Source organism: Martes martes (genome assembly GCF_963455335.1).
Source record: "Martes martes genome assembly, chromosome: 8".
Taxonomy (NCBI): Eukaryota; Metazoa; Chordata; class Mammalia; order Carnivora; family Mustelidae; genus Martes; species Martes martes.
The window spans coordinates 115237150-115381328 of NC_137895.1; the positions used below are offsets into that span (position 1 = coordinate 115237150).

A 144179-nucleotide genomic window follows, 5' to 3' on the forward strand; every position below is an offset into this window, starting at 1 on the left:
AATTCAGGGCCCCAAAGGCTGTAGGAACAAACCTGCTTAATTGAACCTTTATCTTCCCAGTTACCTCTTCATCATTGACCAGCCCTAGTCCAAACCCCTGTGTCTCTCAGTTCTTCCCACATCGATTGCTTCTTGGTCTAAAAGGTAGAAGAGCCATCTGCTCCAGTTGCCTCTGCTGGTCTCCATGTTCAGATAGGTTCCGACCCAAAAAAAATCAAGACGCTTTGCCGGCTTTTCTCCTGTTCATGTCTCTTTGTCAATTTCCAGACCCCACCAGGTACCTTACGAGAAGCTGAAGGAAACTGTCCTCTCTTGCAGCCCTGTGTGGGGGGAGGTGACGGGGGAGTCAGGAAAACTCATCCCATCTTCCGGACCTTGGTTAAAACTGCCCACTGCTGGGAAGCAGCACAGGGCTGTGCATGGCTGGGGGAGCCGGGGAGAGGCAGGTGGAACATTTGGAAGCTACCTGAACCCCAGCTTGAGGACTTGGCCCTACTGACGAGTTCAGGGTGTGATGATGAATATTATCATGGAAGCATCCTGAAATCAGACCTTCCTTACAGGAGGCCTCCTAATGGCTGCTCGTTGTAGTTGCTGCTGTTGGCTTAGTGACTTTTCTGAACAATTTTTGTCAAGTCTGTGTTCTTTGCTGTGTGGGGTCACTGGATCCCTATGCTCTTAACTTAGTGGTCAGACAGTGGCTGGGCAGAGAGGTCACCCATGTCTCTGAGCTATGGGCTACAGATCGGAGGTCCCCACAATCTCCTACTCAGGTTCTAATCGTCTGCTCGAGTGGCTCATGGAACTCAGGGAAACATGTTACTTACTACCTCACCAGTTCATTAAAAGGACAGCACTCACGGCCAGGCAGCTGGAAGCGATGAGCCGGCCAAGGTGTGTTGCAGGGGCTTCTCTGAGTGAAAGAGGCCTTCACCCACCTCCACTCTGACCTTCCTCTGTACTTCCTAACCGATGACCTCCCTCCTTCAGGCTCATCTCTTAACTCAAGTCAAAGACCCGGCGGGCACCAAAATGACCCCTCCAGCAATAACCACTCCCAGATGCCAGCAAGACCCGCGAGATGGACCCCAAGGCAATGACTGACCGGAACTTTAATGCTCTGTGCATGACCCACCAACCTTTGTAACGTATACTCTAATTCTACAAAGTTACAGGACAAAATATCAATGCACAAAAATCTCTCATTTGTATACACAAGCAATGAATCATCCAAAAAGGAATTTAAGAAAACAATTCCATTGTAGGGAACTCCAACATTGACAAAATACTTAAGCATAGAGGTAATCAAGGTGCAAGTCTGGAAAGTACAAAACATTGCTGAGAGAAAGTAACGGAAACCTACATCAATCTGAGGACCCCCCGCGGGGATGAAAGGACATGCTATCGGTAAGATGGCAACAGTACGTACACAACGCAATGTCGAGATTCAATGTGTTCCCAAGAAATTTCACAAAGGCCTTTGGGAAGAGATACACAAGCTAATCGTAACAGTCATATGGAATTTTCAGGGACCACAAGACAGCCGAAACAATCTTGAAAAAGAAAATCAAAGGCGAAAGATCATACTTCCAATGTTCCAATCTTAATACAAAGCAACAGTAACTAAAATATTGTGATCCTGTCATAAAGGTATGCATAGCCCTTGAAAAGAATACTACATATGTGTTAATTAATTGAATTTAAATTTTAAAAATTTTCAACAAATAAAATAAATTCTTTTTTTTTAAAGTATGCATACAGGGGCACCTGGGTGGCTCAGTGAGATAAAGCCTCTGCCTTCGGTCGGGTCATGATCCCAGGGTCCTGGGATGGAGCCCTGCATCGGGAATCTCTGCTCAGCAGGGAGCCTGCTTCTTCCTCTCTCTCTGCCTGCCTCTTCGCCTACTTGAGATCTCTGTCTGTCAAATAAATAAATAAAATCTTTATAAAAAAAAAAAAGTATGCATACAGATCAGTGGGATTTAATGGAGAGCCCAGAAATAAACCCCTTCATCTGTGGTCCTCTGAATTTTGACAAGGGTGGACAACATTGCACTGGGGGGACAGAATGGTCTTTTCAACAAAGGGTGCCAGACAATTGGCTATCCATGCACAGAGGAATGGAACTGGACCCTTACCTCACACCACATATAAACATTAACTCAAAATAAGTTAACGGCTTAAATGTAAGAGGTAAAATTATAAACTCTAGCAGAAACAAGTGGGGATAAATCTTCAACACCTCGGATTTAGCAATGCTTTTACATCTGATATCAAAGCATATAAAGGGAAAGAAAAAAACAGATAAAATAATATCCTCAAAATTAAAAATCTGTCCTGGGCACCTGGGTGGCTCAGTTGATTAACCGTCTGACTCTTCAATTTTGGCTCAGATCATGATCTCAGGGTTATGAGATCAAGCCCAGCATCAGGCTCCACACCGAGTGTGGGGCCTGCTTAAGAGTCTCTTTCCTTCTCCCTCTGACCCTGTCTACTTGCACACTCTCTCTCACTCACTTAAAAAAGAAATGGAAAAAGACAATTTTAAATCTTTGTACATCAGAAGATACTATCCAGGAAGTGAAAAGACAGCCCCCAAATGGAAGGAAATATTTGTATATTATTTATCTAATAAGAGTCTGTTGCCCAAGATATGTAAAGAGCTTTCAGAACTCTTCAACCAAAACACAACCCCATTTTTAAAATGAAGGACTTGGATAGAGCTTTCTGCAGAAAAATCATACAGATGGTGACTAGCACATGAATTGATGTTAAACATCATTAGTCTTTATGGAAATGAAGATTTAAACCACTTAGATGTCTTTTACACAAGCAGAATCACTATGATCAAGAAAACTAAAAATAACAGAAAGATGCTGAGAAACTGAAACGCTTAAACCTCGCTTGTGAAAAACGGTGTAGTCTATGTGTAAAATAGTTTGGCATTTACTCAAATAAATCAAAGCAGAATTACCGTATGGTTCAACAAGTATACTCCTAGGTATACACCCCCCAAATTGAAAACACTGGTTCAAACAAAAAAAAGTGTACAGGAACACTCATAGCAGCCATGTTCACTATGGGCAAAAACCAGAAACTATGCAATTGTCCATGGGGAACAGGATCAACAAAACGAGGAAGATCCATAAGTGGCAATCTTGTTCTGCCCTGTGAAGGACGGAGTAAAATGGTTCGTTTGTGGGGGAAAAAAAATATGGTGGCTCCTCAACATGTCAGACACAGAATTCCACTGCAGCCTATATGCCCCCCAAAATTGAAAGTACAAGTACCCATATTCAGAGCAGCATTTCTCACCACAGCCAAAAGGGGGAAGCCACCCAAGCGTCCACTGACAGATGAATGGATAAACAAAATGTGGTTTATACACGATGGAACACGACTCAGCCTTAAAAACAAAGGGTGTTCTGACACAGGCTACAAGATGGATTGAACCTGGAAGTCATTACGCTGAGTGACATCAGCCCGTCACAGAAGGACAGATACCGTATGATTCCACTTACAGGAAGTATCCAGACACTCAATGTTGAATGTGACTGTAGGGGCTGAGGGGAAAGGGGAATGGGGAGTTGGTGTTGCATGCCTACGGTCTCCCTCGGGGAGAATGAGACAGTTCTGGAGAATGATGCACAACCGTGGGAACTCAGCCAAGACCAGGTAACTGTGTATCTGAAATGTTTTAAGGGATTAACGTTATTCTGTTTAGTCACCATGAAAAAGTGAATGAAAGACTGATGCATGTCACAACGTGGATAGACACTGAAAACAGCCCCAGTGACATAAGCCACGGAGAAGTACCACTCAGATTCGAGCTGTCTGTGCTCCTTGAATCCAGCAAGGTTACCCAAATAAAGTCCTAGGAGAAGGTCCAGAAGAAGAAAACTGGATCTGAACAGAGAAGACATTTCAGACCATCGGGCAGGTGGTGACAGCTGAAGTGGGCCTGTGGTCTGGGTTCAAATGTGGAAAGTGTCATGACTTCCTCACTAGGGGTTACGTGGTGTTTCCGTGGGACAGTGTCCCTGTTTGGGGTAAACTGCACCGAAGAAGCCCCTGTAAAGTGGCAAACGTAGTAAAGAAATGGCAGCTGGGGAGATAAAGCGCATTTGTGCAGCTGTGACAAGATGACTGTACTTTGAACTCACCGCAGAGTAAATGACTCTCCCAAACATCCATGTTAGCACAAAGTCACAGAAGCAGAGAGGACATCAGACTTCGGGATGAAGGCCAAGCCCTCCCAGATCCAGTTCACCCACCGTGGAGAGGCCACTCACCCTTGGAGGAGGCCACATGTTAGCAAGAGACTCGTGGGAGGATTAAATCGGGGGCCGCCATGTCTCGGGTGCACTAGAAGCAGTGGGATTTGGAATTCCAGTTTTCCACAAGGCTCCACCACAACCGGATTAGAACTGTGAAACAGCATGAAGGGAAGTCTCAGTAAAGCGGACTGGGGACGCCAGAAGGGGAGGTTGGAAGGGGGCGCCTGCCGCCTCGTGCCCGTGACAGACCCCACATCAGAATCCCCCACAGGAGAGACTCATCCATTCCAGGCCCCAAAAGTGAAGCTGGAGGGTTCATCTCCTACAAGAAATCACCATCCCTGCAGCTCAGCTGGGGAGAATCCTCCATCACTCGGAACCCCTGCCTTTCTTCAGGGGACTTTCCTTCCAAGAACCCCTCCCAACTTCTTCCTCCTTCTCCATGACATAACTTTCCTCTCCTTTGTTTCTTGCACTTGCCCGTGATGGGACCGGAGCTTGCTCAGCCCAGACTGCCGTTCTCTGCTCTTCCCAAATAAACCCATCTGGCTGGCAAATAACTGGCAGTTTGAGTTGAAGGCGAACAGAACTCATATTTATGACACTTGCAAGGAACAAAATCAATATACACTAATCACATGCATTTCTACGTGCTCCGAAGGAACCATCAGAAAGAGACTACGGAGAACAATCTAAGACTGCATCCAAAAGACCAAGACTCCTAGGAGTCCCCTGAACCAAGGAGGTGACAGACTGTCCTCTGACAGCCATGAGACACTGATGACAGACATGGAGGGAGACACACGGAGTCGGGGAGACACTCTGTGCTCAGGGAGGAACCGACACTGCGAAAATACCTCCTCTCCCCAAAGCCGTCACAGGGTCCACGCTCTCGTTCCCACATTTCCAGACTCCGGACCAACCCTGAAGTGGGTGTGGACACGGGAAGGACCCTGCAGGGCCGAGGCGGGGGAAGCACGAACCCCAAGGTGGGTGGCTGTTCCCTGACTGCAGATGTCTGAGGAGCCCCAGGAACCAAATCTGGGTGCACACAAACACAGACGCGGGACCCAGAGCACATCCGAGCCCAGAAAGGGGAGACCCCACAGCAACCCGCACAGCACCGTGGGAGGCCGTGTCACCGCACACAAGATCATGGAAGGCCCAGTATCTACACGGCACGCCCTTCCGTGGGGTCCTGAGACCACGCACCTCCTTGCCAGTCCCCACTCTCCTCCAGCAGCTGGTCCTGAGGAGGCTGCACTGCTGTCAGTGTGGATGCAGCCGCACGGCCTCCACAGTGGGTCCTGTCAGTGTGGATGTGAACCCACATCCTCCACGGCTGGTCCTGTCAGGGTGGGAGCAGCCCCACATCCTCCAGAAGTCTCCACAGTGGGTCTTGAGGAGGCCGGCTCCTGTCCCAGGGATGGCTGCACAGGCCAGGCTCAGGGCGGGAGCTGCGGTCTGGCGCCCTCTGCAGGCGGTGGAGGGCAGTGCAGGACTAGGGGAGCTCGCCCTTCAATGGATGCACCTGCTCCCTCAGAGGGTCTAGCTGAAGCCATTTCATTCTGGAAATTCAAGCTGCATGGAGCCCAGTAGCCCCCAGCTTCTCCAAAACTTGCTCAAGAACAATGACTTGGAAACAATATGGAATGACAACAGTCCCTGACCCAAGCAGTAGCACCGAACATGACCTTGGCCCTGAAGCAGGCCCACATTCGGATCTCAACTTGCTCTCAAGCCTGGCCCTGACCCCAACCCAAGACCCTAACCCTCGCCCCCAAACCAAACAATGTGCACAAGAATCAAAAGGTAGAAACTGCAAATATCCATCAACGGCGAATGCATAAACAAAGTGTGGTGAGGGGTTTGAATTCGGGTTCAGGTTCAGGTTTCAGGCAGAGTTTCAGATCAGGGTTAGGGTTTAGGGTCGGGGTGAGGATTTAGAGTGAGGGGCAAGGGAATAGTTATGCTTTAGGGCTTTAGGCTTATGAGTTAGGTCTTAACACTCAGGGCTTAGGGGATAAAGTTCAAGGTCAAATTTGGGGTTTGGGTTCATGCTGGGACTTGGGTTCAGGGTTCATAACTCAGAGTTCTGGTTTAGGATTTAGGTTCATGGTTCAGGGCTTGGATCCAGGACTCAGGTTCAGAGTCCAGGCTTCGGGTTCAATTTTAGGTTTGGCATTCGGGTTCCTTCCAGTCTGGGCTTTAAGGCCAGCTTAGGTTTCAGCATTAAAGTTAGGGGTTAATGATAGGTTTAGGGATGACACATTTTCTTCAGTTGTTACCAAGGACACAAAAATTTCTATCTGACCTTTCTAAATCTGCAATGCATTTCATCTGGGTGTCAGGAGCTGGTTTGGAATTTAGGATCCCAGCGACCCCCTACTGACCGAATTCTGGTCTTGCAGTCTCCCAGTCACCCAGAAGCGACTTTTGTCTTGGCCAAAACATACCCTTGGGAGAGAAGGGCGAGCTGGTGCTAAAGTTAGGATGATTTCACAATGGTAGAGGTGTGAAACCTGATATCATGGAAATGGCCGTGGAAAATGAAACAGGAGACAAATAATTGGTTGACTCCTGATTCTTCCACGATAACAAAGACCAAGTTTCCAACAGAATCTGATAATGTTCCCTAGGAAGGCCTATGGTACTCAAAACTAGTACCAGAAGAGGGCCCCCTCCCCTGCTTTAAACTAAGAATCACAGCAGGATACTTCCTTCTTTGTGTCAAAAATGAAATTTTATTATTTGGCTGTTCCAGTGTACAATTTCTGGAAGCACTGACAACATTTTCCTTTCTCAAATCCTCGTTAACACACGGGAAAATGCAGGCAATGTTGTAATGCACTGCTCACTGGAACACCAAGTACAAGGAACGCTATTCGAATAAGAAAAAGAAATCAAATATGAAACTCAGGAAAAGCACCTTTCTGGGCACTTAATGAGGATCCCTAACCATAAGATCTAACATCCCATCCTATGGAATTTACCCATATAAATCATCAATAACAATAGCCTGCTCACCACTATAACCACCTCACCATTGACCTCTAGGCTTGTAATACACACTCCAACCGCTAGAGACACAATTCTCAGCAGCAGAAAGGGACTTCCCTACACGTGGTGGACCAACTTTTACAGTGATGCCAAAAAATCCCACTCCTTGGAAATCCCAGCCATTAGAACACAGTCCCAGAAAGCACACCCAGAACTCAATAAAGGACAGACATCTCATGAGGCAGATGCTGCAGATCACCCCCATCCCACGAAGTAACTCAACAGTGGACTCTAGGCCTTTCCCCTTCCCGGGATTACATGGGGGTACCGCATTCTTCCAAAACTTCATCTTTTGAACAAAACAGAGTCCTGTGTGCAGGGTCACAATGAGCCCTCGAAAGCCAGACACCTTCTTGAGACCACACAGCCTCTCATGCCTATCCTAGCAGATGGAAGGTGCTGTTCTCCCCAACTTCTGTACCAACTAGAGGTACTTGGAACAAGTCTTGCCATAGTCCATGCAAAAGACATATTCTTCATCTGCAAAAGGATGGATGGTGAAACACCATGGATTCCCCGCACCTTCTTGAACCTAGGTAAACTGGAGATATAGCTTGGCCAGAGCTATTATCCCCAATCCCCTACACACACACACACACACACACACACACACACACACACACACCCTTCCCTTGTGCACTCCAGACCAGTTTCCAACCACCTTGCTCATTCACAGCCATCGCCTCTGCAGTGCAGTACAGTAGTACTGAGGTGCTAGGATTGAGGGGCTAGGTGCTAAGCCAGCATCTTGGACCCATGTACTATCAGAAATAAATATTCATTTTATTAGCAGATGCATCCCAGAAGATCTTACCACCACAGCCATTAGAAAAGTCATTACAACAGAGGTCCTAACAACATGTGCCAGTCTCCACTGGTCCACTCCCTGGCTCCAGGGATTGGCTCATCCATGGGCATGTGACCTGGTCCCACCCAATGAGGTGGGAGGACCTCGGGTATCAGCCTGCAGAGCCAAGCATGGTGTGGACCACCCAGACCAGGGGTTTTCCATCACAACTGCAGAAGTGGCCTAGGCCAAGCACGTACCAGTGCCACCAAGGGCCCAGGAAGACAGGTGCTCCATAACATTGCTGAGAACTGATCTGGACTCATCCTGAAGCCCACACATGCTAGAACTCTGCTAACTCAGGAGAACCCTCAATGTGCTCATGGTCTTGGCCTGAACAAGATGACCATCTATGTTGTATATAACCCGCAAGATATACCCGACAGTCTATGGGGATACACTCAGCCAAGCAATACCTACATGGAATTCAAGCACAGACAAACATCTTGTGGCAAGCTCCAGGCCTACAGAGAAATGCGGGGGGATTCCTGAGGCCTTAATTGTTAGCCAATCCCACTATCATCCTTTTTTCCCTTCAAGTGGAGGGGCCGGGGTCTGGCAGGATAGATCCCAGTGTACTCCTATCTGCCATGGGAAAAGAAGAGCCCTCTCTCCCCATCATCCACCATGTTGCAAATCTGGGGTGTGGGAAACTACCTCCCAAGGGCCAAATGGGACCGCCCCCTGTATTCTGTCAATCAAGTGTGGCTGGAACATTAGCTGTGGACGGTGTGTGGCTGCTTTCAAGCCACAATACAAGAGTGGAGTCACTGTATGAGAGACCACATGGATTGCAACACCTACCAGAAAATCTTTACAGAAAACTTTATAGAAAAGTCTGTGCTGACCTCTGGTCTCAAAGATCCTAGGGTCATGTCACTTCTTTGAGTGGAACATAGCACCTTCTGGGTAAAATTGAATTTCTTCACCCCCAGAGGCAAGGACTTCCATCCTTTTAGCCAGAACTCCATCTCCATCCTCCTGCATTTATACCTTGAGTGACACGTCTACAATTCTGCAGCCAGCAGGAATTCAGTGTAGTTTACATGATGGTGATGCTCAGAAATGGAAGTGTAAGTGTGAACTTGCGAGTGTGAGATGTGTTTCCTCTTTGTTAGCCACAGTGTGCAAGGAGAACACAGTATAGTATTGTGCTTTCTGTCCCACAGGAATGGCCACGTTATGTGGTTCTGTATGATCTCAGAAGAAGGCCACCTTCACAGAACAAACTTCATCTGCGAGGACTCCCAAATCCCTCGTCCTGGACACTATGTTCCACGGAGGCTGGAGGCACAGAGAAGGACAGAGACTCTCCCTGCCCATCAGGGTTTTGAAGGATGCCTTCTGTTCCAGGACAAAAGATCCTGAAAACATTCCTCCACCTGTCATCCAGACAGGCATCTGTGAGAGAGATCTACTCCATGCAGAAAGCACAGACCGAGAGAAAATAAATGACAGTCTTGTGTGGCAGGTGCCATGACAGGGGACACTCAGGAGAACTGGGGCTATGCAGGGTTGGCCAGACCCAGGGGCAGGGGGACCCGGAATGCATTAGGAGGGTGATCACAGCTGTGTCACTACAGGGAATGCTCAGGAGGACTGGGGGTGTGCAGGGTTGGCCAGACCAGGAGGCAGGGGGACTGGGAGTGCGCCAGGAGGATGTCAGTTGTTCCCCCTGTGTGGCTACACATGTCAGTGTGACCGGCATTGTCCAGGACGGAAATGACAGGGCAGGCAAGGGACAGTGTCCCTAAACTGACTTCTGCAAGGCCAAAGTTTGGTACGAGATTTCTTTCAGCACAATTTCATTTTACATGCATCTATGAGTTCCTAAAGCTGATTGTGTAGAACATGAAGTACGTAGTTGGCCATTGCTTTCAAGTCTGAGGTGTTGAGGGTTGAGCACACTTGATAATTCTTTTTGTTGCTTTCAGAGTATGATGACTTTTCCTGCCTTCATCTCTGACCCAAGAACAGGGAACAAAGGCAACACAGATCTACGCTTTGAAAACTCGAGAGAAGTCTGCAAACCCAAGTTCTCAGAGGAGCTAAAGGTTCAGGACCAGGGTGACAGAAAGGGGAAGCAGATAGCAAGGCACCAAAAGAACATGTCATATATGTGTGAACTGGTCCACTTCTCTACCCGTCAGAAGTAAGCCATGCCTGACAGGTGGGAGTCACAACTGCACCTGGTCCGTCTGTTTGCTGCCCTTGAGCACAGCAGAGGATGTGCTGAGCTGGGTGTGGCTGTCGCAGGGAGATGAGCAGCTGGCCACAGATGCTACCTGCCAAGTACCTGTAGGACCAGCTCATGGGCCTCAGCTAAGATGAAACAATAATTATGTTTCGTTACCTACTTCCTGGGACAGGTAATGTGCTCAGTGCTTTGGTGACTATATCCTCTCTCATTTTATTTTTTAAAAACTCTTTAGGCAGGAAGATTGACATACAAAAAGCTGTCCATAGGTAATGTTTGCAACTTGACCCTGAACCTTACTCTAATATCTAGTTAAGATATACTTGATTTAGAAGATCGCTCATAAATTAGAGGATTGTTTGTAGGAGATAAGAAATTCGGGAACCAACCTTCTTCTGTCTTATTGTCCCTTGAATCTGGTAAGTTGAAACACGTTCGGCCACGTGCTATCTGGAGAGTGGCCACACGGGGGCAACAGTGAGTAAACAGTGGCAAAAACCCCAGTACAAAGCCAGTTCTTCATCCTGTCACATGTTGTCCATTCAAGGTTTACAGATCACTTTATAGATTATGAAAAGTGGGACTTTGTTGAATTCTTTAAAAACCAAACTCATTCTTTCAACCTGTTAAAAGTGGAATATGTTTGCAGAAATCTCGGAGTTGGTGAGCAGATGAAGGCCTAGGAAAAGGCTACTACTATTGAATCTATTCAGGTCTACTTAGGAAACAAGGATGACTTCTATTCAACTTCTTTTCAGGAAAAATTTGTGTCAGCTAACAGTACTGAATCAACACAAAATAGTGCAGCTCAGAGGAAAATACAGGAGAACCAACAGCCTCCAGAAGCAGAGAAAGAGCCACACCCAGGAACCAAAAAGACATACCACCGAGCCTCTGCTCAGGCCAATATGCAGTCTGCAGATCCTCTGGAGCTAGAATGCCCCCAGTGGCCCTGGGAATCGTGGGTCAGGCAGAGCACACACCCTGATGCTGCACTGTTGGAACCCGTGACTAGTCTCCTGGTCCCTTCCTCCACGAGACAGCCCCTACCCGCTGACGACTCCAGCCTGCTTCTTAGAACTCCCACCCCCCTTTCTGACCCCATCATTCACTTTTCCCATCACTGCCATAGCATAGAGTACGTTTAACTACATACTATTCTGTCATTAAATGGTTTTTGTTATGTCTGCTTTGAAACTATACTTTGCATCATCTACCCTGATGTAGAATCACTTGTTGCACTGCATCGTTTAACTGTGGACTCCTAGTGCCCTCACAGTATCATAGGGCTAGTGTCCTGGGCAAGGTCCGAACTAAGCCGGCTCAATGTTGCATTAAAGGCCTGATCCAGGTACTGCTACTCTTGTGCAAGTAAGACAGCACATGGCCAGTCAGGCAAAAACTTGGTTTTGGTTCAGAATTGCTCAAGGCCCCTCAGCTACATCGGATGGTATGGGGGCACACCCTGAAGACACTTGCTACTCCAATGTTGCCCTGGGGAATTTCCATGGAACAGCCATTGTGTCCAATGGGGGAGCTCAATAGGAGTGGGGAGGATGGGAGTCAGAACTGCTGAGATAGAATCCATCTTGGAGACTGCCTAGAACTTCCAAGTAGTTCATTCTATAGTCTTGAATGAATCAGTTAATCTAAAAATATTTCCTCATTTTAGAAATGATGAGCCTGAAACTCCTAGGAAGTGAGTCTCCTTGGTCATATTGGAAATCAGCGAAAGAGCCAGACTGAGATGTGAGATGGCCTCCAGCATGATCCCCACAGTAGCTTTAACTAGAGCCACGATCACACATTTTACTTTCTTGGACTCCCAGACTCTCATGGGTCTCTTCATGGGGCATATTCTGGGGACAAAGGTCATGTCAGTGCCACAGAATCCTCTGACACTGGTTATAACGAGATTCTGTGATGCCAATGGAGTCCCAAGCCATAGGCCATCTCAAAGTTTGTCTGCAAAGATATGGTGGGTGGGAAACCCACATGCTGACAAAGGGTAGAGGAAGGTGGGAAAAGACAGTGAAAGATGGGGTGCTCACATCACATCTGGCCCCAGATGACACGGTGGTGTCCAGCAGGCAAGTCCCCCAAATGCCCCCCAGGCCCTTCACAAAACTCACACCTAGGGTTTGAAGCTGAGCTTCATACATGGGTCATGAATGCTCCAGCTAGCTCAGGGAAGCATGACACAGGACATAATGAAGCCATAGCCTTGACAGATGTGTATTCATGGAGCAATAGATTTCTCCAAATATATTCTGAAATGGTAAAAAATTCATTAATAAAATGTGGATACCTTTGATTAAAAAGAAAGTCATACTTGTTCAATTAGTAAATATTTATGGAGTATCTACTTAGTGGAAATGTATGGATGCATCTAGTCCTACCTGGGAACTTGCAAAGAGCATGGGATATAATCAGTGGATCAACGATAGGAAGGAACGAAGGCTAAGGGCTAAGAGAGCCATCCTATTCAGAGAGACCCATTAAGGAAGCCCACTGAGAAGATGGTTTTCAGCCAAAACCAGAAAGACAGGGCCAGCAAATACATATGTGGAAAAAGTGATAAGCAACTCTATTTTCAATTATTTTGACCATTAAACATAAATGTCAAGAAATATTGTCTTAAGTGTTGCCTTGGAACATTTAGTTCTTCTCCATAACTATTTGGGTTACACGCTAACCTTTACTCACTTTAAAATACTCTAAGAAAATGTCTTATTTAAGCATGGACATCTTGAATTAAAAGGCAGTGAATTAACCCTAGCAAACCCCTATGCCTACCCCTAAACCCTACCTCTAACCCCAACCCCTTACCCTAACTTGACCCTAAACCCTGACCCTAAACCTGACCCCAACCTAACCCCAGGTTGGGCTCAGAGGGGTCTCTCCCCAGAGACCTGCCTCCAAACCCCATGAACTGGGAATATCCGAGCAATTCCAGAGGACTCCACATGCCACCCAGAAGGAAACCATGTTGTCTGAAACTCTGGAAATGATTTAGAGCAGGAGAAATCTGCATGTGCACCTAAGGCCACCCCCACATTCAGTGGCCCGCTGGACACAAGCCTGGAGCCTGACGCACACCCTCAACTCAGCGCTCTGGGAGTCCTACCATACAGCTGGCAGATTGAATCTGGCACGATCAAAGGCCCCAACCCCATGGCCAGAGGACTGGCTCCAAATCCCCAGGGAATGGGGATACCAGAACAAAGCAGAGGGCTCATCCTGCAACAAAGTCAGAAATCATGCCTTTTGGAACCCTAGAAAGGATTTGAGCAGGAAAAATCTGAATGAAATCTTGAACCATTTGTTAGAGTATTTTACAGTGAGTAAAGGTTAGCATGTAACCTAAATAGTTACGGAGAAGAACCAATTATTTATTTATACTTTCACACCATATTGAATGCAAAGCCTGAGCCTGATACTCTCCTTAACTCTAGTCCTTAATTCAAATGTCCTTGAAGGACTCCACAACTAAGCAGATCACACCTTCCATGCTTCTGGGACTACCCTTATCCAGCTTAAGGCATAGGTGTAAACATGAACACACCTTTCTACAAAAAGGACATACAAGCACCCAAGAGACACATGGAAAAGCGCTCCACATCAATAGCCATCAGGGGAATACAAATCAAAACCACAATGAGATACCACCTTACAACAGCTGGCGTGGCTAAAATTATCAAGGCAGGGAATAACAAATGTTGGCAAGGATGTGGTGAAAGGGGAACACTTACACTGCTGGTGGGAATGCAAGCTCATACAGCCACTCTGCCAAATGTTATCGAGTTTCTTCAGGAACTTAAAAATAAAGCTGCCCTATGACCCAGCAATTGCATTACTAGGTATTTACCCCAACGATACAGACTGAGTGAAAAGTAGTGGCACCTGCCCCCCAGTGTTGACTTCAGTAATATCCACTCTAGCCAAACTATGGAAAGAGCCCAGATATCCACAGACACATGAATGGATAAAGGAAGATGTGGTTCATTTCTAACACGGAATATTATTCAGTCATCTGGGAGGATGAAGACTTACCATCACATCCACCTGGATGGAACTGGAGGCTATTATGCTGAGTGAAATTAGTCTATCAGGGAAAGACAAATGGCACATGGGTTCACTCATGTGTGAAATAAGAGAAACACCATAGAGGATCAGAGGGGAAGGAAGGGAAAACTGAATGGGAAGTCACCAGAGAGGGAGAAAAACCATAAGACACTCCTCATTAGAGAAACAAACTGAGGGTTGCTGGAGGGGAGGTGGATGGGGGATGGGGTAACTGGGTGATGGGCATTAAGGAGGGCACATGGTGTAATGAACACTGGGTGTTATACACACCTGATCTATTATTGAACACTACATCTGAAATGAATGATGTGCTATAAGTTGGCTCCCTGAATTTAAGTTGAATAAAAAGAACTCAAGCAAACACTCCTAAAACTTTGTATGGAACCACCAAAGGTACTGAACAGCCAATGCAATCTTGAGAAAGAAAAACAAAGCGGGGGGAGTCACAAGTCCAGATTTCAAGTTATACTACAAAGCTGTAGTCATCCTAATGGTATGGTACTGGCACAAAAATACACACAGTGACCAAGGGAACAGGATAGAAGCTCATTTATAAACCAACAATTCTGTGGCCAATTAATCTTCCAGAAACAGGCAAGAATATTGAAAAGAAAAAGGACAGTCTCTACAACAAACGGTGTTGGGAAAACTGGACAGCTATGCACAAAAGAATGAAATTACTCTGCTTCCTTACACCATACAGACAAATGAACTCAAAAGTTTCAAGATCTCAGTGGAAGACCTGAAACCATAAAAATCTTATAAAACAGCACAGACAGTAACTTCTTGACATGGACCAAGGCAACATTTTTCTAGACTGTCTCCTGAGACAAAGGCAATAAAAGCAAAAATCAAGTACTGGGACCATATCAAAATAGTCTCTGCTCAGCAGAAGAACTATGAAGAAGTAATAATAAGACGACAAGTTACTGAAAGGGAGAAGATATTTGCAAATATTCTATGCAATAAAGGAATAATGTCCAAAATACATAGAATGGATACAACTCAACACCCAAAAAACAAACAATCTAGTTAAAAAATAGTCAGAAGACATGAACAGACATTTCTCAAAAGAAGAAATACTGATGGCCAACAGTCGCATGAAAAGATATTTACCATCATCAAACCTCAATGAATAACAAAATAAAAGAAACATGTGGACAATAATACAATAATGGTAGGGACTTTAACACACCTTTCATTGCAATGGACAGATTATCTAAGCAAATCAACAAGGAAATTAGGGTTTCGAATGACATATGGGACCAGATGGACTTCACAGATATATGCAAAACATTCCATCCCAAAGCAACAGAGTACACATTCTTCTATAGTGCACAGGGAATGTTCTCCAGAACAGATCACATACTGGGTCACAAATCAGATCTCAAACAGTACCAAAAGATGGGGGTCATTCCCTGCATATTTTCAGACTACAATGCTTTGAAAATGGAACTCAATCAGAAGAGGAAAGTTGGAAGGAACTCAAATACATGGAGGCTAAAGAGCATCCTACTAAAGAATGAATGGGTCAGCCAGTCAATTCAAGAAGAATTTTGGGCACCTGGGTGGCTCAGTAGGTTAAGCCTCTGCCTTCAGCTCAGGTCATGATCTCAGGGTCCTGGGATCGAGTCCCGCATCGGGCTCTCTGCTTGGCAGGGAATCTGCTTCCTCCTCTCTCTCTCTCTCTGCCTGCCTCTCTGCCTACTTGTGGTCTCTCTCTGTCGAATAAATAAATAAAATAGAAAAAAAAGAAGAATTTTTAAAAACTATGGAAACAAATGAGAATGAAAACACAACTGTTCAATACCTTTGGGATGCAGGAAAGGCAGCCACAAGAGGAGAATATATAGCATTACAAGTCTTTCTCAAGAAGCAACAAAGGACAAATACAAAACCTGACCCTACACCTAAAGGAACTGTAGAAAGAGCAGCATAGAAAGCCTAAACCTAGAAGGAGAAGAGAAATAATAAAGATTAGAGCAGACATCAATGAAGTAGAAACCAAGAGAATTGCAGAACAGATCAACAAAACTAGAAGCTGGTTCTTTGAAAGAATTAATAAGATTGATACATCCCTGGCCAGACTTCTCCAAAAGAAAAGAGAAAGGACCCAAATCAAAATCTTGAATGAGTAAGGAGAAATCACACCCAACACCAAAGAACTACAAACAAATAAAATAACATAGGGTGGTAAGTCTATGTCAACAAATCAGGCAGTCTTGAAGAAATGGATGCATTCCCAGAAACATAGAAATGACCAAAACTGAACTGGGAAGCACGGAAAACCTGAAGAGACCCATAATTAGCAAGGAAATTGAAGCAGTCATCAAAAATCACCCAGGAAACAAGAGCCCAGTGCCAGATGGCTTCCCAGGGGGAATTGTACCAAACATTTAAAGAAGATTTAATAGCTCTTCTTTTGAAGTGTTTCCAAAAAATGGAACTGGAAGGAAAACTTCCAAACCCTTTGGGTGAGGCCAGCATTACCTCGATCCCAAAACCAGACAAAGACCCCACCGAAAAGGAGAATTACTGACCACCATCCCTGATAAATATGGATGCAAAAATTCTCACCAGCATAATAGCCAACAGGATCCAACAGGATGAGTCACCATGACCAAATCGAATTTATTCTTGGGCTGTAAGGGTGGATCGACAACCAGAAATCAATCAATGTAATACACTACCTTAATAGAAGAAAGAACGAGAACCACAGCTTCCTCTCAATACATGCAGAAAAAGTATTTGGCAAATTACAGTATCCTTTCTTGTTCAAAACTCTTCATCATGGAGAGATAGAGGGCTCATGCATCCATATCATAAACGACATCTATGAAAAACCCACAGTGAATATCACTCCCAATGGGGAAAAACTGAGAGCTTTTCCCTTCAGGTCAGGACATGACAGGGATGCCCATTCTCATCACTGTTGTTCAACATAGTACTAGAATTCTTAGCCTCAGCATTCAGACAACAAAAAGAAATAAAAGGCATCCAGATTGGCAAGGAAGAAGTCAAACTCTCACTCTTTGAAGACAATAGGATACTTTCTGTGGAAAACTCAAAAGACTCCGCCCCCAAATTGCTAGAAATCATCCAGGAATTCTGTGAAGTGGCAGAATATAAAATCAATGCACAGGAACCATTGACATTTGTCTACAGCAACAATGCAAAGAAGAAAGAGAAATTAAAGAGTCCATCCCATGTATAACTACACCCAATACCATAAGATTCTTAGGAATCCATCTAATCAAAGAGGGAAAGTAACTGTACTCCGAAAACTAAACAACAGTCAAGAAAGAAATGGAGGAAGACACAAAGAAAGGGAAAAACATTCCATGTCATGGATTGGAAGAACAAATATTGTGAAAATGTCTATGCTCCCTAGAACAATCCACAGATTCAATACAATCCCTATCAAAACACCACCCGCATTTTTCACAGAACTAAAGAAATCATCCCCAAATCTGTATGAAAGCAGAAAAGACACAGAATAGCCAAACCAATGTTGAAAAAGAAAACCAAAGTTGGTGGCATCACAATTCCAGATTTCAAGCTCTATTACACAGCTGCAATCATCAAGACTATATGGTACTGGCACAAAAACAGACACACATATCAATGGAACAGAATAGAGAAACTAGAAATGGACCCTCAAAGCTAGGGTCAACTAATGTTCCTCAAAGTAGGTAAGACTATCCAATGGGGGAAAAGAGTGTCTTCAATAAATGGTGCTGGGAACACAGGACAGCCACATGCAGAAGAATGAAACTAGACCATTTCCTTATACTATACACAAAAAATAGACTCCGAATGGACGAAAGACATCAAAGTGAGACCGGAATTCATCCAAATCCTTGAGAAGAACACAGGCAGCAACTTCTTTGACCTCACCCAGAGAAATTTCTTGCTAGACAGTCTCCAAAGGGGAGAGAAACCAAAGCAAAAACAAAATGTTGGGATTTCATCAAGATAGAAAGCTTTTACACAACTAAGGAAACAGTCAACAAAATCAAAAGGCAACAAACACAGAAGATATTTTCAAATGACATTATCAGATAAAGGGCTAGTATCCAAAACCTAGAAAGAACTTACCAAACTCAACACCCACAAAACAAATAATCCAATCAAGACATGGGCCAAAGACATGAATGGACATTTCTCCAAAGAAGACATCTAAATGGCCAACAGACATGTAGAAAGGTGCTCAACATCCCTCCACATTAGGGAAATACAAATCAAATCCACAATGAGATACACCTTAGACCAGTCAGAATGGCTAAAATGAACAAGTCAGGAAATGACAGGTGTTGGTGAGGATGTGGAGAAAGGGGAACCCACCTACACCATTGGTGGGAATGCAAGCTGGTGAAGCCACCCTGGAAAACAGTGTGGAGGTTCCTCAGGAAGTTGAAAATAGAGCTACCCTATAACCCTGTAATTGCCCTCCTGGGTACTTACCCCAAAGATACAAATGTAGTAATCTGAAGGGGCACCTGCACCCCAATGTCTATAGAACAATGCCCACAATAGCCAAAGTACGCAAAGAACCCAGATGTCCATCGACAGATGAATGGATATATAAGGATAAGTATACCGCTGAATGTTACATGACCATCAAAAAATGAAATCTTGGAGCACCTTGGTGGCTCAGTGGGCTAAGCCTCTGCCTTTGGCTCAGGTCATGTTCTCATGATCCTGGGATTGAGCCCCACACTGGGTTCTCTGCTCGGCGGAGACCCTGCTTCCCCTTCTCCCTCTGCCTGCCTCTCTGCCTGCTTGTGATCACTCTCTCTGTGTCAAATAAATAAATAAAATCTTTTAAAAAACCGAAATCTTGCTATCTGCAATGACATCGATGGAAGTAGAGGATAATTATGGTAAGTGAAATAAGTCAATCAGAGGAGGACAATTATCCTATGATACCTCTGATATGTAGAATTTAAGAAACAAGGCAGAGGATCATAGGGGAACAGAGGAGAAAAGGAAGCAAGATGAAACCAGAGAGGGAGACAAAGCATAAGACACTTAATCTCAGGAAACAAACTGAGGGTTTCTGAAGGGGAGGTGGGTGGGAGAATGGGGTGGCTGGGGGATGGGCATTGGGGAGGGTATGTGCTGTGGTAAGCACTGTGTGTTGTGTAAAACTGAAGGACTTCAAACCTGTACCCCTGAAACAAATGTCACATTATATGATCATAATAAAAAAGAAATGAAAGAAAAATATTTAGAACGAATAAGTAAACTAAGTAAAAATAAATAAATAATCTTACTGAAGAAAGAAAGAAGACAAACAAGTGATTGAGCGACCTAGAGTCACCACACTCCAATTTCAAGCTAGATTACAAAGCTGTTGTCATCAAAACAGTATGGGACTGGCATAAAAACAGACACAAAGGTCGATGGAACACAACAGAAAGCTCAGAAACTGATAATCATAGTACTTTTGGCAAAGTTTATTCATTAGTATATTAAAAGTATATTTATATGGAGAGGGTGGTTGGATTATGGACATTGGGGAGGGTATGTGCTATGGTGAGTGCTGTGAAATGTGTAAGCCTGACGATTCATAGACCTGCACACCTGGGGCAAATAATACATTATATCTTAATAAAAATAATTAATAAAAAAAGTACATTTAAACTTAGCTGTGATAGAATTATTAACTTTGAATGGGAATTAGTAATATTTTTTTTTAAAGATTTTATTCATTTATTTGACAGACAGAGATCACAAGTAGGCAGAGAGGCAGAGAGAGGAGGAAGCAGGCTCCCCGCCGAGTGGAGAGCCCGATGCGGGGCTCAATCCCAGGACCTGGGATCATGACCCGAGCTGAAGGCAGAGGCCTTAACCCACTGAGCCACCCAGGCGCCCCGGGAATTAGTAATATTAATGTCCTATTCCAACTGTTGCCTCCAATAAATGCATTTCCTTAAAGACGTTGTTTTCTATAAATATATTATAAAATAAGGATGATTTAGAATCCACATTTTTAAGAGACATTAAATTCACTTTAGTGAACCTATCACAGAAAAGGAAATATAGATATCCATCATCACAACTGAGAACATCACAAAAGGAGACAATCAGACACAATCTGGTGTCTGATGGAAGAATAGAATACTACTTAAGTAGTTCTGCCCCCGTGTCCAACATGTCGAAAGCTATAGAGCCAGCTAGTCAGTTACAAAAACACAGACGTCAGAGAAAAGTCCTAAGAAAGAGTGTGAAGATGTCACCAATGAAGTCCACACTGCATATATTCCGACAGGAAAAATAATTTCCCGACAAATAAACTGTAAGACGAAAGAAGAAAAGAAAGGTAAAGAAAGATAGAAAGGAAGAAAGAAACCAGGAAAGAGAGAGAGAGAGAGAGAGAGAAAGAAAGAAAGAAAGAAAGATAGACAAGGCAAGAAACCTCAGAAACTAACCCACACATGTATGGTCTTAACTTATGATACAGCAGCAAAAAATATATAGTGGGGAAAGGAGTGTGTCTTCAGTAAACGGTACAGGGAAAACTGCACACTAAATGCAGGAGAATGTAACTGGATCACTGTCTTACACCACACAAAAAAATTATGAATGGATGAATGACCTGAACGTAAGAACTGAATCCATAAAGCTCCAAGAAGAAAACACAGGTAGTAAGTTTCTCCATATTGGTTTTGGTGAAGAGTCTTTTACATCAGACACCAAAAGCAAAGGCAACTAAAGCAAAAACAAACAAGTGGAAGGACATCAAACTGAAATTTCTGCATGACAAAAGAAACTGTCAAACCCTTAAAAGGCAACCTACCCAATGAGAAAAAATATCTGCAAATCCCACATATAAGAAGAGGCTAATATCCAAAATACACAAAACATTCCTTCAAACCTAAACAAAAACTGAATAAAAACTGGGGAGATATGTGAATAAATACTTTCCAAAAATGGCACACAGGTGATCAACAGACATGGAAAAAGTTGTTCAACATCACTAATTGTCGTCAGGGAAACATGAGTCAAAACCGCAATCAGCTGTCACCTCACAACTGTTGGAATGACAATCATCCCAGGGACAAACACCAGGTGTGGTCAAGAGTGTATAGACAAGGGGACCCTGTGCACTGTTGGTGGGCATGGATACTGGTGCAGCCACTGTGACAAATGTTATGGAGGTTCCGGAAAAAATTAATACAACTACCACATGACCTGGTAATTGCTCTACTGAGTATTTCCCTCGAGAACACAAAAACACTCCCTCAAAAAGAGAGATGCCTCCCATGATCACTGCAGCATTATTCACAATAACCAGGCATGGAAACATCGACCTTGGGAGCATTATGCTAAGTAACTCAGACACAGAAAGACCAACACGCAAGTCTCTCATGGACATTCCACATGGAATCAAAGAAGTACTGAACGCATACATACTGAGAACAGACTGGTGGTTGCCACATTCAGGGAAGGGGGGAAAGGGGTGAAGGTAGTCGAAGGTGCCATGTTTGAGTGATAAAATCCACAAGTCATGGAATGTTCTGTGCAGCATGGAGACTAAATTTACCCCCGCAGGATGGGGTATAGTCTCCCCTGCTATTTGAAAGTACAAGGTTCCTAGGAAACCTTTCATAGCAGAAATGGTGTAAACTGAAAAGGGAATTATCATTCATTTCTACAGAAAAATGAGTGAGCGTGCTCAGACTCCAAAAATTCCTTCTCTTTGACTCTTAGGCCTCAGCACACAACATCCTAACCTGAAATAAATGGAGATAAGGCACAACAGATGCTCACAGACCCAATTCAAAGTGCTGGTGGCTGGACGTGGAGAGCAGTGCCCAGGAAGGAGCTGGTTGGGTGCACGCCGCCTCTGTAGTGGCTCCCCACAAAACAGATGCTGAACACGATGCCCACTTTTTGATTTTTTTCATAAGAGGGAAATCCTCTTCAGGTTTCTTCCTGCTACTGGAGCTGGGGAATAACGTAGATCTTTCCAGTAAGCCCAGTATCTTACCATGAACTTTGAGAAAAGTGGGGGAGACTTGTATTTGAATGTTGTTGAGAGGATAGAGGTTCAAAGTTCTCCCAGACACAAACATCAGCAGATCCACTGTGAAAGGCACCTTCCTCAGCAGGTGGAACATGGACTACCTCCTTCCCCCCAGAAATCTCCTTCGCCTTGCTCGGGACAACCAATAAGAGCTGGGAGTTACCTCAATTCCTCCTTTCTCCTGTTCCCAATATCGAACCTATTGGCAAATCCTGTAAGCTCCATCTTCAATAGGTACCATGAATTGGACTAACCACTCCTTCCAAGGCCACCTGTCTGGTCCACACCAAAGCCCATCTCTTCCCTAAGTTCCTAGAAAACTTCATCATTGACCTCACTTGCCCATCCTCAACCTTATATCATCAGGGTCCCATGGGGTCATGGCTCTGTAATGGATTTTTGTCACCCTACTGTTACCTCCATTTGGTCATGTCCTAAGCTGTCTCCTATGGCCACAGGGCCTTCTTGCTGGTCCTGGACATACCTGGCATGCTCCTGCCCCAGGGCCTTTGAATATGCTTTCCCTTCCATTTAGAAGGCTCCTGATGGGATGTCACTCACCTTCTTTAGAACTTGACTCAAGCATCACCTTCCTAGTGACGTCTACCTGACCCCTAAGTGAATAGCAAGCAACACCTCCTCCCAGCCCTGTCTCCTTCTTTTTATTTCCAGAACAGTTATCACAGTCACCAGGCCATCTCAGCAAGGGAGAAACAAAGGCCTACTCGGATGGTTTCCTAGTCCAGAGCCCCGGGGGAAAAGGTGACCACAGCTCTTGCACAGCCAAGATGCCCGGGACAATGGGTCCCCCTACTGCACCCTGAAGACCATCAGGAAAATGAGCCATAAGAGGATCCACTTGTGCATGAAACCTGAAAGCAGATACTTTCCTCAAATCCAGGTGACTATACACACTTCCTCCCCTTGCCTGATGTGCTCATCTGAGAAAGCTGAGCAGAGAAGCATTCCAGGGTCCAAATCTCCCTCTGGCGAAAGTCCTGGAAACAGACATCTCTCCTCCCTGCATCAGCCACCTGTGATTGACATCTGGCATGCTCTTGTGCTGGGGCAGAAGGGTGCACCTGTCCCTCTTTCCTGGGACGTCATCACAAACCAGGCTTTGCTGCAGTTGTCAGGGAGGAACCAGCAGCAGGCCCCCTATGTTCAGTCTCAGTCTCGCACGTCAGGCCCACGAGGAACTAGAGCTTCAAGGACACTGGTGTGCTGTGTGGCCTTGGAACCTAATGGCAGGAGCTGAGCTTTCAGTTCCAAATGAAAACTGGCCTCCTGCACACAGCACGGGAAAGGGGAGGATTTCTCAGGGCTGTGGCTCTGGAAGAAGTGCCGCTGCTGGCTGAATTCACAGACACCAGGCAGAGGACACCTGCGGTGCCTCGTCTGAGGAAGCAAGGGGCACACTGGGCGAGAGTCCATAATGCTGCCTGTGGGCTGCTTCCCACCAAGCCACCTGCTGAGACGAGGGCCTGAGAAGCCAACAGGAAGCAAGTTTCCTATCACATCTGCAGCAGGAGGGATGGCCAGGGAGCAGAGCCCTGTCCCTGCACCAAGCTGGCCTGCCCATCACAAGCAAAGGCCCTCCGCCACAGCCTCACAGTCTCCCAGCTATCTGATCTGACCACCCTGCCAGGCTCACACCTGCTGACACTGTGACTCCTACAACCCAGAGACTGCTTTCCTCCCCAGCTCAGTGCTGCTCACAGAGAAGCCAACTCCAATCTCAGAAACGTGTTCCTTATTAGCTACGGAATTCCTTGGGTTTGCCTACACGGGCCCACGCAGGTGTCCCTTCCAGATCATTCCTCAGATACTCTAGGGTTTCAAGCTACCTTCAAGCTTCCCTTCAAAAGGCAGCAATGGGTCCGATGAGGCAGACCATGTGAGTGACTCTGGGTGCGGGAAACTCGGACAATACAACCCTGAACACCAACGCTCCCCAGTCCAAGCTTCAGACTCTCACTCACTGGGCACGGAGCACCACATCAGCATGAACCCTGCTCTTTCAAATCTCTTGTCTCCCTTTCTTCAAGTCAGAAACCAAGCTCCAGTCACCACTCTATTTTCCCTCCAGAGAAGGAAGGAAAAGGGGGGCACAGCACACTTCTATCCAAACAGAATGCCTTGTTCTTTCTCACATGGGCAACCCTGCATTGCCCGTACTAATGAGAGATCCCACAAGTTCAGCCCTCATATATATATTTTACCTCATGTTTTTCCATTTGATATTTGTATCTCAAAGTCAGTGTCTGGATTGCTTTCTTAACATCACAAGAATAATAACGACATGGTCACGTAAAGGTCTGGATCTCCATAACCAGACAACAATGGCTCTGGTTCAGATCAGGATGAAGACACAACCTCTTCCCATGAAGCAAAGCCTGGAGGAGAGCGGAGTGAGGATCCTGATACGCCTCATGGGGGATGAGTTTCTTTGCTCCATGGACTCGTCCAAGTGCAGAGGATACAGGCACCCTCTGGGTTCGTTCTGTTTTCTTCATAAATTCACAGTTCAAGTCAAAAGTGATTCAGTCAGGTTTCAGAGCCCAGGATTGGCCACCAGGTGAGCAGCAACCGGCCCCCACCCCCAAGGCCCTGCCACCAGAGAAGGCTACCAGGGGCCTGTGTTCCACTGGGAGCACAATGAGCCACTCCCAAGGCTCCTAAACAACCTACACTGCTCTTCCGTTTCTCCCTGTCACAAAGGGCACTGCACCTTGTTACACCCCTGAGGCTGTGCTTCACTTTAAAAAATAATTTCCTTTTTTTAAAAGATTTTTTAAATTAGTTTGACAGACAGAGATACAACAAGAGAGGGAATGAAGCAGGAGGAGTGAGAGAGGGAGAAGCAGGCTTCCTGCCGAGCAGGGAGCCCCCGCCTGGCTCGATCCCAGGACCCTGGGATCATGACCTGAGCCGAAGGCAGATGCTGAACGACTGAGCCACCCAGGCGCCCCTCAAAAATAATTTCCAAAATCAGAACGTGTTTCACGGAAGAGAAAAATATGGACCCCCACAAAGGATTCTTGGACTATTTCAGAAGACTGCTTTCCCATTGTTTAATTAAAACAGGAACGAAAACATAAAGATTGCCCCTTCCACTGGCAGGTCTGATTCACGTCACTGATTGAAAGAAGAGCAGGAAATAATAGAGAAACAGATGTTCTGATGACCCGTCATTTCTACCATCCAACTTTTGAAACATCACCCACATGCAAAGAATGAAGTCCAAACCAGCGTCTCGGACTGGCAATGCAGAGCGGTCTGAACTGGAGTGACAGGGTCAGATGACGAGGTCGTGTGTGTTGGGGGAGGCTGGTGGCTCAGAAGCAGGTGTTCTGCCAGCTCTCCATCTGCGCCTCACCTGTCCACAGCCAGGAACCTGCTCCCCACCCTGACCTGTCACAACTATCACACGGGGGACACGCAGCCACCCCGGGAGCTGGCCCTGCCCACACCCTCCTGCAGAATGCACTTCGCTCTCCTCCGGGACCCCTGTCCGCTCTATCCAGCCCTGGAGCTCCCCTGTCTGTCACAAAGCTCCAGGATCCCCCCCTTCCAAAATTACACTGGCCCAAGGCTTTCATGAGAAAGGCAGGAGGCTCCCTCCTGAATGGTTAACACCTCCTCTCCTCTTCTGTCGTGGTTCTCTGCACTTATCTTCCTCCCTGGGCAAACTGTAAGTCACGTATCAGTGGAACATGAACATGCTCTGAGATCTGAGTCTTTCCCTGCAGCTGTCCGAGGACTCCTTGTGCAATAAGAAACTAGCGTGTCCCACCACAGTGTGTTTGAAAACTATCATCTACAGAATAGGAGAATGAAAATCACTCCATTTTTACCTCACTCTTCATGAAGCAGAACACGGTCTTGTCTTTTCTTCATTGACTTCAATTCCAGGTAGTTTCCATGCAGCGTTCATTCCTTTGCTTCAGGGCTCGGGTTTAGTGATTCCTCACCTGCAGACAACAGCCGGTGCTCATCACAAGTGCCCTCCCTCATAGCATCGCCCCTTTGACCCTTACCCCACGCCCCTGCCCTCCAGCAACCCTCGGTTTGTGCTTCCTCATTTGCCTATCTTCCTGCCCCCACTGTGTGCATCTGTGCTCTTTCTGAAATTCCACAGGACTGAAGTCAGTGGGGATTTGTCTTCCTTACAGAGTTTGCTTAGCTTAGTCCACTCCAGATGCAACCGCATCCTTGCAGATGCTAAGATTTCATTCTTTGGGAAGGTGGGTCCTGTCCCATTGCATATCTATCTCCCCCATCTTCTCTCTCCATTCATCAGTGAATGGACACTGGGACTCCCTCCACAGTTTCGCTATTGTCAATAATGCTGCTATAAATATCACGGTGCTCTTACTCCACTGAACGTGCATTCTCGTGTCCTTTGGGTAAATACCTAGGACTGCGATTGCTGGATCCTAGGGTGGTTCGATTCTGAGCTTTTGGAGGAACCACCACACTCTGTTCCAGAGTGGCTGCAGCAGCCCGCATGTCTGCCAGCAGGGCAGGAGGTTCCGCTTTAAGCACGTTACCTGCCAGCAATTTCCTGAGGAGGAAACGGAAAACCTGTGGGATAGCCTGACTCACCCAGCGTCAGGCAAGCAGTTCCCGAAATTCACCTCAGGGTTCGTGACGCCAAGCCCCTTGAAGCCACCAGCATGGCTTCCCAAAGCATGCTTTCCCAAAGATTCTCCTTCTGACTTCACCACAAATGAAACTACAGAGAAAATATGGCATGTCCAAATGTCTAGACGATCCATTTTGTGAAACTAGAAAGTCAAGTTTAACTTTTAAATTGTAAAAGGCTCCTTGGAATCATTCAGAATTTTCCCTCTGCCCTCACTGTAACTCTTTAGATGAAAAGACTAATCAATTAGGAATCATCACCTTTGACAAATGACATCATCCAAGTCTCTACCTGACAGCAGACAGCCACCTAACTCTAGATGCCGGCCAGTCCTCCACAACCTCGGCCCAATGGAATAAACACCATTAGATGAAGGAACAAATTATATGTTAAAAACACAGAGGAAATCTCATCTTCCCTTTCTAATCAAAGTGATTGTCTATGAAAGAGATGTTCCAAATACCTTTGTAAGCCAGAAATGAACAGAAAAAAATGGGACCCCCTGCCACTTTCTCCCTGTAGGGAAACTCAGGAACTCTGGCACCCGCTCTAGATTGCTGACAGCTCCTTAGTTTGACTTTGTGGCTCCATTAGAGAAGGGAAAAGCCCAGGAGGTTTGGGGTTAAAAAAAAGTTTTACCTCCCATCCTGACATGGATGTGACATTGCACCTAATGTACCTGCCGCTTTCTCTGATCGCTGATGTCCTGTGACAAACCACAAGACTGACTCAGACGCTGAGTTCAAAACTTCGGGTCTCATGGAGCCAGAGTGGGGAAGTGTTGTCAGGTGGAGATAAGAAGGCACCTCTGACCCAACACCTGCTCCAGTTCCTGCAAGAGGGGGAGACACGTGCTTGTTTCTTAAGCAGTAATTAGCTTCATTCTAAAGTTGACCAATGCTATTTTCCTTTCTGGAAAAGTGAAGTTGCTCTTCCAAAAAAACATTCAATCTTTTCCAAATGCAACATGAGTCAGGTCTGGTTTCCTCCAGGCTCCACGCCCTCACTAAGAGGCCCACCTCCAGAATCCTGACAGCCTATTACCACCATCCCCAGGGACATGGGGCACAATGCTGAGTTGGTGGACAGCTCTAGGGGTTGTTACCACCACTCTTGAGCCTAGGGAAACAGAGACTATACAGCTCACCACTGCCTCCTGGACAAACAAGCTGCATGTGTCTCCTCTCAGGGTCTCTCACCCAGCACCTCACCATTGCCCTCAGTGCGGACAGGCTGCACTGACACATCCTCCAGCGTCTTTTGCACTGTAGCGTCTTTTGCACTTTTGCCTGCAGTGGTGTGAACCTGCATTGCTGGGCCTTCCACTGTCTTGCAATGCAGCTCACAACTGCCTCCACTGGTCTCAAGCCGCACTGGCACATCTACCATCACCCAGACGGCAATTCAACACTGCCTCCAGTGGCGGAAATCAGCACTGCCTCTCCTTTCCATGCCTTGCACTTTATCTGTCACTGCACCCATTGTCAGGAAGTTCCAGCATCTCGCCCACTGCAGCTCAGCCCTGCCTCCCTTGGTGGAAAACTGAACTGCCCCATCTTTCAGCATCTGTTGCACTGGAGTTCAGCACTGCCTCCAGTGCTGGAAAGCTGAATTATGAGAGCTGCTTGATGGCATGGCAGTGCAGAATTCTGTCACTGGAGATAGTGCTGAGCTGCATTGTGAGTGCTGCTGGGAGACATGCTAGCGCAGCTTGCATCCACTGGAGACAGTGATGAGCTCCAGTGCGAGGTGCTGGAAGAAACTGCAATGCACTTTCATGGCCACTGGATGCAGTACAGAGCTTCAGTGCAAGATGCTGGAAGGAGTGGCAGTGTTGGTTCCCGACACTGGCAGTATGAGATCTCAGTCCAAATCTCATGAGAACTCAGGTAGTTCTCATGAGATTTTTACCCAAATATCGTCAGAACTCATTCCACATACCATGAGATGAGAACTTATTCCAAATCCCGAGACATCTAATGCAAAATTGCCAGAGAGCTCAGTCTAAGTCTTATGAGAACTCGGGCACTTCTCACGAGATTTGTATTCAAATCTCGAGAGAGCTTATTCCAAACCTCATAAGATCTCAATCCATATCTTGTGAGATCTCAGTCCAAATCTTGTGACACCTCTGTCCAAATCTCCAGAGAGCTTAGTCCAAATCTTGTGAGAACTTGGTCCAAATCTCATGAGAGTTCAGTCAAAACCCATGAGATCTCAGTCCAGATCTCAAGAGATGTTGGTGTAAATCTCATGAGAACTTATTCTAAACCTCAAGAGAGCTCAGTCTAAAACTCCTGGGAACTCGGGCAATTCTCATGAGATTTCTACCCAAATCTAGAAATCTCCTGAAAACTCATATATTGTGTGAACTTATTCCAAATCTTGAGAGATCTCAATCCAAATCTCCTGGAAACTTGGGCGGTTCTCAATGAGATTTCTACCCAACTGAATCTCAGCTCTCAGTTATCTTACAAACTGGAACATCACACAACAATGTCTAAAGGGCTGGAAAGATACAGACCTAGCCAGTTGCTCATACCCAAGACAGGATCGTCTGGCCAGATGCCAGAGTGGCTGCCCTGCAGACATGCCCTCAAAGCTATCAGGGCGAGCCCCCATAAATGTTGTAAGCTTTCTGGAAGTTGATTTAGCAACATTTAGGGAAAAGGCAGAGCCAGTGTGTGGTCCCAAAACTCCCTTCCAGAGGCCCCTGGAGAGAGAATTTATGGTCTACTGCATCTCCAGTCCCATCCTTGACATTTATTGGCTTTTTGATGAATGTGACAGCAATTTTTCTGTCAAGAGGTTCTCATTAGGGGCCTGGCAATGTTCTTTCCGACCATTATTTTACTCAGTATCATGCCTGGTCACTGGGAGGAGAAGAGGTTCCATTTCGCATCAGTCTTTGTGGCAGCTGAGAGCTGGGGCAGGTTGGGGGACTGGGCAGATCACACCGACACTCCCCTGTGCTAACAGTCACCCAGCGGGCATGCAGAGAATTGGGACAAATGGCCAGTCTTTAATGAACGGCCCCTTCCCTGGCACCATGCCTCTCCATTCCTTTAAGGGCATATTTTAGGTTTGATTCTGTTTCTTTTTGAAATAAATTATGGGGGGGCACCTGGGTGGCTCAGTGGGTTAAAGCCTCTGCCTTCAGCTCAGGTCATGATCCCAGGGTCCTGGGATCAAGCCCCGCATCAGGCTCTCTGTTCAGCAGAGAGCCTGCTTCCTCCTCTCTCTCTCTGTCTACTTCTCTGTGATCTCCATCTGTCAAATAAATAAATGAAATCTTTAAAAAATAAATAAATAAAATAAAATAAAAAAATAAATAAAATATGGGGCTTCTGGGTGGCTCAGTCATTAAGTATCTGCCTTCGTCTTAGGTCATGATCCCAGGGTCCTGGAATCCAGCTCTGCATCGGGCTCCCTGCTCAGCAGGAAGCCTGATTTCCCTCTCCCACTTCCCCTGTTTGTGGTCCCTCTCTCACTGTGTCTCTCTCTGTCCAATAAATAAATAAAATCTTTAAAAATAAATAAAAATAAAATAAATTATGGAGAAATTATTGGTGAAATAATTGCTAGGACTTACTTCTGGGAGGTGACAAATTCTCACCACGAATGACAAGTCTGCCTTGGCAAAGTCTGGAACTCGCAGGCATTGAAAGAAGGCATTCTGTTTCCTTCACAGACAGTTTATTTCACCCCTCAAATGCACTATCTTAACGAGACACGATGGTACAGGAAAGCACATGGAGGCATCTCCCCTTCTCATCGCTTGTCAGCAACCATGTCAAACCTCCACCTGCCCACTCTAGCTTCCCTGCCCCCCAGATAGGCAAGTCTAACCCAGAAGGGCACCTTTTTTTAAAAAAGGCTTTTAATTATGAACAATTTCAAACACACGGAAAAGTTGAGAGAAAGTGTAATACACTACCATGTACTCAGATTTTCTCTTTTTTAAAAGATTTTATTTATTTTGAGAGAGAGCACAAACGAGGTGGAAGGGCAGAGGGAGAGGAAGAAGCAGGCTCCCCGGTGAGCAGGGAGACTGACAGACAGATGTTGGGCTCTGGACAGATGTTGGGCTTGATCCCAGGACCCCAGGATCACAACCTGAACTTAAGGTGCTTCACTGACTGAGCCACCGAGGCACCCCAAGCGTGTACTCCACTTTAACAGTTAATACTCAGCTTTATAACAATTATCAATGGATAACGTACTAATTCTCATTGCCAATCTTCTCTCATCCTCCCATCCCCAGACTATTTTGAAAGGAACCCCAGAGTTGGCTCAGTAGAACAAAAGACGCTGCTATCATCTAGGAAATTCCAGGCCATTTAGGAGCTCAGTGTCAGGAACCAAGGTCAAAGACCAAATATTAGAACAAAAGATGCTCCTAGTGCTCTTACCAGGAAATCACAAGGGTCTCAGGAGCTCTGTGCCAAGAACCAGGGCAGAGACTAACACGTATGTTTTCTATGATCTGTTAGCAAAACTTATCATATACCTTCCTTCCTCTGTTTCACTCCCCTACTCCTGCTCCCTGGGATCACCTTCCAAACTAAACCACCTGTTTGTCAACTTGGGGCTTGGGTTCTGCTTTCTCCAGGAAACCCAGGCTAAGACATCAACCCAGGAGAGGGGCAAAGGGAGTTCTAAGAATGACAGCAAAGGGAAGTCCCAACATGATGTCCAGGCAGGAGGCCTGGAGAGAAAACAGCCCCAAAAGAAGGAGACTAGAAGCTTCCGGAAGGATATGTCCAAGAGATCCACCTAAAGTCCTATGTCTGACATTAGATATGACCCACATGTGGAAAGCTGTCCTGAGAGGCCAGAAAGAGGGAGTCGGAACAGCATGAACCTGTTTAGGTCATCGCTGTTGACTTTCAAAGAGCATTGCAAAGGTAAGAGAAAGTTAGTCACATTAGTCAACATCCTTAAAAAATGGCCATACTCTATACCCTTTACCCTCAGGAAAGAATCAGAAATTTAGAAGCAGCTATATTTTATTTATTTATTTATTTGAGAGAAAGAGCATGAGCAGGGGGAGAGGGTGGGGAAACAGAGGAAGAGGGAGAAGCAGGCTCCCCGCAAAGCAGAGAGCCTGATGTGGGGCTCGATTCCAGGACCCTGGGATCAAGACCTGAGCCAAAAGCGGATGCTTAACCAACTGAGCTACCCAGGTACCTGAAAAAAGGTTTTATGAAGAACTGTGAGCAAGGGTAACAGTGAGTTATAGTAACAGCATATACCACTGTTGATTTCCCAGTTGTGAACATGGCGCTCTAAGATGGTAACATTAGATGCTGGAAGAAATTACAGGAGCTCTGCACTATCCTTGAAACACATCAGTAAATCTAGAGTTATTTCAAAATAAAAAGTTCTTTTAGAAATTTTTAAAAAGATGTTATTTATTTGAGAGAGAGAGAGAGCATGAGAAGGGGGAGGGTCAGAGAGAGAAGCAGACTCCCTGCTGAGCAGAGAGCCCAATGCAGGACCGGATCCTGGGACTCCAGAATCATGACCTGAGCCAAAAGCAGTTACTTAACCAACTGAGCCATCTAGGCACCCCAAAACTTTTTTTTTTTTTTAGTGATATCCTGTGGGTCCTGGGTGGCTCAGTTGTAAACATCTACCTTCGGCTCAGGTCATGATCCCAGGGTCCTGGAATCAAGTCCCCAGTCGGGCTCCCTGCTCAGTGAGGAGTCTGCTTCTCCCTCTGTCTGCTCTTGCCCCCTTGCTCACTCTCTCTCTCAAATGGATAAAATCTTTTTTAAAAAAATAAAGGGATAGGGCGCCTGGGTGGCTCAGTGGGTTAAAGCCTCTGCCTTCAGCTCAGGTCATGTTCCCAGGGTCCTGGGATCGAGCCCCACATAGGGCTCTCTCCTCAGCAAGGAACCTGCTTCCTCCCCTCTCTGACTACTTATAATCTCTACCAAATAAATAAATAAAATCTTTAAAAAAAAAAAAGAGATATGCAGTTGTATTCGGATTCTTTGAGAACCAGAACCAACAGGACAGTGTGACAGAGATCTCTAGAAAGAGATCGATTATGCAGAATTGGCTCACACAGTTATGGAGTCTGAGTGGTCCCACCATCTGCAGTGAGCAAACTGAAGACCCAAAGAGCTAGAGCTACTGGTGACATTCAAAGGTGTAGAGCCACGTTGCAAGGCCTGAGACCCAAGCGCTCTAAGGGCAGGAGAAGACTTGATGTCCAAGGTCAGACAGGGAGTGTGGGAATCTTGCCCTCCTCCAGCTTATACAGAAGGAAGAGGAATATTTAATCATCAAATAATGTCTAAATTTTGGGGTACTATGTAAGGAAGGCGTTGATCCTATAAACCAATATAAGCCCCACCTTTTTAGGTCATCGCAAGCTCAGTAAAAACTCAGTGGCCCCAGACATTCGCTGAATTAGAACGACTGGTATCTATTTCTTATTCTCCGTACAAAGCCGCAGTTACAAACTTCTCCAGAAGAGGGCGATGGTGCCTTATCTCTAGACAGAAATCCCAGCTGCCTAACTTAAGTTACTGTGGATGGAAAAATCACGTTTGCTTCTTAGTCCTGAGAATGAATGTAACTTATTTAGCAGGTTATATAGTAAACTTAGTTAGATGTTAGATCAGGCCAGGCGGTGGAAAGGAAGAAGCTTATAAACAGATTATGTGTTGTTGTTGTTGTTGTTGAAATAATAATACAGTTGGCGACCTCATAGTGTGCTATAAAGATTGTTCCTGACTATTTATGTGGGGGTCCCCCTTAGAGGAATGGCGCCATATCAGGGTTTCTCAGGCCCGGCACAATGGACACTGCAAGCCAGCTCCTCCTTGTTTGGGGGCCCTCCTCTGCCTTGCGGGATGTTTAGCGGCACCGCAGCCTCCCCCAACTAGAGGCTGGCAGCACCCTTCCCCCACAGGTGTGACCACCAAAACTGTCTCCAGACTTTGGCAAATGTGCCTCCAAGGAGGATGAGGAGGTACAAAGTCACTTCCAGCTGAGAACCGGTGCTCTAGGTAATCATCAGTCCGTTTAACCCTCACGGTTTCTACGGTGCTAATGGGGCCCGTGAGGCGCTTTGCACCCTGTCCAGGGCCAAGGATGTGAAAAGGAATCATTGGTTTCTTGAGAGCTTTCACACATCGTAACTTGGGGCAGCTGCTTCCTCTAAACCCAACCCCACTTCAGAGCAGAACTCAGCACCTTCCACTTCCCCCAAGTGGACTGAACTCTCGGAGAGATATATGGAAAAATGGAAGGACGCGAAGGAGAGAAGCCCCTTCATAAGACTCTCCCTGTGACATTTCTGCTCCCGCCCTATGCCCCCCCACAATTTCTGAGCGGGGGCCCAGTCTGGTTTCAGCTCCAGCTCACCCTGCAGCACACTCTACCCCCAGACACTATCAAAGTATCCCAACCAATTAAGATGTCCCCCCTTCTTGTGACGCCTTCATCCACCTCAGTGTGTAGATGAGCATACCACGTGATGGTCCCCAAGCCTCCCAGTCGTGAGTGATGGGAGCAGGGCTCTGACTCCAGCCATGGAGACGGCGCCCCCGTCAAGACACAGAGGAATAGTGCCAAGAGCTCACGACACATTCACGGTTTTCATGTTCATTTCTCATGTTTTTGTGTTCATTTTTTTTTTAATCAGAAAAGGGCCACTGTAAAATAGAATTTTTTTTTCCTTTGGACAAAGGGACCTATGAAGACAAATGTACATATGGTCCCCCAAATCACCCTACAGCCCCGATGCTGTTAACATTTTTGGTGAGGGTGTCACTGGGTCCACTGATCTGTGCCCAGTCTCACTCCAACAGAAAGCTAACCTTAGCTCTGGGGGTGGGGGGGATGTAGAGGTACATATCTTCTCTATGACGGGGTCGGTGGTATCCTCTTCAAATACTCATTTATCTACTCAACAAACATTTCAAATGGCCTGCTATGAATGAAAAAAATAATAAATTTCAAAATAGTAATAAACTTGTGGTTTAAAGAATACATTAATTCCAAGTTATAAAAAATGAAATTCTACACGCAATCCTTGAGTCACCAGGATCTTACTAGCTACTTTTCCAACACTGCAGGGGGCAAGGGTGGGGGAGGGCAGGAGGAGGGTCACGTGTCATGCATTTTACTGCTGCAGTCTCTTTCCTTATTGCTGGAGTGGGGGAGCAATGGGAGTTATGTCTGTCTCAGGCCAGGCGAGATGTGGGGTGGGATTTGGCCTCTCGGTTCGGGTCTGATTGGTTTCATTTGCTTCATTCTTCTTCCCTACTCTGAGAACAAAAAGAAGTAAAGGGATTCCTGCCTAGGAAAGAAATTCTATCAAAACTGACTATGCTACTTGGCCGTTCACGGGTCTCAGGGTCTGGGTGTTTGCTGCAAGGCTGTAGTGTTCATGGGGGACTCTGACTCAGAATAGTACATTTTAAGAGAATTAGGTTTTTTTTTTTTTAAATGTGTGTAGTGGGTGCACAGAGCAGCCCTGCTAATTCTGTTTTATTCCATCTGACCTTAAGTTCACATTCCCTGAGCACATAGCCCCTCATGCCTCAGTGCCCCTCTTACCACTATTTGCATTAGCAGCTTCTTGGTACTCTGATGTTTAACATGAGACCGCCCCCCACCCATCAGCCGCCCAACCCCTCCTCACCCCACCCCAAGCCCCATCAGGCCAGCTCCCATCTTACTCTAATTCTCAGCGCCTGCAGCTTGGATTTCTTTCTTTCTTTTCCCCTCCCCCTCTTCCTTGCACATTTTCTCACACTCCAATATAAGCTGCATGAGAGCAGGGACCTTGTCTTTCTTCTTCACGTCCGTATCGCTCCTTGAGAGGACATGCCTGGCACAACATAGGCACCCAACCATTATTTGTGGAACGAACAAATGAATGAATGGAAGAATGAATGAATGAGCTCTCTGTAAAGAAGAGAAGACTTTTTATCAGCAGCTTCTGTCCTTCCCCAGAGAGCTCTTCACAGTCAGCTGGAGGACTGCAAAAGGAATAGAGGCCAATGAGAAAGAATTCTTAACACAAGAAAGAGAATAAAGAAACAGAGAAGTAAGGATTCCCCCATGATGAAAATTCAAAAACCTCTTCCATGTAGTAATTTCATCTGTTTGTGGCAAGGATTTGTATCATATATCTCCGTACACTCCCATGCCTTGCACAACTGGGTGTGTAATTAAGTGTTAGAGTGTATGGACAGAATTTACAAATCTTCAGCACTCTCAGCCACTAGGAGTGGAAGTGGGCTGCCACTGAGCTCAGGGCTGGGATTTGGCGGTTGCGGGGGGGGGGGCGGTGCTCCCCAGGACAGGCGCAAGGCCACTGAGCCTCTGAGAAGATACTCACTGCAATGATCAATCAGGGGTTCAGGCTGAGCATGAAAAGCAGAAAGTCCAGGTAGGAGCTACATGTCACGAGAAATTGGGACATTCTGGACACAGGCATTTTCTGTGAGGTCAGAGACCACTTGCATGAGGCCTGAGAACCAGCATGATGAAACCACAGGACCACAGGGAAGGGTGTGGTTGATTTGAATTCCTCAGGTGGAGAAGGTGCAGGCGATCATAAGATCCCGCTGTGAGTGGGAAGTGGGGTGGATGTGAAGGTCACTGGAGGCAGGTGGTCAGGACGGGGGTGGGGGATAGTGTACCGCTAGGCTGTCTTTGCAGACACTGCAGGACCTTGGCAGGAGCAGAAGTGGACAGGGCTCCCCCTGCAGAGACCAGCACAGGGCTTGGAGATAGAGTCTGAAGGGTAGCAGAATACACCGCCCAAAACATGGACAGGAGTTCAGGATATGCCACCCCAAAATACACCACTTTGCTCTATGGATTATTTTAAGCCATAGGCACCTGAAAAACAGCATAGGCAGGGAGAGGCTTTCTCTGAGCTCTCCTTATCTGTCCAAGAACAGATCCTCCAACAGGAAGTCTGAGTCCTTGATCCCCTCCCTCCCTGGGAGTTTCATCCATCACGAAGAGTGGCTTTCATCCCAACAGACAGCACCAGAAGTCAAAGTCACACCCAGACTTAGTCACAAACTGTCACACTCCCCTCTGTTCTTCTAGAACCCCTCATCCTTCCGGGTAATCACTTCCTTGCCCCTAAGAGGCCTACCTCCCCTTCCCCTCACCCTATTTGGATTGTATCTGAGCCCGAGTTCCATGTCACCTCAGAGGGATATTCACCTCTCCCCGGGTGTGTCCCGTGTACACCCGAGGTCTATATATTCGTAAATCTGTTTTTCTCTTGTTAATTCTTCTTTCATTACAGAGGTCTCAGCCACAAACACAGAAGGTAGGTGGGTACTTCCGCTTTTATCCGAGAACTACCAGGCCGTCACCTAGTAAAATATTTTAGAGAAAAGGCAGTACGGGAAAATAAAAAGAAGGATGCATGTGGGTCCCTGTTAATGAGTTTGCAAGAGTGGGCTTAAATGCATGGACCGCCTCCTGTCTGCACGTGCCTTGTTGGTGGTTGTCAAAATCTCCTCCTGGGTCACCATTTAGAGTCACCAGGAATGTGTCACATCAGATGTACTGACACAGAATCTCCATGTTTGGAGGAGCACAGGCATTTCCATATATATCCCTACCGCAGGAGATAAATACATATTCCTTCCATCTTGCGCTATGTAGTTCTTCATGGAGTGGCCAAGTAGAAAATTTTCCTGAGGAGCACAGTCTCCCATTAATTACCCTCCTACAGTTTCGTGTTTGCTTTCTCAAGTCCTAAAGTTGCTTTTTAATAAAGGAGTAGTAATCTTAGCCCATTGAGCTCCCATTTGTTTGTTGTTTAAATGACGTCTGGATTTCACAGTCAGGCTGTGTTTATATGGCCCTTGGTGTCCTCCCAGAGAATTTTAGTGCCAGTAAGAAAACGTGTCTTGCTTCTCTCCTTGCTTATCACTTCCACTGCTCAAGCATGATGTCTTAGGATGTCCCCAATATGAGGCATCTGAGACTAAGAGCCACAGAGAGGGGCAAAAGACCCTGGCTAGGCTTCAAGAGCAACAGAAGCGAGTCAAAAGGAAATACCAGGGAAAGAGGACCTTCCCCAAGGACAGTTTGAGGACACTGGCAGGTTGCAGAGTTTATTTCAGTAACAGTGAAAACCTAGTGTGGTTCTTTCTGAATGGCCACCATCTCCCTGCTTAAGTTCCTGGAGGGATAGGGATTTAAAATGAGGTCCCTGGAAGAACTGGAAATGCCTTGAAAATGAACGCTGTTCTTTGGAGTTGTATACAACACCCAAAATGAAATGCATGTGTAAAGCCTCACTAATATCAACAGTAAGTTTAAATTCTACTCAATTACAGTGAGTTTTGTTTTGATGTGTATGTGTCAGAAATTGGCAACCAGTCCAGTATACAGAATGCCCGACCTCCCCACAAGGGAAAGTCGACAGCAATGAAGAGCCGGAGACCCAACCCCAGTGCCATTCCAACCCACACTACTCAATGGGTCCCGAACTTCACCAAGAAGATCCACCCGCATCTGATTTATGTTGGCCTTCTACATATTATTGCAATTGCTAAAAGTATCCCTTTCCTTTAAATTTTCTATTAAATGTTTGAAAACCATTGTTCCTAAAGTATAGTATCTGAGACCAAGGAATGACCTTCCCAAGAATGAAGGAGCTCATTAATGGCAGATGTAAGATATATTCATTTCCTGTTCTGCTGTAACAAGTTACGACATCCTAGTGACTTTAAACAATTCAAATGCATTACCTCATAGTTCTAGAGGTCAGAAGTCCAAAATGAGTTCCACTGGGCTAGAATCAAGGTGTTGGCAATACTGCATTTCTTCCGAAGCTCGAGGGGAGAACCAATTGTCTTGCCTTTTCCAACTTGTGGAGGATTTTGTGACAGCAGCCACAACCACAACCCTTCAACCTCTGCTTCCTTCATCATACCTCTTCTCTGGCTCTGACCCTCCTACCTCCCCCTTATAAAGACCCTTGGGATTATACTGGGCCCACCTGGGTAATCCAGGCATCCCTTCCCATCTCACAATCCTTTACTGCATATGCAGTAAAGGAATTTTGCCTTTTGCCATGTGAAGTAACATTCACAGTTTTAGGGAACTGGATACCTTTGGGGGACCGTTCTTCTGCCTACCACATGGGACCAGAACTCTGGTCTACTGACTTCTGGCCTAGGAATCCCTACGGATCTCAGGTCCTCACTGCACCCTCCATCCTCTTGGGCTCCTCAGAGTCAAGGTCATCTCTGAGGGTCAGAGATAGCAGCTGGGTTATACAGAGCAGAGGATTTTCCTCTTGGAGTGCTGGTTTACCATTGTGCACACCCCATAAATCCCTGGTACTACATACAACCCGGCACACACACATTACCTAACTTTTTAGAAGGAAGGGGGTGCCCTGTGGATCAATTTGTATCTCGGTGGTTCAATGGAAAGGGTTAGGGGGTAGACTCCTCCTCCAGGAATGACAACAGTTTGCCTGCCTTCTGGTGTAGGTCTTAGGAGCCTGAGTACGGTGGAATGAAACACCCCAATATTAACAAGTCCCTGGGAGTGACCCAAGAGCCAGTACAAATGTGCATTGCCCATATTGATCAAAAACCAACAAACAAGGGAATCAGGAGAAGAGGAGGGAAGGAGAGGCAAGCTGCAAGGACAGCATGGGACAGTCCCTGTGAGGCCAGGACACAATAGCCAGTGCCCACAGGGATAGGGAAGGGCTGGCATCTGGCACTGCCTGACAGCTGAGCCACCTTGACCTATGACTCAGAACTCCTTAACCAAGACATCATGGCTAGAGAAGAAACAGAAGGGCCATATGACCAGAAAACACACACCAGGCATTCTGTGAGCCCCAGGGGTCTTGCCTAGGGCTCCTCTCCCCTTCCCACTGCAGGAATGAGAGAATTCCAGTGGCATTAGCCCTTTGCTCCTAGACAAGCTGTGGGCCTGAGAGAGGAGGAGCCAGTCCACAGAAGGAGACAGAGAGGCGCTGGCTATGATCAGGAATTCAAACCTCACCCCTGCCTCCCCCAGCACCAAGCCAACCAACAGGAGGAACCATGGAGCCAAAGGCCAGATTTCCCTGATAGTGTGGAGTCTTCTGAGCAACCCAGCTGATAAAGATCTAATGATAACTAAAAATGAATGATGCAGATTCTCCAAATGAAGACAAGTGATCTTCTAATCTAGGAGGGGGAGAATAATCAACAGAAAGGTCCTCCTCGTTCCCAGGGCTGGTTTCATGGACGTGTGAGGGGAGCAGTCCCCCAGGGCCCACGCTTAGAAGGACCTCACATTTGGTTTAAGGCTCCGCCATCACCCTTTTGCACTTGTTAATCATTTCTGAACAAGAGGCACTTCATTTCCGTCTTGCACTGGGCCCTGCAAATCATGTAGCAGGTCCTACAAGTATATAGTACATATGATTATGTAGGACTAAGGGTTAAGACAACAGCAAAATGCTCTGAGTCTCAACTTACACGGCAGATATCTAATCTAGACATTAAATCAGACAAAACTCGGCAGAGAATTCTCCGTCCTGTCCAGGTGGGGCCAGGCCGTCCTTTAGAGAAGCTGCAGGGTATTTCACCGCATTTCAGGGAAATAATTGAGGACTCAGCTGACAGGCTTATATGCATTTTTGACTATGGTTCAGGCAACTCAAGAGAAGAGCCAAACACCAAAAGGAGTCTGAACATTTGGCAGTTAAGTTCTTTAACAGACTCAACTGCCACCATCAGAATAAGATTTTAAAATCTAAGAGGAGGGACGCCTGGGTGGCTCAGTTGGTTAAGCGTCTGCCTCCAGCTCAGGTCATGATTCCCAGGGTCCTGGGATTGAGCCCCTAGTTGGGCTCCCTGCTCAGCGGGGAGGCTGCTTCTCCCTCTCCTTCTGCTGTGCCCCCAACTTGTGCATGCTTTCTCTGTCAAATAAATAAATAACACCCTTAAAAAAAAAGCTTAAAAAAATCAAAGAGGAAAGGCACACCACAGTACACAAGAAGGTGAAGAGAACTTTTCTCATACGGTGGCTGTCTGGGCAATGTTCAAGGAGGTTTAAATGAGGCTTCACTAAGCAGAACACCGAGGACATGGCCCACACATACTAGATGCTAAATAAATAACTGTAATCCTCCTTCTTTTCTCTTCAAAAAAACCTCTTTGTACACTCTTATCTTCTCCCAATCGTGCCAAGTAAGTCACGACTTTAAGTGACATCTGCCCTTCTGTGTACCTCAACATCCCAAATTGTTATGTTGGAGTCCTAACTCCCAGGACCTCAGAATGGGCCTGTGTTTGGAGACAGGACTTTTAAAGAGGTAATTATAATAAAATAAGGCTCTATGGTGGGTCCTCATCTGACAAGACTGGAGTTCTTACAAGAAGAGGAGATGAGGACATAGGAAAAGAGAGAAGACCAGGTCAGGACACAGGGAGAAGGCACTGTCTAAAGCCAAGGAGAAGAAGAGGCCTAAGAAGAAAGAAATGCTGTCAAACCTCGATCTTCGACTTCCAGCTCTCGGAATTGCAGGAAAATAAAATTCTGATGTTTAAGACACCCAGTGTGAGGTACTTTGCCACGGCAGCCTGAGCAGAATCATACAGCTAACATCACCAGAATTGTGGGTTTTGCACAGAGGCAAGCCTAGTCTGCTCAGAACAAGAAGATACCTGAACGAAGGTAGCACTGCTCTCCCAGAATCCGGGACCTGGACACCTCCCACAGATACTCGGCCAATGGGGATTCACTACCTCCTGGGAGACAGAAGCCACCAAACTCTGTGGAAGGAAGGAGGGTGTGTATTTGGGTATCATCAGTCACTCATGCTCGCCCCGTGTACCCAACTCTTCATGTGCTTCTGGGTCCTGTTCCAACCTCAAGAGAAGACTTTCCTTAGTTGTTTTCTTCATCTTTGCCCTGGGCAGCAAAACACACATGGAGTCAGTCTTCCACCCAATGTCCAGGCTGACTTAGCACCCAAAGTCTGAGTGAACTGCAGGCCTAATGGGTTTTACTTGCGTTCCCATAAGGAAACTACAGGCCAAGAGTTGGAGATGGAGGATGTGTGTTACGATCTGGGTATTTCTAATTCCTGGAAGAATTATGTGGGGTCATGAAATTGGAGTTCGGTGGGAATGACCAGAAGACCTTATTATACCCTTCCTAATAACATTTCCATAGAGTTCTCTCATTGCCAGCACTGTGTGATGCACATCGCAAACAATTTTTTTCCTCCTAAGACAGATTTCTATAACACAGAGGACCTAGCCTACATGGAGAAAAGCACCAGGAATCAGGGCTGTCAGGGAAAGAGCTTTCCCAGGTGATTAAATGCTTTGTCTATCACATGTCAACTGCTTCTCACTAGACAGGCACCTGTGTCCCTGGGTTGGTGGGTACAAAATAGCTCCTATCTCCTGAACCCTCTCTAACATATATTATTCAGTAATAATACAACTTTTTATTAATTTATTTACATATACCTTGTCTAATTCTGAAAAGTAGTTAAGGCAACACCTAGATGGATCTATTGTACATGGCAAAACAGCAGGCATTGACTCAATACAAACTGAGCACTTCCGATGTTCCAGGCACTGTGCCAGGTGCTGGAGAAACAGTAGGAAACGAAGACATGAAATCTTTGTATTTATCTGCACACACAATTTCTGGAGCTCCTCGTTTCTTCCTGTGTATTCAAGTTACTATTTGGTGTAATTTAATTCTAGCCTAAAGGACTTATTTTACTTATTTATATAGGGAATGTCTGCTAGAAACAAATTCTCTTGGGTTTGGGGGGGTAATATCCAAGGATTTGGGGGTAATATCCAAGGATATGTTTATCTCACCTTCTTTTTCATTAATAGTTTTGCCATACAGGGGCGCCTGGGTGGCTCAGTGGGTTAAAGCCTCTGCCTTCGGCTCAGGTCATGATCCCAGGGTCCTGGGATCGAGTCCCGCATCGGGTTCTCTGCTCTGCAGGGAACCTGCTTCCTCCTCTCTCTCTGCCTTCCTTTCTGCCTACTTGTGATCTCTGTCAAATAAATAAATAAAATCTTAAAAAGAAAAAAAGAACTGTTTAATAGTTTTGCCAGATAAAGAGATCTTGATGGGCATTTGTTTTCTATTTGAGCATTCTGAAGCTGTGATTCCAATGCCTTTGGTCTCCTTTGAATGAGAAATCAGCCATTAACAGTTTTAGAATGTATTTGATGAACTGTCTTCCTCCTGCTCTTTTCAGGATTACTTCTTTGTCATTGCCTTTTAAGCAGTTTGCTTACGGTGGATCTAGATATGGTTCTCTTTGTGTTTACTATATGGGAGTTTATTGAGCTTTTGGGCATATGGGTTAATGTTATTTATCAGATTTGGTATTTTTTTTAAAGATTTTATTTATTGTTTATTTGACAGACAGAGAGAGAGAGCACACAAGCAGGGGAAGGGGCAGAGGGAGAAGAAGCAGACTCCCCACTGAGCAGGGAGGCAAACATGGGGCTCAATCCCAGACTCGGGGATCATGACCTGAGCCAAAGGCAGACACTTAACCAATTGAACCACTCAGGTGCCCCAGATTTGGAAATTTTTCATCATTATTTATTCAGATATATTCCACTCTTTTCTCATCCCCTTCTGAGACTCCCATTACATGTATTTTGGTATGTTTAATATTATCCCACATCTCAAAAGCTCTGTGTCTCTTCAATCTTTCTTCTTAAGATTGTGTGATTTCTACTGATTTATCCAGACTGTGTAATTTCTACTGATCTATCTCATGTTCCTTGATTCTTTCTTCTGCCATCCCACATCTGCTCCTGAGCCCAACAGTGAATTTTTCATTTGATTATTGTACTTTTCAGTATTCTAGTATTTATATGTGATCCCTTTTTACAGTTTTTATTTCTCTGCTGAGATTCCATATTTATTGAGTCACCTGTATCATGTTTTCCTTTTAAGCTTTAAAAAGATTTTATTTATTTATTTATTTATTTATTTATTTATTTATTTGTGTGTGTGTGTGTGTAAGAGAGAGAGAGAAAGAGCACAAGCACAGTGGGGAGGGGCAGAAGGAGAAGCAGACTCCCCACTGAGCAGAGAGCCTAATGTGGGACTCAATCCCAGGACCCGAGGGTCATGACCGAAGCTGAAAGCAGATGCTTAACCGATTGAGCCACCCCAGTACCTCTTCCTTTAATTTTTAAAATCTGGCTTCCTTGAGTTCCTTGAAACTGTTCAAAATAGCTGTTTTGAAGCCTTTACCTCCTAAATTGAACATATGGGCCCACGCAGAGTCAATTTCTATTCACTGGGGTTTTTTTTTTCCCTGAATATGAGTCACATTTTTCTGTGTTTACATGTCTTGCTGTGCGTGTGTGTGTAGAAAACCAAATGTTTCAGGTCGTATTTGTTTCAGGTAATATTTTCGTAACTCTGCGTTTTGATTTCTCTTCCTGAGGGTCTTATTGTACATGTGTCTGCACCTGAACGGCAGAAACTCTCTTCCCCACATTTGTGTAGCTACTGCTGTCTGTGTGTAGGTTTATTTCTAATTTTATTTTTAATCTGATCTCCTAGGGGCCGCCCTCTCCCTGTGTGGCTTAATGGTCAGCCAGTGAATTTAGGCAGAGGTTTTTCTCCAACACCACAGGCCTGTAAAGCTTCCATCCCTGCACATAGATGTGTGTGAGGGGTGGGGACAGTCTCTGATGTTTAGCCAGTGCTAAGCTGCCTTGGTTTTCACTTCTACTGGGCTCTCTGGGGTGCACACACACATAGCTTCCCAGGCAGCCAGGGATGTGTGAGAGCCCATCTCAGCCCTTCCATGCTCTCCCATTCCAAGATTTTCTGTTAAATTTATGTATGGCCTGCTGCTTACCCCAACCAGAAGCACATTCTCACACCTACAGAGCTGTGAGTTTTCCCCCATTAGTTTCCAGCCAAGTTCTCTGTTACTGTCCATACTGTGGGGTTTTGCCCTCTACCCAAAATTGATTTGCTCCCTTTGGCAGCAAACTTATTTAATTTTTTTTTCTTCCTGGTCATCCCCTTGCTGATAAAGCTGGGGAAAACTGGGGACGAGGGCAGGGATGGTAGCAGACAAGAAAAAAAGACTACAGACTCCCACTGTTCTTTCCTGAAGCTCTAGCTATTTTTCATGAGTAAATGCTTCTCAATTTGTTATCTGCCTTTGGCCAATTTCCAGGGCCCAGAAATAGCTGTTTGTTTATTGTTGTTGTTGATGTTGTTGTTTTTTCTCCAGCTTTCTACATGTTCTATGGAGAGAGGATTTGCTGGACCTTTTCATGCTATGGTAACTGGAGGTTTGGCCTCTGAAGCACTTTTTTTTTTTTTTAACATTAAAGGTGATGGGGCATGAATTTCCCTGTTGTCTACCGTTTCCACCACCCCTATAGTCCTACACTTGTTTTGCCTCATTAATTTATATTATCTGCCTGACCCTGAAGGCATCTGAGCTCATGAATTATAGTGTTCAGGGGTGACACCTAGATAATGTCCTAAAAGTGTAATGGAATGTGCAAATAGTGTTAATCCTTTCACAAACATCTGCCTTATTAAAAGGCCTATGTGCAGGATGCCTGGGTGGCTCAGTTGGTTAAGCGGCTGCCTTTGGCTCAGGTCATGATCCCAGTGTCCTGGGATTGAGTCCCACATCGGGCTCCTTGGTTGGTGGGGAGCCTGCTTCTCCCTCTGCCTCTGCCTACCACTCTGTCTGCCTGTGCTCGCTCGCTCTCTCTAACAAATGAATAAATTAAAAAAAAATTTTTTTAAAGGCCTATGTGCTTTCTCTGAGATAGAAAGCATTCAATAGAAAGTCTTGTCCTCAAGGCCCCCAAAATCCTGGGAGAAATGAGGAGGACCGACACAAAGAGATAACTCCTGGAGTATACAAGACACACAGGAATGTTCTCTGTAGGCTTGGAAGGACAAGAAATGATTTCTGAAGTTAATGACATACAGACCCTTTACATGGTTCAGAAATTTTCAATTACTAAATATTACTTAGGCACTTTTACCTAGGCACTTGCACTGAAAATGCTTCAGGTGGAGAGAATAAATGGGGGCATCCTAGGGGCACCTGGGTGGCTCAGTTGTTAAGTGTCTGCCTTCGGCTCAGGTCATGATCCCAGGGTTCTGGGATTGAGCCCCACATCGGGCTCCTTGCTCAGCGGGAAGCCTGCTTCTCCCTCTCCCACTCCCCTTGCTTGTACCCCTCTCTCACTGTCTCTCTCTCTGTCAAATAAAATTTTTAAGAAAATGGGGGCATCCTAATGAAGAAAGAAGCATCTGGAGTGCTGAATATCACGGCGTGTGAGAGGTCATCCTGCTGTTGGTGATGGAGAGTGAATGGTGAATAGAATCAGGACCCAGATTCAGATTCTAGTCCTATCTCCACAACTTCTCATCTACAAGCTTCTCATCTCATAATGGGCTTCTCATCTACCATTTTAAGAAATCAGTTCCTGCATCTGTAGAAGGAGGAAGAGGTGGAGGAAAGGAAAGTTCTAGCTCAAATGTGCTATGAATCAGAGGGCACAGTGGGGAGGGGCAGAGGGAGAAGCAAACTCTTTTCCTACAGTCTCTAGAAGAAGGTCTTGTCTTTGTTTTCAGGTATGGTAAGTCACCAGATTTGCCCAAAGCAATAATCTCTAAAATGATTAAGTAGGGCTCCTGAAGCCTTTTGAATTTATTTTAGTAAATTGTTTTGAAAACCTGATGAAAGTTATGACCTCTTTATCTGGGAGTGGGGTGAGGAACATTACTCATACTATGCTCAAAATGCTACATATAATCTCAGGGAATTCCCACAGCCCTCGAAGCCCAGGTTAAGGACTCCTGAGCGAAAATAATGAAAAAGAGACCTCAATGAAAAAGAGACCTCAAAGAGCCTCAAATTCTTGGATTTGACTCTGGTTATTGTAGGATTCTCATTCTTTTTAGAACAAAGTAAAACAAAAGTGAAGGTCTGAATTAAAAACTAACCTAGAAAAATCTGCTCTAGGGCCGCCTGGGTGGCTCAGTTGGTTGAACATCTGTCTTCGGCTCAGGTCATGATCCCAGGGTCCTGGGATGGAGCCCTGCCACCCTGCTCCCTGCTCAGCGGGGAGTGTGCTTCTCCCTCTCCCTCTGCCTGCCTCTCTGCCTACTTGTGATCTCTCTCTCTGTCAAATAAATAAATAATAAATAAACAAATAAAATCTTTAAAAAAGAGAGAGAAAAATAAATCTACTCTAGGAAATGAAAATTGTTCACCGCTGAGAAAGGCACACTAGAGAATAAGAAATACTCTCTCTTAACAGACTCCCCAGGCCAAAGGAGGAATGGAAAATTAAAGGCATTAATATTTATCACAGCAAAAGAAGGAAAAAACTGCAGGAAATGATTAGTAAGATTGCAACAGCAATTAAAACCATAGACAGGAAACTGGAATGGGACGCTTATCTCATTAGTTAATTTGAATGCAAAACTACAGGGGAGTATTTGGGCTGATTACCTCAAGGGAGCCTTTAATCCTTCCATAGAAAGGGTACTCAACAGATCATCTGAAGAGTTACTAAGGCCCTGTCCCGCTTCCTCTCTTGGCCCTCTTCCTTCAGGAAAATGGAGAAAGAATTCCACTAGGTTAGGCAAGCATTTTTTGTTTGTTTGAAATCCTAGAACATTTATGTTTGGTGTTCATTTTGAAATCTACATTAGATAATGTAACAGAGAACGGGCCCAGGGACTCAGATGTAAATGTGCCTGACTGAGACCTACACTGAGAATAGAAGAGGCAGAGTTTGGTTTCATGTTCAGTGGTGCCCATGCTGCACAGAGCTGGAGGGTCAAAGGTCAGGGGCTACGAAGTACCCAGGGGAGTGGCCCTCACAGTCCCAGGTAATACTGGCATCTCCTGCCCCCAGTGCCACAGCGGCATTGACAGTTTCCCTTAGTGACTCGGCAGGGAGAACGGCATCAGATGCAGAAGGACAGAATCCACAGCACTTATGGACTTTGGGCCTATGTGTTCTTCTCTTCCAGGGCTGTGCCTCTGCTATTCAGAAGGCTGGGGAAGCAAGCCCATCTGAGCGCAGCTGGACTGGTCTAGTAGTGCGGGGGATGCCTCACAGGCATGATCCCCGAGGGTCTTCGGGTCACCTCTGCTCCGTCCCCCAATTACGTGATTTGTGGACCAGATATAGAGGATCAGTCCATTTTAGGCAGCTCACTTAGAGGTTTCAGAGCCTCCACGTGGATATTGTAGTAAAGACCACCAGCATTCCTGAAGTTTCTATCCACTTCATTTGTTTTTAGTTTTCCACCAGCCCATGATAGGATAATCCATGGAAAGCCTGGATAAAGTCTCCCTAACGCATACTTGCACATCCATCTGCCCACCTGAGCTTCACTTGAATGTCTAATCAGGCATCACATTTTTTTTTTAAAGATTTTACTTATTTCTTGTCAGAGAGAGCGCAGGCACACAAGCAGGGGAAGAGGTAAGCAGGAGAAGCAGGCTCCCTGCTGAGCAAGGAGCCTGATGTAGGACTGGATCCCAGGTCCCGGAAATCATGACCTGAGCTGAAGGCAGATGCTTCACCAACTGAGCCACCCAGGTGTCCCAGGCATCAAAAATCTTAAAAGTCCAACACAGAACTCTTGAGTCTCTTCAAGAGACTTGCTCCTCTTCCAAGTGTTCCTAAGGGAAAAACTTGGAAGCACTCTCCATTCCTCTTGTTGTCTCCCATACCACATCCCATCCACGTTCCCTGACAAGTTCTAGGCTCTATTTTGGGGGCCTGACCACATTTCACTATCTCTACTGCTATAATGAAGTCCAGGCCACTGTTTGTCTCACCTGGAATAATGTAAGGGCCTCCTAACTGGTCTCCCTGAGTCCACTTTTACTCTCCACATGCTATTCTCCACATGGCAGCAGAGATCCTTTGAATGCTAAGTCAGATCCTAACACTTCCTGTTCAAAATCTTCCAAACATATCCCATCTCTCTCTGAATGTAATCAGACCTTGCTATAACCTATGAGGCTGTGTTCCTAGCTGCCTTTCTGACACCCTCTCCCTCACCCCCTACATTGCAGGCCACCAGACTACACACTGCAGGCCACCAGACTACACACAAGCTCATCCCTACCTCAGGACCTTTGCACATACTTTTCCCCCTTTTGGAGAGCTCTTCCTAAATCCCCTCAATATCTTCAAGGCTCACCTCCTCACCTTCCTTCACATCTCTGCTCAAATGTCATCTCATCAGAGGTGCCTTCCCTGCTGTGCTGCCTAAAATGACAACACATCTTTGTCTCTCCCTTAACATTCTTTACTTTTTTCATGGGACATGAAAAAACCTAACATTCCCATATATCCTTTGTTTTAAAAAAATTTTTTTGAGCAGGAATTTTTGTCTTGTTTTCCCACTATATCTCTAGGACCAAGAATGTGTCTGGCATATCAAAGACATTCAATAAATATTTTCTGAATGGATGTTATTGGCAATTCTGCCTATATAGGTATATAATGGTAATAACTATTTTCTTTTTTTATAGTGAAATATCATACATATAAAAGTGAATACAGTGCATATGTACAATTTACTTTATTTTATTTACTTATATTTTTAAATAGGCTCCACACCCACTATGGAGCCCAATGCAGGGCTCAACCTCATGATCCTGAGATCAAGACCTGAGCTGAGATCAAGAGTCAGGCACCTAACTGACTGAGCCACACAGGTGCCCCTGCATATGTACAATTTAAAGAATAAGTAGATTCCCATGTATTACTGGGAGGTATGTCAACAGTACCTTCTGAGGTATCAAAATAGATTTTATACCAAGTCCAAGTATAAAATTCTTTCAAATTATGAATCCACTAGGATTCTCTTTGATGTAAGTGTCAGAAAAGCTAACTCAAACTGGCTTAGACAATAAGGATATTTGTCATTTAAAGTCTCACATGAGAGAAGAAAAGAAAAGAAAGGAGGGGGGAAGGGAAGGGAAGGGAGGAAGGAAGAAAGAAAAAGGAAAGGAAAGAAGAAAGAAAAAGAAATATCCAGAAGTAAGGGGAGCTTTAGGCAATGGTTAAACCAGTGCTTAGTGCTTACAAGATGTCATCACAGTGTCGTTTCAATCCTTGTCTTTATTCTATCTTCGTTGGTATCAGCCTCATCCTAAGCTAACTCACTAATGGTGACAAGATGACTGTGGACAGATCCAGCCTATATGGTTTATTCCATGTACAAGAAAAAGAAGGTACCTTTATCAAGGTATCATAAGCTAGAGATGCTGGCACTCTGATTGGACCTTCTTGAGTCCATTGCTCACCTCCAGACCAATCACATGCCTAGGGGAATGCAATGTGCTGATTGGCTTAGCTGGGCTAAAGGGTTCCAACCTTGGAGCCCCTAGTAGAAATCAGGGGCTACTGGAAAGGCAGTAATGCAAGCTGGGGTAGTATTCATGAATATCCACTGTACCACTATTCACCAGAGACCTCCTGACACCTGGAGTTCAGAGTCAATTTTATCTAGTTATAGATATATTCTAACAATCTTGGTGTCAGCTCTCCCAGGCCACAGAAAGTGGGAGAGACTGAGGTACATAGATTGACAAAAATAGGGAATGGCACCAAGTAGACACAAGATTCCTAAAAGTGTGATCATTTAACCACAAGGTGAACACACACACTCACACACACATGCACGCATGCACAGTGGTTCACTGACGACAGCACTGAATTACACCTTAGTGCAACAGTAATAGCATGAAGACCCTATATTCAGTAGACAATGACTACAAAGAGAAAAGGAAGTTTATTGGATTTGGAAGTGATTCTATCAAAACAAGAACTGTTACAAGGAGAACACTCAGAGAGATAAATTTCAGTTCTCCCAAATGAAGCTAACTAAATGAACTGCTGTCAGCTATAATTATCAAAGATTACAGTGAGATGAGAGCCATCCTTTCCACGGGTTTAGGGAATTTCTACCTATTATAGACCTGTTATTAAATGAAAATTGTAATAATTTAATGAGCAAAATGAATGGTTGGGTTGTTTTGTTTGTTCTTTCAAAAAAGCCAGAAAAAGCCCTTTTCAAACTCAAAACTTTGTTGGAGCTTAGTACTTACCCAACAGTTGCTGAGAACCTAAATTTACTGTAGCTCAAATGTCCCTGAATGCATTTTGAGCAAGGAGGCAATGGGGTAGCATGGCCCACTGGTTTGCACATGGAGAAATCAAGACACAAACTAATGAAACTTCTAGGGGTCTCTGTGTCTATTTCATAGCAGAACTTCCAGTTCTGGCCCAACTCTTAGTTAATGCTGGGTTAGTGATTTTGTTTTAAGGTACTAAAAATAAAAGAGACAGGGATGGGGACATCTGGGTGGCTCAGTCAGATAAGCACCTGACTCTTGATTTTGGCTTAAGCTCATGACATTGAGTCCTCTTGGACTCCCCAATGTGCATAGAGCCTACTTAAGATTCTCTCTCTCCTTCTTCCTCTCTTAAAAAAAAAAAAAAAGAGGGGGTGCCTGGGTGGCTCAGTGGGTTAAAGCCTCTGCCTTCAGCTCAGGTCATGATCCCAGGGTCCTGGGATCGAGCCCCACATCGGGCTCTCTGCTCAGCAGAGAGCCTGCTTCCTCCTCTCTCTCTGCCTGCCTCTCTGCCTACTTGTGATCTCTGTCTGTCAAATAAATAAATAAAATCTTTAAAAAAAAATAAAAGAGGGGCTGCCTGGGTGGCTCAGTGGGTTAAAGCCGCTGCCTTCGGCTCAGGTCATGATCCCAGGGTTCTGGGATCGAGCCCCGCATCGGGCTCTCTGCTGAGCAGTGAGCCTGCTTTCCCCCTCTCTCTCTGCCTGCCTCTCTGCCTACTTGTGATCTCTGTCAAATAAATAAATAAAATCTTAAAAAAAAAAAAAGAGGGGCACCTAGGTGGCTCAGTCATTAAGCATCTGCCTTCAGCTCAGGTCATGATCTCAGGCTCCTGTGATTGAGCCCCCTGTCAGGGTCCCTGCTCAGTGGGGAGTCTGCCCCTCCCTCTCCCTCTGTGCTCTCTCTCCCTCCACTCCTACTCTCAAATAAATAAATAAAATCTTTCAAAAAAATTTTTTAAAATAAAATAAATAAAGAGAGAGAGAGAGAGAGGAATCAAGATCTGAGACTAACGGGGAGACAGGACTCTATGTGGGGACTCCATATTGAGGATTTTTTTTCCATTTGAAATTCAGCATGGCCTCCTACAGTCCATAATCTTCTTCTTTTTTCTTTAAATCTTTTGCTTCTGGGGGAGGAGTCAAGATGGTGGAGAAGTAGCAGGCTGAGACGACATCAGGTAGCAGGAGATCAGCTAGATAGCTTACCTAAACATTGCGAACACCTACAAATCCAATGGGAAATCGAAGAAAAGAGCAACAATTCTAGAAACAGAAAATCGATCCTTTCTGAAAGGTAGGACCTGCGGAGAAGTGAGTCCGAAGCCAGGGGAAGATAGACCGCAGGGGGAGGTTCCTGGCAAGCGGTGGAGCAACGGAGCACAACATCAGGACTTTTAAAAGTCTGCTCCACCGAGGGACATCGCTGCAGAGGCTAAACCAGGGTGAAGCCCATGCGGGGTCAGCGTAACCCCAGGTCCCGCAGGATCACAGAAGGACCGGGGGTGTCTGAGTGTCGCAGAGCTCGCAGGTATTAGAGCGGGGAAGCCAGCTACAGCGACAAAGCCGAGGAGTGAGCTCTCAGCTCGGGGTTACCTTGAACTGGTCGCAGGCTGGGTGAGCTCAGAGCGCGACCAGAGGCCACAGAGAAGAAAGCAACCGAGCGCTTTTCTCCAGGCGTGAGCGACCCAGTGCTTTTCTCCAGGTGCGAGGGACCAGGCGCTTTTCTCCAAACCCGACCAGAGGCCAGGGAAACGGGAGCAATTGGGTACTTTTCTCTGAGGGCACACTGAGGAGCGGGACCCCGAGCTCTCGGCTCCTCCGGGCTGGAGATTGGGAGGCCGCCATTAGCATTCCCACCCTCCGGAACTCCAGGGAAAGCGTTCAGGGAACAAAAGCTCCGAACTCCAGGGAAAGCGTTCAGGGAACAAAAGCTCCCGAAAGCCGAAAGCCGAACCCCAGCGGATTACTTAGCCTGGCCCCTGATAAGGGCGGGGCACTTCTGCCTCAGGCAAAGACACTTGAGAATCACTACAACAGGCCCCTCCCCCAGAAGATGAACAAGAAACCCAGCCAAGACCAGCTTCACTTACCAAGGAGAACAGCGGAATTCCAGGGGAAGAGAAAGCAAAGCAAGGAATTCATGGCTTTCTCCCCATGATTCCTTAGTCTTAGAGTTAATTTTTTTTTTTTTTGCTTTTTGCTTCTGCTATTTTTTTTAACTTTTACCCTTTCCTCTTTTAACTTTTTTCTTTTTTAACTAGTTTATCTTAATACTTTACCAATAATAATAATAATAATCTTTTTTGAACCATCATTACTATAGTCATAATTTATCCTCCATTGCATCTAACTGTATTTTTTGTATATACATATATTTTCTTTTTAAAATATTTTTTCCTTATTTGTTTTCTTTTCTTTTTTTTTTTTTTTTTTCTTGTTTATCCCCTTTCTCCCTCCCACAATTTGGGGTCTCTTCTGATTTGGTTAAAGCACATTTCCCTGGGGTCTTTGCCACCCTTTTAACATTTTATTTGCTTCTTTATATATTCTTATCTGGACAAAATGACAAGGCGGAAAAACTCACCACAAAAAGAAAATCAAGAAGCAGTACCGAAGGCTAGGGACCTAATCAATATGGGCATTGTTAATACTATAGACCTAGAGTTCAGAATGACAATTCTCAAGGTTCTAGCCGGGCTCGGAAAAGGCATGGAAGATATTAGAGAAACCATCTCCGGAGAGATAAAAGCCCTTTCTGGAGAAATAAAGGAACTAAAATCTAACCAAATTGAAATCAAAAAAGCTATTAATGAGGTGCAATCAAAAATGGAAGCTCTTACTGCTAGGATAAATGAGGCAGAAGAAAGAATTAGTGACATAGAAGACCAAATGACAGAGAATAAAGAAGCTGAGCAAAAGAGAGACAAACAAATACTGGACCACGAGGAGAAATTCGAGAGATAAGCAACACCATAAGACGACACAACATTAGAATAATTGGGATTCCAGAAGAAGAAGAAAGAGGGTGGGGAGCAGAAGGTATATTGGAGAGAATTATTATAGAGAATTTCCCTAATATGGCAAAGGGAACAAACATCAAAATCCAGGAGATGCAAAGAATGCCCCTCAAAATCAATAAAAATAGGTCCACACCCCATCACCTGATAGTAAAATTTACAAGTCTTAGCGACAAAGAGAAAATCCTGAAAGCAGCCCGGGAAAAGAAGTCTGTAACATACAAGGGTAAAAACATTAGATTGGCAGCGGACCTATCCACGGAGACCTGGCAGGCCAGAAAGAACTAGCATGATATATTCAGAGCACTAAATGAGAAAAACATGCAGCCAAGAATACTATATCCAGCTAGGCTATCATTGAAAATAGAAGGAGACATAAAGAGCTTCCAGGACAAACAAAAACTGAAAGAATTTGCAAACACCAAACCAGCTCTACAGGAAATATTGAAAGGGGTCCTCTAATCAGAGAGAGACCCTAAAAGTAGTAGATCAGAAAGAAACAGAGACACTATACAGTAACAGTCACCTTACAGGCAATACAATGGCACTAAATTCATATCTCTCAATAGTTACCCTGAATGTTAATGGGCTAAATGCCCCAATCAAAAGACACAGGGTATCAGATTGGATAAAAAAATAAAACCCATCAATATGCTGCCTACAAGAAACTCATTTTAGACCCGAAGACACCTCCAGATTTAAAGTGAGGGGGTGGAAAACAATGTACCATGCTAATGGACATCAGAAGAAAGCTGGGGTGGCAATCCTTAGATCAACTAGATTTTAAGCCAAAGACTATAATAAGAGATGAGGAAGGACACTATATCATACTCAAAGGGTCTGTCCAACAAGACGACCTAACAATTTTAAATATCTATGCCCCTAACATGGGAGCAGCCAACTATATAAACCAATTAATAACAGAATCAAAGAAACACATTGACAATAATACAATAATAGTAGGGGACTTTAACACTCCCCTCACTGAAATGGATAGATCATCCAAGCAAAAGATCAACAAGGAAATAAAGGCCTTGAATGACACACTGGACCAGATGGACATCACAGATATATTCAGAACATTCCATCCCAAGGCAACAGAATACACATTCTTCTCTAGTGCACATGGAACATTCTCCAGAATAGACCACATCCTGGGTCATAAATCAGGTCTCAACCAGTATCAAAAGATTGGGATCATTCCCTGCATATTTTCAGACCACAATGCTCTGAAGCTAGAACTCAACCACAAGAGGAAATTTGGAAAGAATGCAAATACATGGAGACTAAACAGCATCCTTCTAAAAAATGAATGGGTCAACCAGGAAATTAAAGAAGAATTGAAAAAATTCATGGAAATAAATGATAATGAAAACACAATGGTTCAAAATCTGTGGGACACAACAAAGGCAGTCCTGAGAGGAAAATATATAGCGGTACAAGCCTTTCTCAAGAAACAAGAAAGGTCTCAAGTACACAACCTAACCCTACACCTAAAGGAGCTGGAGAGAGAACAACAAAGAAAGCCTAAATCCAGCAGGAGAAGAGAAATCATAAAGATCAGAGCAGAAATCAATGAAATAGAAACTAAAAAAACAATAGAACAAATCAATGAAACTAGGAGCTGGTTCTTCGAAAGAATTAATAAGATTAATAAACCCCTGGCCACACTTATCAAAAAGGAAAGAGAAAGGACCCAAATAAATAAAATGAATGAAAGAGGAGAGATCACAACCAACACCAAAGAAATACAAACAATTATAAGAACATACTATGAGCAACTCTACGCCAACAAATTCAACAATCTGGAAGAAATGGATACATTTCTAGAAACATATAAACTACCACAACTGAACCAGGAAGAAATAGAAAACCTGAACAGACCCATAACCAGTAAGGAGATTGAAACAGTCATCAAAAACCTCCAAACAAAAGCCCAGGGCCAGACGGCCTCCCAGGGGAATTCTACCAAACATTTAAAGAAGAATTAATTCCTATTCTCCTGAAACTGTTCCAAAAAATAGAAATGGAAGGAAAACTTCCAAACTCATTCTATGAGGCCAGCATCACTTTGATCCCAAAACCAGACAAGGATCCCACCAAAAAAGAGAATTACAGACCAATATCCTTGATGAACACAGATGCGAAAAGTCTCACCAAAATACTAGCCAATAGGATCCAACAGTACATTAAAAGGATTATTCACCACGACCAAGTGGGATTTATTCCAGGGCTGCAAGGTTGGTTCAACATCCGCAAATCAATCAATGTGATACAACACATTAATAAAAGAAAGAACAAGAACCATAGGATACTCTCAATAGATGCTGAAAAAGCATTTGACAAAGTGCAGCATCCCTTCCTGATTAAAACTCTTCAAAGTGTAGGGATAGAGGGCACATATCTTAATAGTATCAAAGCCATCTATGAAAAACCCACCACAAACATCATTCTCAATGGAGAAAAACTGAAAGCTTTTCCACTAAGGTCAGGAACACGGCAGGGATGTCCGTTATCACCACTGCTATTCAACATAGTACTAGAAGTCCTAGCCTCAGCAATCAGACAACAAAAAGAAATTAAAGGCATCCAAATTGGCAAAGAAGTCGTCAAACTATCACTCTTTGCAGATGATATGATACTGTATGTGGAAAACCCAAAAGACTCCACTCCAAAACTGCTAGAACTTGTACAGAAATTCAGTAAAGTGTCAGGATATAAAGTCAATGCACAGAAATCAGTTGCATTTCTTTACACTAACAACAAGACAGAAGAAAGAGAAATTAAGGAGTCAATCCCATTTACAATTGCACCCAAAATCATAAGATACCTAGGAATAAACCTAACCAAAGAGGCAAAGAATCTGTACTCAGAAAACTATAAAGTACTCATGAAAGAAATTGAGGAAGACACAAGGAAATGGAAAAATGTTCCATGCTCATGGATTGGAAGAACAAATATTGTGAAAATGTCTATTCTACCTAAAGCAATCTACACATTTAATGCAATCCCTATCAAAATCCCATCCATTTTTTTCAAAGAAATAGAACAAATAATCTTAAAATTTATATGGAACCAGAAAGATCTCAAACAGCCAAAGGAACATTGAAAAAGAAAGCCAAAGTTGGTGGCATCACAATTCCAGACTTCAAGCTCTATTACAAAGCTGTCATCATCATCAAGACAGTATGGTACTGGCACAAAAACAGACATATAGATCAATGGAACAGAACGGAGAGCCCAGAAATAGACCCTCAACTCTATGGTCAACTAATCTTCGACAAAGCAGGAAAGAATGTCCAATGGAAAAAAGACAGCCTCTTCAACAAATGGTGCTGGGAAAATCGGATAGCCACATGCAGAAAAATGGAATTGGACCACTTCCTTACACCACACATGAAAATAGACTCAAAATGGATGAAGGACCTCAATGTGAGAAAGGAATCCATCAAAATCCTTGAGGAGAATACAGGCAGCAACCTCTTTGACCTCAGCTGCAGCAACTTCTTCCTAGGAACATCGCCAAGGGCAAGGGAAGCAAAGGCAAAAATGAACTATTGGGATTTCATCAAGATCAAAAGCTTTTGCACTGCAAAGGAAACAGTCAACAAAACCAAGAGACAACTGACAGAATGGGAGAAGATATTTGCAAACGACGTATCAGATAAAAGGCTAGTATCCCAAATCTATAAAGAGCTTAGCAAACTCAACACCCAAAGAACAAATAATCCAATCAAGAAATGGGCAGAGGACATGAACAGACATTTCTGCAAAGAAGACATCCAGATGGCCAACAGACACATGAAAAAATGCTCCACATCACAAGGCATCAGGAAAATACAAATCAAAACCACAATGAGAGACCACCTCACACCAGTCAGAATGGCTAAAATTAACAAGTCAGGAAATGACAGATGCTGGCGAGGATGCGGAGAAAGGGGAACCCTCCTACACTGCTGGTGGGAATGCAAGCTAGTGCAGCCACTCTGGAAAACGGTGTGGAGGTTCCTCAAAAAACTGAAAATAGAGCTACCCTATGACCCAGCGATTGCACTACTGGGTATATATCCTAAAGATACAAACGTGGTGCTCCGAAGGGGCACATGCACCCGAATGTTTATGGCAGCAATGTCCACAATAGCCAAACTGTGGAAAGAGCCTAGATGTCCATCAACAGATGAATGGATAAAGAAGATGTGGTATATATATACAATGGAATACTCTGCAGCCATCAAAAAAATGAAATCTTGCCATTTGCGACGACGTGGATGGAACTAGAGGGTATTATGCTTAGCGAAGTGAGTCAGTCGGAGAAAGACAACTATCATATGATCTCCCTGATATAAGGAAGTGGAGATGCAACATGGGGGGTTTGGGGGGGTAGGAAAAGAAAAAATGAAAGAAGATGGGATCAGGAGGGAGACAAACCATAAAAGACTCAATCTCAAAAAACAGACTGAGGGTTGCTCGGGGGAGTGGGGACGGGATAGGGTGGTGGGGATATGGACATTGGGGAGGGTATGTGCTATGATGAGTGCTGTGAAATGTGTAAACCTGGCGAGTCATAGACCTGTACCCCTGGGGATAAAAACACATTATATGTTTATTTAAAAATTTAAAAATTAAAATTAAAAAAAAATCTTTTACTTCTTCAATGAGGCAGCCTTAATTAAGAGTAGAAACAGCAGGCTGTACCCCAAGTGATACACTCTGAGCCCCACTTAAGAAGGGCCTTTACTACTCACAATTCCCTACCACCACTGCGAAGTTCCACCAGTAGAGATTACTGGGGACAGTAATCTCTGCTCAGGGTTGGGGGGGAAGACAGGGTACTGTTCTACTTTTGAGGGTCCCCGAATAGATGGTATATATTCCCGAGAGACACACTAAGACCTTGGGCAGCGAGAAACAAGCTGGGCTGTGAAAGAAGGATGTGTGGAACCCAGGCAGAGAGAGCACAATTAGACCGGTTTGTTCCTTTTACCTTCATCCAGGCTTACAGTTATCCTTCATTCCCTACCCTTCTGAGTCTTTCTCCCTAATCTGGAACACTCCACCTAAGCCATCACTTCTGAGCAATCCTTCAGTCTCAGATCCTTCCTTCCCTTTCCCAGGCCTTGTTTCTGCTCCCCAGACGGAAGGCCTCAACAGTCTCGTATGAGTCTGCCTGGGGACCACAACAAAGTCCCACACACTGGAAAGGTGAAATCACAAACACTTATTTTCTCACTGTTCTGGAGGCTGCAAGTCTGAGATCAAGGTGTGTCTGGCATCGGTTTCTCCTGATGCTACTCTCCTCAGTTCTCCTCTGGCACCTTCTCCCTGTGTCTCTCCACACAGTGTCTCTGTGTCTGGGTCTGGATCTCTTCTAATACAGAAAGCAGTCATACTGGATTAGGGTCCATCTTAATCTTTTTTTTTTTTTTTTAAGATTTTATTTATCTGAGAGTGAGAGATAGAGTGCACAAGCTGGGGGAGAGGGAGAAGCAGGCTCCTCGCTGAGCGTGGAGCCCAATATGGGGCTCGATCCCAGAACCCCGGGATCATGACCTGAGCTGAAGGCAGATGCTTAACTGACTGAGCCACCCAGGCACCCCCACTAATGACCTCATGTTAACTTAATTACCCTGTTAAGGGCCATCTCCAAATTCAGGCACATTTTTAAGATACTGGGCATAAGAGTTTCACACAGGAATTTGGGGGAACACAAATTAGCCTTTAAAGAGTCCCCTCAAAGTCTCTCAGCTCCTCTCCTGAAATATTGCCCCCCCGAATCTGTTTCAAATTTACCGAAACAGGTTTCTCTGAGGTCCAATTTTCTAGTGTGGGCAGCCGCCCCCCAAGCCCGCCCCAAAAACATTAGGCAGAACACGGTGTGTTTAAATTTAGATGCTGACCCACAGGCCTCTTGTGGGTTTGTCTGTCATTTGTTTTGTCAGAATTACAACTGGGTTCTGTGTGGGGTGCCCCTAACTGCCCCACAGGACAATTGTCTGGACCTGGCCTCTCTGGTGATAGGCACACTAGGACTTCTGGGAAGCCACAGACTCAGGCGGGGAGCTGCCTCCCACCAACAGCAGCCAAGCAGCACAGCTGACTGGAAAGGAAAGCATTTCAGAATTAAGAGAGAAAACAGAGGCACCACCGCTGACACAAAAACAAAGGCCCTTGTTTCCTCCCCAGCTTGCATCCTGGGGATTACAGAGGTCTCCAACTGGCTGCATTAGTCCAGATCTTTGATTGAGGCTGTCCCTCCGGCTCTGGTTCGGGTTTCATCACTCAGGTTGCACACCCTTCCAAAGGAAAGGCCCTTAGTCGGGTTGGCCCTGAGGCGCTGAGCGGGGACGGGAGGTATCTGCGGTCTGGCATCGGTCCGAGGCCCGCCGGAGGAGCAGGTCCTCATCCTCTCCGCCCCCCTTTCTCAGCTTGTGTGATGACACCCTGATTCAGAGAAACAGCCCCCCAGGTCCCCAACCCCTCACCTGACCCCAGGCCTCAGCCTTCCACCCTGGCCACTGGGCTGGGTTCAGAGTCCAGAAAGTACACGGTAAGTTCTCTGCAGATGCTGTTCGTTGGGTGGGCACCGGCACCAAGGCTGTCTGTCCTCTCCTGTTTAAACTGGAGCAGTCCCACACACCGACCCTGAGTCACGGCCGCACACAACAGGGCCCAGGTGGCCTCCAGAGTTCACAGACGCACCCTTAACTAACCCCAGAAAGAAGCCTTCCCTGTGAGAGAAAGGAGTAAAATCTTTTCTAGAAACCCTAAACAGTAGCTGAGAGGCTCACTGATTGCAGCTGGAGGACATGTGACTCCCAAGTGGCCTGTCTCCCGGAGCCCGGTGTCATCCTTGGATCTGGGCCGCTACTGGGCAGTGGTGGGTCTCCACAGGGACTCCTCATCTGGACCCCGAAGCATGTCCCTCAGTCAGGGCTGCTCCGAACACTGTGACCTTTCCCCCATCAGCGCCCCGGCTGTTGGGATTTAGCTGCTCTAAGAATGGATTTTGCTTGCAGCCAGTCACCTAGGTCACATCGCATTGTCTGAGGATGCCAGGGCTCTGGCCTATTTCCCGAGTTCCTGGGGGCCCTTCCAGGGATCATACCCATCAATGACTCAGAACTCAGAGCATCCTGCTAGACTCTCCCATGGTGTCCTTCCCTTCAGCACCCATCAGACTGGCCACCTCTGATACCGATCACCATCCTGCTCCCCTGCGTTTGCCCACCAGCCTTCTGCTCCCACACTTGGCCCCCTTACTCCCTTCCACTGGGTTTCCACCTCTTCCAAATCAGTTTCAGTTTTGAAATGTGAGTTTCAGCCTCAGTTCATTCCTTGTGGAAGGTGCTAAGGGGACCGAATGCTCGGCCCTAGCTACAGAGAGCTGGGAGATCCGTGGGGGGTGCTCAGGAACAGCCCCGCCACCAGGCAGAACATCCCAGGCACTATGAAAAGAGAAAGAGGGAGAAAAGAGGAGGTAGAGCTGTTTGAGGGGACACTCAGGAAATCTCCACAGAGGAGGCCGGCGCTTAAGCTGAGGTCTTGAACAGGCCAGGATGGGGGCAATCCCTACAACGCGGGGAGCAATTCAGGCTTCAGAACAAGCTAGAGATTTGAGGGAAGAGCGGCCTTGGGGGTCAGATAGAGGAATGTGGTGCTGACGAGGCCAGCTGGACCTGGTGAGCTACTGTGTGTATGAGTAGGACCCATGGTGACAACTATTTACCAGGCAGCCATAACACCTTGTCCACTCAGGCTTCCTTCCAACTCGACTGCTTATGCATAAAAAAGGAACTGAATCATTATTATTATCTTATTACATAAGATCCCCACATCCTTTTATGTCAAGCTTCTGGGTCCTGTTCCATTCACGAAAACCAAAAAAAAAAAAAATAGAATTCAGTGGACTCATGTTCGTCCCGAGGCTCCCAAGAGAACAGCAGAAGCACAGGCCGAGTTAGCAAAGCTCAGAGACAGGGATGGGCCACCTTCCTGCCCCTCTCCCGCCCCTCTGAAAGCCAGGGGACCTTGGGCCTTCCCCCCTCAACCCTTTTCCTCATCCGTTCTGACTCTGAGGTGAAGTGGGTCATCACGTCACAACCTTGAAGCGGCTGCCAAGAAGGCTCCTCCCCCCAAGGACAGTTACCGCTGCTCCTGGAAGACAAGTGCTGGTGACGTGGAAGGCCCTGGAGATGTCCCACAGCGCCGGCAGGGGATAGCGATCAGACCCCAGGAGGCTGGTCACCCCCACACTGGTGCTGAAATGTCACACGGCCTTGGCACACGCCGACCCACCTGTTCTGGTTACTAGATACTTTTTCACTTACTTAAACATACCCAGCCAATGCCACCCTATGGGTATCTCCTCACTGGGCAAGAGGACAAAGGCTATGTATTTTTAAAACACATTTAAATAGCCTTTCCTCCAGCCCCAATCCGATGTTTAAGGCTTTTTTCAATTAATTATCTGAAATGTATTTTGCCAAAACTCATAGCCTTTCATCTTACTGCCGTGTTTTAGTAACACATTGCCTAAATTTACAGCAACTCTGCTTGTCAGGCAGTGTCCCTGAATTGGCAACGGGTTATTTTGTTTTGTTTTGTTTTTTGGAGGAAGGCTACAGATTGGGGATCAGAAACCATGTCCTTCTCCTGGTTCTCTTGGAGCTTCAGTTCTTCCGTCATCTAGTTAATGCATTAGTGTCTGAAAAACATTTTTGAGACTGAGACATAAAAACCATTCTAAGTCCAGAGCTACACAAGAAGCTCATTTTAAGCAACAGAAGTATTCTTGTGTGTAACCAGGATACTCTTTTTTTTTAAGAATTTACTTATTTATTAGGAAAAAAAAAGAATTTACTTATTTATTAGAGAGAGAGAAGGATAGTGTGCATGAGCAGATGGAGGGGCAGAGGGAGAGAGAGATAAAGCTGACTCCCCAATGAGCATGGAGCCCAACATGAGGCTCCATCCCAGGACCCTGAGATCATGACCTGAGTCAAAACTAAGACTGGGAGCCTTAACCAATGGAACCGTCCATGTAACCTGGATATTCTTAATGCACCTAAAGCCCTCATGACTTAAAGATACCTTTTTTTTTAGAGGAGGGAGGGGCAGAGAGAGAGGGAGAGAGAGAATCCTAAGCAGGCCGCACATCCAGCAAGGAGCTGGATGTGGGGCTTGATCTCATGACCCTGAGATCATGATCTAAGCAGAAATCAAGAGTCGGAGGTGCACCCAGCTGCACCCAGCACTTTTGCTGATCAAAAGTATCTTCCTGGTTTTTGAGCAAGAAGGGCAAAGAAATCTCTAAGTAAGAATGCTATATTGAAAACAAAGCAGAGTTGCACTTCATTAAAGAATGTTTTCTAGAAGTTGGGAAGTCCTAGATGATATCCCTTAAGCAATGGTCACTAACTTGTAAGACAATTTTCTTGTTCCCGTAAATAAAAAGAAGTAGTAAAGGTTCAGTAGGAGCTCCTCTGGAGAGTACTGCTGAGCAGATAAAACAGGGAGGACTAGCAAGAGAGTAAGAGTTACCATAAAACTTTTATTGATTCTGAGTTGACACACTAATGTTCTGTGGAATTCTTCTGTAATACTCCTTTATCAATGTACCAAAGTAAAAAAAAACAAACAAACAAAAAAAAAAAACACCAAAGTTTACTATCTTAACGTGGTCCCTCCCTTAAGAGAACAAAAACTGTTGCTCCCCCTTCTTGTTTATTAGTGAGTGGCTAGAGATTCAAAAACAAACTTACAATCCAAATAGAATTATTATGTGAATCCTTTCTATCAATTTTAAAACACTACATTATTTGAAATAAGCCTGTGAATGGATAGGATTTCTTTCCATCAAACATTTTAAAACTGAGCACAAGGTTCCTAAACAAGATAAAAAAAAAAAAACAATAACCCCAAAAGAAATAATAAACAATAGTTATGACAGTGAGAGTTGAAATGTGGGCTCTTCAGTTGGGCCTTTGTCAGGCCTACTATACTCAATCTCGTTATAGATGTTTATTTAAGTCCATAATTCCATAAACACTGAAAAGAACTTGGAATATGTTGTATATAAATAGTCTAGCCAGTTTTCCATAGGGAAATACATACACACACACACACACACACACACACACACACAGAGCTGATATAGACTATAAGAACTCGGGCTAAACCTAGAAGAGACCAGACAGGAACATGAGGATAGTTGCTGTTTTTAAATCAGAAGTTGAAACTAGATCTAAAGTACTAGGTTTTATGTAGTTCTTATCAACGAATAAGTCCTTACATTTAAATTATATCAGAAATATCTATCAGGCAAATGTGACATTTTGAAGAACAGTACCAAGAAAGCTATAGTTCCTGCCCTTTAGAAATAAAACACATAAAGAATATTTGGGGAAATGTTTTGACTGGAGAGAAAAAATGGGCAGGTAGGCAAGAAATATCTTACATCTTCTCATAGACTTGAGAGACCACCATTTCCACAAATTCTGTTCCCCCCTCCCCCACTATTCATTTTCTTTACTCCCGTGAGAAATAAAGTAAGCATCAGCTTGCAAAGAGAGTGCGAAGCAATCACAGGAGAATACAATCCACGCAGTATACCGGCGGCAGTTGGGGGAAGACCAGGCCAGCACAGACAACCAGATAATAAGGTGACTCTGGCCAGGCACCTCTCAGACCTTCCTCAGCTTCACTCGCAATTAAGAAACAGGGGTGATCCAGGACACAGGAACTCATCAGAAATTAGAGGAGTAAAAAAAAAAAAAAAAAAAGAGGTTTCTCTAAAGAAACCTTGTAGTAAATGCATTTATGAAATGTTAAATTGTCTGGCCCTCTTAGAAATGTTTCATGCATTTGGAATGTCTTAACACAATTTTTTTTAACAGAGAGGAAGTTAAAATGGCTTATTCTTTACCATGTCATTCCACTTATTAAATTAGATGACTCCTTCCTTACTAGTATATACTATTTAGCTCTGAAGTCAGATCTTAATTGCTTAAGCTATTCAATTTATGAATCTAACCAGGCCTGTTCCTCTTCGGGGCTCATAAGCATTTCTGCCCAGGAGAGGAAGGAGAAGGGCAAGTCAATGAAAATTAAATGACTTAATTTAACTCTTTCTAGTAAACTTGGGAAATGAGCTGATGAAAGACAAAACTCAATCCTACTGTGGAACAGTTGAAATGCCTCCATGATGAGAGGAAGTAGGTGAATGACATAGGCATTGTGACAAAGCACGAAGCTACTAGTGACCTTTTGACCCTACGTCAGAAGGAGGATCATCTGCTTTTGGACTACCCCGAGTGCGGATAAAGGAGAGGGGAGAACTATTGTAGATCCAATAGTCCTTCGATTCTCAAACAGCTGCTTGGAAGCAGGCAAATTTAAATACCCCATTGAGAATAAAGATTCTCCCACCATAATACATATTTTGCAAGGATGGTCCATCTATTCTTCCTGCGAGAGCCAGAAACAGAAGCAAACTCTGTTCTCTGGCCAGCTCTCCACATCACCTGCACTCTTCGCGTCACCCCTGCCAGTCCGGCTAAGTCCTTCCAAGTAAAACCGAAGCAACATGTGATGAAGAAGGGCAAGATGATGAAGTTGGGGCAGCATGAATTCTTAGCCTCATCTCTTTGCAGCTTCTGGGGTTTTGCCTGATTTCAGGGCTTCAGTCTGTCCTGGAAAGACGTGATGCTTTCCATATGTTAGCTCTACTCATGGAATTATTCTGCTTTAGATTTACTTGATATATGGAAGCAAAGAATCTTTTCAGAGTTATGTAATGGTACTTTGTATTTGGCATTGAGCAACTCTTTATGGAATCCTTAAGGAAAACGCTGGAATCTTTCCATCAAAATCTTAGTGGATTTTTATGCAGTTCTCATCCTTTCTTTGGCTGGGAAATGTGGTTTCTGCTTTTTTCGTCCATCTTAGTACCTCCTCAGCTGACCCCACTCAGATGAATATTGAATAAGGTAAGATTTCCAAATTTCTGATGCTTATTACTATTCCTTAAACTCTCATAAAGGTCACACTTTTCCCCAATACTAATTTGAAACCTTGAAAACAGTCAACAGCAGGAGCACAAATCCCTCAAGCGGCCTTATAGAGAGAAAATGCATCAACCAGCACTGCTCTTCCTTATGGGAAGAGCTCACGAAGGCAGCTCTCACGAAAACCAGAGTATAGCAGACAGAATTCTCACTGGGACACTTACTACATGAGTGAGTTTGAGCAAGTCACGGAACCCTGTTGAGCCTCAGATTCCTTATCTGTAAGATGGGAAGAATGATACCTTCTGAGACTATTATGAGAATTAAATGTGTGTGAATGAGTTCTGTAAACTATGAAATATGATATAAAGATATACAGCACTATTATTACTTATACCCCTGAAATGTGAGAAAGAGGGTCTCCAGGACTTATAAAGAGCTTCAGAAAGAAGATTAGGTCCGAGAGAGGACATTAGGAACCCAAGAAGAAGCCAAAAGGTGAGGGCAGCTGGTCCCAGGTGTGCTCTAGCCTCTGTGAAGAACAGGCACCTGATGCCACAGGTTGACATCCTGTTTGTGAACACTGTATAATCCAAGAATCTCCATGGCCTTCCACTTCTTAAGGTCGCTGCTTTACTTAATGTCAACATTAAAGACTTAGATTGTCATAATGGCAGAGTCTAGAACACCTCCTCTACTTCTCTAACATATTCAATGGCACAGGGCTTTGCTTTCTTACCCACACTGCAACTGACTTCCTGCTGCCCTCTGACTCCAAACCAGTACACCCGGCTATATTTCACTTCTCTTTGCTTCCCTGACAATAATGAGCTACGATCCTTTTCATTCCCCCTAAGAACCACTGGTGTTAGGAGATTTGGGAGTAGCAGAGGAAATGCCACACAATTAGTAAAAACTTCAGACTTTACTGACATCACTTTCCCAAAGTCCCATCATTCCCACATACAGAATGTTTGCTATGTCTCTCCTTAGGGCCTGCTCTTCCATCATGCCATTAGCTAGCCCTCCCTGCTTCCCACCCCTCTTGACCCTTCCATTTCCTCTTTTAGGATCCCAATCTCCTTGAGATGCCAGTGGATGACTCCCGTTTCCACATCATGTGGAATGATTTAACTGGGTGTATGTGTGTCTATACTTCTCCCAGCTCAAGCAGTCTAAGGAGGGAGGTTGGCCTTTCACAACCAAGACAGGGTGATGGTGAATGAATTTAATGAATGAGATGCCCGGCACACAGTTTAAAGCAAGGCTCCCAACTGAAACCACAGTAGCCCCTCAGCTTATTAAGTGGTATGAATAATGCCCAGAGGGGGAGGTTTTCCAGATCATCGTCATAGAATATGTGAGGTCAGGCTGATGAATGTCTTTCTTTCCCCAAGGAAAGCAGTGTGAACTCTGATGAAGACTCAACTTTGGGAAAAATACGTAGATTTAATGGGTGATCCCAACCGCCAGAGATTGAAAGCCAGGGTGGAAACCAAGAGGACACAGCTTTAGAATGGTTGTGGGATTAGAACCCAGATGGTAAAGGTTTAAGAAATGAATGGGACATTAACCGATGAAGGCCATACATATGCGTAGCCTGCTACATTCTTATGTGAATCATTTTCAAAGTTAGTACACATTTTAAGAAAAAGCCAAGGAGGAAGAAAAATATTTTTCACCTACTTCTTTGTTCCTGACTGGTTTATTCAGGAGTCTCAACATGTTGGGGCATAAGCATGAATCAGTTTTACTGCTAGCAGTATCTGCCCCCAGCTGTTCTCTGTGAAATTCCCGTTTTCCACAGACCAGCAGGACATCAGGGATCAGACTGGCCAGGTTTAATAAACTCCCTAACAGTTTTGGTTATTAAACCAGTCTCATTTTTAAGATTCAGTTCCAATTATTATAAACAACAACAAAGAGAAAACAAGGGCTGGTGAGGATGTGAAGAAACTGGAACTCACATAGGCACAGCTGGTGGGAATGTATCATGGCGCAGCCACTGTGGAAAGCAATATGGCGGTTCATCAAAATGTCAAACATGGAGTCACAGTATGATTCAGCAATTCCACTTCTGGGTGAATACACAAAACCATTCAAAGCAGAGGCTTGAACAGATACTTGTGCACCTGTGTTCACTGCAGCCTTAGTCACAATAGCCAAAAGGTGGAAGCAACCCAAGTGTTTATAGACAGATGAACAAATAAATGAAATGTGGTCTATCCATACAATGGAATATTATTCAGCCTTAAGAGGGAAGGAATTTTTAAGATTTATTTACTTATTTATTTGACAGAGAGAGATCACAGTAGACAGAGGCAGGCAGAGAGAGAGAGGGAAGCAGGCCCCCCGCCGAGCAGAGAGCCCGACGCGGGACTCGATCCCAGGACCCCGAGATCACGACCCGAGCCGAAGGCAGCAGCCCAACCCACTGAGCCACCCAGGCGCCCCGAGGGAAGGAATTTTTAATATATGTTTCAACATATATTGAAAACATATGCTAACGGAAACAAGCCAGATAAAAAAGGCAAATGTGTGATTCCCCATATATGAAGTACTTAGAACAGGCAAATTCATAGAGACAGGAAGAATGGTGATTGCCAGAGGCTGGGAGAGGGCAGAATAGGGAGTTAGTGTTTAATGGGGACAAAGTTTCAGCTTGGGAAGATGAAAAAGTCCTGAAGATAGATAGTGATGATGGTTGTACAACACTGTGAATGTACTTAACGCCACTAAGTTGTACTTTAAAAAATGATTAAACTGATACATTTAAAAATAAAATAAAATGATAAATTTTATGTTATATATATTTTACCATAATAAAAAAAATTTTTTTAAAGATTTAGTCCTAGGCATTTAGAAACTTCCATCTTAAACTCAGCTGCCTGGCTTACTGGCCCCATGGCAGGCAGCTTACTCCAAGTCTGCCTCTTAGATCATTTCTGCATTCCTTCAAGTAGAACCCCAGAAACTGAGAGGTCCTCTTCCATACACTTGGAGGGACTTGGAGATCTGGGGTGGGTGGAGCTGCCCCATCTGCCCCATCTTACTTCCAGGCTCACTGTGCTTCCCAGTCCTTCAAACACTGGTTCAGTGACCATTCTGGTGAAATCTCCAGCCTGGAAGAGGGCACAAGTCTTCCAAGTCTGTGTCCAAATCTCAGCAGGAAAGAGGTACTGTGCCATGCTCCTCACATGCTTGCTATGACCTTACCAAACTCAGCTCCTTGTGGCCTAAGGATAATGTGGGGTTTACAACATAACAAGAGTCCAAATCCCCATCTTGCTGAACTCCAATCTTTTCTTTTTTCAAGAGAGAGAGAATCTTAAGCAGGCTCCATGCTCAGTGCGGAGCCCGAGAGGTGGCTCAATCTCATGACCCTGAGCTGAAACCCAGAGTTAGACACTTAACCAACTGAGCCACCCAGGTGCTCCTTGATTCCAATCTTTATGAGTGATTGTCTTAGGATTCTCCCCAATGCTTGGCTGTGGGAATTAGAGGAAACCCATCTCCTTCGTGCTAGGCAGAATTCTAAGAAGCACCCCAAGACTCCAGCTTCCTGGTGTCCCATCCTTGCATCATTCTCTCCCCTTAAGTATCAGTGGAACCTGTAAACATGGTAGGAAGTCACTTCTGTGATTATGTCACATTATGTGGCAAAAAGGATTCTGGAGATGTGAAGTCCCTAATTAGTTGACTTGGAGATAATTAGAAGAGGGATTACCTTGGGCTGATACAAAAGAAATATATCTCCCCTCCCTGACAGAGGGCAGAGAACAGCCTCTCACCAAGAATCCTGATTGTACCCCAGCAAAGCTGAGGACCCTCAAGCCTCTTTTTAGTTTGGAAGTGGGCGTGTTGGTGGGGGGGCCAGTTTGGATTTGTGGACAGTCAGTAAATCCTGAAGAGATAGTTCCTTGTTAGTTCCTGGTGATGTCTTGAATTTGAAATGTACGAGGTGGTGAGAATTGTCAGCCCTCAGTTGCAATTTGAGGACAAAGGAAACACATCCCCCAACATATTATTACTCACGGTGAATGGTAGCGTGTGGTGCGGTTTCCCTTTTCTTTTCCTGTTGTGATTCTCCATAGGAAGAGTTGTTGTTGTTTTCAATCCTATTTAACAATCTGGAAATTGAAATAAAATATTTTAAGCTTATCAAAGGATGGCCGGTAAGATTTCCCCTATCCTCCCCTCCACCAATATTGCAGCTTGGAAATGCAATGGGGACTCAGGGCCTGAAAGCCTGGTGATGCCCAGGTCTGTAAAGCTGGTGGCCAGACCAGGACTTCGCAGCCCCACTAAGTAATCACGAATCCTGCTGGGTGATTCCTTCCTCTTCACTCTAACTGCAACACTAGTAAAGAGCTCACTCACAATTCAGGGAATTCACATCCGCAAGTTCAGGGTCAGATCAAAGAGGAAGTTCTGTTTCAGGTCACAGCGGAATTGTATTTAAAAAGCCCTCAAACTCAGAAATCTGGCATAATGAAAGATTTTGACTGAAATGGGCTTATGAAAGCTCAATGTAGCAGACGCAGAAAACTCCACACACACAGCACTCCACCCACAATACTCATCTGTCCTTCCAAAAGTGGTACTTGCTTTATCTGTGACAAAAACCAGATTGAGTCTGGCCAAGTCCTGCTCTTACCTGACACTCATCAGGCTGGTGTTGGCCCGTGTTCAACTCCTGACACCAAAAGCCCTCAGAAGGAAGCAGGGAGTTCGTGAAGGTTTGGTGGGAAGAGGGTGAGGTTTAACAGACACCTTGCCAGGGAAATCTCCTGAGACTTTTCCTTGAGAAGCCCTTCCCTCAGCAACTGCCCTACCCCCCAGTCTCCTCAGACACAAGCCATTCCCAAACGCTATCAGTGCTGTGTCCTCCACCCGTAAACTGAAAACTAGCCGGACACAGATCGGCAGCAGCAAAACAAGCTCTCCTCAGTCAAATTTTAACCACCAATTATGCCTCAGGCTTATCTCGGCGGTGGGTGTGGGGGGGAGAGACATAGTTCAGCTGGCTACTGTTTTTACTTACAGAATCACCTGTGGATTAACAGACTGTTCGTGATTAACCATTTTATCACCCGAGTCCTGTCTGTGTCTCTCCAAGTCCTCCAAGACTATAAATTCCTTGGGGGGTGGGTATTTATCTCTGCTCTTCGCTGTTGTATCTCCTAGACCTTACCACTGTGGGCTTGCCACAGAAAAGACCACGAAGAATTTTTGGATGAAGTATGGGTGGGCGCCTTACATCCTCTTTCCGTGTTTGGACCTCATTCACTGGCAGGTCCTAATGCTTGCCTGAGCAGCACTGTTGTTCACCAGGCATCTTTTGGAGACTTGCTTCTCTTTCAGAATGCTTACCATTAAAGCTTAGTAATAACTTGTTTACTGTTTGCTTCCATAATTGTTTCTTTCCCATGTTTCTCCTTCAAAATATTGCCCTGGAATATGGACATCATCTACTTGCTTTCAGGAAATGTGAAACCGTTCCACTACATCTTTTCTAGTCTTCCTCTAAATGTGTCACCAAAAAACCTCCAGGTCATAAGTTCTTCATCTGCAGAAGTAGAGTAATTATTCATTTTTTTAAAAAATATTTCTTTTTTTTGAATCGAGAAAACTTCACTAGGAAATCATACTTGAAGTACATCAATGTCCTTCTTTTCCTCCTGTCGTCTAGCAAATATTCATCGAATGTTTGATGGAAGCCAGGCTCAATGCTATGCACATTGGCATTTACTGTCTCATATAGACATATAATATCTACTAGTTTTTGTTGATGTAGTAAAGTAATAACAGAAAAAAGTCACAGAGAAAGTCACAACAGAATATTTGGAACATATACAGTACCATAAAAAAGAATCACATAATCAGAGCTAGAAACACAAACTGCCATCACTTTGACAGATTTCCTTCTAACTTTTCCATACATACATGTACTTTCTATGTATGTGGAAATATATTTCCATGAAATAACAATTTATATACAATTTTGTAATGTCCCCCCTCAACCATATATTTAGATATTTTCTTGTGGCCACTAAAAATTCCTCATTTCAAAAGCTGCACCATAGCTTATTTCTCCCTAATTTTAGATGTGTGATTGGTCCTAATTTTCTGACATTTTAAAAAGGAGACACTATATATCTTTATGCATTATTTTTGTGATCGTTTTTGACTATTTCTATAGAATCCACAGATATGGAATTATAGGATCAAAGTGTATAAACATTTTTAAAGCTGAGAAATATTCTTATAAAATTGTTTTCCAGTAAAGTTCTATCATTTTATGCTCCCACTGATAGTATATAAAATATCCCATTTCATTGCATTCTGTCAATATTGAATATTAGAATTTAAGAAAATATTTTCTACTAGATATATTAGTTATTATTTTAAATTTTTACTTTCCCATTACTAGGTAGTTCAAACACTTAAAAATACAACAAACTCAGCAAGAGAGCTAATTACCATTTTTTGAGGTAATTTTCCCACTGAGTTATTAGAGTTTTCATATCAACTTAAGGGTATTCTTGTATTGAGGATAAATTCTTGTATTAAGGATAAAATTAACTGCCAGATTTGTTCTGCACAGTACTGTAGGGTCTTTTTTTCCTTTCAAATTTTGTTCAGAATATTTTTAGTTCTCAGGATTTAAAATTTTTATGTAATCCAGTCTAATGTTCATTTCATCTATGATTTTTCCACTTTTTTTCTTCCCTCATCTTGAGGTCACATAAATGCCTAAATTTTCTCCTAGTTTTAAAATTTTTTAATGTATCTGAAATTTGTTTTAGCACATAATGGAAGGAAAGGGTTTTACATCGAATATTTTTTCAAATTACTAGTTTTCTCAAGCCTATTTATCGAGAATCCGCCCCTTTTTCATTTATTTGAGATGACTCTCTTCATCACATCTTGAAGTCTACACTATGTCAATACTATCTTTTTCTGGATTATCGATTCCATTCTATTTTCTCTATTACTCAATATCCGTTGCCATTCTATCATGATACTTTTAAATTATTATAGTCTTGTACTATGTTTCAGTTAAAAACAGTGCAATTTGCTATATTTTTCTCCATTTTCACAATTTTCTTAACTCTTCTCATCTGCTATGTATTCAGATAAACGTTAAAATAATTCCATTTTAGCCTCCAACGGTGGGTGTTAGTAGCTTCACTGTACAGATGAGGAACTGAGTCTCAAAAAGGATAAGCAGCTCAAAATCACACATCTGAGTGGAAGAGGCATAAAATAAAATAATTTCTTTTAACATCTCTTTCAGCTCTGCGATGCTACAGTTTTTTAGCAAAGAAAACGTGAAAATCATTAGCCCTTCTTTCCTGTGTGCCTCCTCTAGTGGCCAAAATAGATATTGCAGTTTCTCAAGCCAATGTTCTACAGTAACTATAAAACATTCCTGTGCATTTAGCTTAATTTTTTAAATTCACTTTAAAATTAACTTACACAAAGTTATGATATTATTTGTCTCCAATTTGGGGATCATGTAGTGCCAGGATTTTCTTAGCAAAGAGCAGCCTTTGAAGATGTTGATTAAAAACTCAAGTGAATATAAAGTAAAATTTTATAAATTCCATGGGTTTTAAAGGAATAACAATGGTAGATACAAAGACCCTCCAGATGTTTCTTTGTTTCTTTTTTCCTCCCTTGACGTCATGTAAGTACTTTCATGAATAACTATTTTTCAATTACCCCTCTAAGCCATTTCTTGTTTTCTTCCCTTCTCCTTGTTCTAGTCCCTTTGTGTTAAGCAGTGGCACAAAGGTCCCTCAACAGGGGTGCAGTGGGGACGGGAAGCCAGCCTGTGTTCAGGTAGTCACTCTGGGGCTCTGGCTAGGTCCACACCAGCCCAGAGGAAGGTCCACCTGTTTGTAATTCCCACAGAGCTCTGGGGTATGCTAACCTGGGGCTGCTTCATGGCCCCACAGCCACTTGGTTGAAACCTGTCTCACCTTCTTCCCTGTTCATTCTCTGTTATTTTGATGGTGGTATTGTTGTTTGGGATTTTTTTTCTTTTTGCCTTTTTCTTTTCTCCTTCTTCCTTCCCAATTCCATCATCCTTCAATTTCTTCTTTCTTATCTCTTCTTCACCTGTAAGAAAAGAAACATAGTAAAATTTAATGCTTACTTACTAATAAGATAATGTGTAAATCAGAAATTTTAAATAAACTTTAAAGATTAAGCCAAACATATGTTTATACATCATGAAAACCCAACCAAGCAAATAGCACAACAATAAAAAGAAAAAAAATTCTGGAAAGCACTTGACAAAATGCTTTATTTGAAATGCTAAAGAAAATGCTGAAATCCTTAAAGACAAGGGTTGTCTATTTTACCTCCCACCTGTGGGTGTTTAATAGTCTCTTTTAGTAAGCCCATTCATGCTAAATGAATTAGTATTTAACACAATGCGGGACACAATTTGGAAAAAAAAAATAAACAGCAGAAAGATTAGGCCCATTATTCATCAGGGATTAAGGACTGACAATATTGATTCTCTCCTGGATTTGGTTCAGAAAGAGGGGGGTAATAATAGTTGCCTAATTAACTAGCATGTTGGGTAGATTAAAGTGCTTTGTAAACATTAATTAAAGATGCAGGGAGTTAGATCAGTCCAGTGTGTTATTAGTGAAAAAGGTCCCTCCTTTAATCAGGTATGTCTTCCTGGGGAGGACAAAGAAATGAGCTAAGGACTAAAGTATTGGGGCTCAGCCCTGAGTGCCGCCCGTGACTCAGCCCTGCGGTGCCTCCAACCACTTCCTTCCTCAGTTTTCTGTAAAATGGGGATACGCTACACGTAGCATTTTGGAATGTAGGTTTTGTAATGTCTGCCAGCGGAGTCCCCAACAAACCCTACAATTAATAAAGCCCGTAACTCTTGCTTTCTCCCTCCCTCGGACCTGTGCCGCCCGGTGGAAACACTGGTCCCATTAGCTCTCAACAACTTGATGAAAGCCTTCCACAACCGGCAGTTAACCTCAGTCGGTATTTCCACCGCGATGGAGAAAAGAAGAAAACAGCACCCAGCAGTGGGGTCAGGAGCTCCGGGAGAAGGTTCGTCGCCTCTCTGAACCACGGGTTTCCCTCAGTGAGAAACGGGGCACAGAATCAGAGGCTAGTTCTACGGGTTACGTGAAATAATGGGTATGTTCAATGCCTTTTCCGAGGGTTATAAAAATCCTATGTTTGGGAGTTATTATCACTAAAAATAACACAACCTCTCAAAGCTGACGATGCGGCGGTGAGGGGGAACAAGCCCCGTCTCCCTCAGAGTTCCAGACGCAAACCCCAGTTGCTCTTCTCGGCGGCTGTAACTCGGGGAGGGCGCGATGGAGTCCCCAACTCAGACCTCCCGCGGAGACCGAGGACACCCCCCTCCAGAGGCGGCCTCCGGGCGGCAGCGGCGTGGGTGGGTGGGCTGTCCCTTTAAATGCCCAGGGCGCACGCCGTGCGTTTTGGGGGGCTGAGCCCTGGCGGGTAGCGCGCGGCAGGGCTGTGCAACGCGCAGAAGCGGACGCGCTGCGTGTGGGGGAGGGGGAGGGCGCGGCGGGGGTGCGGACGCCGGCGCGGTTGCGAGCGCGAGGCGGGGAGCGCGCGTCGGCTGTGCGAGTGCCGGGCAGGCTGGGAGCGCGCGGCCAGGAGTGAACGGCAGCCGTGGGAGCGCGCGGCGGGGAGCGCGCGGCGGAGCGGCCTGGGACTGTCCGCCAGGCGCGCGCGCGGGCTGACCGGAGAGCAGGCGGCGTGAGGGCTCTGGGTCGCCGTCCGGGTGGGCACCTGCGGTCCCGGGCGCGGGGGCTCCTTCCAGGTGAGTTTGAACTTTGGGATCGCGGACTGGGTCAGGGCGGCGGGCGGGCACGTCCGTGAGCGGGGCGGCGTTTAGAGTCTGTAGAGGGAGGCTTGGGCTCAGGTGGGTTTCGAATAGACAAGGGTGACCCCCTTTTCTTGTGGCCCGGCTGTGTGCACTTCCCACGCTTCCCTGCCGGCGCCCGGGTTGCGTGGATCTTTTCTCGCTCGCCAGTGTCCTCCACAACGCTCGCCCAGCCTCTTGGAAGTTAGGAAAGACGCGCAATCCGAGGTACCGTGGTCAACCTGGGGGCCTCACCTACGGGAAACCCAGTGCCTCCTTTGGGATTTCAGGGGTACGCCTGCGCCCCAGGTCGGGGAGGTAGGGAGAACGCGGAGATTTTTGGCTCCGAGGTTATTCTATTGGGGGCCGCGAGGTGGTCCGAGGCACGTGTTTAACTTGGGGGCTCAGAGCGGTTACGGGTGATCCCCACGGCCCTTCCCGCAGTCTTTCTAGACTTGTCGCCTGACTCGCTGCGGTGGCCCTCGAACTCCGGGGAGCTCTGCCTCACACTACGGAGAGGAGGGTGGGAGACGTTCATATTGACAGGAGGTAGCCAAAGCCACCTGTTAAACTTGGTGCAAAGTGACCACTAGATTTTCTACCCCACCTCCGCTCCCCAACCCCCAATCACCGGCAGGTAGCTGAATCAAGTGGGAATGTGTAGGATCAGCAGTGAATCGAGGCCGGGAGGGATTAAAAAAGAGAAGAAAATGTGACCGATGTGATGCAGTTTAACAAAAGGCAATACAATAAACTCCAGTATTTCTCCGCGGCTTTGAAAGTTTCCCAGTATTGTTTTACGGAGTCTAAATTTAAGCATCTAGCTTTTTTTTTTTTTTTTAACCGCAGGAACTAACCTCAGAAAATTCTTAACTCTTTGCGGGGCAGGATAGTTGGTACAGAGCAGAAAACTTAAACAGTGAGTAAAAGAAAGTAGTTTTTTGTGCCTCGCCCACTCCCGGCCTCCCTCCCAAAGAAAGTAAAACAAACGTTCAGGTCTGTTGCAGGGAGATTGTAGGAAGAAAGTTCCTTCTGGCTCCAATTTTAGTGGAAAACTTTTTTTTTAAATCTGCATTTCTGAAAGACACAGAAACATCAAGCCAGGTGTAAGTGTAGACTTGAGAAAGATGCTCACCAGAGAAATGTTTATTAAAGATACTTTTCTACTTTATTTTTTTTTTTAAAGCACTGAATACCTAGGGCTCTAGCATGCACTAAAAAGTTAGTCCTCAAAGTTCCATGCCTGAATGTTACAGATTGTTTTTCTAGGTGGAGGAGGTATTTCGTTCATGAGGCCAATGTGGAAATACAAACAAATGCCCTGTTTACTTGGGATTGGGTGGGAAGGACGGAAGTTGTCTAAAATCTCTCTTGCCAAACTTGACAGTGTATGTATGGAATCTTGTGTATTTTCTTGCCCAGACCAATAAGAGCCACTTTTAGCTGACTGGATAGGTTCCTTGGTAACAGCATTTCAAGTGAGCTTTTCTTTGAAAATTTTGGACGCTGATAATCTAGAAGCAACACATTTTCTCCATTTCTAAAAATCAGGAAGCCAAAAATTAGAGTAACATAGGCTAGTAATAATTTAAAGAAGATTGGAAAGATGAGAGATGCTTTTAAGAAGATTTGAGTGTGTCAGGCAGGATGACATCCTTAAGTGGTACAGACTGAGTGCTCTTTAATTCATGCAGTGATATTTGGGGATTGACCACCTACACCATGCTGAGTACTGAGTTCATCTTTGGGCACACAAGCATATCTAGATATCAGCCATATGGCCCAAACTGACTGAAATCAGATCAAGTAAGCCTTCATCAGGAGCTGAAGATAACACCTGGCCGCCGTTCCAAAGTTCTCAGACACCTAAGGAGTCTAGAGTTGGCACTCTGTGTTGATTCTAAAGATCATCTCAAGTAACTAACTGCAAGGAGTAGAAGCCTAGAGGGAGAGAGGTGAAAGGTTTTGGTGGAGCTGAGCTAAGAGCAAGGGAGCCTCTGGAACAAAAGTTCAGGTGCATCTTATCTACATGGTTGTGGGACAGCCGCCAGGGCATGGAGGCTATTCAGGGGTTGGTGCTAGGGAATCCTAGGAGCATCCCAGAACTTGAGCTCTCTGCTTTGCTGAAGGGCAGCATTGCATTTCAGTTTCCACTGGTGGTAACGCTGGTGGCTTCTGAGCTGATGGCGTACTCTGAGGAATGATGCATCCTGCCACCCTCTGATACACTGTAGCACATCAGTCCCTCTTGAATCTTGAATGATCTGCTGACCATTGCAGAGAAGCTGTCCACACTGACACAGCAGGGTCAGCATGGAATCCCTGGTAGTACTCTCTGTCTGCCGGGAGCCACAGTGATGCCCTTGTTCCCCTTCTAGACTCACAGCACTCATATTGAAACCTATTTTAAGAAAGTAAGTGCTGGTTTTATAATCCATGCGGTCAAGATTGGTGGCAAAGAAACTTGTACGGCAGAACAGTCCACTTTGTTGGAGAGAGACGGGGTAGTGCTTTATGAATGCAGAGCTTCAGACTGGATCTTTGCAAAGATCCTAGCACTCCAAAGCCTTGAATCTCTTCATTTTTGTTCTTAAATTGGAGTTAAATATATATAACATCAAATTTATCATTTTAAAGTGTACAAATCAGTAGCATTAAGTACATTCACATTGTACATGTTTGAGAATGTTTTCTTTAATTTTTTTTCTGTAGAGGTCTGCAGATATCCATTAAATGAACCTTATTAATTGAATTATTCCTCACTAAGTTTGTGTCTGCTTAAGATGTCAATAATTGAGAGAGGTACAGATGGTCCTCCACTTGACGATTTTTAAACCTTATAATGGTGCGAAAGAGTATAGATTCAGTAGAAAAAGTACTTAGGATTTTAAGTTGGATCTTGTCCTAGGCCAGCAATGTGTGGTCAGTCCTCTCTTGGATGCTGGGCAGTGAGCCGCAGCTGCCAGGCATCCAGCAATCATGAGGGCGGGTGGGCCATCCCGACAACCATTCTGCACCCATCACCACTCTGGTCTTCAGGTCTGACGTTCAGTACATTACATGGGATAATCAACACTTTATTATCGAATAGGTTTTGTGTTAGAGGATTTTGCTCAAATGTAGGCTAATGTGAGTGTTCTGAGTACATTAAAAGTAGGCTACGCTAAGCTTTGATGTTCAGTAGGTTATGTGTATGAAATGCATTTTCAACCTAACATAGATTTATCGGGATATAACCTTATCATAAGTCAAGGAAGATCTGTATATTGAAAGATAACACTGCAATGGGGGATTTGTCACTATCGCCTTGTATTTTGAGCTAGAAAGTATTCTCAGACTTTGTGCCTACATCTTTATATATGAATACCTAAAAATGCGCATCTGTAAGTTTATATTGGTAGATGCACAGTGTCTAATAGGAATTGAGCTTTTATTATTACATGATTACTCTCATCACTAATGAGGATTTTTGCCTTAAAATCTATTGTGCCTTGGGACGCCTGGGTGGCTCAGTTGGTTGGACGACTGCCTTCGGCTCAGGTCATGATCCCGCAGTCTCGGGATCGAGTCCCGCATCGGGCTCCCAGCTCCACGGGGAGTCTGCTTCTCCCTCTGACTTCTCCTCGCTCATGCTCTCTCTCACTGTCTCTCTCTCAGGTAAATAAATAAAATCTTTAAAAAAAAAAAAATCTATTGTGCCTTATGTAATACAGCCAGAAGGGATCCTCTCATTGTTGCCGTTGTGAATACTGGCTTGATGTCATCTTTTCCCATCATTTTTATTTTCTTCTAAATGTCTTTACTGAAGTATAATAGACATTCAATAAACTGCACATATTTAAAGTGTTAAAAAAGAAAAAAAGGTACATTCACCGTGTTGTGCAACCATCACCACTATCTAGTTCCAGAACTTTTTCATCACCCTGAAGGGAAACCCCATTCCCATTAAAGAGTCACTCCCCTTTTCCTCCCACTCCAGCCTCTGGCAACCACTAATCTGCTTTCTTTCTCTATGGATTTCCCTGTTCTGGCTATTTCATGTCAGTGGAATCATACAGCATGCGGTTCTTTGCAGCTGGCTTCTTCCACTTAGCAATGCTTTCAAGATTCATCCATGTGAGAGCAACCAATGTGAAAGTGTACATCAGTACTTAATCCCTTTTTTATTATTTATTTATTTTTTAAGATTTTATTTATTTATTTGAAAGAGAAAGAAAAAATGAGAGAGCACACAAACAACGAGGAGGGGCAGACAGAGGGAGAAGCAGACTCCCTGCTGAGCAAGGAGCCCAACCCAGGGCTGATCCCAGGACCCCCAGATCATGACCTGAGCCGAAGGCAGATGCTTAACTGACTGAGTCACCCAGGCGGCCCCACTTCATCCCTTTTTGAAAGGCTGAATATTTCCTCGGATAGGCCACAATTTGCTTATCCATTTATCAGTTCATATACGTTTGGGTCGTTTCCACCTTTTGGCTGTTGTGAGTAGTGCTGCTAAGAACACCCATGTACAAGTTTTTGTTTGAAAACTTGTTTTAAGTGTTTTGGGGTCTGTTCCTAAGAGTGGAATTCCTGAGTAATACGGTAATGTGGTGTGTAACCTATCAAGGAATCACCAGACTGTTTTCCTCAGCAGCTGCACCGTTTTACACATTCTCACCAGCAATGTATGAGCGCTCCAGTTTCTCCACATCCCGTCGACACTTGTGTGTGTGTGTGTTTAAATTGCCATCCTAGTGGACATGAAGTGGTATCTCACTGTGGTTTTAATTTGCAGTTCCCTAATGACTAATAGTGTTGAACATCTTTTCATGTGCTTGTTAGCCACTTAGAGGTCTTCTTTGGAGAAATAACAATTCAAGGACTCAGTTCTCTTTTGTATTTGCTTTTGTATTGCCAAAATCTTGCATGTGAGCAAGTGTAGTTATTTTTATAGGGCTTGGTTTGTCTATTGTGTTCCTTCTCAAACCTTCATTCTGTTGTTTAGGGGGTTTTCCCCCTGCTTTCTTTTTCAGACGTCAGCTGCTCCTCCTAGGAGACTAATTGTCTGACTAGTGCTTTGAAATATTTCATATTCTGCCTATTTTAGGTATTGATTGTTCCAAAGGCCTGGGTTATTCCTTTGTTCATTCAGCAATATTTGAAGATTGGCCACCAGCATTGTCCTGTGCACTGAGCTAGTCACTGGGTGTACAAACATACCAGTCTTCATGGGCTTCTCTTTTTGATTTCTGTAGATATCTTTTATTTTTTTTTTTTAACATATTAGTAGAGCCTGGCATAGGGAAAAAGAAGAGCACTCAGCTGGAGGTGAGGGAGTTTGCCTCATGTTTTGCAGGGTTCACCAGCTTGCGTTTCTGGAACTTTTCTGGTCTGTGAAATTTGGGGTAGGAAATTTGGGTATGAATTCTCAGACCCCTCTGACCTTGAAACTAATTATTGTTAAGTTAAGGATTCATAACAGTTTTCTTTTGCACACCTAATTCTGTGAGGGTACTGAAAATAGTTTATGTTGCACAGTATACTTAAAGGAACTATCTTGTGTGGGGTGGAGGGGGAAAGATGCTTGTGCTCCTGTCCACTAGATGACACAGGTGAGTTTGGTCGATTGCTTCCTTCCAAGATGGGGCAGTTGGTATTTTCTGTAAATATTCAAAGGGTTTGAAGAGCTTCAGTGAGCATTTAAGTTCCTACCATGGTAGGCACAACTGGGAATGTAGACATGGATAAGGGGTGGATCTTGCCTTTGAGAAATTCATGATCTAATAAAGGAGATAGGATAAATGTCATAGGAGTCAAATAGCAGCGACCCTCTGCTCTCTTTTGGGAGCAGAGGACATAGATATTCTTTCCTTCAGGGCATCAGAGCATCTCTTGGAGAATGTAATGTTGAAGCTGGGCCAACAACGGGAGAATACTGGAAAATCAGAGTGGTAGAATGGTGGCTTGGATTAGAAGGCAGAGGAGGTTAGTCTTGTATCTGGGGGCATTAACCATGGAAGACGGCAGGTCTTATCTTCCGGCTTCACTGTGGAGTAGACTTTTGTAAACACAGGGAGTAACTTGATGTTGAATGGGATGTTCATTGTTGAGGAGGGAAGATAGAAATATGAGATAAGATGGTACAAACAGGGGTTGGCACTGAAAATGTCAAATCTTGACTAGATGTTTCAGTGCAAGAAGTGTTTTAAAAAGCATTATTCCTGAGTGGAGAACTAAGGATCTAGACCCAGATCCTTCTGACTTGCCAAACCGACTTAAGGGCTTTGGGCCTCAGTTTCCTCACCTGCTAAGTTGCCCTCCATACACACTAGATAAACCAACGAATTTGGTGACTGAGGTCCTGCTAATACTGCAGGCAACATCACTTCATGAATCCGCTATCTTACAGTGTATCTGAGGTGAATATGTTGTGTACTGAACACTTTTTCTCTGCGGACTCCTATTGTGATTTTATTGATCTTTTTTTACCTTATTTTTTCAGGATGGGGGGGAGGGGCAGAGGGCGAGAGAGAATCTCCGGCAGACTCCATGCCTGACGCGGGGCTCAATCTCAGGACCCTAAGATCACAACCTGGCCCAAAATCAAGAGTTGGAAGCTTAGCAGACTGAGCCACCCAGACACTCCTCCTACTGTGATTTTAGAGGTGTCTTCTGAGGAAAAACATTTTTGTATCAACATGTAGTAAATCATACTTAAACCACAATTTCATTTTAAGGAATATATATATATATTTTTTTTTGAATATATATATATTCCTTAAAATGAAATATATATATATATTTGCTATGACTAATTATCAATTCTAAGAACATTAAATTAACCATATATAATTACCAATATTCTGCTATTTTCAGCCTATGCATATGACAACTTCATATGATTCAATCTAATATTAGTGGCCCGGTTGTTAGACCCTTCCCTTTCCAACCATTGTAAGAATGTAGTCAGTGAACTGGAAAATTCACAGAAAAACACAGTATATTTAAATATTGTGTTTCTTAGCTAATTCCCATTTTTTCAGGATGAAAGTTCTTACTGACAGTATTCCCAGGAGTCTAAGAAGAGTCTGGGGAGAAGAAGGGAGCCTCTGTATATACACCCACAGCAGCAGGGCTAGAAAAGAAGTCTTGGAAGGTGGGGTTAAAGGTCCATTGCAGTGGGTTGACCCAGTGGGATGTCTTGAGTGAGCTTTGCTTCCCCCTGGCTTGTAATTAAATCTGTTCAACTTGAGATAAGATATGTGAATCAGATCTCTACTTCCAATCTAACCAGGTGTTAAAATACCAATACTAGATGAACATACTCTACCTCAGCTTTATTTTCATTGTGAGGATGAAAGAAACACTCAGCTGGGGACGCCTGGGTGGCTCAGTCGTTAACCTTCAGCTCAGGTCATGATCCCAAGGTCCTGGATCAGCCCTGCAATGGGCTCCCTGTTCCACGGGAAGCCTGCTTCTCCTTCTCCCACTACCCCTGCTTGTGTTCCCTCTCTTGCTCTGTCTCTTTCTATCAAATAAATACATAAAATCTTAAAAAAAAAACCAAAACACTCAGCTAAGAACTTTGAGCTTCTCAGAAAGAAACAGTATTATACAATAATAAGGCATGATTATTCTAAGTAAAAAGTATGAATTTTATCTCACCATTTTAGCATGTAGGGGGTACTCTGTTAATATTTGCTGAATACATTCAGAGAAAGCACCCAGGCTTGTTTAACAAAAATAAAAGTTAAATGGGGATTTTCTTCTAAAAAATTTCCATAAGGGGGTACCTGGGTGTCTCAGTGGGTTAAGCCTCTGCCTTCGGCTCGGGTTATGATCCCAGGGTCCTGGGATTGAGCCCCGCACCAGGCTCTCTGCTCAGCAGGGAGCCTGCTTCCCCCCTCTCTCTGCCTGTCTCTCTGCCTACTATGTGATCTCTGTCTGTCAATTAAATAAATAAAATCTTTAAAAAAAAAATTTCCATAAGAATCCAGAAATAGGCAGTAGGCATACAGAATGTCAATTTTCTTCCTTTTGATGAGCTAAGAATTAAATTCAAAGTGTCCATCTTTGTATACATTTGTATTTCATCAGGTAGAACTGGATTTTCTCTTGTAGATGTTATTTTGTTTTTGTCATTCCTTCTTGTTACAAGGAACTCATCTGAAATCTAGTCGAGGTTGTTTTCAGGTGAGGCTTCACTTTAGGAAAATCTAATTTCCACGCCTTCTGTTCAGTGATAGGAAACGGATAACAGAAGGTTTCTTCCCTTAGGGCCTGTTAACCTAGCCTAGCTAGGTGAGGCCTCAACCCTGAACTTGTTTGCTTAAGTGTAGGCACATCAGTTACTCTCAGGTGCTGCCAGGCCCTCAGTAAATTACCATCTCCTATAAACAGCTGAAACTGTTCACAGTTGAGGCAGTCTGAAATAAATCTTGCTTTTCAACATTGTTCAGAAAGAGCTTTTCAAAAGAAAAAAAAAGTCTAAATGAAAGCATGACAATTGTTCTGGAAAAGTAAAATTACTAGCCTTTAAAATGTATAATTGTATTTAATACGCTTGAGTGCCAGTTAAGAGTTTCAGGTCCTAAATTCTTACAGCAGACATTTCGGTAGTAAGGGAAAAAACCCAACTCAGAGAAAAAGCCAAAAAATCACATGTAAGGGATGCTAAAACCGTTGGCCGCATTAACATTTTAAAATTTCACGGGCGCCTTGGGGGGCCCAGTCAGTTAAGCGTCTGCCTTCAGCCCCGGTCCTGATCCCCAGGGTCCTGGGATGGAGCCCCCATAGAGCTCCCTGCTCAGCAGGGAATCTGCTTCTCCCTCTCCCTCTGCTCCTCCCCCTGCTCATGCTTTCTCTCTCTCTTAAATAAATAAATATTTTAAAAAAAATTTTTTTTAAATTCCAGAACAAAACTAAATCTCTAACTCCTAGCACCAACCAGCTTCCATCCGAAGAGGACTTTCCTCTGATCTTCAGGGCTGGGGGCTAGTCATAGTTTGCCAGTTGACTCAGTGAATATTTTTTTGGAAGCTTTCTCGTCTTTCCAAGGTTTTTGTTTCCTTGACATTGAGAAAGAGCCCATGCCGAAAAATAGTAACTACATATTTCTTTTATTTCAGCTGTTTATTTGTCAGAGTCTTATTTTTGAAGTTGATCTTGGGTATAGATTAGCACCTATAGTTGTACACATGCCTGCATTTACGCTGATACGTATTACATGTTAACATTGGGAGTGGTACTGGTTTGTTGGACCTGGTGTATTTATTGGTGCTGACTTTTTAACAGATCATCACTCGTGAATCTAAGTGAAACGTCTCCTCTATGGCTGTAATTTGAAGTCACTTCCCCTGTGTTCTCCATTTGTCTTTGATTGAAATAGATAGGTTGAATGAAAGTAATTTCATCTAAATCTGACTGCTTTGGTCTTTCAGTATGAGAGAGGGATAAGGATGGTCATCCCAGTGAAGCTACCATGTTTGAAAGGACTCCTAAGTGTGGAAGCCTTTCACTTAGATCAAAGGTCTGTTTTAAGGATAGGACTTAAAAATAATAATAAGATGGTTTCAAAATATAAATGTTGTGAAGTACTGAATAGCAAGTCTCCATTTGGTGACACGTTTTCTGAAGTCCTGTGGCTATATTGAAAAAACAGAGCTCTTTGCCCACAATAAATTGGTTAAATCCCTAATTAATTTGACTAATAGGAAAGAGAATATCAGCGTTCAGTTTTCTTTTCACATATGGATTGGGGTAATATAAAATAATGGAAGGGGCACCCGGCTGCCTCTGTTAGGGGAATGTGTGACTCTTGATCTTGGGGTTGTGAGTTTGAGCCCCACATTGGGGGTAGAAGTGACTTAAAAATAAAATCTTTTTTTTTTTTAAGATTTTATTTATTTATTTATTTGACAGACAGAGATCACAAGTAGGCAGAGAGGCAAGCAGAGAGAGAGGAGGAAGCAGGCTCCCTGCTGAGCAGAGAGCCCCATGCGGGTCTCGATCCCAGGACCCTAAGATCATGACCTGAGCCGAAGGCAGAGGCTTTAACCCACTAAGCCACCCAGGCGCCCCTTAAAAATAAAATCTTAAAAAAGAACAAGAGTTGGTATCATTCATAACTCCATCTTCTAGTTAATTTCTTGTTATAAATAACTCATTTTTAACACACACTCTTTACATAAAAGACAGGAATCAAGACAGAACCAGACAGAAATTATAAAAGTAGGACTCCTGCCTTTTTTGTTCAAGTAAATCAACATAAAGTGCCTATCACATTCATTGGTGTTCACATGAATGAATGTTGTCAGGAGCTACTAGCATTAAGGCCAACAATGGCTATTTTGTGTTTACTTGCGAATTTCATCTAGGAGTGTGTACATTCCAGTAAAAATGGCTGTTCTCTTTATTCTCACCCACTGCTTAACCATATGAAAAAGCCCATTCATGATAATGAGCTGTGGTGACTTAGAAACCATTTCCACTGCAAAACTGCTTCGTTTTTAGTGTTCTTGAAGGTCAAAAACAAAACAAAACACCCCCCTCCCAACACACACACACGAAACCAAAATACCAACAGCCTATACCTTTGAAAGCAGCTTGGCTGTTAAATCATCATACTGGGATTTCTCAGGCTATAGCTTTAAAGGTCATTCCTTTCCTAGGATTGTTTTTCTACGTTTCAGAAAAAGTCTTCACAGAATTCCTGTGCATGGAAGCAGGAGAGACCAAGTTGATGGAGCAGGACTCGGGTGGGGAGGGATCCTGCCCGTTACTCACAGGTGCGCACACCGACCTTCCTGCACAGCCTGATGTGGGAAAGGGGCCGTTTCTAAGATGACTTGTACCCCTTTCCCAGCTCAGCTGTGCTTCTGCTGACTGCATTTTAGCACTGTTGGGTAACGGTGGTATCTGGACAATGTGTGCAGGTCTATAAAAGCAGTTTTCTTTTTGAAGTGTCCTGTCGGCACATTGAGCAAAAATTAGTTCCACATCACTTGGTTAAGGTGGATAATTTTTCCATTCATGTTCAGAATGAACAAAGGCAGTAATCACTCTCGCGATTTTGTTCAGCCTGTCTGTAGGGCATCTAAGCCTTGTAAGGTATGATTCCCTGCCCCCCACCTTGTAGGTACAAAGCCCAATAGTTGAAGGTGAAGGAACTTCATCTACTTGTTCTAGCTTAGATGCAGCAAATGGCGTTAGATCAGCCTTTCCCTGGTTAATTTCAGGCTAAACCGCAATCCAAGAAAAGTTTATCTTTGTGGTTTCTCCTTCCTTTGAAAGCACTTCCCTCCTGCATTGCCCTGGGGTTTCTAGATTACATGTCTTCTCTTCCTCCCTCATTAAGTCCGAACCCATCCCTCTGTCCTGCATCATCTCCTTCCATGCTGGACCTTGCAGACTTCTCCGGGGTGATAAAATGATCTGATACATTGTTACTCTTCAAACTTCCAGGTCATCTTCCTTTTCTGTTTCCCCAGCAGTGGGAGGTAGGTGCCCAGCAGGTGGGGCCATGTTGTACCTGCCACTGGCTTGTCCTCTGGGTATGGAGATAAAACACAGTGTTGTGCATTATATTTACATAAATGGAATTGTGCTAACAATCTGACTATAACTTTTCACTCAAAACATTTTAGGATCTATGCATGCTGTTGTCCAGTTGATTGCTTTGGACTGAGGCACAGTTTTCCATAGAAAAAGCATTTACCAGGTTTTGACTTATTCTGGGAGTTCGTAGTGGATGATGAAACTAGATTCCCACCAGCTCAACTCTGCTACAGGCAAAGTTCCCCTGTATTCCTGGAGAATTCCCACGGAGTAGACTGAGCAGTGGGATTTTTGAATCACGGGTCATAGTTTCACCATACTGCCCCATTGCTCCACGGAGAGGTGAATTTCACATCCCCAACAATGAGTGGTACATGAAGTTTCCTGTTTCCCCACATTCTTGCTGGCGTTTGTTATTTTTCAGTTGTCTAATTTGTGCCAATCCAGTAGGTATAAGCTAACGTCTTACGGTAGTTCTAGGCTTGTATTTCTTCTGTTTCCCGGTAACATTGAACATCTCTCACATACCTCTTAGACACTTGGGTTTCCTCTCTGTGAACTGCTTAATCATATTCCTTGTTTGTAATTTTTTTCTCATGAGCTTCCTGTCTTGTTCCTGTTGGTTTACAAGAATTTTTTGCATATTCTATCTATCAGTTCCTTTTATGAGACCATGCACATCTCCCACCAGCCTGCCTCTTTTCTGTTAACGTGGCCTACAGTGCCTTCCATTTTTACATATAATCATTACAATTTTCACATTAGGACTTGTGGTTTTTTGAGTCCTAATGAACAGAAATATCAATGGAGCAGAACAGGAAATTCAGAAATAGAAACTACCACATAACCATTTAGCATAAAATAACATTTAGTACTTCAAGACAGCGGAAAAGATGAGTTTTCAACACTTGGCATTTGAGTAACTGCAGAGCCATTTTAGCTTGGGGATGGGGAAATAGATCTTTCCTTCATATTTCACACTAAGACAAATTCAAGTTGGGTCAGATATTTAAATATGAAAAGTGAAACCATAAAAATGCTAAGTAGAAAATATGAGAAGTATTTTATTTATATTCTTAGAATTTTTTTATTTTTTATTTTTTTTTAGTTCAAGTCTCAACATGGGATTTGAACTCAGGACCCTGAGATCAAGACCCAAGCTGAGACCAAGTGCAAGATGCTTAACTGACTCAGCCACCTAGGTGCCCCAGGAAAGGCCTTTCTAAGTTTGCAGAACCCATAAATTATAAACCAAAAGATTGATGAAGTCAACTATATAAAAACAAATTCTCCAAGTCAGTGCACAAGTTAAGAAAACATTTTTGCAATTTATGTCAAGCAGTTTCTGGGTTTTCTAGTCTGTTCCATGGGTGTGTTTACTGATCTAGCACCAGTACCTGTGTCTGGATTACTCTTACTTTATAATGACTCTGGAAGCTTGATGAGGCCAGTTCCTCCAGCTTCTTTAGGAGCTTCCTGGTTGTTCTTGGCTCTTTGTTTTTCCCAATACAATTTTCTCCTTTTGTTAAGCCCCTAATAAGTTTAAAAACCAACCTACTGGATTTTTCCAGAAACAACCCTGTTGTGATTTTGATGGCTCTGTTGGCTGCACTGTCCAACAGAACTTTCTAGGATGATGGAAAATTTCCATTAATTAATGTTTAAAATGTGGCTAGTGCAGCTAAGGAACTGAATCTTTTAATTTAATTTTAATTAAATTTAAGTAACCACACATGGCTAGAGTTTACTGGATGTCTATTCCTTCAGAGCAATTCAATTGTAGGAGACTAGCTCATCTTGATATTGACTGTTCCAGTCCTGAATATGGTCTCTTTATTAGTTCTTTATTGACTTTCAATAACATTTTATTATTTTTTCCAAAAAACTTTGTACATTTTTGTGCAACTCTAATATAATATATATACATATGTATATGCATATATATGTTATGCTATTTTATTTATTTTTTATTTTATGCTAAATGTTTTCTTAGTTATTGTTTGTGGCTAGCCTATAGAAATTGATTTTTTTATATATTGATTTATATCCAGTGACTTTATAAAAAACACTTGTTTTTTTTAAGATTTTATTTATTTATTTGACAGAGAAAGAGAGAGAGAGAGCAAGCATGGGGAGTAGCAGGCAGAAAGAGAGAGAGAGAGAGGCAGGCTCCCAGCTGAACAGGACGCCCGATGTGGGGCTTGATTCCAGGACCCCAAGAACATGACCTGAGCTGAAGGCAGACGCTTAACCAACTGAGCCACCCAGGGGCCCCAGAAAACACTTGTTGATTCTAATAATTTATGAGATTCTTGGTGTTTTCTACAAAGACCATAATTATCTGTAAATACTGACATTTTTGTTTCTTCCTTTTCAATCCTTATACATTTTTTTTCTTGCCTTATATGTGGGGTAGGACTTAAATAAAATACAGTATAGAGGATAGCAGTGGTGGTAATGAGAATGGCTTTAATGTTTTGTCACTAAGTATGATGTTTACTGTAATTTTTTATGGATATCTTTTATTGGGTTAGAAGTTCTCCCTTCATACTTTGTGAAGTTCATAAAAAATTATGCCTAATAGTAAATTCACTCGGTGCTTCAGATATTAAATCTTCTGTTTACCCCACCCACTTGAGTTTTTAAATTGCTATTAACTTTTTTTTTTTTAAGTTCAATTTGGTTCTTTTTCAAATTACCCTGGTCATTTTTTATGATGAGATGTTTTCCTTCTGTGAGGAAGAGAGAGTCATCAGAAGTATTTTTCATATAGCATTCCTCATCTAAAACTGTCTCGATATACCTGCCAAGCTATCTTATCCACCAGACTCTGGAAATGAGGATTTCTCCATGGGGCTGTTACCTTCTCTTTTCCCCTTAGCTAATCAGTAGGCTTCTCCTCTCCTTAAAAACAAAACAAAATAGGTAAACCAAACCAGTAACTGAAAATACCTATCTCCAACCCAGTTGTCCCTGTACCTACTATCTTTAATTTTTTTAATTTTTTTTGCTTTCCCATCACATCTCAACTTTTTTTTCCAAGTTTTTATTTTATTTCATTTTTTCATTTTTTTAAATGGGCTCCATGCCCAGTGTGGAACCCAACACAGAGCTCATGACTCTGAGATCAAGACCTGAGCTGAGATCAAGAGTCAGACACTTAACTGACTCAGCCACCCAGGGCCCCTTGAGTTTTTCTTTTAATTCCAGATAGTTAATATACAGTGTTATATTAGTTTCAGGTATACAATTTAGTGATTCAGCTGTTCCATAATCACAAGTGCACTCCTTCATCCCCATTACCCATGTCACCCATTCCCCGCCCCCCAGCCGGAGAGCACACCCCCAATGACTCAGTGCACACCCCACTTCTCCCGTCCATGCCTTGGCCCACTCTCGGGGGCTTTGGATCATCTCTGCACTGCTCTCTCTTTATAAGGTCAGTGAGTTCGTTGGGCAGTTTTTAGTCCTTACTCTGTTGCACCTTTTGGCAGCCAGAGTCCCCCTCTCTTTTGTTCTGAAAATACACTCCTGCCCTGCCTGTTAGTCGTGAAAATTTCATATCCTTTCCCTCCAACGTTTTTTCCCTTCCAAACTTATGGCCACAGTACTTTCCAGGTTTTTATCATTTCTTATGTGAACTGGTAAAATAACTTGATAATGGCTTTGATTGCCCCAGAGATAGATTATTTATTGGAGAGTGAGTATGTGCAGCATTCGAAAGACAGAAAAGATCATTTGGTGAAAGCGTCATCTCTACTCTCTCCTCCTGGCCATCCCTTTCTCCCTCCTTGCAGACAGTTCCCCTGTCTATCCTTCCAGAGAAAGTTTCTGCATAAATATATTTTCTCACTGATTTCCCTATCCAGGTGGAAGTATACGCCAGGTCAGTTCTTTCCCTTGCTCTTTCCACACACAAAACGTGTCCTGGAAACCACTCAGCTGCCCCCTCTTTTTTCCCCCCAAATCTTTTATTTATTCAATTGAGAGAAGGAGTGAGACGGAGAGAGAGAGGGAAGCAGATTCCCTGCTGAGCAGGGAGCCCAACAGATGTGGGGCTCGAACTCAGGACCCTGAGATCATGACCTGAGCTGAAGGCAGACGCTTAACCGGCTGAGCCACCCAGGTGCCCTGCCCCCCGCCCCCTGCTTTTTAAACAGTGTTTGATATTCCATGATCCTCATTACCTTTAAGTTCCTCTCCCGGGCTGTCTGCCCTTCAAGGTATTCCCTGAGTTACCTGTGTGTTATGCATGGGATCGTGGCACTCCGCTGGGGCATAAGCCTCCTTGCTCCCCCTCCTCCACCTGTGAGCAAGTCACTTCAAAAGTCAGAGCCACTTTCCCTCCATCTGCACTTCTGTCTGCCTTTCCCAGCTTATTTTGTCCTATGCACTAGCCAAGCTCAGTGCTTCACCCCAGTGCCCACCACTTCCACAGACCCCGAGTGGGGCCAGGCCTTTGCTGAGTCCTTCTCTCTGCTCGGAGTGCCCATCACAGTGTGTATAACCGATAGTCTCTTATGTCTTAAACATCTCTTAGGGCTTGGCCTTGTTGTCACCGTTCTGTGAAGTCTCTGAACCCCGCTGGGCTTAATGGCACCCCTTGCCCTGTGCTCCCATTTCCCCCACAATGGCGCTGAGCGTAGCCTACACTTCCGTCTTCTGTGGGAGTCGGTGCTGCGGGGCAGAATTGTTTGCAGCACTTTTAAAAAATACATGTGCTCAGGCTTGACTTCTGTACGCACATTCAGTCTGTTTGATACCTTATGGACTTAAGAACCAGGGCCTCCGTCAAGTTCCTCTGTGGAAGAAGTGGTTTTTACTTGTCGGTTATTGCCTGGTACCTGCAGTCTGTTCAGTGTGAGATCGGAAAACAGCAAATATCTGGAGAATATGCTGGGGCTAGAAGGGAAGATAGGCCTCAGATTGAAGCATGTATTGATTGGTAGGAACTGAGACAGAGTGGGGTGATGGTGAAGGAGGGCTTTGTGCTTGATGTGTCTAGGTCATTCTATATCTTTCTGGAATGTAGGGGAAGATGAAGAAAAGGAGCTGTCTTCCTCCGTTGGCTGCAGTGCACTCACCTGAGGGCATTCACTTGCCCAACTCCCACAGACCCACCAGGTCCTTCAGCCTGGATAGCTGCTGTCCTTCCCACCTGCCATGCTTGGCGGATGTCGATTTACTAGGACTGTAGATCAGTAGTGGCCTTGTCCTCGTTCTGTCTGCTCAACCGATAAACTAGACCTTTCCAAACAAGGACACTACTAGTAAATAATGAGAAATAAACACAGGAAGTCTAAGAAAATAAACAGAAAGTGAGCACATCAGGGGCACCTGGGTGGCTGAGTTAAGTTCTGACTCTTGATTTCAGCTCAGATCATGATCTCAGGGTCATGAGATTGAGCCCCACATTGGGTTCTGCACTGATCATGGAATCCACTTGAGATTCTCTCTCTCCCTCTGCCCTTCCACCCACTCTCTCTCTTAAAAAAAATTTTTTTTAAATTAAGTTAAATTAAAGAAAAAAATTAAATTGAAGGAAAAAAAGGAAGTGAGCACAGTAGCTCAAATTTCTGCTTCTGTGGTGTTAGACTTGCTGGGACATCAGCAAGGCTGGTGGTGCTGCTCCTCTGGTAGAAATCAGCTTCTTCACCTACGGGGCTCTCTTAGTCTCATTTGTTCTAAACTATACTGTAAACCCAAAGAGTGAACCCTTGATTGGACAAGGAGACTAAATATTTTAGGGTGGTAATGACCCTCCCAGACTCATGGGACGTGGGGAGTCACTGCTGTCAAACCTGTCTGCCCTATTCCCTTCCCAGGGCAGACCAGAGAAGAAGCCTGCTTCTTTGCCCTTCCTCTTCAGAAAACTTTGCTCTCGCCACAGTGGACCACCTTGGAATTCTATATTTTTAGTTCCCAGGGAACCGGAATGAGGGAGCCCCTCATTCTTGAGGTCTTAAGAGATCGCAGAAGAGTCGCACCTTGAACTTGTGAAGGATGTTGAACCCAGGTGTTCACTTTCTCCCCAACAACTTCTGCCTTCTGGAGAATTATGGTTAGCTTCCTCATATTCTTTCAAGATAGTAATTTGTAAAAATCTAAATGTTATAGTTTTACAGTGTCAGAATAGCTGACAGGAAAAATGTGTGTTCTCAAACGATGTGGTAGGTTACTGCCCTCTGGCCATGCTGGGGATGCCTCAGAGCGCTGTTCCTACTGCACAGACTAGTTGCAAAATTCCCGGCCCTTTCCCACAGGCAAGGCACATCCGCCGGGTTCCTTCCTCATGTGGGGCTAATGAGCATCTCACTTCCCCATATTTCACCTCCTTGTGTCGGGGGAAGACTTACTGCCCCGCATCTCCCTCCTTTCCCTGGAGCAGTGCCTTACTTAGTTCAGGAATGAATTAGAGTCCATGGGTCCACCTTACCCAGGCCCCAGCTACTCACCGTCCCAGGGATGGGACATATTATTAGCTACGTAGATAGATGGTTTAGATGAAGTCTGTGCACTGTTTAGGCTTGCTTACTATTAACACAGATTTTAAAACCTATAACATTTTTGGGGGGTGCCTGAGTAGCTCAGTCGGTTAAGTGTCCAACTCTTGATTTTGATCCCATGATCCCGGGATCAAAGCCGCTCCGGGCGCCCTGCTCAGCAAGGAGTCTGCTTAGCTCACTCTCCCTTTCTCCCTGGTTGTGCTCGTGCATGCTCTCATTCCCTCTCTCTAAATAAATAAATAAATAAATAAATCTTAAAAAAAAAAAAAAAAAGACCTTTAAGATTTTTTAAAAATTTTTTTTACCATTTGGAATAATGGCGACTTCCAAAAAGTATGTATATGCTCAGAATCTTCTGCTCCCTAGCCTTGCTCTTAAAGTGCCAGTTAACATGAGCTGACTCACCTGAAAAATGAAGAGAAACCAGGTGAGAAGAGTTTCTTTTTTAAGCTGTTCTCACACCTTCAGGATTTCCCTAAGAAGATCTTACAGTAATTTTAGATGTTTTAAATGACAAAGTCCACCCAAAAGTATTCTATACTGATTGGGTCTTCTCCACAGATGGTCATGTTTCTATTAAAAATTAATGCACACATGAGTGTGCACGTGTGTGCACACACACAGTTCTGCCGATGGTTATCTGAGCTCACATGCCCCTCAGTATTCTTAAAGGGGTTCGTAAGGCCAACTGGCAGTATTTTCAGTTTAGGAATGAATGACGTGGGCTTGTATCTCTCCACTTGCCCTAAGCCTCCACAAGAGGCTTATTCCCTTATTCCCTATTAATCTTGTTTGGTCTTCTAAAAGGTTTTGTTGAACTCCATTGTCCATTGTTCAGAGACTTGAGTTGAATTTCCTGCTAAAAGAGTCAGAGTATGAAACTAAGGGGCTGGTAGGGGAAATTTTGCTATCTTTGTTCCTGAAAGTAAAGAATATGAACTTCCTTGTAGTGGTAATTTACCGTACCTTAGAATCTTATGTAGAAATTGCAAAAGCCTCCAGAGAGCCTAGAATCTTAGGCATGTCAGCTAGACTTTAATTCATGATTTACTAGCTCTTTTTACTTCACTGAACTCTGAACTGCAGTGAAGCTGGAAAAGGAGCCATAATGTTGTGGTGTCTGAGGCAGAAGAGACTAGAATCAATAAAGAGCACAAGGAAGTCCTGAATCCACGTGGAAAAGAGCATGACAGTACAGGTCCTCGGTGCAAAGGAGGGAGCCAGAACATTATCCTATTAAATTTTCAGCAACAAAGTAATTGTTAGTCCATTCATCTTTTCCTTAAAAATGATTCACATCTTCATGATGGAAAAAGATATAAAGGAGAAATGAAAATGAGCAGACACATTGACTTAAGGGCTCCTAATTCCCTTTTGTTTTGATGGTCGAGGCTACAGATGGAGATGATTCTGACCCACGCTGAGCCTTTCATTCGGGGGGCTAAGGCATTCATTTTGTGGGCTCTCTAACGCTGTCCCCCTGTGCTTGGTTTCTCCAGAGGGAATGGGACCCTGGCCCCTTCCCCACTTCCTGTGACCGGGCCAGCGGCCGAAGTGTGTATGGGGATGCCTGTGAACCGCCAGCAGTCAGACTCTTCAGAGATGGGCTCGGATGTGTCCCCCAGCTGCGGTCTCAGCGACCTGAGCGGAGGGGGCAGCCTGGACAGTCGAAGCAGCAGCTCCCGCTCCAGGAGTTTGACTTTGGTGAGTGACTGCTTTCTTTAATGCTCTGGCTCCCTGGTTTTGTGCCAGCCCCCGCACCTCTTTGAGGAGTATCTTACCTTCTTGGGTTCACGAGCTTGACGTCTCGACATACTTGCTTCATGGAGTGGCATTTTATTTGTAATCATCTTAAGATTTGCACAGATGCAAAGCGTTCCACTCAAATCAGATCTCACACTGTGGCCGGTAATCCGGCTGCTGAGACGCGGAGAGGACCGTGCCTGAAGTCCGTAACCCACCCAGCAAAGGCCCACTGCCTTTCAGCTCAAAGGGCTGAAAGGAGGGGTGCCTGGATGGCTCCATCAGTTTGATCATCCGACTCTTGATTTTGGCTCAGGTCATGGTCTCGAGGTCGTGAGATCGAGCCCCACCTCAGGCTCCAAGCTCAGTGCAAAGTCCACCTGAGATTCTCTCTCCCTCTCCCTTTGCCCCTCACCCCTGCTTATGCTCTCTCTTTCTCTCTAAATCAATCAATAAATTAAATCTTTCTTATAAAAGGGCTTGAGGGGTACCTGGGTGGCTCAGTTGATTAAGCATCTACCTTCAGCTCAAGTCCTGATCCCAGAGTCCTGGGATTGAGCCCCGGGGCGGGCTCCCTGCTCAGCCCTCCCTCTCCTCCCTGATCTCTCTCTTACTATCTCTGTGTCTATCTCTGTCTCTCTCTCAAATAAATAAATAAAAATCTTTTTAAAAAGCGAGGGGGGATGTTGGAAGGAGAGAAGCACTTCATGGGGCAAAAACAAATTCACTTTGAAACTGATTTTTACCTCCTTTGCAAATGTTAAGTGCTATTGTATCCCTTTCTCTCAGGATCCAGGCCCTTATACAGCATCAGAAAGCTTTGGCAATATTTACAGAAAGGGTCTTTCTGTTTTAAAGGTGACTCTTCTATACCGCTTGCCCCTCAAGATATTCATCTTTCAGGAGAGAGACCTTTATATTCACAGAGGGAAGGACAGGTTAACGTTGGGCCCACTGAGAACTGTTTCGGTTGTTCATCTCAGTCCCTTGGAGTGGGGGCAGAATTTCCTTCAGATACACTGAGTCCTAAAATTAACCCCAATTGTGCTGAACTTAAGACAACTATATATGGCAAAGAGGGCAGTTAATAGTAATGATAGAGCTTTATAGACTTCTACTTGGATCTTTTCTTAAACCATCACAGTAGTATGAAATAAATACTATCTAATTTGATTCATCCAAAAAAAAAAACATATATTACAAATTATTCCCTGAATATCTGGGAATCTAGAAAGCCTTAATAAAGAGGAATTTGGGCTGTTGTTTTTTTTTTAAGATTTTATTTATTATTTGACAGAGACACAGCAAGAGAGGGAACACAAGCAGGAGGAGTGGGAGAAGGAGAAGCAGGCTTCCCACTGAGCAGAGAGCCTGATGTAGGGCTTGATCCCAGGACCCTGGGATCATGACCTGAGCCGAAGGCAGACGCTTAACAACTGAGCCACCCAAATGCCCCAGGCTGCTTTTTAAATTTAAGTTTATACAAAGGACCTATTAAAAGAATATGTAGAGGGGTACCTGGGTGGCTCAGTGGGTTAAGCCTCTGCCTTTAGAAATATTAGGTTCAAAGGTGGGAGAGATTACAAATCTTTTACATTTATAAATATCAGGAGGTCAAGATGGGTAGAGTGAGAACAGCATTAGCTGTCTTTGGGGAAGGATTTCTGAGCCATCACTGTTGGTCCGCATAGGTTTTACAGTGGGTTTGAATAGGTATCAGCAGGACATTCCCCAATATACTTATAATTTCTCTGAAATCCAAAAAACCGACATTATGCATGTTTCAAGTTGCTTCCTTTTTACTAAGCAGTTTGTATTCTAAGAAACAGCTCAGCATAGTAATAAACACAGCATATTAGTGACAGGCCTGAGTTCAAATTCAAATTCATCGCCTTTGGAACCTGGGAAAGTTAATCAGTCACTGTGTTCCTTAGTTGTTTTCTTCCTGAGTTACAAACAGGGGTGCTGGGATAAGAATTCTTCCCCAGGGTGACTGTGAGGACGCGCCGGCCAGCACATAGTCCACCCTTCCTGACGGCAGCTTCCTTGGCAAGTGCCTTCTTAGCTTCCAGGCTGTGTGTGATTCTGCCTCATCCCGCCCCAGCTTCTAGTGGGATCCATGCTCCCTGAGTCATGTCTCTGTCTTACCAGTAGTCTTCTGAGTTTTTCCTTCAGCCACTAATGATGAGATGGGAAAGGGAGAACCCCTCTCCCCGCACCCAGCATCTCACACACTCCCTAATTCTGGCGATCTCACTCTGGGGCATCACTTTGGAGTGAACATCCAGAAATCCTATCCTCCGTGGTTCTTTCCTCTCTGGTACCATCCTGCAGTGGGACTGTGACATGCCTGACTCTTCTGTTCCCTGACTCTTCTGTTCCCTGGCAGCACCCAGCACTGTACCCAGTGGAGCATAATTGTGGGAACGGCATGGCAGATTCTGGTTTCAAGAAGTACACGGTGAAATTATATTCTCAGGATGCATGCATGGGTGGGTGTGACCACGTAATCCTGCCACGTGCCCCACTTGGCTCCCTGTTTCTCGCTGTCTGTAGGAGGACACATCCCAGTCTTGTTCCAGCACCTTCTATGCAGACCTCTGCTTGTGTGCAAGTGTTTTCCTTTCTGGAAGAGTCTCAAGACGACTTGAGCTGCCATCTGTGTCATCTCACAGTTGTGTGTTCTCTATAGAGAGGAGCGGCACGCTGAGAAAATTTGGCATTTTGATTAGGACTTTTTTTTTTTTAATTTTAATAAACATATAATGTATTTTTATCCCCAGGGGTACAGGTCTGTGAATCGCTAGGTTTACACATTTCACAACACTCAACGTAGCACATACCCTCCCCAATGTCCATATCCCCACCACCCTCTCCCATCCCCCCTCCCCCCGATTAGGACTTAACTTTAGTGAAGCGCTGCCTTAGCAGCCGGCCCCTTTCACCAGTGAACTAGCCACACCATTACAAAAACGTGTGAACTTTCAGGGAGTCTGAATGTGGAGAGGAGCTCTTTGTGTTTTGATTCTACATCATCAGGTCTTTTTATGACTCGTCTTTTTGGAATGAGACTCAATAATAGTTTTGCAAACCCTTGCCTCCCTGAACCCCCAGCCTCATGAAAGACTAGTCAGGGACTGTGCTTTCAGGCCTCTACACTGTTTTGTATTCCGTGCACCTCTTGGAAGGCTCTTTAAATAAGAGATCACCTAGTTCCGCCTTAGGGAAACATTTCTTTTAAGCAAGGTTATTTTTTAAAAGACGATAAAACACGAAGGCCTGGTGTTAAATGAGAGTATCCTAATGTTCTCAAACACTGGTGGAAGGGTTGCCTGGGTTGTAACAGATCTTTACACAATGGAAACTTTTCTCCTGAGCCAGTGCAAGCTAAAAATGAAAATAGATGCTTCAGTAGGCTTGTTCTGGCTGCCCACATGGCCACCATGACGACCGGGGCTGTTCCAGGAGGGCAGAGGATGTGGTCTTTATCACCGAGAGGCTGGTTGTATTTGGATATGTACTTTATTTCTCTTGTAAGGAATTCTGCCTCTGAACACGTTTTAATGAAAGGCAGAGCTAGAACGAGAACAGATTAGCCAAATCTTGAAACACTTGAGTAAGAGGATACCTTTTGAACGTGTTTTTTCTCCCCCTCTGGAACTTGAGAAGGATGGCTAAATGCAACGCAAGGCAGCACATATTCACGAAGCTGGGAGGGTGGTTCTAGAAACTTATCCTCAGTCCGTGATGCAGATTCAGGATAAAAGTTTCGAGAAGAATCTGGAGACATTCATACGTGATAGCTGTTTAAGGGGCAAAGGAAACTTTGGGTGTAGGGTTCCCTGTATTCTTAACCCCTTCAAGCTGGGATCTGGAGCACCCATCTCACGAAATGCCCAGGGAAAGATGGCTGCCCCCTGCTGGTGTGCTTGGGTGCCACTTCTGTGTGCGGCCCTGCAGCCTGCAGGCCTCCTGGGGCTTCTTCTAGAAGAGAAAGTGACCACCTGCTTGGGAAGAGTTGGAAACTCTAGCTCTGAAGGGACTTGGTAATGCACACGCTTCTTTGAGGGAGGATTAGAAGCACCTCGAATCCCCAGGCATACCTCCTATTCATTTTTATCTCTAACTTGGGGCCAAACAATGATCCAGATTCACTACCACGTGTTTGGAGATCTTCTATTCAGTGCACGGTCCTGCAACCCTCCCTTCACCCCGAGCTAACAAACGTCAGGACCCTGCAGTCACATAACAAGCCTGTGGTCAGGCAGCAGTTGTCAGCTCCTGATTACCCCCTTCCTTCTCCAGAGCCTTTGATTGCCTTTTGGCCTCACCCGTTTGTCATGGAATAAGAAGGTAGAGCAAGCAGTGGTGAGCTCTGCCTGCGTGGCTGGGTTAGGTGAAGTCCGGGTCATACACGGCAGTGGGACACATAAGCGGCCGGGTGATTGCAAGGAGAGGACACAGAACCTAGGATGGAAAGAAGAAGCAGGGGTGCCTGGCTGGCTCAGTCAGTTAAGGGTCTACCTTCCACTTGGTTCATGATACCAGGGTCCTAGGAAGGAGCCCCACATCGTGCTCCCTGCTCAGTGGGGAGTCTGCTTCTCCTTTGTCACTTCCCTTGCTCATGTGTGTACTCTCTCTCAAATAAATAAATAAAATCTTAAAAAGGACTGGTCAGCAATGAACCCATCTTCCTTTCTACACTGGCTCCACTTGCCAGTCAAAGCAGCCATTTTATGACAAAGCACAAATAGCTTTTGTAGAAGTTCAATTCAGTAAACCCCAAAGTCAGACTACCGCTATGGTAGATGATGAGCACAAGGCGGTTTTCAGCCTTGCAGGAACTTGCAGTTGGGTGGCATGGGAGGATCTGGGTCAGCACAGCGGGCTCCAGAGGGGTCTGGGGTGGGGGTGGGGTCTCGATGGCTGGCCCACGCCTGGTGGGGGTGCTTCATCTTCGCCAGGACTCCTTCCTGATACTGCTGGCGGAGGGAAGTTACAGGCCTCAGGGAGCCCAGCGGTGATCCTTGGAAGCCTTGAGTCTTCAGATCTATAATCAAAACTGGGCGCACATCTGGTCGCCCACTGGTCGGTTTGTGTCTCTTTCCGGCCAGAAGTACAGGGTTCAGTTAGCGCTGGGGAAACCTCACCGCAGGGACGCCTAGACCATAATGAAGCCCTTACCCCAGGCTGTGGGGCGAGCCATGTGCACTTCTGCTCTTGGGGTGGGGGTGGTGGGCCAAGGTCAGCACAGCACGTACAGCCGCGTGGAGTTCTGTGCGGAGGCCGAGATTGGTATGCTTCCCTCGGCCGCCGTTTCCCTTCAGCTTCGGGGGTGGGGGCATCGCTCCTCAGCTTACGGCAGTGAAGCCCTGCTCAAGTGAGGGTCATTTTGGTGTGTGAAAAAAGCAAATGCAAAGCCCCGTTTGTTAGACGTCTGCCTTCGGCTCAGTCAGGATCACAGGGTCCTGGGATCCCCCGCACTGGGCCCCCTGCTCAGTGGAAAGCTTGCTTCTCCCTCTCCCATTCCCCCTGCTTGTGTTCCCTCTCTTGATGTCTCTCTCTCTGTCAAATAAATAAATAAAATCTTTAAAAAAAGAAAAACAGAAATTGGGATTGGGGCACCTGGGTGGCTCAGCGACTAATTCTTGGTTTCTGTTCAGGTCATGACCTCAGGGTCCTGAGATTGAGCCCCGAGTCAGGCTCTATGCTCAGCACAAGGTCTGCTTCTCTCTCCTCCTACTTCCCTTCCCCCACCCCCTGCACCCATTTAAAAAATGAAACAAAGAAATTTGACTTCACTGCAGGTTAAGATAATGTGGCAACTCCTTGTGAGGGAGAAAAAAAAACCTATAGAACTCATATCTGTTCTAGACAAAAAAAAAATCATAAACAAGATTATGATGTCTAAAAATATTCTTGAGAAGTTCTCAACTGCCAGTCTCTTAGGTAGGCAGCCTATAGTATTTGTTTTGGCAGAGTGTGATTTGATGTTCATATTTGCTTTTTTTTTTTTTTTTTAGATTTTCTTTATTTATTTGTCAGAGGGAGTGAGAGAGCACATGAGAGAGACAGCATGAGCAGGTTAGGGGATGGAGAGAGGGAGAAGCAGGCTCCCCACTGAGCAGGGAGCCCAATGCGAGGCTCGATCCCAGGACCCTGATAGCATGATCTGAGTTGAAGGCAGATGCTTAATCAACTGAGCCACCCAGGTGCCCCACAACTCCAATTTCTTTGTTTAAACAAGAAACAAAACAAGGGGCTCCTGGGTGGCTCAGTCAGTTAAGCCTCCAACTCTTGGTTTTAGCTAAGGTCATGATCTCAGGGTCCTGAGATCAAGCGCCACATCGGGTTCCCTGCTGAACATGGAACCTGCTTGAGATCCTCCCTCTTCCTCTGTCCCTCTCCCCACCCACTGTTTGCACTCTCTTTCTCTCTAAAATAATAAATCTAAAAAAAAAAAGAAAGAAAAAGCTTCAAAACTTAACTAATTCAGTACTTTTTTAGGTAGGTGTTTAGCATGAGTATTTTAGGCTTCCTTGACTTTTTTGTTTAATCAAACAAAGATTTTTTGTCCTCTCTACATTTTCCCTTGAAATGAAACTCCTGTCCCAAATCTGCACTCCTATAGGCATCTCTAGGACTGTTGACAACAGTCAACTGTTGGTAACATTTGCTATAAAAGTCTGTCATCCAGGGGCACCTGGGGATGGCTCAGTGTTTGGGCTCAGATCATGGTTTTGGTGTTGTGAGTTTGAGCCCCATGTCGAGCTCCAAGCTCAATGCAGAGTTTGCTTGAGATTTTCTATTTCTCCTTCTGCACCTCCCCCCACTCATGCTCTCTCTCTCTCTCTCTCTCTCACAAATAAACAGATAAAATGTTTTTAAAAATAAAACCTTACAAGTCTGTCATCCACCTTATCAGGATATTCCTCTCAGAGCTCTGATGGGACTAGGTAGACATTTCTTCTATCATCTTCGTGTAGGAGTGGACAGACATCTGCAAGACCAGGACTTTGTCCTCCTTATGGGAGACGTATATAGTAGTATCCGTTGTGATTACTTTAGTAGATTTAGCATTTGAATTTTCTGGTTCAAATATAATAGAAATTATTTCTGCACAATTATAATATACGTAATAGGATAGAAATGTATGTATTCTCACATTCTTGAAACAAAGTGGTATTTCCCTTGGAGAACTTATAGACATTACCTGGAGTCAGCATGGCAGGGTAGAATCTGGGGGGAGGTATGGTTTTCTAAAGAGTTCTTATAGCTCTGGAGATTGGTAGCCCAAATTGGTACATTAAAAACACCATTTATAGAGGGGCACCTGGGTGGCTCAGTGGGTTAGGGCCTCTGCCTTCCGCTTGGGTCGTGATCCTGGGGTCCTAGGATCGAGCCCCACATTGGGCTCTCTGCTCATCAGGGAGCCAGCTTTCCTTCCTCTCTCTCTGCCTGCCTCTCTGCCTACTTGTGATCTCTGTCAGATAAATAAATAAAATCTTTTAAAAAATAAATAAATAAAATAAAATAGAAACACCATTTATAGAAAGGGGATTTTAAAAAAATGTTCTGCTGTCAGCCTACTTCCTTCCAAATACTAATACAGTTCCTCAATTCCCTTCTTCCAAAGAAAGCTGCTGTTTTCATTTATCTTCCTTTCCTATCTACTTAGTTCTTTGGAACTAAGTTAGCAAATGCCACTTCCAAAACCCCACGAGCAAAGCGGGGCCACCACCACCAGGGCTCCCTCCCTCCTCCACGGGGCCCACGAGGCCCCTGCCTTCCTTGTTTTCACTACATGACAGCGCTGTTGGGATAGTCACATACCAGACAGTCCACCCATTTACAGTATGCCCGTCAGTGGTTTTTAGTAGATTCCCAGAGTCGGGCAGCCATCCTCACAGTCACATTTAGAACATTTTCACTGCCCCTGAAGAAGAAACCCCATGCCCATTAGCAGTCATTTCCATTTCCCCCAGCTCCTGCAGCCCAGAGAAAACACTCACCTACTCCCTGGCTCTGTGGATTTGCCTATGCCCCCTGCTTTCCAAGCTCTGCCTCTTCCCCAAGGCCCGAGTCTTCCTCTCACATCCCTGTCTGAGGGAGGCAGCGCAGGCATCTCCTGGAACAGGAGGAGTAGATAGGAACCCTCTTGCACAAGGCCATGCGCCCCTTTTCTGGCCCTGAATGTTCCCCTGCCCGTGGCACTGGGGCTTTTCTCGGTTTCTGCCTTCTTTCCTCTCCCAGGTGTAGGCAGAGGGGGCTTCATATGGAGGGCAGTTTCTTATTTGGGGAATTAGGCAGCAGACCGAGCCCACAGCTGTTTTTGGCTCTGCCCCTGAGGTCAGCACTCAAAGCCAGGCTGAGCTCAGAGACTATGCGTGGGAATCCACACCAGCCTCCCTGCCAGCCTATACGTACTCCAGCCTCTAACTCTGGGGAGAGACCTTGGATGGGTTGGGGATGCAAAAATCTGAGTCTTCCAGGACCCAGGCTTCTGATCTTAAGTAAGTATGTGACTAAAAACAGAAATGAATAGGATAAAACAAAAAAGCAAGAACACTGAGTAGTTGTATGACCCTTGGGGTCACTTCATTGGCCCTAAGCCCAGTGTTCACATCTTCCAGTGAGGGAGGTGGGCTGATTGATCTGTGTGTTGTGTCTTTCAGCCTGTGGGTCCCACAATCTGTCCTAGAACACAGAATGGTTGTGTAGGAGCTGCCCTTTCTAAGCCCATTTTTCAAATGAAAACTTACGCTGGGATTTCTTATTCTGAGGTTATTGGGGCACCTGAGTGGCTCAGTCATTAAGTGTCTGCCTTCAGCTAAGGTCATGGTCCCAGGGTCCTGGGATCGAGCCCCGCATGGGGCTCCCTTGCTCAGCAGGGAGCCTTCATCTCCCCTTCCCTCTGCCTGCTTCTCTCTCTCTCTCTGTCAAATAAATAAATAAAATATACTCTGGTCATAGTTTACGCCCCTCGCTTAGTGTGGGAAGTTGGCATGTGTCTTAAGCTGAAGATGTAGTTTCAGGCCAGCTGCCCATTTAATTCTGCTGTCTATATGCCTAACCAACGTAGATTATCTAAAATTCTTGTGCATAACCCTCCTGAAACACTGAGTTGGGAAAGGAGAAGTAGGAGGAAGAGTGTAGAGAGCATTAATTTATTTCTGTAGACATTTTGTTTGGTTATGGCTGTTATCATCATCTCGTCATCCTAACAATATCCGTGATGGTTGTAATTATTAACTACGGAGACCTTTGTTATGCTAAAAGCCTAATGATTTTTAGATGTGGAATTTTTTTTCCCTCCAATTACTGAGCTAAACCACTCTGCATGGATAGGAGAAACATTTGAAATGTCTTCTGGTGAGTCTGGGAAAGGAGGAGAGTTAAGAGCATGTGTGCTGAATGGTTGGGGGACAGGTTGGTCTGGCAAGAATAAGGTGTGTAGAGAAAAGATGAGGCAGGAATGGCCTACACCATCCATGGTGACCCTCCAGATGATCCCACCAGTCTTCGAAAAACTCTAGAAAAATCACAAAATGAACGGCGTTGCCGATTTCATATGAAGCTTTCCTGTTCTGGTTGCCAGAGGGACAAAGTAGTCAGATGTGGTAAAGAGACAGCTGACCCTTTGTTCACAGTGACAGGATAGCCTGTAAACTCTGTGGGTGGTCCGGGGTGGGTAGGCATCAGATATATGAGGCCCCTCTTTAAGTGTGACGTCTAGTAGGGCTGGAAAGCTGGATGACGAACAACTATGGTAGAGAATTTAAATGAGGAGCTGATTCTACATTTTATATCTCTCTGAAGTCCCACCTCCTCCTTTCTCTTCCCATCACCCTTGCTCTAGTTTAGGTGACCTTGAAGTCTCGTCCAGATCACTTCCCACATCCAGTATTTCCCGCATGATAGCCAACATGATTTCTGAAACACAGATCTACCTACCCCATGTCCCTTTGTGTTTGAATCTCACCCACTTCTTTCACATTATTAGCCGATATTATTTCCTTGACAAAGTGTTCCAGGTCAGACCACTTCCCCAAACGTGTGAATTGACACCCATTTCCCTAACAGGAGAGTCACCTCATTGGAACCATTTCCAGACTCTGAAGTAACTACCTCTTTTCTTATCTAAAGCCCTCATTAGATGGTCAGGTAGACTTTTGTTATATTTACATTGCCTGATGCTTAGTAGATGCTCAAATATTTGAATGTATGATTCAGTAGATGTTATGGAGAAGGCTGGAGGTGTGGTGGCATTGGAGGTGTGGTCACCATGGAGGATAGGTAAGATGGGACTATGCAGAGACAGGCACTGCTGACATGAAAACAGGCATAGGAGATGGCAGGTGGTTTGATGTGTACACAGCAAGACTTGGCAGACCACAGCCTATAGGCCAACTCTGGCCCCCTACTTGTTTTTGTAAATAAAGATTTATTGTAACAAGGTAGGCTCTTTCATTAACACACTGCCTATAACTTACACACTACATGAACAGAGTTGAATAGTTGTCACCATAAAGTCTGCAAAGCCCCAAATATTTACTCCCTGCCCTTACAGAAAAAGTTTACCACCCCTAAATAGAGTAGAAAGGGCAGAGTGGTAGGAGATGAAATGTGAAAAGCAGGTAGGGCCAGATCCTGAAATTCTCAGAATAAAATGTAAGTTCTTTAGTCACATGTTATGTAGATGATCATATTGGGGGTTTTCTTTTTATTTTTTTAAAAGATTTTATTTATTTGTCAGAGAGAGGGAGAGAGAGAACGCATAAGCTGGGAGAATGGCAGGCAGAGGGATATGCAGTTTCCCCGCCGAGCAAGAAGCCCAACGTGGGACTCGATCCCAGAGCCCTGGGATCATGATCTGAGCCAATGGCGGACGCTTAACTGACTGAGCCACCCAGGCATCCCTGTGCTGGGTATTTAAAAACCCATTTCTCTTTCCGTTGGTCCAACGCTCAATAGAAAGTACTCAGTCAGGAACACCTGGTGCACATTTTCCCTCATGGTACCCTGCCCCTCTTCTAATGCCCCTTACGCTGACCATGTTCTTAGAGGAAATATTGAAGCTCTCAGGGAGTGTCTACTGCTAGGTATACAGACTGATAAAATTACACAGACCTAGTTAAAATGAACCTGCTCTCATTGCAGCTAGAGAAAAAGTATTCTGAAATTCTGTCCCCCCCCCAAAAAAAAAGTCTTAGGAAAGGTGGAGCAAAAAGATAAGCTAGGAACTAAAATTAAAATCTTAGGGCAGGCACATTGTTTTATAAGTTGACATTTTAAAAAGAAGGGTATACAAAACCTGATCACAAAGATAGGAAAATGACAAGCCAGTCTGTCTTGTGAATACACAGACGCCAAAATTCTAAACAAAGTATTAACAAATCAGATTCAGTGACGTATAAGAAAGATAACATCACAACCAGACAGGACTTGTTCCAAGAATGCAGGGTTGGTTTAATATTTGAAAATCAGCCGTTGTAATTCAGTTCATTAGCAGAATAAAAGAGGGAAAGCATACGCTCCTGTGTCCTCAGCCTCCTCAGCCAGATCATTCTTTCTGTGGGGAGCTGTCTGGTGCCCTGTGGGCTATTGAGCCCTCTACCTGCTAGAGACCAGTGACTCCCACCCAGTCGTGATAACCAAAAGTGTCTCCACATTGCCAAGTGCCCTGTGAAGGGTTACAGCACCCCCAGCTGAGTATCACTCTAATATGTAAAGAAAATGATTTGACAAAATTCAAAACCCATTCATTATATTAAAACCAACATGCTCAGCAAATTAGGAATGGAAGAAATCTTTCTTAATCTGATGAAAAGCATTTTTTAAAAAAAAAGTCTACAACAGGGGTGCCTGATGCTTAGTTGGTAGAGTGTGGGACTCTTCATCTCAGGGTTGTAAGTTTGAGCCCCACTTTGGGAGTCGACTTTACTTAAAAATAAGTAAACATACAAACAAACAATACAATTTAAAAAAAAGGAAAACCCTATGTCAAACATTATACTTAATGGAGAAATATTGAAAGCTTTCTCTCTGATACTGGGACCAAGACAAAGATGCCACTTGTATTCAGCCGACTTAAGAATCCAGCCAGTATGACAAGGCAAATGAAAAAAATGAACAGGACATGAGCAGAATGGAAGGAGGAAATAAAAATCTCTCATTTGCAGACACCATTGTGTGTGTAGAAAATTGAAAAGAATCTACAAATAAGTTGCCAGGATTGCACAACAAATTGGTTGAATTTATTTATTACAAGATCAGTGTACTTTATATTTCTATATACCAACAGCAATTAGAAAAAATTTTGAGTGACACCATTTAGGGGCGCCTGGCTGACTCAGTCAATGGAGCATTCAGCTCTTGATCTCCAGGTCATAAGTTTGAGCCCCACGTTGGATGTAACATTTACTTAAAAAATAAAAAATAAAAACCTAAAAATAAAAAAAAATTTTTTTTAAGTGACAGCCTTTATATTAGCATCAAAAAAAACATCAAATACCTAAGAAGACATATAATGACAACCGCATAAAATCTCAGACTGGAAACCCCAAGACATTCTTGAGGAGAGTTGAAGAACCAGATCAGTGCCTCACCAACGTTAGTGCATCAGTATTTCCCACAGTGTATGTTAATGCACAGACCCAAGACCCTTAATGCTTTAGATTCAGCCCATCTGAGGTAGGGCCCAAGAATTTGTAGTTCTAAGTGCTGTGCTGAGTTCCTACGGTTGCTGGTAAAGGCCCACAGCTCGAGAGCCACTAATTAAATAAGGGAGGATGTATACCATATTTGAGGATTCAAAAAACATTGGAAAATTCAGTTCTCCTCATTTGAGGAACTTCTATATAGTTCCAAAATCCCAACAGAGGTGTGTGTGTATCTGGGTGTATGGGAAACTGACCAGCTGAATCTAAAATTTACATGGACATAAAAAGGGCCAAACGAGCTAGCACAGACTTAGAGAAGAACAATAAACCTGGAAGGCTTTTAAACAGCCAGATAGTGAGACTTATAATTAAAACAGTGTTTAAGGCACGTCTGGGTACTCCAGTCAGTTAAGCAGCCAACTCTTAGCTCCAGCTCAGTACATGATCTCGGGATCATGAGATCGAGCCCTGTGTTGGGCCCCACACTCCGCACGGAGTCTGCTTGAGATTCTCTCCCTCTGCCCCCACCCCTGCTCTCTTTCTCCCTAAAACAAGTAAATACATCTTTAAAAGTAAATAAATAAAAATTAAAAATGGACAGTGGATTGAATAGACATTTTCTCAAAGAAGGTATCCAGATGGCCAGCAGACACGAAACAACGCTCAACATCAGTCATCATCAGGGAAATGCAAATCAGAACCACAGTGAGGTATCGCCTCACCCCTGCCAGAATGAGTAGTACCAAAAAGACCTACTTCTCCCTCTGCCTCTGCCCCCAGCTCCACCCTACCCCTGCTCACGCTGCCTCTCGCTCACTCTTTCTCTCAAATAAATAAAATCCTTAAAAAAATAGAACTGTTTAATTGGTATATGAATAGACAAGTAGGCAGGTAAGAGAATTGATAAACAGACCCAACACGTGGACTGTCACCTGACATACAACCAGGGGGACCTGTAGGGGAGAAAGGACGGTCTTTCCAAGACCTGGTGCTGAAACAATTGGGTATCAATTTAGAAAACAATGAACCTTGACCACACCATACACAGAGGTTCATTCCAGACTCATTGTAGCACTGAATCGCAGAAGCCTCGCCAACCAGAATGCCCGTCCAATTGCTAGTGAATGGCAGAAGATATTCGCAACAAATATATCCAACAAATGATGTCTGTCTAGTACTGTATTTTTTAAAAAGACAACTTGATAGAAACCGAACAGGCGGCACTTCATAAGAGAATCTCCAAACAGCCAGTGAAGTATTATGGGGAAAAACAAAAACGCAAAATTGTCTTCTTGGGAGCGGCTGGAAAATCACAATGGGATGCTGGCCCACGCCTGCTGGGGAGGGAGAGTCAGAGGCGGGAGCCCACCAGGGACGAGCTCGTGAGACAGCTGTCTGTCTGTGTCTACCAAAGCAGACGCATGTCTGTGACCCAGCCCATGCCATTCTGTCTGTCTGCCCACTGAACCCGGCTGCAGACAGTCCCCCTGCCCCGAGTCCTCCTGTCTTCAGGATTAAACTGACATAGCCAAGGCAGCTTGAGAAATTTGCATGTCTTCTTGGTTTAATCATACCAAAAACAAACAAATGCCTTAAATGGTCTCCAAATTTGTGAAGCCTGCAGGCCCTTCCATGGGCGGCCCGGAAGTCAGGGGCTTTGGGCGGGCGAGCATTTGTCATTACCTGTCAGATCCCACTGTGAAAAGCATTCTCCGGTGCCACCAGGGTCAACAATTTTTTTTTCTTTTTTCTTTTCTTTTAAACCCAACATGGGGCTTGAACTCAAAACCCTGATATCAAGACCTGAGCTGAGAGCAAGAATCAGATGCTTAACCAATGGAGCCACGCAGCCACCCCACCCTGGTCAGCTCTTAATCACATTTGCTTCTACCACTTTTTCTGTTGTTTTATCAAAGTTTGCACTCATAGAGGGTCAGGCAGTTTCATAGGGTTATGAAAACACCCTCCTCCCATTTCCTACTCACTAGAAGACGTGACTTTTTTCTTTAAGATTTGTTTATTTACTTGAGAGAGGGAGCAAGCCAGAGAGAGAGAGAGAGAGAGTGCATGAACACAAGTGGGGGCAGGGGCAGAGGGAGAAGAAGACTCCCCGTTGAGCAGGGAACAGAGGCGGAACTCCACCCCAGGACCCTGAGATCATTATCTGAGCCAAAGGCAGCCCCTTAACCCACTGAGCCACCCAGGCGCCCCTAAAGGATACAACCTTTAACACACCCTGTTTCTTTGTTACTTCCTTTATCCTCCTTCCACTGCCACTATCTACCTTTTACTATATGTCCCATCAGTATTTCTTGTGTGGGGTAAATATTAAATATGCATATATTTAAGTCAAACTGAGACAGCTCCATCTTTCTATCTGCATCTTTTTCACTTAGCTTTATATTCTTTTGAAAACACCGTTTATAACTTTCCATCTGTGAACGTGCCTCAATGTGTTTAACTGCACCCTTATTGTTGGACATTTTGTGGTTTCTTGTTTTGCTTGTTTTCTTGCTACTGTGAATACAAATATAATTTATATATCTGTGTGTATGGATGCTTGTTACTATAGACAAATGGATTCGTAGACATATGCCTTTTCTCATAACTTCAGTTTTCTGTGGTTAATAACTATCTGAGTTTTATTTGCTTGCATCTTGTTCCTCCCCCTCTGGCGTGCTCTGAACTAGACTGGTTGTTCACTGCACCACCGACATCCTGGGAATGTCACTGGCCTCCTGGGATTCCCTTTGGCTTTCTCTCATGCTCTCTTGGGCCCCAACTCCCGTGTCTTTTCTTGGTTTCCTCTCTTGTCCAGGGGAGCAGCCACACTACACCACCACCCTGAGAAAGGCATACGTGGGAGATCCATAGTGTAGTCCTCACGTGTCTTAAAAGCCTCTTTATTTTATCATCACCATAATTTGGTTAGGCATAAAATTCTAGTTCTCAGTTCACTCAGAATTTTGAAGGAATCCTGACGTTTCTTCTGGCTTCCAGTGATATCACCACTAAGAAGTCTGTTGCTATTTCAATTCTTGGTCTTTTGTTTTGTGACCTGATTTTCACTCTGGGAAGCTTTTGGGATCTTGGTCGGCAGCACCCTGAGGTTTCAGTCTGCTTCATTCTTGCTCATTAGGTTGTCCTCATGGTGACTTTCCACCATGCAAACTCTGGAAACTCAGAGCCTTCAGTTCAGTGACCTCTCTTTGAATTCTCTTACTTATTTATTTTGATACTTTCCCCTCTACTTTTCTGATTTATCTTTTCAGAGCCTCATTATTAGATGTTGGCCCTCCCATACTTATCCTCTAATTTTCTTGTCTTCCTTCTTTTTTTTTTTTTTAATGTCTATTTGTTTTACTTTACTCATTTCTCTACTTTTTCTTGTGGGCTTTGATTTCATTTTTCAGTTCTGCTGTCCTGGTGTTAATTTATAAGAGCTGCTTTTGGTCCGTTGGGTTTTTTTTTTTAAGATTTTATTTATTCATCTGACAGATAGAGATCACAAGTAGGCAGAGAGGGAGGCAGAGAGAGAGAGAGGAAGCAGGCTCCCCGCCAAGCAGAGAGTCTGATGCGGGGCTCCATCCCAGGACCCTGGGAACACAACCCGAGCTGAAGGCAGAGGCTTTAACTCACTGAGCCACCCAGGCACCCCAAGAGCATTATATTCTTGATGGATTCAGTGTCTCCTCATCTCGCTGAGGGCATTCATAGTCATTTTTTAGAAATTGTCATCAGTTCTCCATAGTTTGTTTTTGTTAAGTGTTTTCTTTTTTGTTTGTTCAGGTATGTCTTTCATGGTAGAGGTTTTTCTCAGCTTCTCGCTGATCCTTCTGCGTGTGCACATATTTAAGAGAGGTTGAGAAGCTGATTAGAAATTCTGTGTGGGGTTTGTTAACTTGTCTTCATCTGTAGGGAGATCGTGCTGAGCTGCTCTGTTGGGGAACCCGTGGGGCCGACCCCTTTGGGCCCTTGGACGTTCAGATGCCCCGGGGAAGATTTCCAGGTTTCTGTCCCTAGAGCACCTGTTTGGCTTCATTTACTCCCTGTTTCCATCACGACCAGCTCTGCTTCAAATCCCTCTCTTACCTTCTTTAAAAAAAAAACATCTAGTTTTCTGCCAGGGTGCCTCATTCCTGCTGAACCAATTCTGCTCTTTCCACCGTCCTCTTGCTGCCCCCCGCTCCCAAAACTGTTCTGCACCCCCAGTGCCTGAGCGGGGTGAGGGGGGGGTGCCTGAGGGGAGAGTCGTCCTCAGCAGGCTGGTCCCTGGCTTCCCGCAGCTGCTGGCAGAAACTCAGCTTCCCTGGGTCTTCAGAGTCGGTTACACCTGTCCTGCTGCTGCCTAACTTCCCACATTTTGTGGCTGCCGTCTCCTCTCCTACTATTTTTGTCTTTGTGATTTGTGCCTGTGCCTTTAAAACAAATAATAAATTCCATTGTTTTAGAGAGGTTTCCAGTGGAAGAGGACATAAGTACGTCCATTCATGTCACTCTCTTTGACCAGAGATGTCCCCCGCTGCTCTTGGGGAAGACATCTGAGAGCACTCCATTGAGAACACTGGTCCAAGGAGGTTTGAAGAAGAATTATTTTTCTTGTCATTGACTCATCAGGAACCATAAGGCTAGAGCTCGTAATAGGTTCTAAGATGCTTTCTTGGCTATAGCTTCTTGGCAGCGTTCTTTTTCATGCAGGTAAAATGGGGAGGGACACGTTGGTCCATGGGGCCTCCCGAATGTCAGACTCTTCCCAACAGGAACTCCGAGGGGGCTGTGGATCCTATCGGGCGCTGGGTGCAGATCCCGACTTTGTCTTGCTTTCTCTCTTGAGCGAAATGACTGTTTGTTTTTTCTCTTTTATTCCCAATCCCCACACCTGTCGTACAGGATGACGAGAGTCTGAAGTACCTGACGCACGAGGAAAAGGATGTCATCCTGTTTTTCGAAGAGACCATCGATTCCCTGGAAGACGACTTTGAGGAGCAAGTCCTGTGTGACGGCCATTCTCCGGGGTCTCTGGAGGAGCGTGCTTCCGGTCACTCAGAGCCGGGAGAGGTGATCGACTTAGTGCAGCCGGCACCAGAGGTGGGAGAACCAGAGTGCCCCCCGGCTGGGACAGCCACAGCAGGTGAGGACATCCCCTGTGTGTGGCCAGAAATGATGCTGTGGGGCTCATCTGGTTTTTGCAGGGTAGAAGCATGGTCTCGCTAGTTTGAGTGTCCAGCCAAGCAGATGCTTTCGTAGCATATTAGGAGACAGCCTCTGAAGGGAGTTTCCGAAAGGGCCAGGATAAAGAATGACACTAGCTGGCCACACGAATCAATTCTTATGTGAAGGAAGGAATGAAGGAGAGAAGGAAGGAAGGAGAAAGGAAAGGAGAGAGAAAGAAAGAAAGAAAGGAAGGAAGGGAGGGAGGGAGGGAGGGAGGGAGAGAGGGGGAGGGGAAGGGGTGAGAAATAAAACTGGAAATGAATTCCAGGTGTAACAATTCATTCTACGAAGAAAACAGACAAAGTACTTACATTTTAGCCCTTAGGTTTGATCTCAGATTTTGAGCAATCTTATACCCCTGTTTCTCTAGCATGACTTTTCAAAGTAAGAGTATTTGAACTGAGAAGTCTGCTGGTTCAGGAAAACCGGAAAAGAGCAGACAAGAGTTTGGCTCAGCATCTAGTAGGTTGTGGGTTTGTAGGTTTGCTTGATTCCGGGCGGCCTCCAAGGAGAGGCATGAATTTTGTCTTTTGAATCCTGCGAGAAGACCAGACAAGATGGACGAGGTGGGATTGTCTGGCACTATTTTTCCTGATTGGAAAAGATCCTCGAAATAAACTTCAGCAAGGAGATGAAGATTGGAAGGATGAGGGAGAAACAGAACGGAAAGTGTTTTGGCTCTTACTACAAAATACTACCATTTGCCACAAGCCTCTAGAAATATATTTTCTTCCGTGCGCGCACGTGTGTGTGCGTGCAAGCGACGTGCGCAAGGCTGGGTGTTACACCAGATTCCACAGACTGGGGTTCTCGGCTCCAGTGTGGAGCTTTGCCTGTAGCCATGTCAGCAAAGAAGAGACTGAATAAGAATTTCCCGTTTTTATCACACTTCTTTGAAGTGTACTTCCTAACGTTAACTTAAACCTGCTGATCCTTTAAAAATGCCAGATTGTATACTAGTGCCAAGGGAAACACTCACCAAGAGAAAGCCGCCCTGCCCACCCGTCTCTACCGTGACATTTTCAGGGCAGTGGCAGTTGCCTTCTCCAGCAGGCACTGTGTGAGAGTCTGAGACTAGGGGACAAATAAGATGCGGCATGCAGTTCTGCCACGAGAGACGGGTGTGTGGATGTAGGTGCCCACAGTGTTGGGTGGCCTGTGATCCATATCTGTTAAGGACATCGTAAAGGCTCAGAGGTGTATTGAGTTTGACCCAGGGCGTCTGACACAACCAGCTAGTCTTCATCTAGAAAAACCTGATGCGGGGGTGCCCCCCAACCTTTCCGCCTCCATTTCCCCTCAGCAACACCCCCTCCTGAGGTGGGTTGTTATTCCGTCCTGGTCCACACCTCCTTAGAAGCCCACATGCTCCGTGTGCATCCCAGGGGCTGAGCCTTCAGACTGGCGTCTTCTACCATCCCTGACCCATCATGCCTTCTCATCACGTGGTGGTGAGACTCACAGGGGAGGTTAGCTGACAGGATGCTGACATTATGCTGCTGAAGTTGGCTTTATGTCCCTTGGAGGCCCTCATGAATCCAGTGGGAAGGCAGTGGGATGCATTTATTTTTACCTAACATGGTACCTGATGAGGATTCTGTCTCCTTTTCAGGGACTGGCCCTGTTGGGAAGGAAGACATTCCTGTCCTTGAGGGCAGGAAACCAGAAGCTGGGGATCCTCCCTCGCCAGATCCAGCAGCTCCAGAGGCCCCTCCTGTGCCGCCCTCCCAGCCTGTGGCCACAGCAGCCGCGCCCCCTAGGAAAGAGCTGCTGGCCTCCGCTCCCCCCTCAGAGCACCCCAAACTGCCCCGCTCCGTTCCCACTCCCCTGGTAATCGCTCAGAAAATGTCTGAGAAGGTGGCAGGAAATGAAGGGCTTCTGCCTGCGTCCCCCTCCAAGGAGAGCAAGCCAGGGGACTGGAGGACACTGCCTTCGGGGGCCCCTCGGCATGGGGACCCTTTCCTGTGGCACAAACACACAGCCCAGCCCGCACCCAAGATCCACCGCTTCCCAAGCAACATCAGCGTGACCAACAGCGCAGGGAAGGAGTTCAACAAGACCATCTCCAAAGCAGCCGTCAACGTGCAGGAGCGGAAGGCCCGGGTCTTGGCCAACATCAATGGCGTCTCTTTCCTGGCCGCGGGGGAGGTGGAAGACCGGGCCCCCAGGGTTGAGGTTGCTGAGCTAGGGACGCGTGGCCAGAGCAAGCCAGGCCCCATCCACGATGCCGCGTCCACACGGGCAGGCAGCCACACCGGCACTCTGCAGTCCAGAGGCGTGCAGACAGAACAGTGCCCGCCATTGGCCAATGGCTTCCAGAGCATCCACGACGTCCTGAAGAGTGAGCCCAGTGCCTTCGTCTCGATGGGGAAAACTGTCACCTTCCGTCCAGACCCGGCACTGGCCGGCAAACTTGCACGGCAGAATGCCAGCAGGAGCCTTTACGAGCACCGGCAGCCGGACTGCAGCCAGGATGCCAGGAAGCGGTCGGGGTCACTGCCCAGGGCTGTTGGGTTCAGGCCCCAGGGTATCACTGTCCAGTTCTCTGGCCGCGGCTCCACGGAGGAGGCCCGCCGGGAGGCCCTGCGCAAGCTCGGCCTTCTGAAGGAGAACTTGTGATGGAGGGTGGGGTGGGGCTGGAGAGACAGGATGGCCAGGCCCATGTGGCCTAACACAGATGTGCCCGTGTGAGGAGCAGTGGCCACGGTCCCAGGGCTGTGCCCTGTGGAGGACAAGAGATGACAGGTGCCAGGACTCCGCGGTCCGGGCGGAGGGAGTGGGGACAGGAAGTGTGCCCGACTCCGCTGCCAAGTCCGAGCAGGGCGATCCTTCTGGGAGAGTCCGGCCTCCTATCTTGTCTTCCTTTTTCCTGGAGCTCAGAGAAGAGCCCTGAAAACCCTAAATGCCATATCTTTTTTTTTTTTTTTTTTTTTTTTGGATTTAGAAGGAAGAGGATTGGATCTGATCTGTTATTCTTCAGTCTCTCATCTAGACTCTTATCCCAAAGAGGGAACACCCAAGGCATTTAGATCTCTTACACTTAGTTATCCATGAAAGGGATTGCCTCTTCCTTTTCTGAGAAAATAAAACAGAAATGCCCGTTCAATTTTTATAACATCTCAGAGAGCATCTCCCTTGGTTTTTCTGTTTGTTTCTCAGGGGTAAATGTTGGTGTGTTGGCCCTAGATGTGCCTTTATTTCTGGATATAATTTGGCTTGCCCATGTGTTGCTTTGGGTTTTTTTAAAATTGAATATTGAAATGAACCCTTCAGAGTATGATTTACTGTAATTTTGAGTTACAGGAATGGAATGGGAAGGCTGGATTTGGAAAAGGTGGTAATTTTCAGCAAGCAAGTCCCATCAGACTATGGGGGCTTTGTCACTGGGAGATATGTGGGTGAGCATGTATGGTGTATATACCTGTCTATGGAAACTTGTGTTCACACGCACATACCTTCGTGAGTCCACATCCACAAACGTTTTAAGACCCTATCAAGTAACTACAGGATGTAAGCCCTTCCTACTCTCGCGATGGACACAGCCGTCCCAGCTACAATGGCAGACATAGAGACTGGAACATTTAAGGACACATCTCCATCATCTCCATGATCAGAATGCTTCTTACTCACCCATGGGTCGCTCTGTACCCAGGGAAGGTAATATTTCAAGTAGGCTTCCAGAGAAGCAAGATAGTTGTTGGGTTTTTTTTTTAAGTGAAGAACATTTTTAAGGATGTATCCCCTAATTTTAACCTGATTTCAATTTATCACCCAATTTTACTTGTGCATGTTGCAAGGTAGCTAGTGAACAAAAGGAAACGAAGACATTCTTGAGATCCCTCATGTTCTGTGAGCAAGATCTCAGGATTAGTTTTAAGGGGGAACAAAACCCCAGCAAGCTAGGTTCCACAGTTCTGAGTACTGCTTTTCTCCCAGACTGTGTGTTACATGCTGAGTTGTAGCCACAAGCATGTTATTATTAAAACTATTAAAGGCTGGAGTCTTAAGCCTCTAAAAATAGACTGGGAAGGGCCCCAACTGCAAGTCACGCCCTTTTGTTATTATGTCTCAGTGAGTGAGTGTCACAGACTGGGTTTCCTCCTGTTGAGTATTATTTAAATTAAAACTTTTAAATGCGCCGTAAAACACATCTTTCGTAGTATTCAATTTGCCTTGTAAGTTACATAAAATGATTGTCAGTTTTTCCTTAGGACTACGGTATTTAGTGTCTCATCCAGCCCATGTCCTCCTAAAATAATCTTACAGATTCTCGATGGTCTTAATTTAAATAGGTGCTTTGATTTTACAGGTTTTCAAAATAGTTTTTATTGTGTTCCTATTTAAGTTGGATTTTGTTTGAAGAATTCTTGAGGGCTGTATTACCCTTTCATAAAGTGAGATGCCATATACAGTGTTTAAAAGAGGGTCTTGATATGGCTAACATTTTAAATATCCTTTAAATATGAGAATTATCTCTTGTATACTATCCTATGACTTCACTGTGATTAAGGTCAACATGACTATATATTAGTATATTTGTTCTCATGATGACTGTTTTGAAAAATAAATTTAGAGATTTGTCTTAAGTATAAACAGCTTTGTTTTTGCATTTTATACTTGCACCCAATTATTTTCTTTTAAATTGTTATATCCTTCCCTTGTATTTATTCATAATTATACTGGCTATTACTCTGGCCATTTCTTGTGCCCAAAACCCTAGTAATTAAAGGCATGTGTTTTGTACAAGATTCAAATGATAGCTATTAATGCTGTTATCTGTATACCTATCATGTTAATAAAATCATCTAGTTTGGGGGCCCCTGGGTGGCTCAGTCAGTTAAGTACCTGCCTTCAGCTCAGGTCATGATCCTGAGGTCCTGGGATGAAGCCCCACATCAGTCCTCCCTACTCAGCGGGGAGTCTGTTTCTCCCTCTGCCCCTCACCCTGCTCGTGCTTTCTCTCAAATAAATAAATTAAACTAAATTAACCTCTAGTTTGCAGTGAGGCATTAGTTCCCTTGTCATAACTATGCGATAGGACATTCACAAAGGCTCATCTTCAAGGGAATGTTAAGGATCACATTTCAAAGCAAAATTGTAATGAAAAGAAAAGATTAATATCAAGTGCCCAGGGTTTTTTTTTTTTTTCTTTTCAAAGTGATACCTGTAAATCACATTCCGTTTTTATGAAACTCTTTATCTTAATACTTAAAATAGGGGGGGAAAGAATTCCTGCTTTTAGGAAGGTATGTACACATGCCACTGAAGTCTCCTCCGCACACAGTACTACTTCGCAGATACCACAGCAACAATCCACACACAGTACTACTTTGTGGATTCCAGAGTAACAATCCACACATAGTACTACTTCACAGATTCCAGAGAAACAATCCGCACACAGTACTACTTTGCAGATACCAAAGTAACAATCTGCACACAGTACTACTTCGTGGATACCAGAGTAACAATATGTACACAGTACTACTTCACAGACTCCAGAGAAACAATCTGCACATAGTACTACTTCAGTAGCAGAGTAACAATCTATACACAGCACTACTTCACAGATTCCAGAGAAACACTCCACACACAGTACTACTTCATGGATACCAGAGTAACAATCCACACACAGTACTACTTCATGGATACCAGAGTAAGACGCCACACACAGCACTACTTCCCAGATTCCAGAGTAACAATCTGCACACAGTACTATTTACCAGATTCCAGAGAAATAATCCACACACATTAATACTTCACAGCTACCAGAGTAACAATCTGCACACAGCACTACTTCATGGACTCCAGAGCAACAAACCACACACAGTACTACTTGTGGATTCCAGAGACAATCCAACACAGTACTGCTTTGCAGATACCAGAGTAACAATCTGCACACAGTGCTACTTCCCAGATACCAGAATAACAATCCGCACATAGTACTGCTTTGTGGATTCCAGAGTAACATGCACACACAGCAGTACTTCACAGATACTAGAGCAACCATGTCTGTTCCAGTCCCTCCTCCTCCCTGCTGTGTGGCTCGTCTGTGCTCCTTAATCTGCACAAACTGGGAGAAAGTCTGATCTCTGCTCTTATCCCCCAGCTGGCATTGTTCTCTTTCAAGACGCGTTGAGGAGAAAGACAGGGGGTGTCCTGAGTCTGTCGAGGTACACACGGCGGGGTTCGGGCCTGAGCCTGCTCCTGCTCTTCCTTCCCTGCGCAGCACACACGGTCATGGGCGGTATAAGATTCTTCACACAAAATTCCCTGTGGGGGGCTCCTAAAGTCAGCTCCCCATTTTCATGAAGAGGTTAGTGGAGTTGATAAGTGAGGCCTCAGGAGACCCTCAGGATTGGCCTTTTTATTTGTAAAGAAATCAGAAAGGTATTCTCTTCCTTAAATTCCCACAGCTCTGGCTATGAGGCCTTTGACCCTTCAGAGATTTGGTGGTGATGTTTTTGATACCGGTGATCTAAGAAATCAGTTCTTAATGTTTATTCAAGAGGAACGTAGAGAGAGAAATAAGATAAATATGAAAACAATACACTCTTATCGAGAAAGGCGTCCCTGCTGGGCCGGGTCCCTAATGGAGGCAGCAGAATGAGGCATTGTTTTCCCTAGGAGTGTTTTTGACCACCTGGAAAAGGTTTAATACATTTCTCTCCCTCAGCTGTCCCTTGAGATCTTAAATGTTTGTCATCAAACCCTGGTGTTCCCTGAAGGCTCGGAGCTGGTTTGCTGTGTTTTTCCTCTGATCTGGCCTGTGACCCCCCGCTGCCTGCCTGGTGGGGGAGGGGTAGGAGGAAGGGGAGGTGTGTGAGGAACGCTCACCTGTGAAAGGTGTGTTGTCATTGAAATGACAAGCCACCAAACAGGTTCTGTTTGTTCTCTTCACAGCAAGGCTTTCTCGGGCTTTCAAGTATGGGAACAAGTTGGCATATCCTTTTCTAATCTACTCGCTGGACAAGCCCTGCTTTCAGATACCTGAGAAAAGAGAAGGCAGGGCTCTAAGCCACGGAGTCCTGGGAAGATGGGGACTGGAACTGCACTGGAGGGGTTGGGGGGGGCGGGAGTGGCTGGGCCAGGAATGCAGCCACCTGCTGCCTCAACTGACCAGTCCAGTGCAGCCCCTGCTTCCCTGCCCCTTGCCAGGTTCTCCCTCTTCCCTAAGAGCAGCAGTGCTGCTAGGGGAAAAATTTATCTGTCTGCATGAGAAAAGGCAGGATAATGACCTAAAGGCACTTCCCAGCCCACGCTTTTCAGCATAAAAAGGATCAACCTCTGTGTGTGAGGTTTGTGGTCCTTCTAAAATGTCTCTTTATTTAAAAACAGATAATAAAACTCTTCCCTGCGTATTCCAAATTCATGAGACTTAAGAAATGCCAACCGCTGCCATCACCAGCAGGCTCACTCGCTGTCCTGGCTACTGTCCTTCTAGGGAGGCCACTGACGACCCCAGAAGCCAAGCAGTGCCCGCCCCATGCGATAGCAGCGGCACACCAACTGGGCCAGCACTGCTCTGTAAGGATCTCCTTTAGACCAGCTTATCATCTGAACTGCAGGAACTTTCTATTCACCAATGAGCTAAAGGCGGGGAAACCAGGGTGATTTTCAGAAACAGCCCAGAAAGCCAAAATGGCAAACACGTGTTCACTAAGCTGGGCGGGGCAAACCACAAATGGCCCTGAGTTAGGGGCAGGGTCCACCAACTACCCCCGCCTCCGAGAACGGTGCGATCCTGGGGCGCCTCCTAGTGTTGCTTTCTGCCTTCCGATTCCCCCGGTGCCCAGACGTGTCTGCCATGGGCCCCCAAGGGCCCTTCTGCTTTGGGGGCACACCAGGATCTAGAGCAAAGCCGAGTCAGAAGGAATCTCCCTGCCTCCATGGCTGAGTTCGATGTAGATTTTCCTGATTCCCACCGCATCTTCAAGACGCTTAAGCCAGCCATTTCCCCAGCTAACCGTGTTTCTGAGGTTCAGAGAATATTTCCAAAGGAGAAACCCACCCTCGTTTCGTGGAGGGCCTCGGGGGTCTACTTTCTGGGCACTGGAGCTCCTAGTGTGGCTGCCTAGGCTCGTGATTCAGCGGTCACCCCCGCCCAACACCCCCTGCCTGCACTCAAGGTGGGGGCTGGGCCGCTCCGGCCTGGGGGGCCAGAGGTAGGAATTCACATTCAGAAGCAGAGGTTAATGGAACTTAGTCCTTGATAAACATGTCACACTTCATAAACCAGCCTCTCAGTGTTTGTGGGTCAAGCACAGCTGCCAAGGGTAACAACCAAAGTTCTGGAAATAACCTTTAAGGGGTGGGGTGAGTGAGCAAGGAATCCGTGTGTCAGGTAGAGAGGCTCCCGAGCACAGGGGGCCCTGTGTGCACACACGTGTGTGTGCTGGCATGAGCATGCACACGCGCTTCTAGGCGACGCGTGAGATCTGCCCACGGGATTCGCTGATTGCCGCTGAGTGGCGTGAGCCCCTCGAGTGGGGGACATGCAGCGGGAGGCTGGCCCTTGTTACTAGAGATGCGTTCCAGTCTCCGTGGTCTGTGTACAATCACATCACACCTCATGGAACCCACACCCCGACGTTACTGGGGTGGTAACGATAGAAGGTTCTCTCCTGCTTCCAATGGGTCTTCCTGTGGTACGTGGCTTTCCAGTCCACGGGATAGGACAGAATTTATCCTGTCACTTAGACGTCCTTTGGTGTCTATGCATTTTGAAGTTGGGGGGAGATAACCTTTGCTTTGTGAAGACAATGTCAAAGAGGAGGAAGGTTCAGGAAGGGCCTCCCCGGCCGGACTTGCCATGCCAGCCGGGGAGCCTCACCTCCCTGGGGCTTGCTTTCCAAATCCAGCTTGGGGCACCTCGGCCAGGCTCTTCCCAGCTCACCGTCCCTGGGTTTGTGATATATCTTGTAATGCCCTTTATTCTCCAGCCCGATCGTAAAAACCAAAGGAACTCAACTGACGTGTCAGTCATGGACAGTAGTTGTAGTAATTCATGCAGCTTAGGAGGAGAACCAAGTGGTGCTAAATAGGACCGTGTTTGCTGATTCGTTCAGCAAGTCTTCGTGTCCCTCCCTGTGCCCCACACTGTGAGTGGTGCTAAATGTCACCACCTGTTCCTCATGACCACCTGTCAGGTGGGTGTGAGGACGGCATTCACAGATGAGAAAATGCAGACTCCTCTTCTTCACAAGGGATGCCTGGTAGGGGTGGGGGTGGGGGATTAGTGGGTCCATACCCTGGTGGCATGGCGTGCAAACTCCCTGCTTCCCGCACCTTCTGTGAAGCTGCCCGAGCCTCACCAGGCTGATGCCTTCCAGCTGTCCCTTCTCCCAAGTGTGGAGAGGGTTGACCCTCTTCATTGTCACCGAGAGGGGCCGCCATCTTGTGTCTCCTCTCCAGAGCCCTTCTTGTCTCCCATGCAGCCACTTCCTGTGGTGTTCTTTCTGCCCCCCACTCGCTAGGGCCCATCCCCAGTTTACAGCCATGCCTCAGCTTACAGGGACTGGAGGGCGGAGCATCGCTAGGGAAGGGAAGGCAGGTGAGGATTGTCATTTCCACAGTCTGGCTTGGTTGAAAGAGTGTTCCAGTGGGCGGAACAGAGCTGGAAAGAGGAAAGGGAAGCGGGTTGTGTTCCCGGGCCTGAGAAGGGCCCTTCCACGGGGGTGGGGGTTGCTTGCACTTGCTGCTGCATGCGACCTCTGCCTCGGGGGATCCAGTTCAAAGCAGATCCTTTGGCTCCATGCCTCCACTCCCTCCTTCAGGGCTTGCTCCTGGAATCCAGAATTGCCAGTCGTGGTTTCCAACACCCCGTGTGTAAGCCTCCCACGCACACACTGCACACCCAGCTAGCCAAGTTCACTGGGGACATTGCCCAGGCTGCTCCTTGGCAGTCCTTTGAAGTTGTGGTTGTTACTGGAAAGGCAGCCAGGCTTCAGTGGAAAGTCTGGGACTCAGCTGCCCCAAGCATCAGGGCTCAAAGCCGGGCAAGGCCCAGCAGAGGCCCACACCCGGCCTCAGCCTCTCCCCCTGCCCGAGGCCACCCAGCTCTGGGTGGGAACCCCTCTGGAGGCCGCCGGGGCTAGACTCGGCCTCACCATTCTAAATCTCTAGCCGTAGTCCACTCAGGACACAACTACAGCACAAACTGGTGGTCCTACCCCGATGGTGTCAGGAATTATTGCAAGTCTGCCAACATTTGTAGGTGACATTGAAGTTTTGTCCACCATTTATTGGGATGCACCAGCTCTCAGAGAACTGGGCATCTCCTTGCCTTGAAAGGCTCTACATTTCTTCTAATAATGACTGTTGCTGGTGTTTATTTTTTAAATTATTTTTAAGATTTTATTTATTTATTTGAGAGAGAGAGAGAGAACAAGCAGGCGGAACAGAGGGAGAGGGAGAAGCAGGCTCCCCACTGAGCAGGGAGCCCCACACGGGGCTCCATCCCAGGACCCTGGGATCATGACCTGAGCTGAAGACAGATGCTTAATGGACTGAGCCACCCAGATGGCCTGTTGTTGGTGTTTCAATTGTGTTTTGGTACATTTCTTCCAGGAATAACTTCTTTCAGTGCTACCAGATTTAAAAATCACTCAATTTTATCTTTAAACCAGCTTTTTTTCTCAGCTGAATCATCTACAATCACAGTGATTCCAAACAACCACTTGCTATTTCTAGAAATCAGATCCACCTTCAAAGGTATATTTTGCCCTAAGTGCACTCTGCCTGATTCCAGACTCCACACTGAAACCCAAAGGGCTTCATGAGGAGCAGAGACCACTGACAGGACCGAGCACATCCAAACCTCAGAGAGAAAAGACTTGAGAAGCAATGACAGCCACCTCCAGAGGCTTACAGGGCAGTCAGAACAGGGAATCTGAGGCAGCCACAGAGATTACACGGGGCAGATTTCAGCTCCAGACAGGAAACGTTAGGGGCTTTGAGCTAAGTGAAAGGGAGAGAACTGTTCATGGGAGTGTGAGTCCCATCTCCATGGATGTGTGTGAGTGGAGACCGTGCAAGCGCTCTGGGACAGGAAGGTGTCAGGAATTGTACTCGGTGTCGCCCCTTCCTAATCTGAGATCTCTGATGTGTTCACACAGAGCAGGCTTTGTTGCTACTCTGGCCTGACTTTGAATCCCAGCCCTATGATTGTTGGCTGTATGACTTGACTTCTCTGTGCCTCACTTTCTTCACCTGACAAAATGGGGGTGACCCATACTCCCCTCATAAGGTTGTTGTGGGACTGAATAAAATCACATATGCTAAGTGTAGGCCTGGCACACACAATCACCATCACCACCATCACTATCATAACCACCATTACCACCACCATCAGGATCACCACCATTACCACCATCACCATCCCACTGTCACCATCACAACCATCACCATTAGCATCATCATCATAACCACAACCATCATCATCATCACCACCATCATCACTACCACCATCAGCATCACCACCACCACCACCATCACTATTACCATCAGCATCACCACCATCACCACCACCACTGTCACCATCACAACCATCACCACTGTCACCATCACAATCATCACCATTAGCACCATCATCATCACCAGCACCATCAGCATCACCACCATCACCACCAACATTGTCACCATCACAACCATCACCATTACCACCATCACTACCATCATCATCATTACCATTATCTTTTTTTTTTAGGTTTTTAAAAATTTATTTTTTAAAAGTTAATATGTGCATAAAAGGAAATTGAAAAACACAAGAAGCAAAGAACAAAGTCATCCATAATCACAAGCAGTTTACAGTTTGACTTCTAGGTCCCATGTGTGTATCTACAAAAGTAAGCATTTTAATGTAATTAAGATCGTAGTTACGTATCGTGCTTTTTTACACACCATGAATATTTACCATTTCAAAGTCCCCAAACTATGAATATTTCAATAACAAGAATACACTACACCAACTCCATCTGAAAGAAAAAAGTGTAAGCGACAAAGATTTCAGAAAAGACAAAAATGGCAACAGGCCTCTAGATAAAGATACTGGCAGGGTTACCATTAAAATACTGCATTCCCTTAATGTTCAATTAAAACAGATATAAGGGGGCGCCTGGGTGGCTCAGTGGGTTAAGCCGCTGCCTTCGGCTCAGGTCATGATCTCAGGGTCCTGGGATTGAGTCCCGCATCGGGCTCTCTGTTCAGCAGGGAGCCTGCTTCCCTCTCTCTCTCTGCCTGCCTCTCTGTCTACTTGTGATCTCTCTCTGTCAAATAAATAAATAAAACAGATATAAGTAAGAGTACACAATGTATAATGTTTCTAAAAGAATTCATTATCCAATCTATACCATTACCATTATCTTGATCACTATCATCTGTACCATCTCCACTTCCATCATCATTACCACCACTAAGTCTGTGTCAGAATGCCTATAGAGTCTTCTGGAATGGCCCTGGGCAAGTCTAGCAGCAGGAAGAGTGATCAGGCACCATCCTAACAGCCTCATTCATATACCACTGCTCACCACGGTCCCATTCCTACATGTAGTCTGGTGGTTACTTCAGCAATGAAACAAGTTTTAGATTTAAATTCCACTGCCTACTGAGAAACAGAATTTTGTGACTTTCTAAAAATAAGTCTCCAGAGTTTATTTTCCTTCCCCAGAACTGGGTAGGTCTGGCTTCCTGCTTAGATACACAACATCAGAGGACTCCCTCTTCCAAGTTCACACTTTTCCATGTCTCCTTTCTTTTCCCCATGGGACTCACAGAGCTCCTCTCAGAGCTGGGCTCTCCTGCCACCTCCCAGGGCCTCCTCCCAGGGCCTCCTCCCAGATGAGGAAGTGCCCAGCCCAGCCTCGCGCCCAAAAGGCTCCAGGGAACACTGGGGGATTGTCCAGTCAGAGCCCCTTGGCCGCCTCACTGCCCAGGAGGAAATGCTTATTTTGAGCTCCTGGGCTGGCCAGACTGTGGCCGTCAGACTTTCCACCCTACACAGCACACTCCCAGCCAGTCCTGGCAGAGGGAGGTGCTAGGGCAGAATGCAAGGAGGGGGTGCCTCTTCAGCCAAAGCCTCCGGGGTGGGGCCACGGGGAAGCAGGTGGAGTGACCCAGACCCAGTCTCACCTGCCTCAAGTCAGGAGGCCCTGGGCCAGTTCCTTTCCATCATTGCACTCCCTCTGCCTTGCTCTGCACTAGCTCGTGCACCAAGTCACTGTTGTTCAGCCCACTGTGACCCAAGCCAGGTCTCCTTCCAGAGCACAGTGCTAGACCCTGCATCCCTCCCTCCAATAAATATCCTCCTGGAATTTTCTTCTGCAACTCAACACCTTCTCCCTCCTAACAGACCCATCATAGCTTTCTCAGCACTCCTGTGGCAATGGGGATGGCAGGTGACCCTGGTGCCATGAAGAGAGGTGAGCGTTCCAGGAAGACCTGGGCTTGAGGGTCCACTACAGTGCTCACCAGCTGCATGCCTTTAACGTACTCAGGTGAGAGATTCTGAAAGACTGAACAAGATAACAAGATATGCCTAACTTCGGACTGAACAAGATAACAAGATATGCCTAACTTCGGAAAACTGCTAGTGCTGTAGTGTTGGGCAGTGGTTCTCCAACTGCGTTTCCCCTGGCCAGCAGAATGAACACCATCAGGCGCTTGGTTAGCTTCTGGAAGGTAGGGACCATGTCCTTCCATGTGCCTCCCCACTGTTGGTTATGGCAGCTGGCACATGGTAGGTGTTCATTTAATAGCTCTTACACAGAATAGGTGTGTGAGCACTGAAAGATAAGACTGACTCAGAAGTATTACAATGAATGTATGTTATTTTTATCACTGGGAAAGCAGATAACCTCATTTGAGAAAGAGAGGGGAGTGAGGGAAGACAGAAAAAATAGTAGACAAGGGCCATTATCTTTGGCTTGCCTGTGATGGCTACAAGGAAGAGGATCATTGGGAAACTTCATCTAGAAGAAGGGCCTACACTCCCTCACTGCATCTCTGGGTCTCCCTGGAATGGACTAAGAGTTCACATGTTGGCTGTGATCAGCATCCATTGGTTCATCCTCTGAATATTTGAGCACCTATGATGTGCTATCCTAGGGGCTAAGGATAGTGCGGTGAGCAGGGCACACAGTCCCATGCTCCCAAGCTGGCAGTCCAGGGAGAAGACAGGCAAATAAACACAGTCACTGCAAGAAGGTAGAACAGTATTGTGACAGGGAAAGTATGGGGACTAGGGGATAGAGGATGGGGCAACGGGCAGGGAAGGGCTCTGCTTGGGGAAGGTGGCCAGACCGACTTGAAGGGCATGCAGGAGTTAATGGGACTACGACGAGTAGAGCATCCCAGGCAGAGTGCACAGCCGGTACAAAGGTCAGAGGCAAGTGGGGATGAAAACAGCCAGAGTGGAGGGCACACTTGAGGTGCTGTCAGTCCCCTGGTCCTGGCATAAAATATGGTGTGAGGCAGGGGTGCAGTCCCTGCCATTCAACAAACACTCTCCAGATGCTGGAGAGACAGCAGAACAGAGACAGAGCCCAAAATAAGACCAAGACCCTTGGGGGCTTACATCCTAGTGGCTGAGACAGAAACAAACCATAAGGTCAAGAGCTGTGCTTCAGGGCAAGGGGTAAGCAGAAGTCCTAGAGGGAATGCAGGGGAAGGGAGAAGGGGTGGGGCCCAGGAGGTGACGGTGGTGTCATGGCAGGGAGATAGAGTCAGGAACATGTCAGCTCTCCTCTCACATCACCCCACCACTCAGGGCTCTGCAATTTCAACCAGGTGGTTCCAGAATGCTGGTTTACAATCAAAGAAAGGAAAAATTGCCAGGCTTTCAGGGGAGACTGGAAAAACGACAAAAAGAGTACTATGCGGGGCACCTGGGTGGCTCAATCGGTTAAGCATCTGCCTCCGGCTCAGGTCATGATCTCAGGGTCCTGGGATCAATCCCCACATTGGGCTCCCTGCTCAGTGGGGAGTCTGCTTCTCCCTCTCCCTGTGCCCCTCCCCCACTGCTCGTGCTCTCTCTATCTTGCTCCTTCTCTATTGCTTTCTCTCACTTTCTCTCAAATAAATAAATAAAATCTTTTTTTAAAAAAGAGAGAGTAGTATGCCGTGCCGTGCTATAGTAATAATATACATTTTGTACATACTATACCATATATACTACACAATGCTATATTAATGCTATACATACCATACTATGTTATACATATTATGCTATACATGCTTTAGTATATAGTAAATTATATACAGTATAGTATAGCATAGTATAGCACGTATAAAATAGCATATTGTACTCTATGTAGTATACTAAGCTATACTGTGCTATATATATACTATACCTACTATAGCATACATATTAGACTATACCATACACAATATACTATATTAATATACTAATATACAATATGCTATACAACTAATAATATACGGATACACTGTACTATACCATACCATGCCATTATACCATAAAGACCATACTATGCTACACTAATGTTATGCTATGCTATACATATACTATACATACTATGCTAATATTGCATTATACCTGTTAAACTATACATACTATACTATGCTATATTAAGCCCATGCTATTCATATTATACTGTAGTATAGCCTAACGTCTGACACATAATCCATGCTTCATAAATGTTTGTGAGACTGAGCTAAGGCTTCTCTAGCTGATATTTGGGGAGGGGGTCCTCCTTTTATCTGCTTGCCTTTGGGACTCAAGTTCTACACCCTGAGAGTATCACTTCTAAAACTGCCTCTCCCTCCCTTCAAGTCTCAGACCTGTTTGGATACGCTTGGAGGAAAGTGGTAAATGTTGGGAGCAGGGAGGGTGCTTGTGGCTGAAACATTAGCTAGGCTAATGACAGTTAATGGGAGACTGAATCCTACACCCCAGTCATACCTGTTGATCCTCTGATGAGGGAGGGTGTTTGGTGGGCGTGCCTGCTGGGCTAGTGGCCTCAGAAGACCTCATCATGAGTGGGTCCTAACCAGTTATCCTCTGAAATAGGGCTTGGAACAAAAGCCACCTTGGATTCAGGCTTTATTCTATACTTCCGGAAAAGTGTCAGGAGGCAGTCTGCATAGGGAAAATGAAGATGGGCTCTTGGCCTGGCCCCGCCGCTAACATGCTATACAAGGTGGCCCCAGGCCACCTGCCACATCTTGGCTTCCTGGTCCCAGTCCACCTGGTCCCAGTCCACCTGGTCCCAGTCCACATGGTTCCAGTCCACCTGCCTGTGTTAGTCAGGATAGGTTAGGCTCTGCTGTGGTAACAAGTGAACCCCAGGATCTTAGAGGCTGAACAAATAAAAGTTTCTTTTACTCAGTCACCTTGTGGGCCAGGCAGCCCTCCTCTGTCATGTCCTACCCGATCTGGAAGACTTGGCTTCCAGGGTCCCCTTAGCAGGGAAGGAAGAGGCTTTTGGAAGGTCTTGTCTAAAAGGGGCTGGCATCCCTCCTACTGCGCACACATCCCACAGCCACACCCCGGTGTAAGAGGGCCCGGAACACGGTCCCTCCCCAGGAAGAGAAAAATGCATGGAGAGTGCACAGCGTCGCCTTCACTCACTCAACTATTAAATCCAGAAATTACTTAATTACGTTTTGGGAGGGGTACCTAATATGTACCATGGAATTAAGTGTTAGAGCTACAGAGATGTCCTGGTCCTCAAGAAGTTCAGTGGGTGAGACAGACGGCACGGTTTATTGTGGGAGCAGCAAAAAGAGGCATGCAGCCCAGCCTAGGCCAAGGGGTGGGCCGCGGTGCATGCATAAGAAGAGTCGTGTATGCCTATGGAGATGTACACGTGTGTATCATGAACTTTCCTGATGTCAAGGACATGCAGCATGCAATTTATAAACAATGCTGAAATACACAATATTCTACACTGTGCATAGCCAACTGATTCTCATAGAATGCCTTCGTTGATTTTTGTCAAACCCTTGCATTCAGCCCTGGGTTGACAAGCAGTCTTGCATTCCAATCAGCTTTCTCCCCAAGAAATGTATTGTCCTTCAATCTGATGTGTGGTCTGCTCATAAACTCTCTCTCCCTTTCATGCTAATTATATCTATTAAACCAAAACAATTTTTTAGAAAAAGATTTATTATCTATTAGAGAGAGAGAGAGAGAGAGAGAGACAACAAGTGGGAGGGGCAGAGGGAGAGCAAACCCCAAGCAGACCCACACTGAGCATAGAGCCCGATGCGGGGCTCAGTCTCACGACCCTGAGATCACAACCTGAGCCGAATAGAGTCAGAGGCTTCACTGACTGTGCCACCCCTAAACTGAAACCTCTTTTATTATGAGCAACTTCTTTGCTAAATCAGTTAAATTTTCAAATGCTGAGAAATGTTCCCTCTATTTCTTTGTATTATTCATCACATAATGGCTAGGGACCCCAAATGTGCTTTTGAGTTTAATCTGTATTACCAACATTTTCTTTCTTGCATCACTTTCCGAAGTATGGACAATCCACAAATCAAGGCCTGGTTTCTAGAATTTGCCATTTCAGTGGTGTGACTACTCCCACTGTGGCCACTTCCCAGCTACAGAGCTGACATCGTTGAAGACAGAGTCGGAAAGCAAAGTGCGGCAGGAAGCCAGCCCAGGGTATTTCCACCAGATAGAGAGAGAGGACATAAATCATATCAAGAGCCTAGGATATAACAATGTAATTAAGAAGAGATGAATTTAGGGTATTTATGGCCTTATTGAATGGTGAGTTCGTATCATTTAATTTGGGGTGATGGCTGCATTGAACAGTTGGCTTGTAAAAGTCCTGAAAACTTCACAGTGTGTCCAGCCAGGCAACCCGGCAATTGCTGACACCCAGAGGCAGGTCCGAGGAGGCAGGAGCTCTGCCTGAGCTGAGTGGAGGCAAGCATGGGGCTGATTCCAGAAGAAGAAAGGAGAACGAAAATGCAGGTTGGTGGGAGCATCAGCTGAGCCAGAGAAGGATGGAATGACTAGAGTTGAAACAGGGTGACCACCTAGCCTAGCTTGCCCAGGACAGTCTCTGCCTATGCTCATTGTCCCACAGTTCCCTTTTATTTTCAGAAGTGCTTGGTTTGGGACAAAAATGATACAGCTTCCCTCAACTAAGTGAAGAGCTGCAGCCCTTCTGGGACCCCAGGATCTCAGTATGCACAGGAGGAGGGGAGGAAAGGCTGGTTGGTGGGCAGGGAGGACAGGTAGCAGGGTGGGGAAGAAGAGTGGGGAAAGAAATAGTGGTGGGGGCCAGGGAGGTCGCATTCTGGGAAGTCGGGATAGAAAGGGAAGGCTCTGGGATGGCAGGTGGGTGCCTAGAGAGGGTTTCTTTATGGGAGGAGCCGATCTCCAAGGCCCAGCCAGGGCCCAGGCAGGCCAGCCTTATCTAGAACCAGTGGCCGTGCTGTTGGTTGCTCACTGTAGCCTCACACAGCTGGCCAGGGGAGACGCAAGAAATACACATGAAATTCCAGTGTCTAGCACCTGGCTTCCTGAAAATGAGGGAAGAGGTCGGCAGGATGGTGGCAAGTGGGATCACAATTCCCTACATGGTCCATCTACTGCAGGAGGCTTGAAATTCCCAGGACAGGGGCACCTGGGTGGCTCAGTCAGTTAAGCGATCCTGGGAGTGCTGGCATCAAGTCCTGCATTGGGCTCCTTGCTCGGCAGGAGTCTGCTTCCCCCCCACCCCCACCCCGCCTGCTGCTCTCCCTGCTTGTGTTCTCTCTCAGACAAGTAAAAAATAAAATCTTAAAAAAAAAAAAGAAGAAGAAGAAGAAGAAGAAGAAGAAGAAGAGGAAGAAGAAGAAGAAGAAGAAACTCCCAGGACAAAGCAAGAGCACCCCCAGTTAAGACTATGCTCTGAGGCTAGTATTGGGGTTTTCCCCCACAAAACTGGTTCATATCCTCCTCACTTTCACAGCCAGCAACCCCCCTGAATGTCCCGAAGCCTAATCCTTCCTGAGCAACCCAGTCCTTTCATTTTGTCCCTCTTCGAGAGAGAGGACAGCAGGCCCTTCCCCGGGGGGACAGAGCCGGGAGGCGGCACAGCCCAGCTGTTAGCGCTCTGCTTCCCGGGCAGCCGAGTTGCGCACACGCTCCCACGTGTCAGGGCGAGTCCACGCTGCTCTCTGGCAAAGCCGCCCGGGACCACACTCCCAAACTCTAAATGTCCTGAAACCTTTATGAGTCTTTCAAATCTTCCATAAATAAGGCAAAGAAGTGAAGGAACATTCTTTGGCCGTGAAGAATGAGGGGAAGACTGAGGGCTCTCCAAGCTGTACTTTTCATGGCTGCGTTTCATAAAAAGCTGAACGGAGGGATGACACGTCTAAGCGCTCTTCCAGGGACTCCTTCTGTGTCTGTGTGTTTCAGAGCAAAGTATGTAGGTAGGTAGATAGATGATAAAGTTCACACGCACAGATGAATGTACTGAATCTCACATCAGTCCTCAGAGGTGACTTCTAGAATCCCACAGCTAGCTGGCAAACGTTAGAGCTGAGATTTGAACCCAGGCACTGTTGCTCTTGACTGCGGCACTAGGCCACCTTCCCATGCCCCGGAGCCAGGGTGGGAGGGGGATGTCCCATCACTGGACCTTTCCCACCCCTCTGGGACACACAGGAGCTGGGAGTCACATCCCACGCACGTAGCATTAGACCCAGGGTAGGCCCAGGGTAAGCCCACAGCTTAGACAATTTGGGGGGTCCTTCTTGAAGACAAAGACTTCAGATATGTGACTGCAAATCACGCAGGCTGTGGAAGAGGCTGAGCAGGGGAGGTCCCTGCATTGTCAGCGACCTTGGCCTTGTGATGCGATGGGCCCCGCCCTACAGCTCTGGGGCTGTTAGACCCCAGTGAGCTATGCTAAGGCTTCCTGAAGTCTCTTCTGTCCGCTGGCACCTGGTCTGTCTCCCCCATCTCAGAGGGGAATCGGCAAGGGGTCTGAGGGAAATTCCAAAATAGTCCGTTCCCCTCTCAGCTCAGCTCGGGGGAGTGCCAGAGGCTGGGAGCCCTGGTGGTGCTCAGAGAGAGGCAGACCAGAAGCTGTGGGCACCGAGCCTGCTTCCCAAAGGCATGAACAGCCAGGAGGGAGATGTGGAAAATTTTCTGACCAGCCCCGAAGCTGGTGGGATCATTAAAATGTAACCCATCCGAGGTCACTCATGTGGCCTGAAGCTCATGTGGAAGCACAGAAGGAGAAAAAAGATCTGTTCTCTCTTGACTCCCACCAATGGCTCTTCTTTTTAAGAGATGCAGACAGGGTCATAGATGACCCAAGTCAGAAAGCCTCAGTCTCTAGGGAACGGTCTGTGTGAACATTGCCACGGGTTGTCTTTGGTTCCTAAGCTTCAGAGACCTTCACTGCTGACTGGAAGATTCTATCATCAAAGGTTCTCATAGGCTCTTCCTCCCTCTGCCTTCCCGAACAGCAAGGACAGGCAAAAGCCAGGAAGGTGGGGAGGGGAAGGTGAGGTGGGGAGGGGAAGGTGAGGTGGGGAGGGGAAGGTGAAGCTCCACGGGGGAGGAGCCACGATGCAGGGAAGGCTGGGGCAAAGGGGGTGCAGGAGGTATTGGGCGGGAGAGGGCTGTTAAGTGTAGGTGGTCCAGCAGAGGGTCCCAGAGCCAGGGAGGGTCAAGGGATGGCATCCTTATGGAGGAGGGGACAGTGTGACAGCAGGTGAGTCACACAGCGGGAATCAAAATGTTAAGGACAGTGGGAGCCAGCTTTGTCCATGTCTGAGAAGAGGGCTACCCACACAGAAAGGAGAAAACTAGAGGGAACCCTGTGGTGTTGGGCTGGAATCAGAGATGCTGGGTGTTTCCAGTCGACATCAAGAAAAGTAGAAATAGACTGGCCATAAGCGTGTGTGCACACAGATTCATGCATGCAGGTTCCCGTGTTCTGTCCACAACACTGCGGTATCTGCAGCCACGCGTGGCGCCTGGACGCAAACTTCTGAATACCACTATAAGAGAAGACTGGTCTGTGACACGTATTAAGGATGGGATGGCGGGTGACTCGGGGGTCTGTGGTGGGGAGACTGATGAGACTGGACCCCACTCCAACACAGGAAGTTGAGGTGAGGGCCATTCCCGCCCGACGACCCCACAGAACTCTTGCTGAGTGCAGACCAGGGGGCTTAGGGGTCCAGGTTGGGAATGAGGAATTTGACCAGACAGCCAGGGTGGTTGGTATGGGCCAGAGGGGTGGTGATAAACTGACTTAGCGTGGTTCTTGCTCAAAGTGGATTCCACAAGGACAGAGAGGGAGCCCATGCTGGGCCCAGCAGCGCAGAGTTCAGAGGAGCCCAAGTAAAGTTATATCAAGGAGAGTCTCTGTCACCATCCGCTGTCACTCAGAAAGACTTGGGGCTTTTGAGAGGAATGGCTGCTCCAGAGCTTGGGACAGGAAACTGCAAGATCAGCCTAAAACGTACTTTTGTGCCGGAGCATCCGGAAGTGCTCAGAGAATGACAGGGACATGTCAGAAAGACACAGAAGCCATCTGGAATGGGCTCCCGCTGACCACACTGGGGACAACCGGAGCATCAAGACACATGATAATAATAATGAGTCAGAACCCACAGGACGGACTCAGAAACCACAAGTCCACACGTATGCCAATTAGTTAATTATATCAATTAGTTATCATAATCATATTTAGAATTAATTAACTCTATTTGAGGAGTAAATGGATATTTCCATGGTTTCAAAATACTGAATAATCACAAACGCAAACCAGCTTCCCATGAGGACCTGGCAGATGGACCCTAATCAGGGAATCAATGTTCCAGGTGTGATGGAGCAAGGGGAGACCACGTGGCACTGAATCCAACGCGATGACCCAAATCCCCGAACCCCACACACAACTGAGTCTGCAGTGCTTGAAAGTCTAGATACCAGGCAAGCGCACGAGACCCTTACGGGCAGCAGGAGACAGAAGAGAGCTCACAGCCAAATGATTCTCTGCTGGATACATCTGGTCAGAGGCCATTACTGGGCACAGTGGGGGGATCTGAAGGGGCCAGGATGCCTGGGCGGTAGGAATAGAGTGGACACCTCCCGATTTGATGGGTGCTTTGTGATCATGAGGCAGAATGTCCTTGTGTGTGGAGATGACAACGCAGAAACATCCAGGGGCGAACGAGGCACCATGTCAGCCGTTTATCCCCATGTGGACCTGGACAAATATTTATACAGTGTTTGAAACTTTTCTGTAAAAATTTGAGGTCATTTCAAAACGCATCAGTCAGTCTTCCATAAAATTATGGTTCCCAGGGATGGCAGGGAGCTCGACAGATTGGTTAGTCAGGTCCCCTGTCCTAGGGCCTGGATGGGTTTTATTACCCCCATTTCACAGAAGAGATAGTTGAGACAGAGCAGGAAGCATAGTGAGACTTTGGCCCCTTGTTTTGTAAATGGGGCTAAAGAAGGGGATGGCAGCAGACATAAAACAGCACAGCCTGCCCCTGTACCTTTTCAAGGGGCACCCCTCCACTGCGACCTTGCATTACACAATGGGGTCCTTTCCTGGTCAGGAAGTCTGCACACTGAAATCAGAAGAGGAAAACGTAACAGAATTAAGTGTGGACTTGACAATCAGGGCTAAACCCGGATGGTCGGGGACCTTCAGTTGATCTTTAAGTTCCTCTCAAGAAAAGAAGCTGCCTCTGTAGCCCATTTAAGTGCTGGGGGCCCGTGGGTGCAAGGGGGTTGGGTGGAGAAGGAGTTCAGGAGAAGCCTTCTCCAGGAGAGAGGTAGAGATCACTCGTGAAAAGATACTGATTTTAGGGGAGACAAGGATGTGTACTTAGGGGAGGGAAGAGCTAGAAGGAGAGGCCATGGGTTCGATGGAAAGCAGCAGAGACCCAGGGAGGCTGCCTGCACTGCTCTGGCCCTTGACCATGAGATGGTCTCCTCTGTGCCAACCAAGCCCCATAAGACCACAAAGTCAGAAGATGGAATGTCATGTTCATGATTTAAAATGGAACACAGGGGGCACCTGGGTGGCTCAGTGGGTTGGGCCTCTGCCTTCGGCTCGGGTCATGATCTCGGTGTCCTGGGATCAAGTCCCGCATTGGGCTCTCTGCTTGGCGGGGAGCCTGCTTCCTCCTTTCTCTCTGCCTGCATCTCTGCCTACTTGTGATTTCTGTCTGTCAAATAAATAAATAAATAAAATCTTTTAAAAATAAATAAATAAATAATAAACTGGATCACGGAAGTTGCTGAGGTCCTGTGGCTGCTGTGTGACAGGTGGGATGGCTCTGGGGATGCAGGAGGGGCACCAGGCTCGAAATCCTTACATCAAAATGTGGAGGGGCTTTCCCTTTAAGTCAAACTCCTTGAGACATCAAATCAAAGATGGCAGTCTTTTTTTTTTTTTTTTGGCAGTCATCTTTTAAAAAACGCAACGTGCCATGGACTTGGATAGAGACACCCACACAGGGTGTCAAGGCCCTGTGAAGAGCGGCTGCTGTCATTCCTGTTTTTACATATAAAGAAACTAGTCCAGGGCCACTCAGCAACCTGGTCAGGACCAGAACACAATCCTTACCCCGCCCTTGAGGTTTTTCTTCCTCTACCAGCTTTTTTCACCAAAATAACCTCAGTTTGAAGGGCACCTAAGTGGTGAGTCAGTTAAACTTCCAACTCTTGATTTCCACTCAGGTCATGATCTCAGGGTCTTGAGATGGAGCCCCGCCTTGGGCTCTGCACCGTTCATGGAGCCTGCTTGAGATTCTCTCTGTCCCACTGCATCTCACCCCCACCTTGTACTCTCTCTCTTTCTCTAGAGAAATGATAATAATACTAAAAATAACCTCAGTTTGAATGAAACAGAACCAGGTCTGATCCCACTTTTCTAAGAGCACTGACAGCCTGCCTGAAAGTGGTCACAGGCTTGCAGGGAAGGAGGCTGCTTGTATGGTCTTCTCTTCCATCTTCCTACAAACTCATTCCAAAATTCGCTCCCTTTGAGACCAGGTAGATGAGGTCTGGTGTGTGTGGAGCCCTTCCGGCATGGTGCTTCATACACAGGAGAAATGACAAAACCATCACGCCCAAAGGACACCTGGGGAGCCTATCTGAGCTTTGAGCTGCATGAGTAGGACATCAGCTTCCCTGCTGTAACAAAGAGAGCCAAATAATATTGGCTTAAGACAGAAATCTATACCTCTGTCCTGTGAAAGTTCAAATGAGCAGGCAGAGCTGGTACAGTAGCTGCACAACTGTCCGGATCCAGGATCCTTTAATTATCTGCTCTGTCATCCTCAACATGTGCTTCCATCTTGTGGCCCAAAATCACTGCTCCAGTTCCTGCCATCAAGTTTGCATTCCAGCCATGAGGAAGGTGGCCTGGCAAAAAGCAAGGGCACGGGGCGCCTGGGTGGCTCAGTGGGTTAAGCCTCTGCCTTCGGCTCAGGTGATGATCTCGGGGTCCTGGGATCAAGCCCCGTATCAGGCTCTCTGCTCAGCAGGGAGCCTGCTCCCCACCCCCCGCCTGCCTCTCTGCCTACTTGTGATCTCTGTCTGTCAAATAAATAAATAAAATCTTTAAAAAAAAAATGCAAGGGCACACCACTTCCTTTTAAGGACATGACCCCGAAGTTGCACACACCTCACTCCCATGCACACTGCATTTGCCAGAACTTTGTCCCATGGTCACACGCAGCTAAAGGCAAAGCTAAGAACCTAGCAACTCTAGTACTGCGTACTATGTAATAATAATAGTACCATGCAATATAATGCTATGTAATAAATGCACACTGGGCATTGACTAGTAATTCTGCCACATGGGTAATACATTTTAGCGGCTCAGAATGGAGAAGTCTTTTTCTCCAGTGCTCACTCTTTCAGACCTAAGCTGGACCCAATTTTCTCTGCTCAGAAGTGCTCATTTGGATCTGAGCCAGACTAGACCTGTGTGTGTGCCTCGCCTCTCTCAGGAATCTGTCCTAACATTCCACACACTCTCTCTCATCTTGTTTACATGCTTTCTGCTTTGGACTCAGCTTGAGCATCCTGCTCTGTCATCAGGGAAGCTGCTGGGCAAGACTTCGCCTGCCTTCATCTGGCCAGGGAGAGGTGATCCCCAGCCCACCCCCTAAACTCCCCTCCCCTCCTCTCACCCCCACTGCCCCAGGAGAAACAAGACTCCCTTGGCCAAGGGGGACTATTCCAGCTCATCCAGCAGCACCCCCGTGCAGCCTGTGCTGTGGGCAGGAGTCAGAGCCAACCCTGCCAGCACCTAGGGAAAGGGAACAAATCACCATCCCCCACATGTGAGCCCTGTGTCAGTGGCAGATATGCCCAAGAACCACAGGGTGAGGACCCAGCTGCACACGTGGCTGGCAGCTGCATCCCCGCATTTCTTTGCAACTGAGCCATTTTGGAGCATCCTTGTGTACTGAGGGAGGTGACATTTGGCCTCAGACACTGGACATTTGGGATGGCTTCTGCAGAGCGTGGAGATATGGCAACTCAGAGTCCTGTGTTTAGCAACTCTGTGACCTGAAGAGCAGTGCAGCATGGTGGGGAAATACACAGGTTTTGGAACCAGAATTTCTAGACTCTGGTCCTGGCTCCAGTGTTTATTACCTTGGAACTATGGGTAAGACACCTGGTGAATCTAGGTCTGGTTTCCCATATGTAAAATGGGGATCTTTGTGCGTGGTCAGGTTGGTGAGTAATAAATGGGTAACACGTATCAGTGCCTGGCCTGTAGTAAGCCTTTGATGACCATCAGCCACTCCTAGGTCTTAATCTCTATGAACCTCAGTTTCCCCTTGCACATAAATAAGGAAACTATTTCTACACTCAGAGTGGGACATTCAGGGTGAAAATGTCTTGCATCTCTAGAAGGTTTTCGATGTATATGTTTCCTTCTCTGCTTTCCTGGGTCTGGCTTCTCTATAAAGAGCAGGAAGAAAATGATTATCCCCTCCTCCCCCACGGAGAATTCAGACTGGTGCTCAATCCGAAGAGGGGGTTCTGCAAGTGTGTTGTTCATCTGTGTGGATTTCCTGCACTTTGTGCTGTGTTCTGGCCAACCCATGACCCCCATGACCACCAGAGCGCTACCACCACCAGAGGACAGAGGCAGGCGGGCAGAGCGCCCGGGTGCATGCTGGGACGAGTGGCCCGGGAAGCCTTGTGGAGTCTCGGGAAACGTCTTCCCCGTCAGTCCTGGAGCCCACGGGGGCTGAGGGGTGCCTGGATGGAGGCACACCAGGATGCCCAGGGATCTCAGGAAGAAAGGGGAAGGTTCCTCAAAGGAAGATGCCAGTTCCAGGAAAAGACCCCCAAGAAAAGCAAGATAGGACTGAGTCCTTAACAAAACAATGCACTTTGCCTATTTTTTCACCTGCCTCACCATAAAGGCAACTAATCTCATTCTTCCCAACATACGTTTACTATTACGATACCGAAAGCCTCGAGAATAGCACCATGGGAGTAAACGTCATCAGAGAGTGAATATAAGCATGGGGAAATAGAAGCAGATACTGTCACAAGTCAGTCCCTGTGGCTTTGACTGTGAGCTAGCTAGACACTAGGGAACTTTCTCCGTGGAAAGATTCAAGGCGTGCTGGATGTGGGTGTAGAAGGAGGACAGGGTCCCGGGTTGCTCCTCATGGCCTTGATTACAGCTTCCCAACTCTGTCCAGCTCCTGTTTGAGGGCCTGGTGCTACCCCTCCCTGCTGCTCTCCAAGCATCAGCTGTCCTTGGAGCCTGTGCTCTCTGCCAAGGTTTCATTAAAAGTTTTCTCCTGTAATTTTGCAGTTTTACAGCTAGTTCAATCATGTTTGCCCTTCTGAAAACATGCAAGCCTTTAAGTAAACACAGGCTCAGAAAACCAGAACATTCTTGTGAGTTCCCTTTAAGCTCTGTGTTAGGTTCAGAATGGATAACACGGGCTTATGCTGATAGAAAAGTCTAACCTTAATGTCAAAAACATTTTGTAAATCTTCAGAAAAGGATTTATGTCTTGCATACAGGGGTAAACCAGGTATCCCCAGAGATTCATGGTTCAGAAGCCAAGACTTACGGCCATGTGAAGCCTGTTAAAAAGATGGAGACAGGGAGATGTCGGAGTGCTGCTAGTCATTTACACTATAGTCCAAATGCTATAGTCTAAAGTCTACTTTTCCTGAGGAGAAGTTTTCAAGTCAGGAGAGGAGAGAAAGAAAGAGGACAGGGATGCAAAGGGGCAGCCAAAGGGGTGGAGAAGGAGGAGGGAAGCTGGGATTAGCAAAGTCAGCCTTCACCTCCCTGCATCTGGGTCAGTCCTGATCCTCTGACATCACGGACCAGGCATTTGTAGCATGCGTAACACACTTGCTGGTCCCAGAACATTCCATCCTGAGGCTCCTTGCCAAGAGATGGCTGTGTAGAAGCCCCAGGGAGAGCAGAACCTGGCTGGGACCTGGTTGGAAGTTCAGGCCACTATAATTATCAAGCTGGGCAGCTTCCTCAGGAGATCCTTTTTCAGCTTCTCATTCAGCTCTTCATACCCCCTTGGCTCCTGGGCTGCCCAGGCTCCACCCTTGTGGAGGAGGAAGCCCCGAATGGTGTGGCCAGGCCCACCTGAAGGTGATTAACAGGCCAGGCCAGAAATGACATCATGCTTCCCCCAACCCCTACCCTGTCCCCAGGACCCAGAGGATGGTTTGCTGGAATGTCTTCACTACTGGCTGCCAGCCGCATACCCTTTCCTCAGGGGTCTTGGGAAGGGTTTTGAGTCTGACTCATCTGGGTTACTGCAGCCTGTCCAGCGAGTCACTGGGCCCCAGAAGCCCTCTCAGCTTAGGATGAATTTAGACCTGTCGGGTCTTACAAATGCCCCTGGGCCTCGGTGTGCTTAAGGGGGTCGGCATGGAGTTCATATATTTAAGCTGAGTTTGTAAATTAGGGCCAAAAAAGCCCGTCTGAGGTAAGGCTGTTTCAAAGCCAAGTGTCCAGCACTCAGTTTGATGAAGCCCCGTGGACTCTCTCACATCCAAATGACCCTTGACTCACTGTTCTCCTACAGCAGACATCTCAGACTCAGTCCTGACCCCCTCAACTGGAAGCACTCATGACTGACGGCCCCTGGGGGCCACACAGGCCATGTGTGTTTCTGTGCCAGGTGCCGTGCTAAGGGCTCTATGTGGATTGCCAGGATGCCTCCTCATGACGAACCTGTGAAGGAGCTTCCCTTTTAACTTCTATTGAAGGATGAGGAAGCTGAAGTTTAGAGATACCAAGCTCCAAGGTCACGGGTCCAGCAAGTGACCAAAGAGACTGGGCAACACACCAGTTGTCTGACGCCAGCTGCCCTACCCGACCCAGCGTCCTGTGTGTGGGATGAGATCACTCCAGGGGATATAACAGGCTGGTGAGGCCGCATCCATACATCTGAGCTCAAGTGGCTGGGTCAGGGCACCATCCAAATATCCTGTCAGCTGGGTAGGATGTTGGTCAAGGGCACTCAAGAGCTCGTCAGAGGAGGTGACGTTCTCCACCCCTGCAGCTCTGAGATCTCAGTCACACACGGGACAGGATCTAGAGGCGGGGCAGCTCACACCCACACTCGCAGGGGCCGGAGACTACGGGCCTAAAGACTCATGCTGACCCCGGGGCAACAAGGCGAGTGCTAAGAACGGAAACAGATTCTGCCACATCAGCAGGAAATCTTGTCTTCCTTGGCAGAGGCCATTGAGTCTTAAATGCACTCATTTTTTTAGTAAACCAAACACTGGAATGAAGGCTATGTGCCCACTGACCACATTTCCCAAATCACCAGTCTCCCCCAGAGCCACCTCTAGGGACAGTGGGGCCAAGTGTTTGAAATTGGGATTGAACCAAAACTGGGTCCTGTGGCCACTGGACATTCTGCCTCCCTCTTTTGGCCACGCACCTCCACATGCCCACCAAGGCAGGGGGGCACGGCCATAAGACATGAAGCAAACTGCCGGCTGGGCATTTCCTCCTTCAACCTGGTGGGATGGAAGCATCCAGCACAGTTGTGGAGAGGGGCTGGGCGTGGGGTCCCACCCAGCGTGACTGTCCCAGCCCAAAGGTGGGGTCTGAGAAACGGGATCTGTGTTCTGTATAGTCTTTCGGAATCTCTTTATAAGGAGAGGATGCTATTTATGTTAGCTGTGGCCTCCCAGGCTCGGGGGTAGGTGGGGACCTCAGCAGCTGGCAGCCACCTAGAGATGTCCTTCCTGCCTCTTCCTTTCTTTCCTGGTCTTCTGAAGAGGGGGCAATGGCTTCATTACACTGAGCCAGAAAACACTGAGCACAGGTCACAATCAGGCTGTGGTAAGAATAGACTGATTCACTCTTGTGCCTTCATGAAGTCCCTCCGAAGACCATGCTCTCCCACTGCCAACATGAGTGATTCTGCTCAGAACGCCAATCGCTCATATGACCCAACTGGGCAGATCTCAGAATGTTCCTATTTTCCTGAAGATGGCATTTGTGGGTCTTTAAGGGATTGCAAAAATTCATGTTTCAATGGAAACATCATTTTCTTTAAAAAAAAAAAAAAAAGCCTTTTGGGCCTGGGTCAGTGCAGAATTTTGCTACCTAGGGTGTATGGTGGGGAGAGAGACAGAGATAGAGGAGAGAGAGAAGCAACCTCAGAGTTAAGGCCGTCACAACAGAAGTTCAGCAGAGCACAGAGGGATACCTGCAGGGGAGCAGAGGCCTCTCAGCTGGGCTGCAGCTGCCTGGCCTCCCCACCCCCAGCCCCTACAGGGCCCCCGCCCTGGGAGCCAGCTGCCCACAGCTTCTCCTGCCTGCTCTGACCTGACCTTGCCCACCCAAACATTGGCTCCCGCCTGCAAACACAAACAGGGAGACTTATCTGCATTGCCTAACCAAGGTAAACAGCCCCACAGAGGCCTGGTCCCTGCCCCCCACCCCCCAAGGTCAGGCTGCTGGGCCAAAGGTTTGCCTGGGGAAATTTTTTCAGGGACTATTTCCTGCTGGCAAGACTTCTGGATTCAGGAAGTTTCAATGGAATAATTTCCTATTCAGTGTAGAAACCTAAGTCTAGAAGGATCTTCACAGTTATGAAGTCTGTATCCCATCCCTTTGCCAAACTTTCTGCCATTTTCTGAGAAGGAAAATAAAAAAAAAATAAAAAAACATAATTGCCATTGGACATACTTGGCCGTGACTCAACTTTTTCAAACAGAAAGTCTTCCTGAGGTCTGAACTAAACCCTTTAGGTTTCGGGGTGGGCCTGTTCCCTTCTGCTCTTGTCTCTCACGTAAACAAAGAATTGCTGGTGAAGAT

General features: G+C 45.6%; 1 protein-coding gene and 1 long non-coding RNA gene across 3 annotated transcripts; one reads left to right on the forward strand and one right to left on the reverse strand.

Annotated features, from left to right (window-relative positions):
- Nucleotides 1–4360: 4360 nt before the first annotated feature.
- LOC308347254 lies at nucleotides 4361–75903 on the reverse strand. The gene is made up of 5 exons (XR_013967235.1): nucleotides 75595–75903; nucleotides 74329–74467; nucleotides 70376–70470; nucleotides 26357–26473; nucleotides 4361–4427 (listed from the first exon to the last, which is right to left on the reverse strand). It is a non-coding gene; the product is annotated as an uncharacterized lncRNA (long non-coding RNA).
- Nucleotides 75351–118696, forward strand: PROSER2 (proline and serine rich 2). 2 transcript variants are annotated; one of them, XM_080810480.1, is made up of 4 exons: nucleotides 75351–75520; nucleotides 95767–95971; nucleotides 113563–113803; nucleotides 115499–118696. In XM_080810480.1, the coding sequence occupies exons 2-4, from the start codon at nucleotides 95828–95830 to the stop codon at nucleotides 116503–116505; spliced, it is 1392 nt and encodes a 463-aa protein (XP_080666606.1). In that variant the 5' UTR covers nucleotides 75351–75520; nucleotides 95767–95827; the 3' UTR covers nucleotides 116506–118696. The 2 variants fall into 2 exon arrangements, with proteins under 2 accessions (XP_080666606.1, XP_080666605.1); XM_080810479.1 differs by lacking the exon at nucleotides 75351–75520 and adding an exon at nucleotides 76010–76181.
- The last annotated feature ends 25483 nt before the right edge of the window (nucleotides 118697–144179 follow it).

Excerpts from the sequence above, each read along its gene's own strand:
- PROSER2 (XM_080810480.1), top strand. The coding sequence starts at position 95,828 with ATGGGGATGCCTGTGAACCGCCAGCAGTCAGACTCTTCAGAGATGGGC. Across the intron at positions 95,972-113,562 it reads GCTCCAGGAGTTTGACTTTG|GATGACGAGAGTCTGAAGTA; the intron begins GTGAGTGACTGC and ends CCTGTCGTACAG. Across the intron at positions 113,804-115,498 it reads GGCTGGGACAGCCACAGCAG|GGACTGGCCCTGTTGGGAAG; the intron begins GTGAGGACATCC and ends TCTCCTTTTCAG.